Source organism: Anastrepha ludens, chromosome 2 (assembly GCF_028408465.1).
Source record: "Anastrepha ludens isolate Willacy chromosome 2, idAnaLude1.1, whole genome shotgun sequence".
NCBI classification, from domain to species: Eukaryota; Metazoa; Arthropoda; class Insecta; order Diptera; family Tephritidae; genus Anastrepha; species Anastrepha ludens.
Genome location: NC_071498.1, coordinates 150096711 through 150240889, shown reverse-complemented (window position 1 = coordinate 150240889; position 144179 = coordinate 150096711). Strand labels below are relative to the sequence as shown.

At 38.8% G+C, this 144179-nt stretch overlaps 1 protein-coding gene across 1 annotated transcript; it reads right to left on the bottom strand.

The window, feature by feature from the left end:
- Window positions 1-44507: 44507 nt before the first annotated feature.
- Window positions 44508-129619, bottom strand: LOC128855581 (uncharacterized). Its single transcript, XM_054090593.1, has 5 exons — window positions 129371-129619; window positions 93270-93478; window positions 67309-67442; window positions 45048-45348; window positions 44508-44951 (listed from the first exon to the last, which is right to left on the bottom strand). Exons 1-5 carry the CDS (start codon window positions 129514-129516, stop codon window positions 44866-44868), a joined length of 876 nt encoding a protein of 291 aa, XP_053946568.1. The 5' UTR covers window positions 129517-129619; the 3' UTR covers window positions 44508-44865.
- Between the last annotated feature and the right edge of the window lie 14560 nt (window positions 129620-144179).

Below are 144179 nucleotides of genomic sequence, written 5' to 3'. Positions count from 1 at the left end.
CGGAGAGAGACCATTGCGCTTTTCCAAGAGGTCCTGTATTCTATTGCACACTATACGCTCCAACATTTTGCCAATTGTATCTAGTATACAAAGGCGACGATACGATGATGGTTGCTCTGGCGGCTTTCCCGGCTTTAGTACGAGCAGTAATCGCTGCTTTTTACATTCGTCAGGGAATACGCCTTCCAGGAGGCAGTTGTGAAACAAGGTGGCGAACACGGTTGGCTTCGCTTTTACAGCCGTTTTGAGGGCAATTCTGGGTACTCCATCCATTCGCGGGCCTTTATTGTCCTTAATGCGGTGTAATGAGGCTAGAACATCTTCTGCGCTCTCTTGTGGAAGGGGGTTCATGATCATCAGCGATATCACACGTGATTGCCTCCTGGGCAATAAGAAGTGTGGTAAACATCTCTCGGACCTTAACCATTTTTATCACCGTCTGATATGCCTTTCCCCGGGGTCCCTCTTCTGCACCGTTAAAACATTCCCGTTTACTATGTAGCTTTAACCGCCGTTTTGAAAACTGATTTGAACCTCCCGAGTTCTGCTCTCAGTGAGATGCTACTGTTTACTTTACTTTTCTGCGCGCTTTAATATACTCTTTTCTGGTTGCCGCAGTGTTGTGTTCCACCTTGTTGTTCTATTGTAGCGCCTGGACATAGACACGTCACAAGCATTAACTAAAGCTGCCCTTACCTGGCTAGCCATTTGTATGACTGACGTTTCAATTGTTTCTTCAACCAGTGCCGTCATCATACGCTCAAACTGATCGTCGCTCAGCCTGGGGGGGAGCATAGCAACTGAACGAGTATATTTCCTTCATCTTTCCCCACTAAAATCCTTTTACGACTCGAGCCATCTTTGTTTGGCGCATATTTCCAACAACCGACAATATTACCACTTTACTGGTTTCATCTGCATTCCAGTTATGGGAATCTGTGTTTTCATAAGGCTCCGATAGGATAGGCACGTCTAGTCTAAGCTCAACACTCGTTTTTTACACCAGATCTTGGGCCTCCTTGCAGTGATTGAGTTTAGTTTCTAGATACTTATGGCCTTCTCTTAACCGCCTCTTGAAAAAGTCGGCACCGCCGACTTCCTGAGGCGTGATTCCCTTCACATATAGCGCACTTCGTTTTATTAGCGCAAGACGCAGCATATGACCAGCTTCCCCGCACTTTCTGTTCAGTTTGATTCGGTTTGTTTCCGTATACCGTGTGGGCATGTGGCCGTATCCCCAGCAACGGAAACAGCGCTTTCACGACAAGATTTCGTGCAGGCGACATGATACCCAACCTATCTTGATCCTCTGTGCTTCGAGTACTTTTTTGGCATCCCCTGCTGGAAGGCTGATGAAAGCTATTTGAATTGTTTGCTAATTCGTACGGCTTGTTGATTCCTCACTGCTTATGGAGCTCATTGCAAATCTCTTCTTTGGTGGTTACCTCATCCAAATCTTTACATTGAAGACTCACCATTTGGGTTTTCCTGCTACGGTTGCCGTTTCTTTCAGCCCTTCTGCCACTGCTGCCTGGAATTCGCTAGTGCTGTTATCTGTTTGCTTCTGCAGCTTAAGGAGTAGTTCGCTCATAGCCGTTCTTCGCATCTATTTTACGGCTTCTCTTCAACGCGTCGCTGGACTTAACCGTATGTAGGATTTCTGTATACGATTTGCCCTTCTCGGTTGCGGTAATGACAATCGCATCTGACTTTGGACGAGTGATCATCCTTCGCTTACTTTTATTGCGTTTGACGAGCTTCCAAGCCTTTTATTTTCCTGTAGTTTGTGTCTCTTTTGCTGATGTAGGCCAAACGCTTTTTGTCTGCTGGTGCATTAAGGGCTGAGAAATGACTCTCCTCGTCAGTACTCGCCATTTGGTCTTTTCACCGACTGGGGTGCATTCCTTTTGCCGCTACTCGCGGTCCTGGGGTTATGTGCTTTTTGGAGACTCCGCATCCTTGCTGCTGATGGTCTGCGTAGCCTTGTATTCGCACTTACGCTTTTTGCTGCCCTTTTTCCCAAACAGAATCATCGCCTTCGTGTGTATGTGCTTTATGTCAGAGTCCACATTTTCGATGGCGTGGTGCACGCCCAGCTTATCCTTCAAAAACTCTAACTTAGATCTTTAATTTTTTCTTGCATAGGCTTCGCGTCGGAGTCTTGGCTATGTCAATAATGCTCAAGGAGTTATATGCAGTTACCTATTAGCCCCATGGTTATCCATGATGTGCAGGGAGGCCAGGCTCGTGGTAATCGGGACAAAATCAACTGCATCTGCACGTCCAGATTAGTGGCGATGGGTGTCGAACGTATCCTGAGGCTCTGCGAGAGTTTTATCAGGACGCAGGCAACTGAGACATTAGCCGACCAGCCGTTTCAACGAGATGTCATTCTCGCTTACTAAGGTGGCCGAATATCACAGCTGTCAGTTCGAGATCATCATTTCCGATACATTGTGTGTGCTGTAGTGCCAGGGTTCGAAACGCCGGTTTTTTCAATGGCATTCAATGGTAAAGCTCCGAGTGTATTTATGTTATGAAAAAGCTTTATGAGGAGGAAACCATCTACGGCTCAGAGGCGGCATAATACTCCATTTGTGAAAAAACATCAAGATGCTTACCATAAATAGGAGGAGGAGCTCGGCCAAATACCTTAACAGTGCTCGAAATGTTTCTCAATGAAAGAATAAACAAAATGCCGTCAACAACAAAAAATTGCAAAAATCAACATAAGTTTTGAGTCAATTTAACGCTCGGTTCGGCACGCGGGTCTGACAAGACTTTTTCGACTTTGGACGCGAACTTAACATATTTATTTTATAGCTAACGACTTGAGTTTTCAGGCAGCTTCCTAAAATTTATTTTCCTATCGACTTATGGATATATTCTTTTAAAACGAAACAACGAATAGAACGAAAAAAGGCTAGATCCGGGTAGTCCACCGAAGGCTTTAAAGAAGTTGTCTAGCAGAGGGCTAATATTGGGTAGTCGAAAAAGTCTTTTCGTATTTTGTCAATAGATGTCGGTGGAGTCATCTATATCCAGTGCTACCATTCACATTGTGTCATATCATATGGTGTTAGAAAGGTGACATTTTAAGCGGCTTCATTTAACCAAAAAAAAAAAATTAAATTCGGAGAAGTTGAAAAAAAGTTATAGCTGTTCAAAAATGAGTGAAAATAATGAAGAAATTCGCTATATTTTGAAATTTTTGTATCAAAAAGGGAAGAATGCCACGCAAGCCACCAATGAGATTTGTGAAGTTTACGGAAACGATGCTGTATCAGTTCGTGTAGCACAACAATGGTTCGCTCGCTTCCGTTCTGGAAATTTCGATGTGAAAGATGCACCTCGCTTCGGTCGACCTATCGTTGAAAAAGTCGATGAAATTATGGCAAAGATTGACCAGGACCGTCACATAAGCTGCCGTGACATCGCCAAGGCACTAAACATTCATCATCAAACAGTTTTGAACCATTTAAAAAAGGCTGGTTACAAAAGGAAGCTCGATGTTTGGGACCGACTTAACATCTGCGATTCTTTGCTGAAACGAAATGAAATCGCACCATTCCTGAAGCAAATGGTAACAGGAGACGAAAAGTGGATCAAATACGACAATAATGTGCGAAAAAGATCATGGTGCAAGGGTGGTGAAGCTCAACAAATGGTCGCAAAGCCAGGATTGACGCCACGAAAGGTTATGCTGCGTGTTGGTGGGATTGGAAAGGAATCATCCACTACGAGCTGCTCCAGCCTGCTCGAACGATTGATTCTACAATTTACTGTCAACAACTGACGAGATTGAAGCAAGCAATCGAAAAAAAACGGCCAGAACTGATCAGCAGAAAGGGCGTCGTCTTCCATCAGGACAACGCTAGGCCACACACATCTTTGATGACTCGGCAAAAACTGGGAGAGCTTGGCTGGGAAGTTTTGATGCATCCACCATATAGCCCTGACCTTGCACCATCGGACTACCATTTGTTTCGGTCAATGTAGAACTCCCTTATGGAGTAAAGTTGGCTTCAAGAGAAGTCTGTGAAAATTACTTATCGCAGTTTTTCGCCGAGAAACCACAAAAGTTTTATATTGATGGAATAATGTCTCTAGAACAAAAATGGCAGAAGGTGGTCGACCAAAAAGGTACATATTTCGTTTAATAAAGTTCATTATAAATATAAAAAAAAATGAGTTGAAGTTTGATTAGAAATACGAAAAGACTTTTTTGACTACCCAATATTACACAATTTGTTGATATGTTTTTTAATTTTACGCCAAGCTTTTAACTTTGAGTTATGTATTTTTTGTTGTAGTAGCAACCAGGCCATACAAGTTAAATAAATAGTCAGTTTTCGACAGTTTTTCTGCTCGTCGTGATTTTACAGTTAAGTAAATATGTAAATGTTTGACTAGGTTTTTTGTGTTTTTCGTCTTATAACTTCGATCAAACCTTTTCTCCAATAATTCTTAGAGCCCTTCACAGTCTACTTCGGCAGTACCTCAATCAATGTCCTACGAAATAAACAAAAAATCTATTAAGGCATGCAATCACGCAAATGAAGTGAATTCGTGCTTTCCGGTGACTAATTTGTATGTGAAAATCACACCGTTCACCGACAGTTGAAAAAGCAAATTCATGCAGCACAGCAGTTTTACTTGTAAATGGGCCAACCAACGAGCCAACCAACATCCAATGCCCAAAACTGTGCAATTTGTACATTTATTTTGTTTTGCTATTATTATGCTTTAGTAGGTTTGTTTGTTTTCTTTGTTTCCTTTTTGTGAGTTGCAAAAAAATACCTGTCAGCGGCAAATGATGTGCACTTCAACACGTCGATGATGACTGTGCGTCTTTGCCGCTGACATTGATGATGTACTTGCTGTTGCTGTTGTTGCTCGTAAACTGGAAATCTCAACCCCATGAATGAGAGCTGGAAAAAATGACTGAATGAAAAAATTGAAGTATTGCTGCAAAATTTTGGCATTTCATTGTAAATTGTTGCTACTGTTGGGAAATTGGAGCGGGAGCTAAAGGTGGAGCTGCTGCTGCAATGTAAAGCATGAAGTTTGTAGCAGCCGGGAAAGGTAGGGTAGTGTGAGTGAGGAGGACGGCAGCAGGAAGTAAATATATTCAGGGCATGAAAACATTTAAAAATACGCTGTAGCTGATTGAAAAGCCACTCCAACATCGCCAGTGCGCTGCAGTCACTGTGCCACTTGAAGCTTTTGTTTTTAGTTTTTTGGATTTTTGTTTTCATTTTTCGTTGACTGCAGTGGCTAGGGTATGAGCGCAAGGGGTTACACCAGTGCAAGTGCTGGCTGCCATTGAGTCCCCAATACGTTAGTGTCAACGACCATACATTCGTACTATACATATGCACAGCACTTAGCCGAGGCAGGACGAAGGTGCAATGCAGTTGACACTCAATGACCAACTCAGCAGCGTATCAGGCGTATTTTGGGGTTACTCGTTTTAATTCACAGTGGTTGCTGTTGACATGTCACGGTTTAATTGGCTAAAGTTGGATTCGAATGAATGTTGTTGTAATTAAATGCGCACTCTAGTACACATTTCACACACATACAGGCCTACATACGAAAGTATGGATGCAACAGCTCTGGTCTGGACAAATGGGCTCATTGCCAAAGCTCGAGTTGAAGCATTGGCCGTTTGGTGAATGCCACTACAACTACAATGGATGCCTAGAAAAAAAGCATAGCCAAAATCGGTACGAATATAAGAACAATCGAATTTGGGTATACATGTACATGCTAGTGTTTTACTTTATCACACATGACACCTGAAGTGTTTCTATTTCTATGCCCACTCGAAGTCGCATAAATATTTGTACCAAGTCGATTTAAATTTGGCCCAACTACAATAGATGAATACTCAAGTAGATGAATGAGCCTCGTGAATCTGGCTATCAACGAATTTATGAGTTTTGTTGTGCTCACTTGACGTTTCTGCCAGCCACAGATAGGCGACGGGTTTGCCATTTTCAGTGGTTCGCGCTGGACTGCTGTGCTCTTCCATGGCATGTGGGTGGTCAGCTCATTGGTTGTAACTTCGAGCCTCAAAAATTACACAAATTATTGAATTCCTACATTTAAACTTTCTTGATAAAGGGAACATTTTAGAGTTACATCAAATATTAGGAATCTTTCGAAAATCTGTTAATTACAAAGTGGCGCAAAATTAATCACCGTATCGGAAAATTCATAATATTTGCAAATAGTCTCCTACGCCAAGCAGTGGAGCGCATAAAGGGCAAAATAAAGATTTCCATCACTCAAAATAATTTTGTTTTGGTATACTACTGTGTAGGGTGAATATATTTGTCAAACTTCGCGGGATTAAAATTAGTTATTTTTTCATGCATTGGCAGCACTGTTAGTAACATCTGGGCCAACTTTCATGTGAATGTCATTATCTGTAATATATTTACGCTTGTGTTTACCAAACGACCAAGAGTGCATTTTTCGATTTTTACAATGTCTGATTTGATTGAGCAGAGAAGTGCCATCAAATTTTGTTTGCGGAACGAAATTTCGGCTGCGGAAACGTTTAGCATGTTGCAGAAGGCATTTGGTGATTCGACCATGTCGCAGAAAAATGTTTATAAGTGGTACAAAGACTTTAAAGAGGGTCGAGAACGTGTTGATGACTTGGAGCGCTCCGGACGACCATCGACGTCAACAGATGACCAACACGTCAATAAAGTGAAGGAGTTAGTGCTCAAAAATCGTCGGTTGACTGTTAAAGGCCTTACTGATATGATTGGAATATCAGAAGGATCTGTGAAAACCATTTTGAAAGACCATTTGGGCCTATGAAAAGTCAAATCTCGTTTGGTACCGAAAACTCTCAATTTCTTGGAAAAAAGTCGTCGCGTTGATGTGTGTGAAACAATGCTTTCAGACTATAAGGACAAGCTCAAATGCATCTTTACGGGAGATGAGACTTGGATTTATGCTAACGACCCTGAAACAACCGACCAATCAAGCGAATATCGTGCTAAAGCGAGGCCAGACCGAAAAGAGCACGTCAAAGTCGTTCAAAAATAAAGGTCATGATGACAGTTTTTTTCGATTTTCGTGGTGTGGTGCACTATGAATTCCTTCCACCTGGCCAAACTGTTAATAAGGAATATTATTTGAGCGTTATGCGTCGTTTACGTGAAGCAATCGTCTAAAAAGACCAGAATTATGGGCCAACAACTCTTCGTTTTTGCATCACGATAATGCACCGTCTCACACTGCACTCGTTCTTCGTGACCATTTCGCCAAAAATTCCACGCATATCGTTCCGTAACCACCGTATTCGTCTGATTTGGCTCCGTGTGACTTCCGGCTATTCCCAAAACTCAAGAGACCACTCCAGGGAACGCGTTTCGAGTCAATTAGGAGATAAAAGCTGAATCGAAGAAGGTGCTGATGGCTATACCGGAAATGAACTATTTGGCATGTTTCGGGGATTGGAAAAATCGTTGGCATAAGTGTATTGCATCGAGAGGGGTTATTTTGAAGGGGATAAAATTGATTTACAAGAATAAATAAAGATTTTTCATTTTACAACCAAATTCACCTTACTTTTTGCCCACAGCAGTATAAAGCAAATTTTAGTAATAAAGTCATTCAAAAACCAAATTGGATGATTAATTTTGCGCCACCTTCGCCAACTATTTAGCAACTATTATTACCAATAATTGTGGGTACTACGATTTAAAGTGTGATATGTAAATACAGTGCAACCTCGATGTAACCAAGATGAAGAGGTTAGGAGAAATGCTTCTATATTAGTATTTATATTTTCATTATATTTATAGAATATCATAACCTCGATGCAATGAAAAATGCAAAATTTAAAGCAAATTTCATTATAGGTAGTTTTGTCTTTTGTAAGTTTTCATTTCCATGTCAAGGGATTTAGGTGAAATGCTGGAAGAGCCGGTCTGGCACTCGTCAAGTAGCATTAAAGCGCCTTTTTGATTCCAATATGAGACCTCCAACAGCCAAATATCTACAGCCTGCCAGAGCTGTTGATATATTGGAGAAGATTGGAGGGATTTAGGTCAACGCACTGCCCCAGGCTGTCAAAGAAAGGAGCACCCACTGACCTTAATCGTCTAGCCACCAAACTCGAACATTTACAGCAACAATGCTCAATAGGCTCCTTCTCTGAAAGGTCCTCACATCTTCTGTAATGGGGGTTAAATGCTAAACTCAGCTCTTCCGCGTGTGAGCCGATCGGCCAACGACCGGTAAACACAGCTATAAATTTGGATATTGTATGGCGTGGAGTGCCCAGTACTTTCAGAGTCCTGCAACTATGTATTGTACTGAGGCCAAATGGTTTTCGAAATACACATGAAGAAATGGTGCTCCATCTTATCTGCGCTTTCCTGAGAAATAAGTTGTGCAATTCCCCTTTAAAAATAGTCAGAGGGATGCCAATGACTGGGTAGAAGATCTCTGAGTCCAATTCACTGACCCCTTCCGTGCAAGCTCATCAGCAATTTCATTTTCCTCTATGTTCCTGTGTTCCTTGAATCCAAATCTAAGAAATGTTACCTGCACACCCAAGAGATTTGATATCTTCCTTACAGGAGTTGACTAGTTTGGCTCTGCACCGTGACATCGTCAGTGTCTAGATCGCGGCATGACTGTCGGAAAAAATGTTAATATCTCCCTCGCTCTCAAGTTCCCTAAGCATTTTGCAAGCCTGCAGGATTGCAAAGACTTCTAACTGAAAAACAGTAGCTGCATTCGGCAATTTAGGCAAATTTAAATTAATATGTCTGATTTGGGAAATACTCCTGCTCCGGCTTCCGATTCCATTTTGGAGCCGTCAGCGAAGACAGAGGTACCAGTTTCAGTGCAGCTTTTCCTCTCTTCAAATCCTGCCTACTTGGTAAGATTGCCCTGTCGGGACCCTTTAACTTCAGTTTGCACATCGAGAGATCTGTCCGAATTTCAGAGAAATACGGTGTTAACTGTCAAAAAATGCGATCATATCCCTGGAAAGATTGCCTTCAGGGGCCAACCTCCTTTAATCTGATTGCGTTTGGAGCAGCGATGGAAAGAGCGTAATCTGGAAGTAACGCTATCTTATAGTTTAATGCCATTAATAATATTGAGTCGGTTGACCTCTCAATCCCAGGGCAAGCTATTTTAATTCTTTTGCATTATTTTCTTTTGCATTCTTTCTTATACCTTTTTGTTTTATTTTTAAGGAGTTTTTAGTCAAATTTGTATTCCTTTTTGCCTGTACTGTTTTCGTAAAACCTTAGACTAAAGAAATAAATGAATTAAAAACAATTTTTACACATAAAATCACTAAACAACTGTGACGTGCTGGGTTACAACCATTGTCCGCTAAAGTTCTACGCCTGATTTACTTTCAGAGTCATGTGTTTGCTTTTCTGTACCAACACAAAAAATTTAAATTTGTCGTATTGTTTTTACTTCTACAGTCTGTGTCAGAAGAAAAGGCTCGGCTTTTTTCGTGTAACTTCAAGATTTATTTCGTTCTGCTTTTAATAGTCGCACTCAAGGGCTACGACGCCAGTACTAAGTCAGATTAGTGTCGTTCGAAACTTTCCCATAAACGCATCAAACCAAAATGAGTGAGAAGTACGCAAAGCATTTTGAGGTTGTATTTTTTACTTTTTTTTTTTTATTTGGCATTCGAAAGGGTCAAAATTATCTTACCCCGCGGTTGTAAAGTTTGTTGTGATGTGGTACAGAAATGTTGATGACTTTTCCGAGGGCGGCTTGAAGCGAGTGACCACAAAAAAGCAGGATAAAGTGATCGTCCAACTTTTTAAACGGGGCCCTTCTTTGTGACTACGCCAAACACCCACAATTTCTGCCAAAAGGGAATATATGCATGTATGTGAGTATCAACACCATCGAACGACGACTGACGGAGGCGAACATTTCCTTCCGTCCCACATCATCGAAACCACTGCTCTTAGAAAAACACTTTCAAAAACAACAAAACAAGAGAATTCCGTCACAATATTCGACTGGCCTTCTCCGTCCCCAGACGCCAGCCCCATTGAAAATATGTGGGAAACTATGAAAATGCATCTTTCGGAAGGCCAGTCCACGATTTAAAGCAACTCGTGTGTCAAGTTCGCAAAATCTAGTCCTGTTTGTCGACGAGCTACGCAGAAAAGCTGGTTCAAAGCATGCCGAGAAAATGCCAAGCTATACTCGACAACGATGAAGACAACACGGCTTATTGAGTAATTGTGACTCGTAGTTTTGTACCTACTTTCATGTGAAAACAATTTTTAATATTGGGTAGTCGAAAAAGTCTTTTCGTATTTCTAATCAAACTTCAACTCATTTTTTTTTATATTTATAATGAACTTTATTAAACCAAACATGTACCAGTTTGGTCGACTACCTTTTGCCATTTTTCTTCTAGAGACATTATTCCATCAGTGTAAAACCTTTGTGGTTTCTCGGCGAAAAACTGCGACAAGTAATTTTCACAGGCTTCTCTTGAAGCCAACTTTACTCCATAAGGGAGTTTAGTAAAATACGAGAAATCTTTAGTACATATCAATACCTCGACACAAAATTTCATTTTCAAAATTTTAAGATCAAATTCGTAATCAGCGACCCTGAAAACATAAATTAACATGCATCTTGATTATGTTCTAGAATATACGCTATTTCACGTGAGGGGGTGGCCAATAGGGGTGGAAGGGGGTGGATTTTCAAAATTTTAAGATCAAATTCGTAATCAGCGACCCCGACAACCCCCGAGTAAGAAATTTTGAATCGACTACTTAATTTTTTGAGTTTTGGCCAGCTTTTCGGGAATCGGCCGCACTGTGCGTTGTCCTGTTGGAAGACGACGCCCTTTCTGCTGATCAGTTCTGGCGGTTTTTTTTTCGATTGCTTGCTTCAATCTCATCAGTTGTTGGCAGTAAATTGTAGAATCAATCGTTCGAGCAGGCTGGAACAGCTCATAGTGGATGATTCTTTTCCAATCCCACCAAACACACAGCATAACCTTTCGAGGCGTCAATCCTGGCTTTGCGACCATTTGTTGAGCTTCACCACCCTTGCACCATGAGCTTTTTCGCACATTATTGTCGTATTTGATCCATTTTTCGTCTCCTGTTACCATTCGCTTCAGGAATGGTTCGATTTCATTTCGTTTCAGCAAAGAATCGCAGATGTTAATTCGGTCCATTAAATTTTTCACAGACAATTCATGTGGTACCCAAACATCGAGCTCCTTTTTGTGACCAGCCTTTTTTAAATGGTTCAAAACCGTTTGATGATTAATGTTTAGTGCCTTGGCGATGTCATAGCAGCTTATGTGACGGTCCTGGTTAATCTGTTCCATAATTTCATCGACTTTTTCAACGATAGGTCGACCGAAGCGAGGTGCATCTTTCACATCGAAATTTCCAGAACGGAAGCGAGCGAACCATTGTTGTGCTACACGAATGATACAGCATCGTCTCCGTAAACTTCACAAATTTCATTGGTGGCTTGCGCGGCATTCTTCCCTTTTTCTTCGAATTTTTTCATTATTTTCACTCATTTTTAAACATCTGTAACTTTTTTTCAACTTCTCCGAATTTAATTTTTTTTTGGTTAAATAAAGCTTAAAATCTTACTCGACACTCATTTTCCAGGCTGCTCAGACATTACTGGGCATGACATGGAAGATACAGCACAATGTCGTGAAGTCAGAATAGATGCTATTTCTGAGGATCGGCTCTTATGGGCGATTGAAAGTTTCAAACCTTTTAAATCACCGGGCCCAGATGGCATTTACCCGGTGGAACTGCAAAAGGCCGCCGGATATCTAGCACACGGACTACTAGCAATCTTCAAAGGTTGCTTTCTCTACGGTCATATACCTCTGAAGTGGAGACAAGTCAAAATTGTTTTCATTCCAAAAGCTGGTAGAAACTCACATACCCATCCAAAAGACTTAAGACCGATATCTCTCTCCTCCTTCCTATTGAAAACTTTGGAGAGGTTGATAGAATTTCACTTAAGCCTAACTATAGATAGAAATCTTATCTCTACGTCACAACATGCCTACACGAAAGGGAAATCGGTAGAGACAGCTCTACATAACCTTATTTACATGGCAGAGAGTTCACTGCACAAACAGGAATTTACTTTCGCCGCTTTCCTTGATATTGAAGGGGCCTTTAACAATGTTGAAGGGGGGGCAATTACTGCAGCACTCACTGATCTTAGGGTAGAACCGGGCTTGGTAGGCTTCATTGGCAAAATGCTAAATAGCAGAATCATTGAAGCGGAACTAGGAGAATCGGTGCTCAGGAGATCGGTAAGTAGAGATACACCGCAAGGTGGAGTCCTCTCACCGTTTTTATGGAACGCAGTTGTAAATAAACTTCTGTTAATACTGGAATCGGTGGGCTGCAAGGTGATAGCTTACGCCGACGATGTTGTTATTGCTGTCTCTGGTAAATTTGTATCTACATTAAGAGACCTAATACAAAATGCTCTAGATATACTTTCTAGGTGGGCAGGAAAGTGTGGTCTAGGAGTCAACCCAGACAAAACACAACTCATATTGTTCACTAGGAAACACAGAATCCCTCAGCTAAGTCCAATTACGCTCAAAGGGGAAGCTCTTGTGATTTCGGAAGAAACCAAGTACTTGGGACTAAACATAGATAGGAAACTGACTTGGAAGTCAAACACCTTAGAAAGGGTCAGGAAAGCGAACCTAGCTTTTTATGCCTGTAAGAGAGCTTTAGGGAAGACCTGGGGAATTAAACCTAAGGTTGCTCATTGCCTCTACACTGCTGTCGTCAGACCCATTCTTCTATATGGAAATGTTGTCTGGTGGTGTGCTATGCAGAAAAAAACCTATTCTAATTTATTGAATAAGGTGCAGAGATCAGCGGAACTAGCAATATGTGGCGCCATGAAAACCACGCCATCCATGGCTTTGGACATCATGCTACATCTGCCACCCCTAGATCTCTTCTGCAAATACTCAGCGGCCTGCGCCGCTTTAAGGCTCAAAGCGAGCTCACAATGGAGAACTGTCACACATGGACATTCAACCATTTTAGACTCCTACACGTATACACCCGGTGACTGTGATTATCACCCTCCCATTCTTTGCTTCGAAAGGAATTTCCTAATGAAAATCCCTTCTAGACTGGAATGGCTTGAAGAAGATCCAACACCCAACACACCCGTTAAGATCTACACGGGCGGATCCAAAATGGACACCGGTGTAGGATCAGGGTTATTTTGCGAAGAGCTTTCTATTAGTGAATCCTTTAAATTACCGGATCACTGTAGCGTTTTTCAAGCGGAAATAAACGCTATTCATGAAGCCTTAAAATGGTTAAAGATAAACAGAATATCATCAACGGATATCTGCATTCTATCAGACAGCCAAGCTGCCCTACGAGCCCTGGATGCATTCCAAACAACATCAAGGAGTGTCTTACGTTGTCGCCAATCTCTAAATGAGATGGCCAAACAATATCGTATAATATTATGCTGGGTCCCAGGCCACAGAGATATACCAGGGAACTGTAGGGCAGACCAACTTGCAAGAGAAGGTACCTGTATGCCAGACATAAGTAATTTTATGGAGATACCTCTGGCAACTTGTAAGCTTCTCATTAAGGACGCACTAATCAACTCTGCAAATCAGAGATGGATTAGCGCTAACACCTGCGAAATTGCTAGGCAAACATGGCCAAGGCTTAATCTACGTCTGTCCAAGAGTATTATAAGACTGAGTAGACTTCAAATCAGGACCTTAGTAGGGGCCCTCACAGGACATTGTCTCATAGGAAATCATGCAAGGAGATTAGGCGTATACACGCATGATTTCTGTCGTAGCTGCAGAAATGAGGAGGAATTGGAAACAATTCAACACCTTTTTTGCACATGCCCGGCTCTATCCAGAAGCAGAAACCGATTTTTAAAATCCTACTTCTTAACGAACATAGATAATCTATACACTTTAGGTATCAACAGCCTTTTACGCTTTGTCAAAAGCTCAGGATGGTTCAATATGGAAGGGGAAATGTAGCCCAGCCCCCGCGGCTCACAACGGACCCATTCCGTGGTCTAAGTGGCATCGTTGTCTCTATGTGCGATGCGGCTGCCAAACCTACCTACCTACCTAAGCTTAAAATGTCACCTTTCTAACACCATATGATATGACACAATGTGATGACAGATGATGATGACTTCAACGACATCTATTGACAAAATATGAAAATACTTTTTCGACTACCGCATATATTATATATCTTTTATACTTCATGAATAGTTGCGGTTCCTTTTTTCTAACACAGACTGTATATTTCTTTACATTACTTTTGCCCAAACAAAGCTATTTCGGAACGGCTGACAATACGCAAGGAAGCAAGAGAACGCAGCTTGTGTTCATGGCACGTACAGCTTAATTCCCATAATTTTCAAATGGGTTAACCGTAAACACGGACAGTTATACTACTATCTGACCCAAATACTGACGGGATATGGGTGCCTTAAATCCTATTTATATAGATTCCAACACGAAGATGATCCGCACTGTTCTCTTTGTGCACCAACTGCAAAAGTCGCAGAACATGTTTTGTTTGTCTATCCGCGATTTGTGTTCGAAAGGAAGGAGTTAAGCATAAGGATGGATAAGCCAATTACGGCTGCTAGTCTAGTGAATATTATGATTGAGTCAGAAGAGCATTGGTCCGCTGCATGTAATATGGCAAAAATAGTAATCTCCAACGCGCTGATCCTCATGAGGGGGCAATAGACTGCTCCCCCTCCCGGCAAGTAATACTTTACAGTTGTGCCGCGGGCGGGAAACGGAGCTGGGGTGAGTTTTTAGTGGGTGAGTCGAAAGGCCAGACTCACACTTTTCGGCTTTCAATGCTTTGTGTCAGCTCAAAAAAAAAAAATATAAAGAAATAATAATAATAAAAATAAAACATTACTTTTGCCTAATTATTATACCCATACTCTGAATGTGAATCGAACCGAACCGTGTAAGCGCAACCTTGAAGAAATATTTGAACTACACTTTATGCGCCATCTGCTTTAGAAAAGTTCTTAATGTATATTTCATTCGCCAAACATGCAATGCATTACCTTTTAATGGCGGATGAGTCCAGCTTATAAAGGGTGGTTAAGTTTCAAGGGCCGGTGTTGATTTTGAATAAAATACAATTTTTTTTAAGAAATTATTGTTATTTCTCTTTATTATGATAATAGTGGTATCACTCAATTACGTGTGAAACAAAATATTGCCCAAATGGCCGCCTCGGCGGCACACCTCCCTCCGATGGTCCAAATTTTCGATGACGCCGAGGCATAATTCAGGCTCTATGCCGTTAATGTGCGGAATTATCTCTTCCTGTAGCTCTTGAATTGTTGCTGGCTTATCGACGTACACCTTTTTTTTCAAACAACCCCAAAGAAAGAAGTCCAACGGTGTTAAATTACATGATCTTGGCGGCCAATTGACATCGCCGCGACGTGAGATTTTTCGGCTATCAAATTTTTCGCGCAAAAGAGCCATTGTTTCATTAGTCGTGTGACAAGTGGCACCATCCTGTTGAAACCACATATCAATAGCGAACACTATTCACAGTAACTGCCTGACCGGCCTCATTTTGGAAAAAATACGGCCCAATGATGCCGCCGGCCCATAAACCCCACCGAAGAGTCACTATTTGTGGGTGCATTGATTTTTCGACAATCACTCTTGGATTATCATTCGCCCAAATGCGGCAATTCTGCTTATTGACGAATCCACAGAGGTGAAAATGTGCCTCATCACTGAAGATGATTTTCTTCGAAAAATGGTCATTCACTGTTGCCATTTCCTACCACCATTCTGCCCATTGACGGCGCTTGAAATGGTCAAGAGGCTTTAGTTCTTGAGTCAATTGCACCTTGTTAGCGTGTGAATGCAAGCCCCTATGCATAATGTTCATCAACGACGAGCGTGAGAGTAGCAATTGTTGGGCACGACGACGAGTTGAGGTGGACGGCTCTTCAACCACACTATCGCTAACAGCAGCAATATTTTCTGTAGTACGAGCTGTACGAGCATGCACTGGTGTTTTCACATCTCCCACAGACCCGGTTTGCTCAAACTTTTGCACAATTTTTCCGATTGTACGCGCATTTGGACGATTAAATTAACCGAAAAAATCACGAAGTGCGCGATATGCATTTTGATTTGAACGCCCGTTTTCATAATAAGTCTGAATAGCTTTAACGCGTTGCTCGATTGTGTATTTTTCCATAGTTCAAATTGAATTCGTCTGGAATAAAAAAATGTCAAATGAAATGCAGAAAAGCATTTGATATTTAGGTGTGGTTTACATTCAACATCGGCCCTTGAAATATAACCACCCTTTATAAGAAAAGCAGCAGTATCTGTGCGGCTAAACGAATTTTCATGAATGACCTTATTGTTTTTGCAATTCATTGGTATTTCCATTGTTTCGTGCTACACCTACGTCATACTGCTTCGCTATTGGCCTTTGTTGCTGGAGATAATTGTCGCACCCTGCCATTACCCACATTCCACTCCATGCACTCACACAACCAAGCATAGCCGAACACTTGCTGTGAGTGATTGGCAAAATTAGGGCACTCAATTTAAGTGTCTTCTAATTAAGCGATTTTCGATTTTAACGTGAATAATAATTAATGATAATTTGGTATTCAAATGCCAAGCATTGGCGATTTGTACAGGTGCGGCTTTGAGCTTTGGCAATTATTGCCAATCACTTTTGTGCGTATGTATGTATGTTAACCTGTATGTGTGTATGTATGTGTGTATGTGTGTGTGCGTGTAGTAGTACAATAAACATACAAGTATTTATACATATTTGCCGCATTTGCTGCTCATCCTGCTACTGTTGTGGTTGTTGTTGTTGCTTGTGATTTGCATTTGCGTGCGCACGCTCGCTCATTTGTTCGCTGCCCATTATTAGCGGCATCGTCACTTTTATTGGCGTTTGTGCTTGCGTATGCATTGGCTTGGCTTAAATTTGTCAGTGATACCAGCGATTGTTGGCAATACCAGCCAGAGATTCATTGTGGGGCACAAATCGGATTAGGTGTACTATTATCGAAGTTGACAATAATGAATGAATGCTTTTAACATATGCAAATTGCTTCTGCATGACAGAGTTTATGTGGTACTTGTATAATGTGCATGAATGTGTGAGTGTGTGCGCACTTGTATGGGTGTAAATATTTTAGTGCCACATGTCCTTGATGCTTATCGCATTTGACGGTACCTATAACGGTAGCCTCATAAGTTGGCGCCCACAAATATGCATATATTCAAGCATAGATTCACATACATACTTGTGTATGTCATTCGCTTTAATCACTTTGAGAAGTATGCACGTGAATGGTAATGATGAGATTTAGGTTAAGTATTAGGGATTAGTAATAATCGCTAAAATGGATGTACCCATCGAGTGAATTAATATTGATGACTTTGATAAGAGCGATGAGCGAATATTTAAAGAACGACTTAAAGGGGGCTGATTTTTGTTGTGGTTCTAATTCAAAATAATGGTGCAATTTCTAGTTAATTTGGGTAAGTTTACTCTGAAAATAATAACATAATTTAATTTTGGGTACTGAGAGCTTAACTCAAAAGCTTTAAATTAGTGCCAAAACGGCTCGCTTCATACTTCCCATAAGTGACATGTTAGAGTACAGGTTTGAGTTCTTTGCATGAGCAGAACTTTTACCGACTTTATTGGGTAATAAAGTTCCATATACAGTCCGCGAAAAAACTATAAAAATAAATAAAATAAATAATAATTGGCACGTCTCTCCGTCAATTGTGGTGTGGGTCTTGATGTTGTTCCACAAATGGAGGGACCTACAGCTTCAAGCCGACTTCAAGCGGCAGATATTTTTGATGAGGCGCTTTTTCATGGCAGAAATACACTCAGACGCTTGCCATTGTATGTCGAGAGGCGACCGCTAATAGAAAAAACTGTTTCTGTTGTTTGATTTGATGCTCGGAGATTCGAACCTACGCACTCCCGAATGGTAGTCACGCAACTGCCCATTCGGCTACGGCGGCCGCGAAAAAACTATAGCACCTGAACATTTTGACAAGTTTGACTAGTTTTATTTTTTATTAATTGCCCATAATTTTTTTTATCCTCCGAACGGCAGATGAATTTTCTGCCATAAAAAAGGGTAAAAATACAATCAGAGGTTTGTCATTATCAGTCGAGGGGCGTCCAATATAGATAGTATTTCATTGATGATAGTCATTCACCAACGTATTCGGCTACGGTGTCAGCAATTAAATGTTTTTTTTTTTTGTTAAAAGTGATGAAACCTTGGGGTGATTCTAACGTTAGCGTGATCGATAAGGGTAATTTTGAAATTGCGCCATACGTTAGCACGGGCGTGATGAGAGCCTTCTAGACTGTTAATTTCGTTCGTCGAGAGAGGACTTTACTACTCAATTGCCTACTTAGTCCAAAGTAGCACTTGTTGGCAAGAGAGATTCTGCGTTGGATTTCTATGCTGACATTGTTATCGGTGTTAATGCTGGTTCCTAAATAAACGAAGTCTTTTACCACCTCGAAATCATAACTGTCTACAGAGACGTGGGTGCCGATACGCGAGTGCGCCGACTGTTTGTTTGAAGACAGGAGGTACTTCGTTTTGTCCTCGTTTACCACCAAACCCATTCGCTTTGCCTCTTTATCCAGTTTGGAGAAAGCAGAACTAACAGCGCGGTTGTTAAGGCCGATGATATCGATATCATCGGCATACGCCAACAATTGTACGCTCTTATAAAATATTGTGCCTGAGCGATTAAGTTCTGACGGCGCTGCTGGTATAGAGTAACGTCATCTTGCAAAGCCGTATTAGTTTTGTGTGGATACCAAATTCAGACATCGCGGCATACAAGTAACTCCTTTCCGTACTGTCGAATGCAGCTTTGAAGTCGACGAAAAGGTGGTGTGTCGATTCTCCTTTCATGGGTCTTTTCCAAGATTTGGCGTATTGCGAATATTTGTTCGATGGTAGACTTTCCAGGTCTAAAGTCACACTAATAAGGTCCAACCAGTTGGTTGACGGTGGGCTTCAGAACTTCACACAATATGCTCGCTAGAACCTTGTAGGCGATATTTAGAAGACTAATCCCACTGTAGTTGGCACAAATTGCAGGATCGCCCTGCTTATGGATTGGGCAGAGGACACTTAAATTCCAATCGGCAGGCATGTTTTCATCCGACCATATTTTGCATAGAAGTTGATGCATGCACCTTACCAGCTCCTCGCCGCCATGTTTGAAAAGCTCAGCCGGTAGTCCGTCGGCACCCGCGGCTTTGTTGTTCTTTAGCCCCAATTGTGGAACCACATCTCGACGCATATCACAAATAGTAGGAGGAGCTCGGAGAAATATCCAATAAGGGTATACGCGCCAATTATATATAAGTATAAGTAAATTAAAAAAAAATTAATAATTTTGAGATTTATTCATCTAAATCTAAAATTTTGATATATTTTGATATATAGACATATATGTATTTGTCTCTAGAACTGCCCACCAAAACAAATAAATCTCAAAATTATTAAATTTCTGATTAATTTACTTATACTTTTGCAGGCTAAAACTAATTTTTATAAAAATTTACGAAAAATTCAGAATCCCAAAATACTTGGATCACTTGACATGGGGTGGCTCTATATCTTCACAGAACTACCTAGCAATTCCGAGGTATTCCAGAAATAATGTATATTATTTAATTTAAATCAGCCATAACTTAACATTATACAGCTGGAGATAGCATCCGATGAATAATACAGGGTGGCTTATCTAGAGTTTCGATACATATTTCATAAATTCCATCAATTGCAGTGTGGAGCATCAAGGATGATAACAAAAACAAACAAAAGGAAGGGAGTTTTTTTTTTAAAGAGGAAGAGGCACACACACACACTTTCTAACAACGGCGTCTTTCGCATACGGAAAAAATGCATTTGGAGACGTTATTTCAACTCGCGGACTTCCTTTTCATTAGTTTGTTTAGTTTAAATCTCATAAATCAATACATTGCCAAGCCATTCACTGAATTTTCGCAAACATGTAACTTCTCCTCCTTATGTTTCTTTTGTATTGGAAAGGAGCCTGACGTCAGACTTGTCAAAATTGCGAAGTATAGAGCAACTTTTTTCAGAAGACGCCACCTTCGCCTTCGTGGAACATAGATCCATCAACAGCAACTTCGATTTCATATTTCAATTCTTGAGTCGTCCTTGGATGGGCCATTGTCGCATAGCTTCATAAAAAATAGTCTAATGGAGTTAAATGTCAGCTTGTCAGAGCGATTCACATCATCGCTTCGACTGGTTAATTGATTTTCGATTTTAGATATCCCATTTTAATATTTTTCGTTGTTTAAGCAAAGATCGACATAATTTGCAAACGTCTAATCCTAAATTAAATTTTTAACACACCACGAATGTTATTTACGCTGTCGAGGAAAAAGAATCGATGCTATACAGACCACCCTGTAGAAAGAACCCGAAATACATTTAAGATTAATAAATAGCATACAAATAAAACAAAATCATTACAAATCTCAGCGACAATCTAATTGTTTGGCAACCTGATGACGTTAATCACCATTCTTAATTCCAAGCTCGCAAAATTAATGATGATAAGCCAAAATATGAATAAAGTATTACTTAGCGCCAAAAAAAAAGAAAAAAAAAAAGAATACAAAGGCGATAATAAAAAAACGCCAGACAATCATTTATAAAAATGCCTCTATAAATTGAAAAGCACTTGTCTGCAAACGTTGCATATCGACCGAGGGGCAGTAAGAAGCGAAGAAAATAAGAAACACGTGGAACAACTAACATTCAGAACCCGCCCACATTGCCGCCACATGTCTTTATCGAGGATTCGATGGTGCACGCAAAATTCGCACATTCAGCTCAACAAACCTTCGCAAGTACGTCCCAGCGCAACGAAACAGCGCTCCAAGTGGCAGTAATCAAACAGGTTGGGATGGGCGTGTGAAGCAAATGAACCAAATCTATTATCTATTTGCGGCGCGTGCGTGTGTAGCTCACGACTTTCCATTTCCATACACTCAGTGCGCAGAAATCCCAGACGTATACTAAGTGGCGTGTAGTTGCAGCGTCACAATAACCATTTTTTGTGGCATTTTATGACTCTATTCAAGCATTTTCGCCGCCCTACGAGGCAAAAAAAAGAAGCAGAAATGAATAAAAACAAGCAGTCGCCTTTGGCCTATTTATTATGAATATGTGGATATGCGCACAGGCTCAAAATGCATACCCAGCAGAACTTGTGATAGAATTAAAAATTACGCAGATTGAAGTGGGAAGAAATTAGTGCAACTTTACCGTAACGGAATTTTCGGACGAAGAGGAGATTGGCAAAATAATCGGCTTTTGTGAGCAAAAAATTTAAATTTAAGTTTGGTTAATACAAACAAAGAAGATTATAGAAAATATTATTCAAAGATAAAATTATTTTTAAACAAAAAAATTTAAACTAAACTCAATAGTTGATTTGATCAAATTGACTACCATAATTGAGGGCTATCTTCTTAACCTCGGGTGAACTGTTAATGCGAGATTAAATCGCTAAACTGATTTGCTTAAAAAACGGTTGGGAATCGATTCAGTGTTCATATTGATGGAGCGAATGCAGAAATCATAGCAGAACTATTTTCCCTCAAATGGAAGCTCCCTGTGATGCAACCATGCCCAGTTGCGGGGTCGGTAGGCACAAACAGCCACGAAAAGGTGGACCGATGAATTTGCATCTATCCGCAGGCGATTTTTAAAAGCAAAGAGAAAGGCACAAAGAGTGCGGCACCGACCATCGTATGAAGAACTTTATGCATTCTATAAGGCTCGTAAACGCGATCTGGCCGCGGTCGAGCGTATAAAACTGTCATGCGGAAAGTGAAGGGATCGCAACCAGTTAAATCAACGAGCCCCCTGCAATTACAACAAGTGGTTGTAGCGCCCTTTCCACCCCAGGAAGGCATTGATAACTCGGCAGACACATACGATTTAGAACCGAGTATATCCCCGGTAACAACAAATGAAGTGCTCGGTATACTGCTGTATTAAAGACAGCAAGGCCCCAGGAACAGATGGTATACCTAATACTGGCTTTAAGACAGATTTACACACGAAACCTCACCTTTTTGCCAATCTGTACGAAACTTGCTTTAGAGAGGCAAGGAAGTTTTCCAAATAGATGGATGATTCCAAGACTTGTGCGACTCCTCAAATCAGGAAATCAACTGATGAAACATCAGCATATAGACCACGGGGGAAAGTATTCGAACGTATTTTAATGCGACCCGCTACAAGTCTATCTGGAATGCTCAACTGGTCTATCGGACAATCAGTATAGCTTTCGAAGGGCGAGGCTAACGGTAGATGCAATCAGGACTGTTACACACATTGCGCACGAAGCAATCAGAGCTGCGCACTTGCATATGAAATACTGCACTATTATAACACTGGACATCAAGAATGCAATCAACTGTGCAAAGTGGGGCAACATTCTACTGTCTCTCAGAGAACTAAGTGTACCGGATTATCTATTGCGCTTTATGCGTAGTTACTTCACCAACGGAGATTTGCAATATGACACAGACAGTGACCAAAAAACGTACATGGCACCTAGGGACCCCAAGTATCTGTCCTTGGTTCGACACTTTGGTATAACTTATACCACTGATGATATTGCGCTTGTAGTTCCGGATTGGTACATAGACCAGCTGGAAGCAGAAAGGAACGACCTAGCAGCAAGGGTGAGACTGCCCGAGGTGGCACTTATCAGTGCGCGGAAGAAAAATGAGGAAATAAAACTACGTATCGGTACCCATGAAATAATCTCTAAGGAGTCGATTAAATATTTTGGCGTGATAATAGACCGGCGACTTAGCTACAATCAGTACTTATCTGCGGTAAGCGCAAGAGCTGATGCAATCAATGGAGCGCTAACACGAATGCTGGCTAATATTGACGGGGCGCAAGGCATCGGACGTCAACGGTTGTAGACTCCGTACTCTTTTATGCTGTCCCGATATCAGACGGAGACAAAACATCCAGCATACAATACGCAGCACAGGTATTTCGTCAAAGGGCAATAAGGGTATCAAGAGCAAACTACCAGCTGACATTCAGGCAAAGGAGTTGAGTCATCTTCATGGCAGGCCGTCATTATGCAGATCGACTGCAAACGATAGAAGAATGCTTCGTCAACTAACGTGCGGTGGACTCATAAGTTTATCTCAAATATTAGCCAATGCGTGATCAGGAAACACGGAGGCGTTGACTACCATCTCACTCAAATACTTAGTGGTCATGGTTGGTTTTGGAGTACCTTCATCCGTTTAATCAGGAGGAAAACTCGTTCTACTCAAACACAACTCGATAGAAAGTGCGGAACTCGTATTATTCTACAAGGTACAGCACTCGAAGTGTAACCAATTGAAAATACCAGAAATTTAGCTCGGAAAATTACTTTTATTCAATTCAAAGTAAAAAATTTGTGAAAATAATACAAAATTAAGAATCAATCGCAAGCTGCCCGAAGGTGACTAACAAGTAGAATACCTTCCCGATAATATTTCGCCTTGACGCCGGACTCGACGAAAACGATTGGTCTCCCATCTGCGGTTACAGCGGCCCAAACCATTTCCTGTGGCGGGTGCTGCCTCCTGGTAGCCAATCGATGACTCGAATTCTCGTATGAACGTTCGGTCAAATAAACCCTATCGTTTTAGTTTTGGAGTTTATGAATTGTACTTTCAGTTCTTTTGCATTTGATTGGCACTTCGTCGGGGATTTCGCTCAAGCAGCTTCTTCACTTTTTGAACCATTTCACTTGACGTTGCAGTCTTTTGATGAACACCTCCATAACGTTTCGCGCTGCTACCAGAATCATTCTAACGAGAAATGGTGCGATACGCAAAAACTTCATTTACTTTAAGGTGCTCGAGCTCACGAACAATCGCAGGCTGTTAATATAATTTCCAACCAAATACCAACCAAGGTGGCGCAAAAGTAAGCTTGCGATGTTTTTTGGCTGTAATTAAAAAAAAAAAAATCAAAAACTTTGAATCTTCTTGTGGACTATTTTTATTTGGTCTTTTAATTTTTTTTACATCAAGTCGAGAATATGATGTCATGGAAATGGCCGCCGCCACAGTTGATTGCCATTTGAGCCCTTTTTATGGCATTTTCCATCACTTTGGCCAAAACTTCCGGCGATAGGTCCTCACATTCTTGACGGATATTGCCTTTAAGAGTTGCAAGAGTCTGAGGCTTGTTGGCATAAATCCGCCAGTTCAAAAAGCCCACAAAAAGAAGTCTTGAGCGGTCAAATCAGGCGATCTTGCTGGCCAGTGCAAATCGCCAAAACGGGAGATTAGGCGCCCGGGAAATGCATCCTTCAGCATATCGGTTGTGGCACGTGCAGTATGTGCCGTTGCACCGTCCTGTTGGAACCACATGTTTTCCAATCCCAATTCATCAAGTTGCGGCAAAAAGAACTCATTGATCATTGCTCTGTAGCGCTCACCATTCACAGTAACCGTTTGGCCCGCGACGTCTTCGCAGAAAAAAGGTCCGATGACTCCTCCAGCGAAAACAGCACACCATACAGTGATTTTGAGCGGGTGGGTTACACGCAGATTTTCAGTGCCCCAGAAGCGTAAATTTTGCTTATTTACGTACCCGCTAAGATGGAAATGGGCCTCATCACTCCTGATTATTTTTGATGAAAAATCATCTTCCTCTTGGTGGTGATTAAGGATGGCTTGAGCGTATGTTAGACGCGATTGGCGGTCAGCAGCTAACAGCTGATGCACCGCCTGGACTTTGTACGGAAATATCTTCAAATCTTGTATCAAAATTCGCTGTAAAGACCGTCGACTGATACCCATTTGCGTGGCACGTCGTCTGGTCGAGTCGACGGCGCTTCCATGACATCCTCGGCTACAGCAGCAATATTCTCTGCAGAACGGCTAGTCCGGGTTCTGCCACGCCTGGCAGCATCTCGTGTTGTGCCAGTCTCTTCGAGGCGAGCGGCTAATCGTCGCAGTGTTTCACCAGTAGACGTTGGACGGCGAGGAAATCTGTCACGAAATTCACGTTGTGCCAAAGTCACCGACCGATTATTGAAGTGAAACTTCTTTAGGCGCGTCGGGGGCTCCAAGGCAGATTGAAAATAGGCGAGTGAAACGGTAAGTTTGGAGCGTTACCGAAATCCGTCAAATGGGCGGGGCCAAGGAGAAGCTGCTCCTTCCCACTCTCGCCTATTCTGAAATGTATATAGCACACAAGTAAGCATTGAAGTAGACTGGCGACATGCAGGCAACCGACAATCGACAACCGACAACGGGTATTATAGATAGCCATAGCCCGTGCAAATGAGTGCTGTGTGTGAGTATCAGATAAAGCGCCGATTGAATGTGTGTAAGCGGGAAAGCAATAAGAAACTGCTGTGAAGTAAATAGATGGTAGGTATGGAGGAGACGAAGCGATACAATGAGTGCGTTTGCCAAACGAGTGACGATAGTTGAAGTAGAAGGTTGTAAAATGACATTTCAACCATTTCGGTGATCAAAGCAAATTGATTAACGTGCCAAAAGTAGGCAAAAAATACCATTGGAAGTGCAAAGAAATGTCAGCGTCAAGTGCAACACTGCACCCAAGTGTCAAATTTGAAGCTAATAAGGACAAAAATAAATAGTACAAATTTATGTGGAGTGATATAGAAAAAAAAAAAATGAAAACCTGAATTAAACACGAGAGAGGGGGGAGAGATCTAAACCGGGGCTCCCATGCATGGAACAACCAACTTAGATATTTCACTTCTACCGTGCGTGAGTCTGGCAGACCCTAGTTTTTTGGTCAAATACATAGTCAGCAATATTCCGCGTTCTGGAGCAGTGTAGCGTAACATTGTTTATTAACGTATATTTCGCATGTGTTTACTACACAAATGTCAAAACAGAACTGACATTAGGCGCCAATCGCAAAATTTATAGCATTTTCTGATAGGAGATTACTTTAGCGCCACCTGTTACAATCCCTCTATTACCTTTGAAATCCATTACTGATTTTGTTTTTTCGAGTTTACTCTCGGCAAAATACTCTGGACTGTCATTTAGCCAACTACCAGATAGCTGATGCCCTTGCATCAGCTGTGTGAGCGGTCTGAAGTTGGTTACACTTCGAGTGCCGGATTCTGCAATCACCCAAAACTAGACTAGAAATCACTTTCGTTGAAGGTATTCAATTTTTGTTAACTAGTGCTTTAAGAAAATTATGTAAGTTTACGAAATTTTTGTTAAATAATACCTATAATTTCACCATTGTTCTTACACGAAAGGAAAAATATGTTACAAAGCAGGAAGAAGTGAAGTAAGACTGAAAACAGGCTTATTCTACCGCCTAACTCCCACTTAGTTCCAGCGTAAAAAGCTAATAAATCTTATTTATTTCGCCGAAGCCATGCCAAAAGGACAAGACTGGCTTTGCGACATCTCACTTCTTTCTGTCTCTACTGGGTAGCGTCAGGCAGCCGTATATAGTACATACCTATCCATACATACATACATCTCAACGGATTGCGTTAGCCCACAAGTAAAATGGTTTCATTCTGTTTTGTGCGTTTCGATTTCTTCTTTGCGTTTCTGTTCTTTTTCCTTTTTTTTGTTTTTTGCTTTGCGACATTTCATCTGCGTCACTGATTTGGATTATTTTACAGGTGAACAAATCGGTTTTATGCTACTTAGCAATTGTTCCCCGGAGATTGTAGAACTACGCTCTCCCTGGGCAAACACGCCGCTTGCCGTGCCACGAAACACTTTACCGCCTGCCACCTGTCTCAAGACGCATAATGATTAATGAAGATCGCGCCACTTAAGCGTGACATACTTCCCTTTGGCCGCACTACTTACATATATGGTATGTATGTATGTATGAGTGTGCTTGCGCGCCACAAGAAATGTTGGCAAATGTTGTACAGAGAAGTGTTTCTGTATTGAAGGGGTTGCGTCGAGTGCGTGTTGGAGAAGAAAAAACAAAGAAAAGGGGGAAAAGGTTCACGCATATGAGCTGGTCGTTTAGCATTAGGTGCGAAATGTGAAAGCTCAATGAAGTATTACTTTATGGCATAATATATTATAAAATATGTTTTGTGGTAAAATGTAATTTTTAACAGGTGACTGATCATCGGTTTTAAATGGACTGTTGAACGTTTTCAAAAGTTAAGAAATAAAGCAACATAAAAACAAGAAAAATAACTGGTAATATATTTATGACTTGCGACCATTCGATAGTGCATGATTTTGAAACCCCGGTTATGCAGCTTCAAATGACAGAAAAAGTTTTTGAAGTGAAAACTTCTTTAGAATCGTTGGGATTGATTTGAGACTCAATGAAACGAAAAAGCGACACTAAAAAGAGACATATGTTGATATACGTATATGTGTGTGGCTGCGTACTCCTGAGCCACGCTAGTATAGTGAGTATTGTAGTATGTATACTACACTGCCTATTACTTGCTTTGGTGTTTAGTGCAAGCGTCATACGTATGTATGTTTGTATGTATGCTAGTACGTATGTGTGCGCGCCTGCGTATTACGGAGCCACGGTAGGTGAGAAGGCATTATGTATACCTATACTACACTACCTAATACTTGCTTAGACCAAGCGTCCTACGAATGTTTGTGTGTATGTTAGTACGTCTGTGTAATATACGCGTTTCGACGATCATAATAGCAACCGCGTGTGCTGTATTGCGTCCGTATTTTTATATTCGTAAATATTTTCATTTTTAAGTATTTACCGGAATTATGCCGAAAAATAATGCAGAAAAGTGTCGTGAATATCGACAGAAAAAAAACAAAAAGAAAATAAAACTAAAACAGTTTTAATTGTGGCAATTTATATTTCACCGAATCAATCAATAAATAGCATCACGGAATTCATTCTCGAAAATTTAATAAAGTATACACTAGAAGTATCGCGGATACTTAGAAAAGGTTACGATAAAGTTCCAATGATTTTAAGTGGCGATTTTAACGTAAATTTTGCATTGGACACAGCGGTTCCTTTAATTGACTTTCTCAATACAACATTCAATTTAAAAATGTGTAACAATCGCACTGAATCGACAACACTATCAAAAACAACAATTGACGCGGTATTTCAAAGATATGTTGACAACATCGAAACCAAAGCATTTGTATCATATTTTTGCTATCATAAGCCACTCCTATCATTTATTGAAATTGAAAACATTGAGGATGAATAATAATAAAATGAAGAAAATAAAATATGAACTTTATAGCTATATTATAATGAACCTATAATTATCCCGCTCCTAATGCTGCTTTCGTCTCATTCTCTCTCAGTTTGTTTTACGGAAGGTTTCACTTCTATCGCGTCTAACCGTTAGACTGGTATTTTTTTTTCTAATAGCAGTTGCCCCGCGGCAGACAAAAGCAAACCACTGAGTTTATTTCTGCCACAGAAAAGCTTCTTATTAAATTATCATCTGCCGTTCGGAGTCGGGTTTAAACTGTAGGTTTCTCCATTTGTTGAAAAACATTCAGACACACAACTCAAATACTCAAATAGGGTGATTCATTTTGTGCCCCCTATATATAATGTATCGGGTGTTTTTTAAGAGCTTGAAAATGTAAAATGGTAACACAAAACAGAAGTATTGTTGGATTAAGTTCTTTTATTATAGCCTGGTAGATCATTTCATGGGATTTATTATTTGAATTTACTGTACGGTATACGAGGTGTATCGTGAATTTTGTGTTTTTTCAAAAATTATTTACTTATTCATTAATATCTATCCCCCGTGTCTCCTTCAAAATAGTCCCCATGAGATATTATGCACTTGTGCCAACGTTGTTCCAATCTTCCAAGCACTGCAAAAAATCATTTTTGACGGGATAACGTTTTATAATTCGATGTAGCCAGCTGCATGCAGCAAAAAATGCGACGTTATCTTGCTCATGCGGCTTTACCTTGCTTGAACTGTAAGCGAGAGCCCGGCACGAACGACAAAGAGGCACAATCGGCCCCCGCATTCGGCAACGTTCGACATCTGGCTCTCTCCTACTTGAGTGAGCATATATATATATGTATATGTATTTGCATATGCCTTCTTCCTGTGTGCATGGTAATGAACCAATTCTCTGTTGAGAATAGGACGATGATAGGAAAAATAGGAAATGAAAGGGAGTGTTTCGAGTGTAAAGTGTCTTGAAAAAGTCAAATCAATGATGGTGTCTCTTAGTGTTGTTGACTTATTAACGTCGAAAAATGCAACCATTCCATCAGTATTTTCTTATGACGTTGTCACGTTAAACTATCATCAGTAAACCGAAAAGAGGTTGTCTTTTTGTATCTTGTTCGGCTCCTTCGATGCCGTCTTTATCTCGCCAATCGCAGCGTAGCGTCATTATTTCATGGGCCTCTTCATTTTCGGAAACAAGAAAAAGTTACAGGGAGCTAAATCTGGGGAATACGGTGCTGTGGAATCATTAGTGTGTTGTTTTTGGCCAAAAAGTAGCGCACAAGGAACGCTGTGTGAGCAGGGGCGTTATCGTGATGCAAGAGCCAATTTTTGTTCTTCCACAAATCCGCGCGTTTCTGGCGGATAGCGGATTGCTTCGAGCAAATTGCAGACAACTTGCAGGTTATATTCGTTATTGACCGTTTTACCCTGTGGCAAGAACTAATGATGCACAAGGCTAATGCAATCAAAGAAAACGGTAAGCAAAGCTTTTACATTCGACCGAACTTGGCACGCTTTTTTCGGTCTTGGTTCATGCGGCAGCTTCCATTGAGATGATTGAGCTTTGGTTTCCATGTCATAACCATAAACCCACGATTCGTCTCCAGTTATGACCCTCTGATAAAGTTTGTACTATAGCTGTCCAGTCACAGCTCGCCTACCTCTGACCTTATAAACCAGGCTCCCCCCTTAAATGTATTTCATGAACCTTGAAATTTCATTAAAACTGAAAAAAAATTATAAAAAAATTTAAGTATGATATTTATGACGTAAAACGCATACTTTTTTTAAAATGCGGTAAATTTCTACTTTTTTAGAATTCAAAAATCCAGCTCGACAGACTATAACTACAACTTTATTTTGCACGATTTTTTTTTACTTTTTACAGACCCATCAACATTTCAAGGAGAAATGATGCAGACAGTGGGCAACTTTTTTTCATTGTACTTTGACTCACGTGATTTCGTACATACTAATTTTTGTAAAAAAAAATTAAAATAAATATTTTTGTGAAGTTTAAGTACTAATAAACTATGTATACTATTTTTGTATATGAATTTCTATGGTTATCCCTTCTAAAAACAGTTTTTCTTTTGCCACCATTTTTGGCGCTACTGGACGTACGTAACGCCTTAAAGTTTTGACATTCTAGGGCCCAAAAGCAAAAACATTCACATTTCACGCTCCTACTCCCACCTGTGCAATGTGCCTTGGCATGTAGCAATTTTTCTATACAACTTTCCAACTTTTTTTCTCCACTCGAAATTCCTCTACAACTTTCAAACTTTGCATACATTTGCATGAACAATTGTTGTTGGCAAGCTTGTGCGCAAAAAAAATTCACTTAAATTTTAAAACCCTTGTGTTGTCGGATCAAGTCTGCATGCTTAATTAAAAGAAATCCTTGCATACACACACACACACACACACATGACATTCCACACTCGTGGCAATGGCAAGCGCCATGAAATTCAAAAGTGAAAAGCATAACGATGCCAACGAATGAAGGGGATAAACCAATTCATAAAATTGTGAACATACAAGCGGGCTGCTTGATATGCTCGCTACCTGACATTAAACACTTCTACGTCGTCAACTGCACACATAAGCAGTCGCACATTGTGACAACCACAGCCATAGTAACAGCCGCAGTCACAGCCACACACAGTCACAGTCACAGTTACAGCTACAGAAACACAGTCACAGTTACAGTTAGAGTGAGAGTGAGAGCCAAACCAAAGTAAAATCAAACCAAACCGTGGTATTTAAACTGAAATCGCAACAGCGTGATGTCTCCAACCACTCAATTACGACTCACGATTCGCGACTTGCAGTTGTAAGTGGCGTCCAATTTACAGCTACACCACGTGACACACTAAATCAACTTAACGCCGAGTTCGTTTGGTGGATTAGTATGCCACGGTGTTGCCTGGCTTCTACAGCTGCTCACCTGCCGCTGGCGCTGCTGCTGCTGCTGCTAGTGCTGCCGCCTCACTAAGCCTTGCTGGCAGAGCGACAGTGATGGAGCAGATTTCCTTTGGTTGTGTTTTATACTTGTTGTTGTGCAGCCCGTACAGCTTTGCTACTAAATCTAATCCCTAGCAAACATAATCGCAGTCAACATGGAATTGCTGCCATGCTGCCACAATGGTTGGTTGCGCCACGAAGTGTATACGTAAGTGCGCTCGGCGTTGCCACAGGGTCGACTACCGAAATACATGGCAAATATCTTGGCGTAGCGCAAGCGTAAATGTCAGTTTGACAAAGCGGGAGTAAAAAATCTGGCACTTTTTTTTAAAATACTAATATGGTTGCCGCACCGCCAGCGGCAGGGCCCCAAACTCCATTAGCAGCCAGGTTGCGTATTGCTTTAAGCCCCAACCGATTTGCCCTAGAGCTTGTGCAGCAGCGATGAGCTGGCAGCAATATTTATCGCGGGCGTTTTGCTGAGGTACTACTACTCGTATATCCCTTGCACACTTTTCTCACTCAACGCTAAAGTTTTGTGGATTTTGGCATGTTTTAGCTGACTTCTTTTTCACTACTGCCACCGCGCACCCTGCACAAGAAGCAGGATGCTTAAAAATATTGCTTTGAGCTGGTTGCTGAGTAAGAAGAGTTGTATGGCGATGAACGTTTGCTGGCTGCTGCCGGGATGATAAGTGTCTTGGCTGCCAGTGACAAGTGCTGTTGGCGCCTATGCTACCGGGCAATTTGTTGTTGTCGCTTGCTACTGTGAATGACCTGGCCTGTCTTTTTGTAGAATTCACTTGTTTTTGTCATTTTTCAGTTGTTGTTTGTTTCACGCTGGCCTGCACAAATTCCACCACCGGCGAAGCCCGAATATGCCTATGTATGTGGGTGTGTATTTGTGTTCGTCAAAGCATATTTTTGATTAATCAAAAGACATTTTTCTGACGCTAAAGCAGCCTGAATTAATGCAAAAATGATGACTGTAAATTTATCAAGCTTATTTACTTCCGGACTTAGTAACTGGCGCAAGTGGCCTGTAAAGGTGTCATACCAAGAAAATCCAGCATTTGCGGGTGTGCTGCTGCTGGTGAATTTCTGGCACGTAATTTGAATTTATGCATAATTTTTTGACTGGCAAAACAAATATGAATCGAGTGGGGGTCCTCAGGTAGTATTTGGCAATAATGCGACTGGCTCGGTCGTTAGGGCAATGTAGCGTAGTGTTGAAATTTATGCGCAACTAGGCAATGTAAATAAATATTTGCCCGAAATGGCAAACGCATCAGCAAATACAAATTACCTGTGAACTTCCAAGGGAGAAGGTTAACTTGAAACGAAGACTGTTTGCAATGATTTATGTTTTAATTGATTTGCAATACGGCGACGGGTGGAATGGGGCGAAATTATGGTAAGGCGATTCGAAATTAAAGTTTAAAGTGTCAAATGGAATGAAAGCTGTGAACCTGGAAAGGGAAAATATATTTGTTTTTAATTATTTTTATGCTTTAATGTCAATATGTATAGGAATTTCTTGGGGAAGAAAATGCGAAAGACCATTTGCAAAAATAAACAAAAAAACTAAAAAAAATGTATGCTAACTTCTGAAAATTGCACCAGTTGTGTGAAAAAAAAAACATAAGAGCCGTGAGCAAAGGTACTTGCTAAAATTTCATGAGCCAGTTTACTGTACACCTAAAAACTTTCTATAAATTTAGTTAGGAATTTTGATAAAAATTTGTTAATTTTTTTTAAATTGTATATAAAGTCTCAAAATATAATTTTATGGTGTATTGAAGCCTGAGCTATTAAGGGGGGAAGTACCTTTAGAGGGCCGAAAAAAACCAGTTTTTCGTGATTTATTTTTGGGAAAATGAAAACAGTGCACATGAAATTAATATGATATATATTTAGGGCAATGCTCCAAGAAGAAAAAAGCTCTGAGATAAGCAATTAATTGAGTTATGGCGGTTCACGTAAATCGTGTCGCCGCTGACATCGAATTCGGCGAAAGCGATCCAGACCGCAACTTTCATCTGAAATCATAAAATCAAACATTATTTTACTCAGGAGGGTTTTTTTATCCTAGATAGACTACAATCTCTAGCAAATTTGAAGATTAACCATTAAAATGAGGCTTCAAAAAAAACTTTTGGTTTTGTTTGCAAAAATTTTCAAACATTTTTGTGTTAAAAAGTATCTAAAAATTATTTTTTCTTTTCGTCCGTAGTCTACCTAGAGTAGCTTTTTATGCCCTTTAAAATGAATCCTTGATGAAGAAAATTGGTTCAATACTTTTTCCGTAATCACTTACGCCAATTTGAAAAACATGGTTTCGAGAAAACGCCGTTTAAAGTTCGCGGTCAAGGAAAAAGAAACTTACCGAAGTTGGACGCTAATCAGCACCACCAGGCTCATAGAGCAAACCCTCAGCTTCCTCAAAATATTCATTTTCGGCGAGTTGTGCCTCCCTACGAGCACTGCGGGCCTCCTTCGAGCAGTCGCTGTGACGTCGGTCTGCGCGCGCCAGTCTAACGTCGTCCATCTGATCGGCGAACATCTTGCACTGATGCCCAATGATGCAGTCCAGAGATCCCATTAGCCTCAAAATCGAACTGTAGCCTTCATTAAACAATCCGGCAGCGATGTACGCGGCAATGTCAATAATTCCGCGAATTTCACTTCTTTTTTACAATTTGCGCAGATAAGAATATCCGAGAGCGCGCCAAAAACTGTCAAAAATTCGATTATTCTGTACGTGTGAAGCACATTCACAATCACAGATTCTGCACTTGAACTTGTAATTTTTTTTCGAGCAGAACTTGCATTCGGATCGTCCTTAACGTTTTTCGTAAATCGATTTCCATAAAATTTACGTTTTCTCGAAATCGAACTACGCGTCGCGGAGTCTTTTTTGCCTTTGGGATACATCTTTACTCGCCAAGAGTCGAGGCAACACTGAAACTAGCCCGAGAAACTGACGAAAAAGATGCGTGAAGAAGAAAGGGAAGGGAGAAGAGTATTTTAAGAATGTAAGTTTAGTGTAAAGAATGCGCATTCTTTACACTAAATTCTTGGAAAATAAAACAACACGGTATTCTGGATTACGCGCGCAACGGGGATCCTTGACGCCAGGCGCGCTCGATCGGCTCGGCGCGCGCCACTTTCAAGTGGCATATCTTCCATAATTTTCAAGATCGGCTTTTGAAATTTTGCAATAATATTCTTAGAGCATATACCTATCGGTTAAGACAATAAAAAAAAAATCGATTTTTTGAAACGTCTAAAGGTACTTCCCCCCTTAAAAAGGTTTAATAACAAAAAATTCTCTCTCAAAAAACATCGTAAATATTCAAGGAAAAAAATATAAATTAAAAATATTATTTGCTGATATGGAAACCGAGCAAAATAGTCGACACACTATTCCCAACACACTGTGCTGAGAGGGAAGAACTCGAGTATGAAACAACGAAACCTGTCCCATTCACAGAAGAAGAACTTATGCATTCTGCAAAAGCAATGAAATGCAATAAAGTGCCAGGACCTGATGACATAGTTGCAGGAATATTGAAACTATTGGCAATTGAACGCCTTTTTTTGCTGCTAAACATGTACAACGCATGCCTAAAATAAGGAATTTTTTCAGAAATGTGGAAAAAACAAAAACTAGTACTAATCAGTAAGGGAAAGGGAGACTCAACATTAGTGTCCGCTTATAGACCGTTTGTATGCTGGATAGCGCAGGAAAACTCTTTGAGAAACTGATAAAGCATAGGCTTAGCGAAGCCGTAGAGAACAGCGGCGGCCTCTCCGACAGGCAGCATGGTTTTAGAAGTGGTAGATCTACCTTAGGAGCCATCCCAGATGTAAAAGCTAGCGTAGAACATGCCCAGGCAGGTAATCGATACTCCAAACGCTTAGTATTACTAGCCACACTGGATATTAGAAACGCTTTCAACAGTTTAAGTTGGGACGACGTAATTGAAGCCTTAAAGGTAAAATTCAAGATCCCGAATAATTTATTGAAGATTATTCGTAGCTATCTCAGCAATCGCGTGCTCTTATACGAAATGCGAGAAGGGTGTAATAATCGCTCGAAACACCGACTAAGCCAAAAGGAAGCATCAACTTTTAATGGACACAACGAACTCGATTCTTCTGTACGGATGCGAAATATGGGCAGATTCGCTAAGGGTGCAATGCCGGCGGAAAACTCTACAATCTGTGCAACGCACCTGCGATCTCAGAGTGGCTTCTTCATACAGAACAGTATCTGAAGCAGCGGTGTTAGTTATCAGCGGAACCATCCCTACAGATATTTTAGTATCATACTATACAAGAGCGCAAACGGAAATGAGAGGCAAAAATCTCAGAAATCCCAGTACTACGCTTCTTCGACATTAGAATTCAAACGCTCACACTTTGGCAGGCAAGATGGAACTCTGAACGGACGGTAGATGGACTGCGAGACTAATACCCGATTTAAAAAAGTGGGTGGAAAGAAAGCACGGTGAGGTTAACTATTACGTCACACAGTTTTTGTCCGGACATGGGTCCTTTTGCAAGTATTTGGGGCGAATGGGATGGAGATACTCAGTACGATGATACGGAACACATTTTTTTTAAATGCGAGAGTTGGAACGTAGAGAGAACAGGTCTGCAACAAGCTATTGGTGTATTTACACCTGAAGAAATAATCGAGAAAATGATGATAGACGACGAAAAATGGAATGCTGTTTAAAATTTCGTGGAGGATATTATCCGAAAAAAGAAGCGTGAAATGGAAAGTCATGCTGAAGAGCATTGAGCATAGGTTGCCCAAAACGGGTAACCGTGGACGCAGGGTGAGTAAGTAAGTGTCCTTCTTAGGACGCCGTCTTCGCTCTCTACCTCGAAGCAATGCGGAAGTAGTCCCTGGGTGGAGGGAAACATCCAAGAGAAGAGGAGGGATATTTTTAGTGGAATCACCACACACGTACTAGCGACGGTTACTATATGGTGCGACGGCATTTTTAGCCCAACCTCCCCAACCAAAAAAAACCGTATATTCCTCTTCGGAAAAGGTCATCCGTTTCAGCGATAATCTGGAGAGTACGGAGGATGGTGAACCAATTCATATCGCAACTCCTTCAATTTGGCATTCGCTCTCATTACTGAATGCCATGAGTGAGGAAAAAATGGCCCCCGTCATGCGGTTAGCTTAGACATTCCTAAATGTTTCTGCAAGATAAAGGGTGATCGGATTGGAGCTACTCTTTCCAATGCCTTTTTTCATAGATCACGCATTACTACTGCCAAACTTAATTTAAATTTTTCTTAATATTCTTTGACACTTCATCATGGAAAGACGTTTACAAATCGTAGAATTCAATTACGAAAATCGACACCCTGTTCAGTATTTATCGCGTGCTCAGGCCAACATACCGATGTTCAGCGGTGAGGCCAATTTTGGCTTAATGGCTACATCAATAAGCAAAATTACAGTGTTTGGGATAAAGAGCAATCCGAAGCTATTGAATAGGAGTAATCATCGGCCCATATTTCTTCAAAGAAGAGGCTGGCGTCAATGTAATAGTGAATGGCAAATGCCATCACGCATTGATAAGCGACTTTTTGAAGCCGAAAATTAGGAAATTAAAGCCGTGATCTGCAGACAACAAGGCCGCCGACTTGCCATATAGCACAAAATCTCTCATCTCGGACCAGTGGATTGGCTCCACCAAGATCCAGTGAATTCTAAAATTTTTGAAAAGCGCACAATGGTTTTAGGAGAAATAGGGAAAGCTCCCCCACGCGGCATCACAATGGGCTATGAGCCTGAGTGTGTCCCACAAGACAACCGCTTCAACCTAACCCAACCTAACTTAGCCAGCAATACCACACCATACTTTGTTGGGTTCTCGGACACTCTGGAGTGGAGGAATATGAAAGAGCCTATGAGTAGGAGATGCAAGGAAAGGTTCTGAGCTTGATATTCAGCGAGTGGTAGAGGTCATTAGCATTATTCTAAACGAACTGTACACTGCAACTGACTTGAGCGTAGTCGCGGAAACCAATAGAAGGTGCAGGGGTCTCCAAACTAACTGTAGGGTCTCCAAAGCGTTCTGACCAAAACTGAATCTTAAAGGGATGCCTCTGCTTGGAACTGCTTTTATCAACTACCAGCGACCTCACATGTGCTATAATGGTTCACTTCGCTAGTGGCACCCTAGCCAGTAGAATGGGTGTACCCCATAATGACTGCTACAGCAGTTGTGGAAATGAAAAAGAAAATGAGTCGGTACAGCACCTTCTCTGTCAATTTTCTGTCCTGCACTTCAAAGAAGCCGTGTCCAATTTCTTGTCGATTATTTCTTTGGTATTTCTGGGAAATTTGCGAAATTTCTCGCTAGTGGGACTAGTTACCTTCTTAAGAAGTTCTAAGTGATTTAAGCAACTTAGTTCGAGGATGGAATTCAAATGCAGATATCAAAATATACCTTAGAGCCACCGAGTGTCTTGTCTTAGACAAGTAAGCTGGCTAACCTAAGCTATCTTCTTCTTCTCTTTTTCTTTCTATAATACTTCCGGAATAAGAAAATAGAAGTCCTGGACCACAAAATGTCTCTGGGTCTATGAGTGAGAAGGGCTTTCATTGCCATTTTCGCAATTGAAGTAATTCCTATGAGGAGCTTTTTCATGGCAGAAATACATTCAAAGGTTTGCTCTGGCCTGCCGATGGGCGAAGGCTGTTAGAAAAAAAAAATGTGAGCCGTCATGGGACGCCTGACAGATGTGAAACATCGTGTGTGTACAAGTAATATGCATAAAAGATAATATTACTACAGGAATTAAATATAGCCTAATGAAAAAATGAAGTATTTCGAGTTTCTTACAGAAAATGGTAACTTTATTAATAAACATTTATTTACATGTGATATCAAAATTCTATATTAATATCAAGCCACAATTTAAATATTTTCATCTGTGACTTCAGTAATAGTTATATTCGATGTTTCCTCTGCCGGTATTACTGTGACGATTGGTCGATGATAACTAAAGTACGTTACAAAAGTATTGGATGAAATACTATCAAGTTTTCTCACAAATACAGCAACTATTGTTGTTCCATATTTGGTAGTAGATTCTGTTGGATTGTTGTTGATTTGCAATTGAAATTCTTTTTGAAGTGTGCTTTGAGTACTGAAATTTTTTGAATTTTCTGGTGGCGCAAAATTAATCATCCAGTTATTTATTTGAAAATTATTAAATAAAATTAAAAAAATATTAAATAAAAAAATTACTTTGAGTGCTGAAATTTTTTGAATTTTCAGGTGGCGCAAAATTAATCATCCAGTTTTGTGCTTGAAAATTAGTAAATGAAATTAAAAAAAATTATAGATAAAGAAATTATATTGATTGATGACTTTTGACCTTTACGCCCGCCATTGCTTGTCTGTTTTTATACAGCAGCTCTACACTTCACAAATTTCAATTATGATTGACGTACTGCACTATTTGCAAAAAATATAAATAATCCGATAGCATGATTAATTTTCTGTCACTTTGTATGATAATCAAAATGTGTCTTTAAAATATTCCTTCCTTCATAGGCTTAAACTTTTTATTCAATTTCAACTTTTGCTCATTACGAGCTGGCATATCTCGAATTTGCTATTAAATAACTTTGCACTTTTCATTTCGAATTAATAAAGCAATAAATTTGGCATTGCAAAATAGTTCCACTTGGTTTAAATAATTGAGTAATGAAACTTCTTTCTGCTGTGGCTCTGCTTTCTGTGACCTTTTGATATTTTTCAACTCCAACACTGACCTTCGTAATTTCTTCGCACAGAGAGCGCGCCTCAAAGGTGCCCACTCTAGCCAGCCTTCCAGTTTCCCATGAATTCTCTATAATCGAATTCCTATTATCTACATAGAAAATTACCGAACACATTCAAAAACACATAACGCGCCAACATTTACTAAGCACTCCCGAGTATCCAACTTGCCGCTTTTTAGCAACTCTACATTTGTCTCTCTAACTTGGCACACATACTAACACACTTTAACCCACATCATTTGTGAGTTATTCCTTTGAAATTGGCTTAGCACTTCTCATACTACTACACATAAAATATATATATGTATACCTTAGTATAGCGTGGCGACCCGTCACCACGGCAAGCGTCGCCACGCCAACGATTCGGTTTACAAGTGAGCCTATAGATGTTTCACATCAAAAACCTTTTCCATCATTTGGTGTTTCATGAGACAATAAAGATGGTGCAGGAAATTTCCGTAAGCGTTAATTTTTTACCTTCCACTTCAATAAATCACAAGAACTATGTTTCCTCTTTTATTTAATTTACTTTATTAAATAATTATTTTTATTACATTAAAAATGTACAGTTATACATTATAGGTAACATACTTAGTCAATTGCTTAAAGTATAAATGCTTGATTTTTCTTAAAAACACAACAATTTCATTAATCACATCAATGTTAAACAATCTGCGGTGAGTAATAGTTATTTACAATATCTCTTTTACGCTCCCATCGATTGAGAGGAAATATAATACAAATTATCTAAAAAATAAATAAGCGGGATTCTACTGCCGATGCAGTCACGCCATAATGTAGAACATTTTTAGTAGTCTACTTTTAGGGGACTTGCATGTCATGCTAACCTCTTAAGTAAATTTCTTATTTATTCTAAGGTCTTACATATTTCAGATAGTTATGATTTATCATATCAGTTTACAGACTACAACATTTCCTTTATCTTTAGCGCTTTTTTACTATTTTTGCTCGCATGTGTGTGTGTGTGTGTTGCGAGTATTTTTGAAGCAGGAATTTTTTGTATGTATACAAGGGATGTCTATCCTGGGCTTCTGGTATATTTGAAGTACCAAAGAAATTGAAATCTCGTATGATACAAGTATATGAAGACAGAAAAATCTTCTGTTATGGCAAGAAAAAGAAATCATTATTTAAAAGCATTTTAAGTTTACCGCGTTTTTGTGGTAGAAATCAGCTGGGTTTTTTGTGTGCAATGTTCAACTTTTCAAATGACTGAAATATTATTATTCGAATAATATAAAACTAATATGAATGAACGGCCATTTACTACAAGAGAAAAAGTCTTTTCGTATTTTGTCAATAGATGTCGTTGGAGTCATCCATATCCAGTGCTACCAATCACATTGTGTCATATCATATGGTGTTAGAAAGGTGACATTTTAAGCTTTATTTAACCATAAAAAAATTAAATTCGGAGAAGTTGAAAAAAAGTTATAGCTGTTCAAAAATGAGTGAAAATAATGAAGAAATTCGCTATATTTTGACATTTTTGTATAAAAAAGGGAAGAATGCCATGCAAGCCACCAATGAAATTTGTGAAGTTTGCGGAGACGATGCTGTATCAGTTCGTGTAGCACAACAATGGTTCGCTCGCTTCCGTTCTGGAAATTTCGATGTGAAAGATGCACCTCGCTCCGGTCGACCTATCGTTGAAAAAGTCGATGAAATTATGGAAAATATTGACCAGGAGCGTCACATAAGCTGCCATGACATCGCTAAGGCACTAAACATTCATCATCAAACTGTTTTGAACCATTTAAAAAAGGCTGGTTACAAAAAGAAGTTCAATGTTTGGGTGCCACATGAATTGTCTGCGAAAAATTTAATGGACCGAAGTAACATCTGTGATTCTTTGCTGAAACGAAATGAAATCGAACCATTTCTGAAGCGAATGGTAACAGGAGACGAAAAGTGGATCAAATTCGACAATAATGTGCGAAAAAGATCATGGTGCAAGGGTGGTGAAGCTCAACAAATGGTCGCAAAGGATACAGGATGGACACCTCGAAAGGTTATGCTACGTGATTGGTGGGATTGGAAGAGCTGCTCCAGTCTGCTCGAACGATTGATTCTACAATTTACTGTCAACAACTGATGCGATTGAGGCAAGCAATCGAAAAAAAAACGGCCAGGAAGGGCGTCGTCTTCCATCAGGACAACGCTAGGCCACACACATCTTTGATGACTCGGAAAAAACTGCGAGAGCTTGGCTGGGAAGTTTTGATGCATCCACCATATAGCCGTGACCTTGCACCATCGGACTACCATTTGTTTCGGTCAATGCAGAACTCCCTTAATGGAGTAAAGTTGGCTTCAAGAGAAGCCTGTGAAAATTACTTGTCGCAGTTTTTCGCCGAGAAACCACAAAAGTTTTAGACTGATGGAATAATGTCTGTAGAAGAAAAATGGCAAAAGGTGGTCGACCAAAATGGTACATATTTGGTTTAATAAAGTTCATTATAAATATAAAAAAAAGTGAGTTGAAGTTTGATTAGAAATACGAAAAGACTTTTTCGACAACCCAGTAATAAAATCAAGTTCTTATTTTTTCATTTCAAGTTTGTTTTCTTCGATTTTTTTTCAACATAACTTAAGTTTTTTTATGATTTATGTTCACGTTAAATTATTAAAAATGCTACTAAATGGGATGATGCGAACACCCTCACTAATGGGGAAGTTGATCCGAGTAGTGATGTCGCTGTTCTACCGCCCGACTATGACGAGGTCTTGAGAGCTATTGCCCGGCTTAAGAACAACAAAGCAGCGGATGTGGATAGCCTGACGGCAGAGCTCTTCAAGCCCGGAGGTGATGAGCTAACGAAAATCATGCAAATATTTACAGGCAAACTATAGTCGACGGTCGACGTCGGCCGCCGTAGCCGAATGGGTTGGCGCGTGACTACAATTCGCAATTCACAGAGAGAACGTCGGTTCGAATCTCTGTGAAACACCAAAATTAAGAAAAACATTTTCAACATCAACACGTAGGTGGAGGAGCTCAGCCAAACACCCAAAAAGAGTGTACGCGCCAATTATATATACGAGTATATATAAACTTTAGTCGAATGAAAGCATGCCCAGCGACTGGCATCTCAGCGTTCTCTGTCCAATCCACAAGAAAGACCACCCCATGAACTGCGCTAACTACCGTAGAATAAGCCTACTCAGTATCGCATACAAGGTCTTATCAAGCTTACTTTGTGTAAGGCTGAAACCCCTCGCCCACAAACTGTTTGGGCCTTATCAGTGTGGTTTCAAGCCCGGTAAATCACCATCGGTCAGATTTTCACATCACGCCAAGCCCTGGAGAAGACCCAAGAGAAGCAGATGGACTCCCACCAACTTTTCGTCGATTACACAGCTACATTCGACAGTACGCTAAGAGATCACCTGTATGTCGCCATGTATGAATTTGGGATTCCCGCGAAGCACATCCGGCAGAATGATCTTAACAAACTCCACCCGCACTGTAAGAATTACCCAAGATATTTCGAAACCATTTGAAAAGCCATCCGACAAGGCTATCCTTTATCATGTGATTTTTTTAATTCGATGATAGAGAAAATTATTAGCGCTACCAACATCGACATCTCCGTCACTATTTTCTATAAAAGTCTCATGATCCTCTTTTACGCTGATGATATGGACATTGTTGGCATTATTCGGCGAGCAGTGACTGCTGGAAAAAGTTGAAAAATAATACCGTCTAGTGGGTCTTGAAGGCAAGATAAAGTGTCATACTTTATGTCAACAACTAAATAGTCGAGAGCAGGTTGCGATTGATAATTACGAGTCTGGCGTAGTCAAGGACTTTGTCTACCTAGGATTCAGTATAAACGCCAATAACAGCGTCAGCCAACATATCCAGCGAATAATAACTTTTGCCAAGAGGTGCTACTTTGAGCTGGGTAGGCAATTTAAAAGCAGAGTCCTCTTTCAATGCACGAAAAAAACTCTATCAATCACTCATTCTCCCGGTCATACTGTATGGCGTTGAGTCCTGGACACCGATGGACGGTTATAAGGAGTGTTCGAGAGTAAAACTCTTTGCAAGATCCATGGTTCGATTTGCGTTAATAATGCATATTGAATAAGATGGAACCATGAGCTGTATGAGCTGTACGCCGACATCGAAAGTAGTGAAACGCATTAAAATTCAGCGCCTGCGCTGGCTAGGTCACGCTGAGCGATCGGACAAATACGCTCCAGTAAAGAAGGTGCTCTTTTCGAAATGCACTGATTTAACCCGCAAGAAAGGTCGTCCCCATTTACTTTGGAAATACCATGTCGACGATCACCTGACCATACAGAGTTGCCAATATTCGACGGACCCATCTGGCAACCCTGTATCTTTTGATAGAGACGTCAGATCGCTTAATGACATACCGCGTTGGAAGCGTCAGTCCAAGCAAATTTTTACCATGGAACAATACACGCCACGCGAGCGCTCCTAAATTGTTGAAATTTACATTCACCAAAAGAAGTCAATTGTGAAAACTCAACGTGCGTATAAAAAATTAAATAATGTGAAAAGTGCACCTTCTAAGAACACCATTAAACGTTTGTACGAAAGGTTTTCGACTGGTGATGCTCTTTCTAATCCAAAGAGGCCAAATCAAAACCGATCAAGGCGATCGTATGAGAATATTGCTCCTGTACGGGCCAGTGTCGAGACGTCGCCAAGGACATCCCTAAATCGCCGTTTTCAGCAGTTGGGCATTGCTCGGACCACTTTACAACGAATTATCCGCATTGATTTGCATTTATTCCCGTATTCAATTGACGCCAAGATTGTTGCCTGCGGACAAGCCTCGTCGATTGGAATAGCCCAAAGAGCCATCGAAATCCGTCGGATTCGTCGAATATGGGCAACTCTGTTCTTGGTGTTTCTAACTGACGTCAACACGCGCAATGCAGAGGCGGTTGACGCAATATTTTGGTAGCGGCCAGGACTGACCATCGGTTGTAGTTGGCAGCTAAGTAAGTAAGTTTAAATTTAACTAGTATCTTTTGTTTTATTGCTAAAAAAATAATTTTCAATTTAAATAACAAAATATATATTTAAAACCCATTTATTTAATATTTTTATTTCGTAGAGTTTCTCAAAAAATATTGGTGCAATTTTTTTCGAGCTAAGTGGTTGCAAAATAACGAATACCTAAATCCCGGGACTAATTTCAAAGTCTGAGATTGTAGTAATGACATTGCGAAACAACTCTCGCGTTCGCAAAAATCGAAAAAAAAAAAACAAATTATCATCCCTAATGTATACAATACAGTTCTGCTCGAATGCTGTTGCCATCCATACACCCAGTTAATTGTTTTCTATTTTAAAGTTTCCTATTTTTCAGTCAACATTTATAGTGATTCTCTTATTTCGTGAATATGTGTGTGTGTGTGAGAAGTAGCTATTTTCATGCATTTATTTTGGTGCCGGGAAGCCTTAGTGTATCTAAATTCTGTGCGAGTATTTCGTTTCCATATTCTCCTCAGTATTCAGTTTCTATGTATGAGCATTTTTGTGGCAATGCAATTTAAATGATGTGTGAATATGTATGTTTGTATGCATAGTTATGCTTTTGCATTTTATTCCCAAATGTTTAGTTTTTAAAAAGCCATTGATTTACTAAGTTACAATTATGCTCGATCACGGTTTGCGGATCTCCTTTGCATGTGGCTAACTCCAATCGCAGGTGTGCAGCTGTAGTGGCCATTGCGCAAACAATAGAAAACATAGCCAGAAAATGTAGAGATGCAAAAATTCTAGAAAAAATTAAAAATTGAAAGAATTTAGTGATAAAGTATTTCCTTGTACTGGCGTAGAAACATTTTCACTACATCTCATGTCTATTTATTTACCTCGCCGCCCGCACCGAAAGTGTCCACTCGTCGCATCCACATCGTTGCCCTGTCCCAAGAGGCGTTGCTTGTGTCCTGCATCGCGTAGTGCCAAGATGGTGGCACGCACCTTGCTTTCACGCCGCACGCTCGATATGTCCATTATATCTGCCACGCACCTCAATTCCAGAATTTCGCTTTTCGATATGAAACGTGGATCGTCGATGTGTATGCGTAGCTGCAATGAGCTGGCGTACAGCATGAAACCGTCTGTGTTGCGGGTGATTTCATTGACTTGCGGTTGCAGACTATTTAAGGGTGCCTACGGTTTAGAGGAAATGTAAGAGAGAATAGAGTTTTTTATAACTTTTTTTTTTCAAAGTTGCATACAAAATATTTTAAGTGAATGAACAGGCCAACAACCAAACAACTTTTTCGATAATTTTAACTAATTACTTTGTAATTTGGTGTCCTGATTACGAAGAAAATTATTAAAAAGTTATATCACCCATCAATTTTTCACATTTTACAATTAAGTAAAAATAAAGTTCATGTACCAAAATGTATCGGATATATTTTTAACTTCTTAAATACTTTTTAGTTGGCAACATTATAAAAATGTAATCAGATTGGCAATGAAGGAAAATGTTTTTAAGTTGGTAGTTCTTATAAATTTAACAGCTGTTAGCTTTCTTTCAGTGAGTTATAACCTCAAATTGCTGTGCGTTTTTTATTCAAAATTAAAATGGTTAAACGTGATTGTAAAAATGCTCCTAATGCTTTTTGCTACATATGTGGTAATTTTGTCATTAAAAAACATCAAAGGGAAATTACTGACTTTGTAAAAAAAGTTTACTTTGCATATTTTGGTTTAGAAATCAGTAATCAAGACAAGTGTTGGGTTCCGCATAAAGTATGTTATGTTTGTGTCGAGGATCTAAGGAAATGGCTTAAAAAAACGAAGAAAGCTTTTAAATTTGCAGTACCCATGGTATGGAGAAAAAAAAACATTTAGACGATTGTTATTTTTGCTGTATAGATGTTAGTGGATATAACTCCAAAAATAAAAAAGCTATTATCTACCCTAATGTTACATCAGTTGATCAGCCGGTAGAACATGGCCCGAGCTTTCCTGCCCCTGTGTCACCTGAGGATATTGATGATGTTTTACAGTCTAGTTTCGAATTTAGTTAAAGTCAATGGACTGATGATAATTTCCAATGTACTCCGGACAATTTAAAACCACGGTTATTTGCACAAACATAGTTAAATGATTTAGTGAGAGATTTGGGTTTGACTAAGGAAAAAGCAGAGTTGCTTGGTTCTAGACTAAAAGAAAAACATTTATTGGAACCTGGAACATATATTTGCCATTATAGAAGAGGAGATGAACAATTCACCCAATTTTTTAGGCAAGACGAGGATCTGGTTTACTGCCATGATATTAACGGTTATTGAATTAATTAATTTGGCATTGAATACAAAAAAAAAGATTGGAGATTTTTTATTGACTCATCAAAAACAAGCTTGAAAGGTGTGTTATTAAATAACGGGAATACTTATGCTTCAGTGTCTGTGGCGCATTCAATTCATATGAAGGAAACTTACATAAATCTTAATATTATTTTAAAGAAAATTAACTATACAGCTCATGATTGTTGTCTCTATGCACCTCGGTCAAAAAAAAAAGGATTCACAAAATTTCCATGTTTTATATGTGAATGGGACAGCAGAGCAAGGGATCAACATTGGTCTAAAAAGCAATGGCCCTTAAGGGAAACGTTGAGACCTGGCACAAAAAACATTATACATGAAACTTTAGTTGACCCCAAGATGATTCTTCTACCACTACTGCACATAAAGTTGGGCCTTATGAAGCAATTTGTTAAAGCTTTGCGTAAAGATGGCAATTGTTTTAACTATTTTTTTAAAATATTAAATCGATATCAGATTGTGGAAGGATGGTAGCTGATAAAAAACGGCTATGTATTACGGTTTCAGCTTTCAAAAATGCATAAGATTTAGGTAAAATTGTTTGAAAAATTTTCACAAACTTGTTTTTTGTTGGCCTGTGTTATTATAATAAACCATGCACGTTATCAACTGCAGCCTAAAGAAGAGTTGTTGTGAATATTTGAAATTATAGAAAGTTTGAGAAAATTTACAAATGGGGAAAAGATTGCTTATTCCCAAAATTTTCCACTAATTGTTTTTTTTAAATTGTTTTTGTAATAAAAGAAATATATAAATATGTAATACATAAAAAAAAATAAAATTTGAATTTAAAAATATTTCAAATATGTAAGAAAAAAGTTTTTTCCCACAAAAATTTTACTTAAAATGTGTACTTCGTCTTTAAAGATTAAAAATAAAAAATTAAATAAAAATTTTTAATAAAAAAATTAGAAAATATTAAATTTAGGAATTCTTCCCCAAAATGTTTAATAACAAAGTAAGATTTTTTCCAACAATTTTTTTATAAAGCTTATTTTATCCAAAAAATTAAAAAAAAACTCTTACTAAAATTTTCAACATTGATTAAGTCTTAAAATTATTAATTTTTTTTAATTTTTTCAACTTTCCAAGTTAAGCATCAAAGGCCGGAACACCAAATTTTCTGTGGTTACAGAAAAGCTGAACTCATTAAGAAAAGAAAGGGAAAATAGTTTAAAAAATATTGTATGGCAAACAATTTTGAAATGAAAAGTACAATATTTTTCCAAAAAAAATTTTCTTTAAATATATTTTAAAAATGTATAATAATAAAATAATAATAATAAAAAAATTTAAAAATATGTAAAAATTTATTTCTCCAAAAATTTTTAGACAAAAAAAAAATTAATTTTTGCCAAAAAATATTCTTCAAAAGCAAATTGTAAAAACGGTATAATAAAAAATTTAAAAAATGTATAAAAAATATTAAAATATTTTCCCCAAAATTTTGAACAAAATAGTATATTAAAAATAAAAACAAAAATAAAAGAGATATAATAAAAAATTAAAACAATATATTGAAAATTTGTCTCTCAAAATTTTTAGCAAAAAAAACTTTTCCAAAAAAATATTTTTCAAAAGCAAATTGTGAAAACGGTGTAATAAAAGATTTGAAAAATGTATATAAAAATATTAAAAGTTTTTTCCCAGAAATAGTAACAGTTTTTTCTGTGTTTGCAGAAAAGTTGAACTGATTAAGAAAGGAAAGAGAAAAATATAAAAACAAAAATTGTATTGTAAAATATTTTTTAATAAAAAGTAAAAGTTTTTTCCAAAAAAATTTTTTTATAAGAGTATTTTAAAAATGTACTTATAATAAAAAATATTTTAATAATATGTAAAAATTTATTTCTCCCAAGATTTTGTGTAATGTATATGCATGTTGCTTTTAGTAAAAATAAAAAACAAAATAAAAAATAGAAGAGATAAAATAATGTATTAACAATTTTTCCCTTATAATTTTTTACAAAAAAAATTTTTTTCCCAAAAACGATTTCTTAAAAGCAAATTGAAAAACAGTAAAAAGGTATAACAAAACATTTTAAGAATGTATAAAAAAATATTAAAATTTTTGCCCCAAAATTTTGAGCATAATAGTAACATTTTTTCCAAAATGGTTTTTTTTTATTTTATTAAGAAAAAATTAAAAATATACACTATTATATAAATCACGGTAAATATTTTTGTAAAATAATAATTTATTGTTATTTTCTGTTGGACAAATGCAACAGTGCGAAGCAATTTCGTCTGCGAGTTTTTTGCGCCATCTATAAATCATTTTTTGATTAATTCAACATTTTTATTCTGTCTTATATTTTTTCAACATACATTCAATATTCCGCACTTCCGTTTCTTAATAATTTTTTTCTGTTCATTGAATAAAGCTTGCTCTGAGCAATATTTTCCCTACATTAAATAAATAAATATTTGGTTAAAAAACGTCTAAAAATTATACAAGTTTTTAAAACATTTCAGCTTTCCAGGTTGAGCACCAAAGCCCGGAACACCAAATTTGCGATGGTTGCAGAAAAGTTGATCGCATTAAGAAGGAAAGGAAAAATAAAAATTGAATAAAGAAATTGTTTTCCCTAAAATTTTTAACAGAAAAAAATTTTTTTAAGGTATTTTTAAATTTTCCCCAAAACTTTGGACAAAAAGTAAACAAATTTTTCCAAAAAAAATTATTTCCGAAGCATATTTTGTGTCAAAATTTCCCAAAAATTCTCCACAAATTTTTTTACAAAAATACAATTTTTTTTCCAAAATTGTTTTACAAAACTTTTTTTTCAATTTTTTTTAAATTATATCGTGTATTAAAAATTGTATGAAGAATTTTTTTCCCTAAAATTTTAACAAAAACTTAAAAAAAAAACAAATAATTTTAAGGTATTTTTTAATTTTCTAAAAATTTTTCCCAAAACTTTGGACGAAAAGTAAAAAAATTTTTCCAAAAAAAAAAAAATTTTTTCAGAGGTATATTTTGTCTTAAAATTTCCTAAAAATTTTCCATACATTTTTTTACAAAAAGTAAATTTTTTTTTCCAAAGTTTTTTCTCAAATTTTTTTTTAATTATATCGTGTATTAAAACTTGTATAAAGAAATTGTTTTCCCTAAAATTTTTAACAAAAAATTTAAGTTCTTTTCCAAAAAAAATTATTTTAAAGTATTTTTTGAGTTTCTAAAAAAAATTCCCCGAAATGTTGGACAAAAAGTAAAAAAAACTTTTCCAAAAAAAAATCGTTGAAGAAGTATTGTATATTTTCCACAAATTTTTTTACAAAAATTAAAATTTTTTTTGCAAAATTTTTTTACAAAATTTTTTTCCAAAATTTGTTTACAAAATTTTTGTACCAAATTTTTTTTCAAAATTTTTTTTGACTATATCGTGTATTAAAAAATTTAAAATATGAAAAATGTGTTAAAAATTTGAAAAATATAGAAAACAGGCGTTTTTCAAACATTTTGGAGGAAACAATAGTTTCTTTTTAATATATTTTATCGTAAAAAATAAAAAGATAAGAAGTGTTTTTATTAAATAAATATGTAACAAAATTTTCCCCCAAAATTGTAAACAAAAAATATAGCTTTTTCCCAAAACTACAATATATTTTAGCCCAAAAAATAAAAACAAGTTTAATAAGGAGCACCGAAGATATTTGAGTTTAAAGAACAACACTTTCAATAGAAAATTTAAAACTTGTAATTTTTTCAGTTTTTCAATTAGAATACAAAGGCCCAGAACATCAGATTTACGGTGGTTACAGAAAAGGTGAACTCATTGAAAAAGGTGAATTCATTGAGAAAGGTCAACTTTTTCTAATCAGCTCCTTATTTTGCCGCAGAGGAACTGGTGATGTCTCATATGTAACATTTTTTTGTTAACTAGTGTGCCTGAAAATTCTATATAAAGCAAACAATCTCAAAGCTCATTCTAAAGCTATGCTCTAGGTGGGTATCAAAAGTTGTATGTAAGTAAATTTGAACTATATTAAGCCTGTGAATCTAGTAAAAACGACTACGCAGCGGCTCAAGTTTCCACAAGATGCCGATTAGGATACCGAAATTAGCCATAAATATCTTTTAGCTGGAAAAGCAGCGCCCGTGTATTTTATGCAACTGCGCATTGTGATTATTAACTACTCAGAACATATTTGGCTGAATGGGCCAGACATTTTTGAAGGCGGCAACGGAGACATGGTCGTTGTTACTGGCGATCTGTACAGGCCGATGTTGGTTAAATTCTTAAAACTGGAGCAATATGAATTAGAGTTGGAGGGGATTTGTGGTTGTAGCAAGACAGTGGTACCGTCCAGATATTGAGGAACTCTTTTGTAGGTTGTTTGATTTCTATTTTTATTTAGTCAGCTTAATTGGCCGGCTTAACTGCCTTAGACTACTTTCTGTAAGAACACTCAAAGGCGTTGGTCTACGTAAATAAGTCGTAAACTCTTCATGCTTCTAAAAAAACCATCAACAAGTATTCATAAATTCTCTCACCGCTTGGGAGCATAGAGCCTCGACAAGACTCATCGATCGAGCACGGTTCGAGGATGGTTGTTTATGCGCCATCTCATATTATGTGGGCATCTGCTAGCTCGCCCAACATCGACCTTCTCCAAGCATTCTTTGACCGACCACGACTTTTGCTCCCTTGCGGTGCCATTCGCGTCATGATATTTGGTAGCTCTCTATGCGCGTGACCCATTCATCACCACTTTCTGCGTTTTATTTGCCATTGGATGGGCTCCTCATTCGTTAATCTCCACAGCGCGTCGCTTCTGATGGTGTTTGGCCCGAATATTCTACAGATGATGCAAAGGGATTTGTTGACGAAAGATTGGAGCCTCTGTGTGATGGTGGTAGAGATCAGCCATGTTTCACTGACTTCACTCATGAGTTAAATATTTGCAGTTTAGAGCGCCTGAAGATTTGCAAACTCGCCCTTACCGTACATATTTATTCGCCCAAACGCCGCTATTGCTTTTTTTAGTGGTTAGCGGCTGATATCTTCATATGCTCTGTCGTCGGCCGTGATGGTGCAGCCGAGGTAGCAGAAGATTTCGACAAATTCCACCCGACACCCGTTAACCATTATATGTCTTGCTTTATTGTGGTTGACTCCCTCATAAACTCATTGACATGCAAGTGTGTATAAATATGAAATTTAATTTGTTAAAGTAAAAAAAGATAAACTTTTTAACTTTTTTTTGGGATTATAGTAATAGCAAATCGGCCGCCATAGCTATAGTGGATGACTACGTAGTCTCGATTCTCCGTGCATGAAACACCAAAATGGAAGAAAAAGTTTTTTATAATAGCGGTCGGCAGGTCTTCCTTGCCTGCGACTCCCTTGGGGGTTCCAGTCTAATGCAGTTTTTGTGATCTCATCTTGGGGCTTACGTTACGTATGCGCAATACATGGATTTCTATGTCGATTGGTACTTACTTGGTCACATCCCAAAGGTATGGGAATCAGTTTCAGTCCTTTCTTAGACAAAGTTAGACAAGTACGCATTAGCTGCAGTCGGTAACGATCACCAGTGATCGTTTCAGATGATTTAAGGAGTTCATAATATATGACACCCTTCTGATACCACCAGGTGCACAACATAATATTTGAAGCAAGGATACTGTTTTTCGCTGTCGATGGACCTGGGTCACATGGCAGGCTCCAACTTTTTCGACACTAAGGGTTATCATAATAGTTCCGTTTTTCGTCGCCAGTGACGATCCGTTCACGAAGCACCTCACACGTCACCAAACGTCTCTCGATATCTCTCTCCCCTTCAATTTATGTGTCACCTAGTTTCCCAGGTACCTCCTTTCTGGACCATTCCCATCGCGTGCAAATGTTTACCGACAGTTGATCTGTCAACATCCAACTCTTCAGACATATCATCAAGGGTTTGACAGTAATTGTTGTAGTTGAGTGTCATCGAATTTTATCGGTGCCCCTTCGCTCGTTCGTTCTTCATCACTCACGTTGAAATTACTCTTCACAAGTTGTATTTGATGGAGCGTGATGACCATTAATATTGATCAAAATACGACGCTTTTCAGCTGCACTTTTCTTTAAAAGGTAATAATGGGGCAGGACTTCCTGTAAATGCCGCTCTTCTGGGATGAACGTAGACTTTTTTAATGCCACATAAAAAAGGATCTTTACGAATTTCAACTACTGCGATCGAGACCTCACATATACATCTTCAAATCATCAGTATAATGCTAGAGTGAAAACAAAAATTGTACCAGCAGCGACATCTTTTTTACGAGGGCGGAAACTTATTTCCATACCCAATATTATATTGCAATCTGCTTGATATATCCAGACTATATTCTTCACTTATTTTCAGTGTAATCGCTGGAGTGGGCTTAGATTAGATTCTCTATGAGTTTTGCACTTCGACCTCATAGCCTTTTGTGCTCTCTACTCATCACAGTACCTCATCCAGGCACAGTTCCTTTAACAAACTCATGACAGAGTTGGCTGTGATTGGGGCTTTCTTCTGACTGCAGTTGACCAAGACGTCGTCACCTACTCCACACTATAGCGCTACATTCAAGAAGAAGGTGCCCTCGGCAGGCAACACACACCGCCGAGTATATTTCTGCCATGAAAAAGCTTCTCATAAAAAATATCTGCCGTTTGACTCATAACCATATAGACCATATGTGCGTGAGACGAAAGTGCAGAGGTTCATGTCAGGAATATGGAATGAACTCCAAAGGCAACTCATTAGCGATGGCTCCCTTCGGTCAGCCGATAGAGAGGCGGCGAAGCAAATAAAGAAATAGACCAGAAATGATAAGAGAAAGTTCATTGAAGATCTTGCTAGCGATGGTGAAGCGGAAGCCGGAGCAAATAATATGGGACAGCTGTACCGAGCACTTGGCCGCCTAACCAACCACCAGCGTAGAAGTAACAAACCAAGCAGAGATCTGAATAGTGCTTTACTTATTTCCAATGATTACCAGATCCGCAGATGGATGGAACACTTCGAAGCAATTAGCAACAGCGCTCTTAACAATGAATCTGGCTTCGAAGTGCGCAGCACAGCAACCAGCAGCAAACTAACAACATCTTGCCCTAGTTTAGCGGAGATCAAGGATGCAATCAAAAAGCTGCAGCTCAACAAAGCCACGGGCGAAGATAGCATACAGCCACAACGAGGAGGAAGGCCTCGGTAAATTATCCAAATAGGAGGAAGGCCTCGATAAATTATCCAAAAGGTTTGTGTAAGCGCCAATTGTTATTTGTGTTTTGTTATCTTGTGTAGGCATTTGCAATGCACTCCCTTCTGCGACGAGTTTGCCTAGTCGTACCTTGCCTTCCAAGTTCATTTGGATTGCTGTTTCTCTGTATGTCTTTATCAGCTGGAATCCAATTGCGGTGGAAAATATTCCATTAACGCTTTTGCTAATGAGATCAATGATAGACCAGCGCAAGTGTAGTTGAAAGGAACCGAGTCCAGAGCTGTAATTGTGACCCGATTTTGACTAACCGTGAATCTATTTTTTCAGTTTCTAGCCATACTGCAGCTTCTAAGGACGCTGACAATTTAGTATGAGAGACGCTGCAGTTAACGGGTAAGGAAAAAGAGACGCTCTTCAGAAGGGAACGTTGAGAAAAGATTAGTCATTAAAGACTCAACAATTTTTTTTGAAACTGTTGCCATGTTTCTCGGAGTAATTCCTCTAATTATTCCGCTGCAAGCGCATTTCAGTGTGGCGGCGTTTTTGTTGGTTAAAAACAAACAAAACATTTTCGCCATACAAATTTTACATTCCTGCATTTCAGCTGTAATCACGTCCGGTCATGATCATTAAGTTCAAATTTACCTTAATTTGCTGTACTAAAATTTGAGTTTTCGAAATGTAATGATCTTCCAAGTCTAACGGGCAGACGCCGCTAGTAGAGACATTGCCATTTGAAAGCTTAAGGCTAACATGCATTTAGCCATAAAAAGTACATTAGCTTTTGAAATATGTTTGCATGTATGAGTAGGAATGCATGTGTGTGTGTATGAAATTCAATTGCATTCATTCACAATTTGAAGAACTTGTACATTTTATGGGCACTCAAGTGCACTTCATGTCTGGGTTGGTAGCAAATCCGGCATACATACACACACATACACAAATAATGCCTAGAAATGTACGACATATGCACACTTTGACTTCTGTGGCATGCCACCAATAACAATAACGCATACCACACATATGCGCAAATATATCCTTGAATGGCATAAAGAGTTCGTATGAATGGACCCGTATGGATGAGTGCATAAGCACTTAAAGAAGTTAGTGGAATTGCGTACTTTCAGTTAAGCAATGAGTGCAATAAAATTTCCTTTGAAATGGAAGGTGAGGTTTGTTCATTCTATGAAATACTCGTAATTCCGTTTTGCCTCAGTACATACGACCGACATGGGAATGTCAAAGCGACAATCCGAATTGCTCTGACATAAAGGCGTTGAGCACTTTAAGTAGCTATAGTGATGTGTAAATTAAAATGATTAAAGAGAAGAGTGGAGTGGAAATTATCATTAACCATAAAGCGACAAATGTTCTAGCATAAGTGTGTGCGTGTGTGTGTGTGTGTGTGTATGACATAAAATTGAATGAAAGGTGCCCACATATCCGTAAGGGAGAAATTAAAATGCAAGCAAAGGGTGTCATTGCATGTGTGTGCGTGCGTGCGTGTGATAGCGTTAGCGGTAGCTCGGTTGCTATAAAATTAACACTCCAGCAAGTTGATATTCACTTTGCTTTCAGGGCAATTGTTTGTGTTCTTGTACTACATATTGCCTCTTGGTGATGTCACAGTCATGTCTTTATGCGCATTTCATACTTCTGTTTGCATTTAAGCGCCAGTATATCTCCGATGGTGTGCACACACCCACACACAGATATACCTTTATAAGATAAAGTATATAAGTAGGCACATTAGGGCGGGTTAATTTTTCTATCATCATAGTTCCTAGCAGAATCGGATTCTGGAAGAAATTCGAAGACAAGCATAGCTTAAAAGTCAAATTCGAACCCCCTCTCTTCTGCCGCCCCCATTTTGAAAGAAGCTATTTTTTAATTTATTTTATTTTTTTATTATTTACTTATAAATAACGAATTGACTAAAGTATTACATATATTGGGTTGGGCAAAAGGAAATGTCGTATTTGTGATCGAAATTTGACGTACTTATAATTATCCGATTCAAGTCAAATATGCCCCATTTTGTTCGCAAACTTGTTGCCATTTAGAAGGCAACTTTATTATCACCCCTTTATAAACCCCCCTCCTTATTTGCAAAAAACTCAGACAACTAGTTTTCGCAAGCCTCTTTTGAGGTCAACTTGGTATCACCAAGGGCGTTTTGCATGGACCGGAAGGGATGATAGTCACTTGGTGCCAGGTCCGGACTATATGGTGGGTGCGATAGGACATCCCATCCGAACTCCCGTAGCTTCTGGCGGGTCATCAAAGATGTGTGAGGACAAGCGTTGTTCTGGTGGAACACAACACCATTCCTATTGACCAATTCTGGTCGCTTCTGGTCAATCGCCTGCTTCAAACGGTCAAGTTGCTCACAGTAGAGAACCGAATTAAGGGTCTGGCCATAGTTGAGCAGCTCATAGTGGATAATTCCCTTCCAATAGCATACAGCAAAACCTTCCTGGCGGTTAACCCCGGCTTGGCGATGGTTTGGGCCGGCTCGCCGCTTCTCGACCACGATCTTTTTCGCTTGGCGTTGTCGTACGTGATCTCGTTTTCATCGCCAGTCACCATCCGCTTGAAAAATGGGTTAAGTTCGTTCCGTTTTAGCAGAGAATCGGAAGCGTTGATTCGGTCCAAGAGATTTTTTTGCGTCAACACGTGTGGCACGCAAACATCCAGCTTTTTTTGGAAACCAATCTTATGCAAATGGTTCCAAACGGTTTTGTGGTCTACACCTAGTTCCTGACTAATCGAGCGAATGCCCACATGCCGATCTCTTTGGATAATTTCAACGATTTTATCAGTCTCTACGACGATTGGCTTACCAGTACGGGGTGCATCTTCGACATCTACTACACCAGAAGGAAATCGATCGAACCAACGCTGTGCTGTGCGAATCGTTATAGTATTAGGGCCATTAACTTCACAAAATTTTGCCACCGCCTTCGTTGCTTTTTTACCTCTAAGGTAGTAAAAACGTAAAATATGACAAATTTCTTGCTTGGTGGACTCCACCTTTGAGGCGCTATAACTTAAGACTGAAATGTACGATCACAGCACGGTCAAAGGGACACTTGTAGTACAGATTGTCGTCTTCAAATCGCCGTTTATTGTGACCCGATGCAATAAGTAAAACGTAAGATATGTTTAAATGTCGCGCTCAATTGACAAAATACGACATTACTTTTTCCCCAATCCAATATTACCGTACAGCACTCGGCTGTGGCCGAATACATTTTTGGGACCAAATAAATTTTTTTTAAAGATCGCGTCAGAAGTAAAAAAGTAATTTCTGCGATTTTCAAAGTTAGACTCCGAAATATTGGCCTTCGAAGCTCGAAATTTGCGTAGACTTCAGTAAAAAATTATTTAAAATTAATGTGCACAAATAACTAAAAAACAAAAAATATCTGCTTATAGCATCAATTTGAATGGCATATCTCTTTTTCCGCAAAAAAAAATTTATTACAGGTGCTATTCGGCGAGAAAGAAACGACTGGCGCGCTTTGTTAAGGGGACAGATACCTGTAAAATTTCAAAAAAAAAAAAAAAAAAAATTGTTTTAATAAAACGTTAATATAGTCTTTCAAAAATATGTCAAAAAATTTTAGAACGTAAATTTAAGTATTTCTTATATTATTGATCGTCAACCGTGACGACTCTATTCTTTGCGTTCGAGCGCTGGGAGAGGTATAGTTACGTTGCCGACTTTAGACGCGAAAAGTTATTGACCCATCTCCCTGAAATTTTGCACACATCTTGTTTACGATATTACTTTCCATGTGTTTAAAGTTTTCGAAAATTAAAAAAAAAAAAAAATCCAAGCAAAAATAGTAGGAAAATTCGCCCCGAAATTCATTTTTTTTTTAAAGCATTTTATTCCGCGATTTTTTTTTTTCATTTATTGTTAATTCATATGGAAATTAGGACATTAATAAACAAAAAAAATTTTTCGTTTTTTTTTTTCAGGTCACTGACGCCGATGCTACAATGCCCGCCAATTGAGAAGCCCCGCTGCGACCTTCCTGGAAGAATTAAGTGTACATCCGCCATTTGAAATGATTAAAATAAAGAAAAAACATTTTATATTATTTTAATGTTTAAATAAACTGTATGCCAATTTTGGAAAAAATATATTGACTTCTTCATTTTAAATAATTTTACTGAAAATCAGGGAAAATATGGCCGTTTACAGGTATCTGCCCCCTTAAGCTCGGCCAAAATCGCGTAAGCGGCTAACGGGTCAATTAAGAAGAAGAAGATTTGGCTCGAAAATCGGATCTTCGAAAAATTGAAAACCGTATTTAAAAAAAACATGTTTACCGATTTTAAAAACCGCCGGTGTTGTTGTTAAGGTGATTAACTAAAGGGTGGTTAAATTTCAAGGGCCGATTTTGAATGTGAACCACACCTAAACGTCAAACTTTTTTCTCCATTTCGTTTGACATTTTTCAATTTCAGACTAATTCAATTTGAACAATGGAAAGATTAAAGTTATTCTGTCTTATTATGAAATGGCAACAGTGAATGACCAATTTTCGAAGAAAATCATCTTCAGTGGTGAGGCACATTTTTACCTCAGTGGAATCGGCAATAAGCAGTGATTGCCGAAAAACCAATGCACCCACAAAGAGTGACTGTTTGGTGCGGTTTATGGGCCGACGGCATCATTGGAAAAAATACGGCCGGTCAGACAGTTACTGTGAATAGTGTTCGCTATCGTGAGATGATAACGAACTTTTTACAGCCCGAATTGGAAGATATGGATGTGGACGATATGTGGTTTCGACAAGATGGTGCCACTTGTCACACAGCTAACGAAACAATGGCTCTTTTGCGCGAAAAATTTGATGACCGAATAATCTCACGTCGCGGCGATGTCAATAGGTCGCCAAGATCATGTGATTTGACACCGTTGGACTTCTTTCTTTGGGGTTATTTGAGAGAAATGGTGTACCCCGAAAAGCCAGCAATAGTTCAAGAGCTAAAGGATGAGATAATTCGGCACATTAACGGCATAGAACCTCAATTATGCCTCAGCGTCATCGAAAATTTGGACCATCGGATGGAGGTGTGCCGCCGAAGCCTCGGCGGCCATTTGTCCAATGGTTTGCTTTACACGTAATTGAGCTATACCAATATTATCAAAATAAAGGGAAATGAAAATAATTTCCTAAAACAATTTTATTTTATTCAAAATCAACACCGGCCCTTGAGACTTAACCATCCTTTATATAGATTTCGGAGGCTAACTTCAAAAATCGGAGAAATTACTTTTTACATTTTCACTCAATCAATTGGTTTGGACCAATACCCAGAAAAAAGGTTGATTTTGCCGTAAAGTGTTATGAACGCTATTTTTATTTTGATAGAAAGTTCTAGCTGGAAATTTTCGGTACGAAGGACTAATTTTTGATGTGTATTTATTAATATCTTCTTCTTCTTTATCTTTTATTATAGGCTTTGCCTGTTTTTCTTTACACAACAATTAGGATACATACCTACTTATACATTAAAGTTTATATACAGACATACATTGATACGTAAATACATTTGGGGATATTAAACATAGATTGTTGTACATTTCTGTGTAGATATCCAACTTTCTGCCCATCGTCTTGGTGGTCTTCCTGGTCGTCTTCTCTCTTCTGGTATGTCATCTCGAGCTATTTTTATCAACCGATTGGTAGGGGCTCTTGTCACATGCTCGTCTGCTGGCTCTTATGAATTTTACAATGTCACCCCTGTCTGTGTTCTTATCTTCTCGTTTCTTATATGGTCTAGTCTAGTTTTCGCAGCTATGACCCTAAGGGCGTGCATTTCAGTGGTCCGCAGCAATTGTTTCGTTTTCATGTTTTCTGCACGAGCTTCTGCTCCATAACTCAATATCGGCCTTACAATTGTTCTATAGATTCGTGTTTTATGTTCCATGTTCATATACTTGTTTTTCCACACGATTTCTCGGAGGTACCCTGATATCCGTGCACCGTTTGCGCATCTCTCTTAAATTGCATTACTTGTTCTATCGTATGACGGTCAATCCCCAACTAGCATCTTTTAGGTTCTTTGATATTACTAAAGATTTAGTTTTTTCAATTGAAACTTCCATATTGTATTTTTTGCAAGTATAACAAATCCATGCAAAAGCCTTTGAAGATCATTTTCGCAATCAGCGTCGTCTGCGTAACATATTATTGTTATGGTTTCATTGTTCCTTTTGTATCCAGCTAATTGCTTTACCTCTGAGATAATTTTAACCATAATAAGATTGAAAAGGTCTCGAACGTGCAGGTTACATTTCCCTTATCTGACCAGGAAGGGGTCGACAGCATCGGTTTCAGCTGTGCCCGTCTCAGACATCGATGTCCCCTTGACCGTTGTTAAAGGGAAACTACACAATTTCTTTCTAAAAAAAGCGCAAGACAGATGGAGGTCTGTCTCATCGTGCGCTATTTCGAAAACACTATGACCTCAGTACGATAGAAACAGAACGCTTAAGGTGTTGGGAGTCCCCCGCCATTCAATTTCCAAACTCATAGTGGTATTCACTGATCACTGGGTGATCGGTACTCATGCGGAGAAGCTTGGAATTCCGTGCAACCCCTATTGCAGCAGCTGTGGGGATCCTGCAGAGAAAGAGACTATTGAACACTTTCTCTGCAAATATCCGGCTCTGGCGGCTAGGCGCTTCAGATTCCTTAGCGTGCCCTTTGGGAATGACTTGAAGAAATTCTCCGGCCTACATCCCTTTTTTCTCCTCCACCACATCAACAGCACTGGATGGCTGTAGAAAGTTTTCTCTTCCCTAAATCTTTTAACAGGTAGTGGTCCACATTATGGTATCAAAATGGCATGTAAGTGCTACTTGAAGTGTACCTGGGGTACTCTTGCTATCTAACCTACCTACTTAAGATTGAAAAATTGATGAATTAAGGAGTCACTTTGCCGTATTCCGGTAGCTCAATTTATATTTCTGGTATATTTACCATTTACTATTATTTTTGTTGAGCCCGTGGTATTGAGATCGCTGATGACTTGTTGGATTTGTCGAGGCGCCTTTCTTTCTTTTAATATTTGCAGGTACATCCTCAAGATCAACAAAACACATAAAAGCGGATTATAAACTCGATTGACTTTTCCATAATTTGTTTTAATAGTCAAGTCAGGGAAAGAGATAAGAAAGAATAGAGACAGAGGCAGAGGTAGTTAGTCCTGTAAGAATTTTCCAGATTCTTTGGCAAATCTGTAAATATCGTCCAGTTTTAGAGAACGATTTTCACTCGTTCTCACGACATCGGAACCCAAAACTCGTAGCCGTGATCTAGCAAAGGCAAGACACTCACAGAGAAAGGGCTCAGTACTATCCGCCTTTGTTTCGCGTTCTCCCGGGCCTTCAGTGTAGCCTGACTGTCACTCAAAACTCCAATCTGTTTCCCGCTCCATCTCCTCTCGATTATCCATTCGGCTATCAGGATGGCAGAAACTTCCGTTTGAAAAACAGCTGGCATTTCTTCCATAGCATAGTGGTATTTATTATTCTCGTTTAATTACCATCCGACTCCAGACCCCTTTTCATTCTTAGACCCATCGGTAAAGACAATATCCGTCAAACCTCCCTGAATGCATTCTGGATCGCTCCTTTGCTCATGCAGTGGAAATCTGCCATCAAATTTCGTTCTAAATGAAACTATGGGTATCAGGTCGTCTTTAGGTGTCAAAAACAGTGGATACTGCTCCGACAGCAACTTAAAGATTTCTCTGTGTCCCGAAGTTCCGTCTTCGTGCCAGAAACCATATTTATGGAGTCTACATATTGCTTTTGTTGCTTCCTGTTGTATCTTAAGATCCAAGGGGAGCAAATCAAACATATCATTTAGGCCATCACCAGAGGTTGTACTCATGGCACCCGTGATACATAAACTTACACTTCTTTCCAGCCTGTATAGTTCCCGGATGGTTAACCATGCTCCGTCGCCACCAGACCACAGAAGCGTAAGTGATGATTGGTCTGATAAGTGCCGTGTATATCCATAGGACCACAGCAGGTTTCAGACCGCAGGTTTTACCAAAGGCTCTGGGGCATTGCTGAAAAATCCTTAATACCCGATTCACCTTCAGTGAAACGTGTGTCTCTCAAGTCAGCTTCTTATCCAAGATTACTCCTAGATATTTAGCTTCATCGGAAAGACCAAGTCTCACACCTTTTAGTGTTGTAAGACTGAGTCCATCCAACTTCCGTTTTCTCATGAGCAAGACTATGGTTGTTTTGTTCGGATTAACGGAAAGACCTTGTCTCATGCACCAGTCATCGATTTTGCCCAAAATCCTCTGCGTTTTCGTGCAAAGCTTCTTTAGGGATTTATTCGATGTTAGTGCACAGACATTGTTCGCATATGCTTGGGCATGAAAACCGAGTTCCTGCATATCCACTAGTAGAGAGTATACGACGAAGCACCACAGCAGCGGAGAAAAACACCCCCTTGGAGACATCCTTGCTTGGCCCTGACGGTGATTATTTCGTCACTGTTCTCACCAGCGGTTAACAACCTCTCAGAGAGCATGGAATATATCCATTTTACAATGGTTTGATTAACTCCGTGTCGTTCGGCAGAGGAACATATTGAGCCGAAAGTGGTGTTATCAAAAGCCCCCTCAATGTCCCCGAACACGCCCATTGTGTATCTTCTCGTCAGCTTCCAGCTGGCTTCAATCTTGCTCACAAGATCGTGTAAGGCTGATTCACATGATTTTCCACTCTGGTGAGCTACTAAGTGGACTTCTCGGCAATACCCGCACTCGAATATGTTTCTCCACCACTCGTTCCAGGCTTTTCAACAGGAACGATGTCAAACTGATTGGTCTAAAACTTTTTGCTAGGGAACAGTCGTCTTTTGCTGGTTTCGGTATAAATACTACTCTTACGCGTCACCATTGGGATGGTATATAACCAAGTGCAAGACAGGCTGTGAAGATCCTTTTCAGGGCCTCAATCAGACTGTCTCCTCCTTCTTTAAGCATTGCTGTATATATTCCGCCAGGCCTAGGGGAATGGAATCCAGCCTTACGATCTTACAAAGTATCGCTGTTTCCCTCATTTCTTCGACGTTACTGCCGAAATTTCTATACAATATTTACAATAATTTTGATGTCAGATTAATTTTATTTTCGACAAGAGGTGTACTTTATTTTCCAATGCCATAAGTCCCTCTCCATTTTCGTATTAGTTAAATTTATTCTTTTTTTAATTTTTGTAGCTCAAACTTGACTTTAGAGCTTTGCTCTAATGGTTTTTTTTTCTTAAAATTTAACGAAGAATCTGTATTTTCTACGAACGATGTCGAGGAAAATCATTCCATTCAAATCGACCCACCCTAATGTACATGAAAACATACTTTACCAGTTGCGGCGGTTAAGCGTGAAAGTCGCCTCAACTTCGTTTGTGATTCTACTCGCAGCCTTGAGGCTTCTGCTTTCCACCTTCTGCTCTCTGCTCTCTGCCAACGCGACGAACATTACTTCTGCATTTATTGCCATTGAATGCCTTTATTATGGATGATGACAATAAGTATGCATACAACAACAACCGATGCGTTGTGAAAGCAAAAAGGAAAAGATAAATAAATAATAAAAAAAAACATCTGGTTATTGCTGCCAACGACTTAACTTAACAACTCTGGTGACGTTGCTGATGATGACGTTAAAATATGCCGATAACGAGTGCATTTATGAACGATGCACAAGTATGCATTATTACCGTTATGCCTGCGTGTGCATTTACTTGTGTATTTGTGTGCTCTTTCGCTTGTGCGTGAACTTTAAGTTGTGAATTCATGCAAAATTGTGTTCGAGTTATAAGTACTTCTATGTGTGTATGTGTGTGTGTTTGTGTGAGCATATTGAAAATGTCCTTATAAAAAATAAAGTATGGATGCTTGAGTACTGCAATGAGCTTGATTTAAGGAAAGTCTCTTAAATTAATTCTCTTGTTAAATAAGCGTAGAAAAATATTTAAGGACTCAGTTCGTTAGTGTGTATTGAAAAAATTGCTTTTGTTATTCGTAAGCTGCAGTTATTTCTGCTGTTTAAGTTGATTTTTGAGCTCTGATGTGTTAAGAAAGTTTTGATTGAATTTTAGGACGAATATTTTCGTGGTACATCTTAACTCTTTATATTCATCTGTTATGAGTATTTTTGACCGTTTCCCGGTAGAGAGACAAATTTTACACATCCTTTGAGAAGTTAGGGGGTTAAAATGTTCTGAAAAAATCTTTCCTGTTTCTTTTTCCAAATAACTTTTTTTTGTTTTTAACTCCATTTCTTATATGTGACATTATTTTTGCTGTATCTCTAACTGACGTAGTTAAGTCCGAGTGAGATCGCCATGTGAGACGGTTATCTAGCAGAATCTTTTTTTTTTTTTTTTTTTGTTTTCATTGTTCACTCCTCTCGGGAGCATAGGGCCTCGACAAGACTCTTCCATTGTACATGGTTCCGTGCTGTTGTTTTCGCGCTGTCCCATGTAATGTCCGCATCTGCTAGTTCTCGCAGCATCGACCTTCTCCAAGTGTTTTTTGGTCGACCGCGATCTCTGCTCTCTTGGTGGTTTTCTCAATGTGTGACCTATCCATCGCCACTTTCTGCATTTGATCCGGCTAAGGATGGGCTCCTCGTTCGTTAATCTCTGCAGTGCGTCGTTACTGATGGTGTTTGGCAAGAATATTCTGCAGATGATGCGGAGACATTTTTGATGAAGGCTTGGAGCCTCTGTGTGAAGGTGTTAGAGACCACCTTCGCTTCCGTACTGACGTCTAGAAGAACACCTAAGTACATACATATATGATGTCGATGACACGTTGCGTAGCGAAAGGTCTTTTGAATTTGATCAAGAACGTCTAAAATCACTTTTGAAGGAGCACGGTTGCCAAACCAGTCGGGAATTGGCAAAAAAAATGAACTGCGATCAGAAACCGATTCTCGATCACCTTCATTCAATGGGATTTACCGAAAAATTGGAAGCCTGGATGCCTCACAAGCTCACCGAAAAAAAAACACACAAAGAAATGTTTTCCAAATTGAGCAATTCGTAAACTCCCAAAACGATATGGTTCATTTGACTGACCGTTCATACGAGAATTTGAGTGATCGGTTGGCCACCAGGAGGCAGCACCCGCCAGAGGTAATGGTTTGGGCCTCTGTAACCGCAGATGGGCGCTGTCCAATCGTTTTCATCGAGCCTGGCGTCAAGATAAATGCGAAATATATCGGAAAGTATTCCATGGGTTGCTTTGAAGCTTGTAATTCCTTTCTGGACCATCTCAAGGCCAAGGTCAAAAGTGGTCATATCGAGCAAAAGGAAATTGATTCTTAATTTTGTAATATTTTCACACATTTTTTACTTTGAATTGAATACAAGTAATTTTCCAAACTAAATTTATGCCCTTTTTAATTGGTTACACTTCAAGTGCCGGACCCTGTATAACAATCATTATTCTCGGTTGAGTTCTACTTAGGGACCGTAATTATATTATATTTCACCAAGGTAGATCCACGTTTATGTCTATTGCACCCAGGTTCCTCTCAAATGGACGTGAGAGGTTATAGGCTATCGCATTGGGATATCCATTGCTTCCATTTTATAAGTGGTTCTGCCGTAAATGGAACAGCGGAAAAAATTTCGAAGGTATTACCGACATGTAGTGGTCTGATACCGTCGCGGGCATTTGGCTCAGGCATCTGTGATTTGTCATCAGTTCGTAGGCAATCGACCTCCAGTCGAAAGCTGCTGTTAACTTGTTCACTGCATATTGCGTTGCCAGTCTGTGAGTGGAAGCTATAGCTTCGTTGTTGCAAAATTTCTAACTGATGCAATCATTTTGGTGATTAGATTATCCAGACACTGCTTTGCCCCCAGAGGGTGCATCAAGCGTTAGACGCTCCTCTATGAGGGGAGCGCAGTATTCCGCACTTTCTATCGCATTATTGCAGTTTGGGTAGAACGCGTTGTCCTCCAGATTAAACTGATGGAAGTACTCTAAAAACAACCGTGACCACTACGTATTTGAGTGAGATGGTAGTCAACGTATCCGCGTTTCCTGGTCAAACATTGACTAATAGTTGAGATAAGTCTATGAGTCCAGCGCAGTTTTATTACTCCTTTTGGCTTATACAACTAATATTCTACAAAATAGGACCCTTGAGCGTCAATCTACCGCTGGTAACGGTCCTTCCACTGCAGGAAGCATTTTTATCCCCATCCGCCGGAATCGCATTCAATTCGGCTGTCACAGTTTTTTGGATCGCCTCGATGGAGTCGAAACGGCGCGGGAACAAGAAGAAGTCCGGAGGGGACAGGTCTGGGCTGTAGGGAGGGTGGGAAAGCACCGGAACCCCCATCTTGGCCAATGCAGAGGTGCAGAGGAAGGCGGTATGTGGCGGCCGAACCCGGGCGACGCGGTTTTTCAGCCGAGGGAGCACTTCTTTGTAAAATGCCGTCAATGTTCAAAAATTCACGAACTTGGCTCACATCTTCGTCTGTTTGCGTCATCGAAGGCCTTCCAGATCGCTGTTCGTCTTCGACGTCCTCTCGGCCTTCCATGAACGACTTGTGCCACCGTTTTACCTGGGCACTGGACAGAGATTGGTCCCCGTAAGCCTCCTTGAGTAGCCCAATGGTTTCGGTACTCGGTTTGTTTAGCTTTACGCAAAATTTGATCCAGTAACGTTGCTCCAACGATCGCTGCATTTTCGCCACTGCAAAATTCTAACACACTTTTAAAAGAGCTTTCACGCGCGGAGCGATGTTGACTGCACCGCTGTTGCCAGCGAACTGGGACCGGTTTCTAGTGGAAGGGGAAGAAGGTCCAACGATCATTTTCCCCCACCAGCCGATTCGGTTGATCGCTTGGCAGACGCTCCGCGCGGGAAGGCTTATTAATTTTCAATCAAACCCTGTAAAATACGTTTTTTACTGCCTTGTGGTCCGCTAACATTAGGCAGCATTCGTGTTAGCGCTCCACTTCAAGGACTGGACGGACATGATGAGAGACTTATAAAGAGTGATATTCGTTTGCCGAGAGAGGGCTTTACTACTCACTTACTTTGTAACTCAAATACTTCCTGCAAGGTTAGGTTAAATTAAATTTCGTGATCGCCGTTGGTCTCGAATTGACTTTAATTGGTTCCTGATATTACGGGGGTATTGCATAGAGGCGTAAGCTTCATCTTTCTTAGTTTCACTTCTAATACTAAGTTTAGGTTTGCATATATCAGTTGCCATCTATAGTGACTTAAAAATAATTTGAAGTGATCCTTTGCATGCTGAAATTCATTTTATTACTCAAAAAGATCCATGCTGAAATCTATTTTAAAACTCAGAAATTTTAAATACAAGCAATACTTTTAATTTTGTCGCTAATCGAAGTTAGAATATGCAATCGTGTCTTATCATTCCTAATTCATTGGCCATATACTGTACTTGTCCATTTATGTTGAGCTGTGCATTTATCATTGGAAATGCATACGTGAGTACTGTCATAAATAAATATTCATAAATATACAAATGCACATACATACCGTTTTATTGTTGATATACCATGTAAGCGTTGCTGCGGGATTTGACCACTCTGAACTGCAGTTAACTGCGAGAAAATCCCCATATCGGTACGGATGCACAATTCCGCTGATGAACGGATCGAATTTGGGTAAAACTGTAAATAAAATAAATGAGAGCTTGAGAGCGTGGTGACACGAACGCACGGCATGAGATGTATATACAAATGCGTACAGCTGTGTGAGCAAACAGAGGGAGTGAGCAAACAGTGGGAGAGGGCAAACAGTGGGATTGGACAAACAGTGGGAGAGGGCAAACAGCGGCAGTGGGCAATCAGGATGGAGAGTGGGCAATCATGATGGGAAGTGAGAGAGAAGCGTGAGAGTTTTGGTGAAGTTGAAAATAGTTGTAGCAGTGCAATCACTTTAAGTCAACATCCATAAATTACAACCACAACTAAAGAGTGCACAAAGTGACCATCAATAACACACACATACACAAGCACGCAAGTACACATGCATGTATATATATTTTAAGTAGAAATTTATATAAATTTTTATTAAATATAAAATCCATATTCATATCCATTCGCACTTTGTCAATGCAAAAATTCCTACTTTTGTGCACACACAGTTTGTGCCTATGTGTGAGTAGCAGGAATGTGTGGGTGTGGGTGTGCATACCCATAAATTAAGTGCATGAAATAAAATTCGATTTGTTTACGTCACAAAGGCTTATGTCAATGCCAAAAGCATGCACCAGCATTTATAAGCGCAGCTTTCACTAATACACGCACGCATATGGACACATAAAACTCTATTAAATTTGCCATGAATTTGTTTGCGAAAATCTGCACACATAAGCTTTTAAAATATTTGCATATGGATTAAAATGGATTTTCCCACAAAAGCGACAATATTTAGCACAACTTGTACTTGTATTCGAGTAAAATGTGGAACAATGAAATTTATCTAAGTAAAATTTATGACACTTTCGTAAGAGTGACCTTTTGGTACGAGCATTTTATTAAAATAAATTATTTTTAATTTTTTATGAAAAATTGTACTTTCATGAGTGGCTTTTAGTTTGGTGACACAAATCCATGCGCAAATTCTGTGGGAAAAAATTTGCCTTCCATTCATTGGGCCAAAATGGGTTATGGATGCTTGGTTGAATGAGATTATGAGGGCAATAAATTTAGTATAGGGTGGGCCATGTAAAATTCGCTTTTTGAATCGGCTATAGAAAAAAAACTAATCAATATTTTTTCAAATTTTTTTTTTTATTTTGAAGATTGAACATTGTCATTTATGAATGAAAAATAATATCGTTCAAATGACTGCCACGACTGGCTTTACACTAGGCCATTCGATCAACCCAATTTTTAAGCACGTTTTCGATTGTTTGGGCTCCAATTTGATGAATGGCAACTTCGATTTCGTGTTTTAAAGCATCAATAGTCTCTGGATGGTTCGCATAGCATTTGTCCTTAACGGCTCCCCACAAAAAATAGTCCAACGGGCCTTAATCACAGCTCCGAGGCCGCCAATTGATATCGGAATTCAAAAACGGTAGCCAAAAGTTCGTGTGTAACTTTGCCAATGTGACAAGTTGCACCGTCCTGTTGAAACCAAATGTCGTCCATGACATCCTCTTCAATTTTTGAAACAACTCGTTGAGCATGTCACGGTAACGCTCGTCATTTACTGTAACCGCGGAAGAAGAAGAAGACTCGCCACCTTGGAAATAGTTTTTGAATATTTCCCAATTTTGTTCAACGTATAGCGTCCCATTTCGTAAATGTCAAACCTTTAAGTAAATTATGAATACATTTGACATGTCATTTGTGTTACCATTCTCAAAAAAATAGGTGGTTCAAAAAGCAAACGCTATATGGCCCACCCTGTATTATAAATAGCACAACCGGATGGTTTAGTGGGAGTGGAAAGAATATATACAACAGGATGGACGACAGAAAAATTGTTTTAAGTTCACTCTTTCGCAAATCTTTTGGTTTCATTAATGAATCTTAAGAGATCCGGAAGAGGAAGAGTATGAACTTTATCCATACTCAATATATCGCACCCTAATAGCCTCAGTCTGATTCTAGAAAACGCCCTGTAGCTACATAGAAAATGCTCTCCAGTACTCTTAGATCTTTTCTACTAAGTTTTAGGCCACTAGTTTCTTGTTGGGTTCTTTCACAAAGCACTTGGCTACTCTGCAGGAGTCTAACTCAGATGCACATCTTCTATGGGTAGACCTTATGAAGTCGTCAATCAATAGTTGGATCGATGCAGAGTTGACACCTAGAAAGGATTAAGGGCCTAATGGTATGATTGTAGAGCCTTCATTAGCCAGTTTATCAGCCAACTCGTTCCCGGTAATACCACAATGTCCAGGCATCCAAATAAGACAAACTTTGTTGTGTTTTGCAACACTACTCAGTTGGTTTGGTCGTTTGGTTCCCTGAAGCCGCTCAAAATATACCACACCCTTCCAGTCACACCAAACTTAGGTGAATATTAAAGTTTGAAGTGGTTGGTGGCGCTCTCATCGTGCTTGGACCATGATCGTTTTCGATTGACGTTATTGTAAACAATCCATTTTTCATCCCCAGTGATAATCCGCTTCAAAAACGCATCGACTTCATTGCGTTTAAGATGCATATTACAAACGTTGATTCGGTTTGTTAAATGTTTCTTACCAGTCCAAGACTCTTTGTATGCTTATGAACGGTTGATTTTGGTATATTTAACTTCTCTTCAATCTCACGCAAAGTTATTTGACGATCCTTTCTTTCTGCGGCAGCATGACATTCCTCGTCGTACCAAATGTTTTTTCGGGCTCGCCGGAATCCGATTTCTTCTTCGGCGGCGGTACGTAGGGAACGAGAAATGTTGCTCTATTGCGCGTACATGCCGGTTTGTTGGGCAGTGCTCTCTGAGAACAGGAGTGAGAGTCGAGTGGCGAATCTTCTGGCTGTCTGTTGTGATTGCAGCTTTTCGATGTCGAACATTCTTTGCGTAGGTAGGTGCACGTTTTTTGCTGCACAGAGGCGGGTGCGCAGTTTGGCTGCAAGAAGGTAATGATCCGAGTCAATGTTGGGCCCTCGGATCGTACGTACATCTAATACACTAGAAGCGTGTCTTCCATCTATCACAACATGATCGATTTGGTTTCGCGTTTTACGATCAGGAGACAGCCAGGTAGCTTGGTGTATCTTTTTATGCTGGAATCTGGTGCTGCAGATTACCATGTTTCGTGCCCCGGCGAAGTCGATCAGCCTCTGTCCGTTACCGAATGTTTGATTGTGCAGGCTGAATTTTCCGACTGTGGGACCAAAAATTCCCTGCTTGGCCACCCTGGCGCTGAAGTCGCCAAGCACGATTTTTATGTCGTGGCGGGGGCAGCGCTCATAGGAACGTTCCAGGCGCTCATAGAATGAATCTCTGGTCGTATCGTCCTTCTCTTCCGTCGGGGCGTGGGCGCAAATTAGCGAGTTGTTAAAAAAACGGGGTTTGATGCGGATTATTGCGAGACGCTCGTCCACCGGAGTGAACGACAGTACTTTGCGACGAAGTCTCTCTCCCACAACAAATCCGACACCGGATTTGCGCTCCTTTACATGGCAGCTGTAGTAGACGTCGCAAGGTCTTATGTTTTCCTTACCTTGCCCCGTCCATGGCAGCTCTTGAATGGCCGTGATGTCAGCCTTTACTCTCCCGAGGACATGAACCAGCCGGGCAGAGGCACCTTCCCCATTAAGGGACCGGACATTCCAGGTGCATGCCCTCAAATCGTATTTCTTATTTCGTTTGCAGGGGTCGTCATCAGTGTTGGAAGTTCTCATCCGAGGCTTTTTTGCTGTTTTCATGGGGGGGATTTTTAAGTGACGGGTCCCAAACCTAGCGCACAACCAGCTATCCTGGAATGTTTCACCTTCTCACGTTAGCTCACTCCCGAACGGGTGTTCGGAAGCTACCCAGAGGATACGTGGGCTAATTCCGGACGTTGTGATCTATTCGGACCGTATGGAGAAGAATCGTCCTGGCCACTCCCAAGTGAATGGCGATCTGTAACTTTCCCCACTTGCGTGGACTTCTATACATGGAACCATCCTCCTATCGCGGTATTGTTAACAAAAAATATACATAGCAAAGAGCTACTAGCTTGCGTGAAGTGTGTAGGCATAGAACCGTTAGCAGGGAACAAGCCCAAGCTCCGCATGGCGAACTCACTTTCACATAGCAGGTCGCTGTTAAAATCTCCTGCTACATCGATGTTATTATAATTATGAGACAAATTTTCGATGGAATCAACAAATGCTGCGTAGGCGATGTACCTGTTAAGTCTATATACGAGTACACAACCAATAAGGATTTTGTCATACTTAGTTTTTATTTCAAGGAAAATATGTTTTATTAGGTTCGTAGCTTGCGAAACACACTTGCGGGAGCAAGACAGACTATTTTTTACAAACACTGCAACGCCGCCACCACGCTTGGCCTATCTAAACGGAATGTTTTATAGCCATTAGCACAAAACGAATCGTTGTTATACCACGTGGAGAACCATGTTTCATATACACACACAACATCTAAATCAGAAGATTAAAAAATATATCGGAATTCATCAGATTTAGATGGTAAACTCTAAGCATTAAGATTACATATTTTTAGTCCTGATTTTAGCCTACTTAGTACGCGAATCATATTAAAAGCGGTACCTCTGCCCGTGTGAAATTGTTTATCCTTGGCTATCATTGGCGAGAGAAGTGAAGAAGGGAGCATTGCATATAAAACTCTTTGAAAGCCGAATATTACCGAACATGACAGCAAGTATGATTGAAACAGGAGTTAAGAGAAAGTTTGTATATATATACTAGCTGACCCGACGAACTTTGTTCCGCCCTAGAGGCAATAAAAAAGCAGATTTTTGATTTTATTAAGTTTATTTTTTTTATTAATCAAGTATTTCAATGAAGCTTTAATAGATTGTGCTCTTCAGTTAATCACCTTATGATACACGACGTTTTTTGTTTTATTATCAGGTGCAAGAACAAACAACGCAGATAGTTTTCCGACCCGTGAGCATGCCACATATAATTGACCATGTGAGAAACATTGATTTTCTAGATTCAGACCACAAACTTTCAAGGATTGGCTTTGTGATTTGTTAATGGTCATGGCGTATGCCAGACGGATCGGAAGTTGAAGTCTTTTAAACTCAAACGGAAGATCGGTTGGAATCATCGGGATTCTCGGAATGAGAACTTCTTCATCTTCGAATTTTCCTTTGAGTATCGTCCTGTAAATCACATTGTTCATCAATTTATTTACCACCAAACGCGTACCGTTGCAAAAGTTTTGGTGGGCTTATGTTTCGAGGCATGATTCCTACGGAGGCAACTTTTAGGCGTAAATTGTGCGGTAGTAAGCCAAGCACATCCAAGGAGTTTAACAATTCAATTGGTTAGTTGGTGGTTTCATCTTCATTTGTTACACAGTCAATGGATTTGAATGAATGCATTGTTCCAATGATATCATTTTGAATTATGTAGTTTAGGGCATTTACATCTTTATTCTTAGCCGCTAAAATTGTTCGCTCACTCAGCCATTCATTATTTTTGTAGTTACTAATGATGGTTGGGAATACTTTATTGATAAGTTCGTCTTTCAATGAGACAAAGTTACAGAAATTCTGAGGAAATGAAATCAATCCGCTCGATTAGTCGACAGGTACTCGACCATTACCGATAGTCAGTAATTGCTCAGAGAAATCTTCAGTAGATGTATCATTAAGTAATGCGACTCTCATGTTTGTTGTCAGCTGAAGTTTCTTCACATAGCGCCATAGGTTCGAGGCAAGCGTTTATTTCGTCAGCAGCCGTTGATCTGGGAATTACTGGCAGTGTTTGGCGGAAGTCGTCAGACAGTAAAATCATTGCGCCTCCAAAACATCTCGAGTCATTGCGTATATCTTTCAATGTTCGGTTAAGTGCTTCTAATGCACGTTTATGCGCCATTGTGCATTCGTCCCAGAATATGATTTTCGATGCTGATAAAACTTTGGCCATTGCTAAGTTTTTTGAAATATTACATGTTTGTTCTTCAATTTTTTGAAGATTTAACAGCAATTTTAATGCTGAATGAGCCGTACGGCATCCTTCGAACAATGTGGTTGCTATTCCAGAAGAAGCAACTGCAAGCGCAATGTTGGATTTCGCACGAACAGTGGCTAAAATTACTGATATGAGGAATGTCTTACCAGTTCCACCAGGGTCATCAAGGAAATATAAACCACCATTTTCATCAGCAATTGCCTTCATTAATGTATCATAAACTTCTTTTTGTTGGCGATTCAACAGTGGTACATTCGTTTGAACTACTAAATCTACTTGTTGATCTCTCGCTCGACGATTTCGCATTGCCAACTGAGCCGTTTCACGGGCTGCCTCACTGTGCTCTTGTGATTGAGTAGCACGAAGTCGAACCATACTAACGCGGCGCTCTTCACGGGCAATTTCTTGTGCTTCTTCAGTCGTTTCATTCCCAGTGTTTCGTATACTTCTTGCATTACGGCTTTGTCGGGAAAGATTCGATCGTCTTGGTCGCGGCATTCATAATGATGATTCAAAGAGAATACAAATTGCTGTGATTATATATTTCTGACAAAATTTATATTATCAAATTTTCTACTTAACCATAGACAAAATTACGTTTAGCTGTCATTTGCGTTTTGTTATTCCATATCAGATGCGTTTTTGTTATACCACATTTTATAGTGACTTCACGGAAACGCGTTCGAATGGGATAAAAAGTATCCTGGTCCGTCTCCTGGTCCTAAACTACCTCTCCTCCGATTTTCAGCCAAATCGGTGTAGCCGTTCCCGAGTTATAAATAGTGTAACTAACATGACTTTCTTTTATATATATAGATTACCTATTTTTTAAACTAAAAAACTAGTGAAAAAACCCGATTTTACGAACTTTTTTTCAAAAGTGCGCCATTTTGTCAATTTTCCAGTTTTTCGATTTGTTCTAGTTCCGACCATAACTGCACTCTTTCTGATTAAAAATCTTCTTGAATTTTGTGTTTCAGATGAGTAGAAGTCTCGAAATCATCTACGCCGTCCGGGTTCGATTTTTCGAGAGGGTCGTCTTCAGCGGCATTTTTATAATAATAAATATTGTTTCAAAAGTAAAAAAAAAAATTTTTTTGTATGCTCAATAAACGTACTAATAAGCCCGAAAAGTTGAAACATCGGTTTTTAAATTTTAAATGGCAAAAAAAAATCGTGAAAATAGGTGAAATTTTCGTACTCTAGACCACCGGATACCCTTAAGTAGCGGAAATATGCTCAGAATTCATTGGTTCTTCGTTTTTTAGCTGTTTGAAAATTTTATAAAACTCATGGAGAGTAGATTGAACTAAAATTTTTGCTACGATTCTATTTGATATTTCAATGAAATTTGATAATTTAAGTTTTCACTTCTCATAACTGCCACTTTATTGCATTTTTTTATATGCCAAATTATTTTATTCAGCTTTTGCTCCTAATTATAATACAATTAAATATACAATTTAAAGCAAAATTTGTATGAAATTTTTTTTTCTCAAATAGCAAAAATAAACGAAATTGAACTTTCAGTATGTTCTACTACATGAATACATAAATACTGGCACATATTTTTCTTCTTTGCATTGTGTTTTGTTTTTCTTGGTATTTAAATTCTTTTTAGGCTTCCCGCAATTTTGACCTCCATTTGGCTTCTCACTTATTTGCACTGCTGATCTTTGCTGGAAGCTTAAATTCTTAAAACTTGCACTTCTGCTCTTGCACTTCCATGTTTTCTTCTACTTCTCGCTTGGTTGTGTATTCCGTTGCGGCAAGAATGTCCATGCCAAGGTGACAACAATGCAAGTACCAGCCAGTCATCCAGCCAGCCAGCCAGCTTGTGGCATGCCACACTTTAAGGTGGCAGGTGGCAGGTGGCAAGTGGCAAAGTTATTTAGTCCACAAGAAGTATATAGAATAACAAAATTTTGGGAATGAAGAAAAGTGTCCGGAAAAGCTGGAACAACTAAGGTGAAGATGAAGTATCTTAGCTAAGATTTTCTAGGGCACATCTCACAGCACTTATCGATGTAGATACATATATGTATTTCTGCATATGTGTGAGTGTCCAAGCGCTTACAAACAAGCTTTAAATTCTTTGGATTTTATGAACTTCACTGATTAAGTGTAGATGCCGGTGGAGCTGTTTTGGGTTGGTGTAGAGTTTTTGCTTTTGGTTTTCTGCATTGCTGTCGCATCACAGTTTATTTCGTGGTAAAATTTGTCTTGCTTTGGAATTTTAAAAATTATCCTCTTTCACTTTCACTTTCTTCCGTTTAAGTTTGTGCATATTTACGCTATCCTTGGTACACTTAAAGTGACGTCATTTTATATCTGACAGAAAATTCCTCAAACCTGTTTGAGGCTCTGATGTTGAGCATTTGCCGATGAGTGACTTAATAATTAACTGTGCTTGTGGTTTGTGACCTCTACCCAGGCACGAGCAAAAACTTTCGGGCATACAACCCATACCCACACACACACACACACACACACACACAAATAACTGCCAACATTATGAGAAAATTACTTCCCCAAAATGCTCTAGTCCTCTGTTCATCTTTGTTGGCTATCAAAACAGGACAAACAATTTTATTTGCTGCAAACTTGTGACTTTTAATGTGAACTTTATGACAAGGGTTGCCATTTGCGGTTACTGCGGTTACAGCGCCGCGCTGCGCTGCTCCTCTTGACTGCCCACCTTTGTTGTTTTGATTGGCTCTTTAATCTGCCACTGACAGGTATGTAGTTTGGGTGCTTATTTACATACCCTGAATTTTATGTTTCCTACCCACTCACTGCCCACTATCAGCTAACCACCTTTCACCTTCACCACCTTTGCCCGTCTGTATGGGCTGTGCTGCTGTGGGGGTGCTCGCTTTGTTTGTTGCCTGCCTTGTTTATTTGTTCAAGTTAATTGCATTGTTTTTACTGTCAAGCACTACTTAAACGAATTTAAAGAAAATCGTATAAAAAAGTCACCCAAGCTTTATTTCTGAGGTAACTTGCGTTTCAAGTGGGATGCCACAATTTTTGAAAGGCAAATCGATTTTGAACTTGAGCAACACAACCTTGATTGTGCAAGTTTCTGTTGGCAACTACATGTTTGGATTCGAACCGAACCAATTAAAAAGTTATCATCGCCAATGATTGGCTCATATACAGCTACGCATACACACACATATGCAAATATCACCCCGCAGGGAATAGGAAACTTGCACGGAAACTTTTAGATCAGATACTGGTAGGTAGTTAGGTAGGTGAAATGGTTGAAGCACCACTCTGGTGCCGTTTTTAATACAATAATAATAGCTCTAACAGGCAGATATTTGCAGCCAGCCAGAGCTGTTGATGGGATTTGGAATGGCGCACTGCCCCAGGCTGTCAAAGAAAGGAGCACGCAGTGACCTTAATCATCTAACTGCCTAACGCGGCTATTCACAGAGAAAGTGCTCAACAGTCTCCTTCTCAGAAAGGTCCCCACAGCTTCTGGAATGGAGGTTAAATGGTAACCCTAGCTTACCCGCGTGTGTGCCGATCGTCCAATGACAGCTACGGGTTTTGAAATTGAAGACGTGAAGCCCGCAATACTTTCTGAGTGCTGCGTCTATTGTAAAAGGTTTTCGAAATAGTACCTGAAGAAATGGAACTTCATCTTTTCTGCGATTTCCTGAGATATACAGAGTTATGTAATACCCCTTTGACAACTTTCAAGAGGATGCCAATGACCGGGCAGGAGGCCTCTGAAGACAATTCAGTCCCCTTCTTGGCGAGCTCATCCGCTTCTTGACAAGCTCATCCTCTATGTTCCCATGTCCTGGAAGCCTGATCAGAGAAATGATTTGATGTCCTCCTAGCAGGAGTTTACGAGCTTGGCTCTGTACCATGGTTTACTTGCATAGAAAAAATCATAGTATGATACATAAAGAGTGATTTTTTAAGAACTATAGGAAAGTTTTTCAAAAAACTCAGAAAAATGCCTGAAATTTTTATTTAAATCGATAGTACAGTGTATATAATTTAATGTTTGAAGATTATTTCATGCAAATGTTGACCGCGACTGCGCTTTAAATGGTCCATCCGCTTAGTCCAATTTTGGCATACTCTTTCCAATGTTTCGGCCGGTATCTCACATATAAATGCTTAAATGTTGTCTTCCAATGCGTTAATTGAAGCAGGCTTGTCTGAATAGACATGAGCTTTAACATAGCCCCACAAAAAATAATCTAAAGGCGTTATATCGCACGATCTGGGTGGCCAATTGACAGGTCCCGAATGTGAAATAAAATGTTCACCGAACTCGCCTCTCAACAAGCCCATGGTTCGCGTGCTGTGTGGCATGTGGCACCGTCTTGCTGAAACCACATGTCATGCACGTCAAGCTCTTGCATTTTGGGCAAATACAAGTTGGATATCATTTCACGGTAGCGCTCACCATTCACAGTTACGTTACGATTCGCAGCATCTTTGCAGAAGTACGGTCCAATGAAACCTCTAGCCCATATACCGCACCAAACTGTGACCTTTTCTGGATACATTGGTAGCTCTTGCAATTCTTCTGGCTGATCTTCACTCCAAAATCGACAATTCTGCTTATTTACGTACCCATTGATCCAAAAATGAGCATCGTCGCTGAACACAATTTTTCGATAAAAAAGTGGATCTTCGGCCAACTTTCCAAGAGCCCATTCTCCAAAAATTTTGCGTTGCGGTAGGTCGTTCGGCTTCATCCTTTCGCAAAATTTTCCACGTTGTTGAGTAACAGAGGCCCAATTGCTGCGAACGGCGACGAGTCGATAATTGAGGGTCATCATTAACACTGGCCGATACAGCTGCGATATTTTCTTCAGTTCGCACTCTACGTAAGCGTGTTGGTTTGATATCCAATAATGTAAATTTGGTTCTAAATTTAGTCACAATAGCTCGAAAAGCCGCTTCAGTGCGTCGATTAAACTGACGATAAAATGGAAGAAGCGCGCGAGAATTTTCTTAACACAACACGCATTTTTATAATAAAATTCAATGATTTGCAACCGTTGTTCGTTTGTAAGACGATTCATGGTTAATATAAAAAAATATAAATTTTGGACTAACGAATTCCGAAGCGTTGTATTTTCGGACGAAAACAAGTTCAACTTAGATGGTACAGATGGTTGGCAGAAATATTGGCGATACCTTAGGCAACCACGGCAAACGCGCCATGAGCGGAACCACGGTGGCGGTTCTTTGATGAATTGTGCGCTTTCGGATATGGTGGAGAGTCACCAATTTGTTTTATTCTGGCAAAAACCAACTCAGAATTCTACATATGTTGAAATATTAGAGGATATTCTCATTGAGTTTGTGGGAAACATATACGGAGGCGACAGGGTTTTCCAGCAAGACAACGCCCCAATTCATACGGCTCGTTTAGCTAAGGCCTGCCTATTGTCAAGAAAAATTTTAGTTCTGGATTGGCCAGCACTAAGTCCCGATTTAAACCCAATTGAGGACCTCTGAGGAATATTGTCGGACTGTATTTATAAAAATCGGTCCGTAGTTTGAGGTAATCAAAGACCTGAAAGGTGCTTTGGTGGAAGAGTGGGATAAGATAGGTGATTCCACTCTTCAAAGCTTAGCAGACTCTATGCCTTAACGTATAACAGATGTCCTTTCTCAAAATGGAAAACATATTAATTATTACAAAATCGAAAGTTATAGAAACGTTGAAAAAAGTGTAGATAAAGGTCAATGCACATATATTTTTTCAAATGAAATTTTTTAATTTGTTTTTTAATTTCATAAGTTTAGTCAAGTTGAGTTTTTGTTGTATAATTTTTTGTGCTTATTTTTCCTAAATATATATTGGGTAGTCGAAAAAGTCTTTTCGTATTTCTAATCAAACTTCAACTCATTTTTTTATATTTATAATGAACTTTATTAAACCAAATATGTACCATTTTGGTCGACCACCTTTTGCCATTTTTCTTCTAGAGACATTATTCCATCAATGTAAAACTTTTGTGGTTTCTCGGCGAAAAACTGCGACAAGTAATTTTCACAGGCTTCTCTTGAAGCCAACTTTAGTCCATTAAGGGAGTTCTGCATTGACCGAAACAAATGGTAGTCCCATGGTGCATGGTCAGGGCTATATGGTGGATGCATCAAAACTTCCCAGCCAAGCTTTCCCAGTTTTTGCCGAGTCATCAAAAATGTGTGTGGCCTAGCGTTGTCCTGATGGAAGACGACGCCCCTTTTTAAATGGTTCAAATCCGTTTGATGATGAATGTTTAGTGCCTGGCGATGTCAAGGCAGCTTATGTGACGGTCCTGGTCAATCTTTTCCATAATTTCATCGACTTTTTCAACGAACGGTCGACCGGAGCGAAGTGCATCTTTCACATCGAAATTTCCAGAACGGAAGCGAGCGAACCATTGTTGTGCTACACGAACTGATACAGCATCGTCTCCACAAACTTCACAAATTTCATTGGTGGCTTGCGTGGCATTCTTCCCTTTTTTATACAAAAATTTCAATATATAGCGAATTTCTTCATTATTTTAACTCATTTTTGAACAGCTATAACTTTTTTTCGACTTCTCCGAATTTAATTTTTTTTTTGGTTAAATGAAGCTTAAAATGTCACCTTTCTAACACCATATGATATGACACAATGTGATTGGTAGCACTGGAGATAGATGACTCCAATGACATATATTGACAAAATACGAAAAGACTTTTTCGACTACCCAATATTTAAATTATTGGTTGAATCTTTCTCCTGCTTCTTTATAGTTTTTCATTTGAAAATACCCTTGCACATAAACTTATTTCTGTGAGGTATTTCATTTTATATTCTTCTCCCCTTGTCAGTGTGAATTCTATCTCTCTTTCACCAATAGATCTAATGAATACAAAAAAATATTAATTTTATATATTTCTGAATAGAACATTTTATGATAACGAAAATGAGTAGTTTGGCCCATCAGAGCTGATAACAAAAATGAGAGATACCTATGATTATTAGAGCGGAGAAGTTTGTGATGACGACAGTGAGGAGTTTAGTTGTCAGCAGTTATTACATTGTAAGAATAAAAATGATTAGTTGCCTTGCCATTAGAGCATATCAGATATATTTCTCAGTTATAAGAAATTGCTATTGGTAAAAGAGAGATAGAATATCACATCGATAAGAGGAAACTATAAGAACTTTCCCACGGCTAGAACGAATATGTGTAGTTTAATGAAGATGTGTGAAGAGTGATGATGATATTATGAATGTTTATATGACAGTCAATAGGGCATAGGGAAATATAATATTTTCAGACGTTGGTGTGGAACTGTTTTTTTATATTTGAACTGGTCTAAAACAGGTTATTTTACAAGCATATTGGAGTAGAATCAACTGGCTATTTGTATAGCTAGTACGAATTGGTATCTTAACAGGTATTTTGCTGATGCTTGTCCGGTCAAGACATAGACATTTCATAGGACATCGTCGCATTAAAAATCCTAGTTGAAAACAAGGAGAAAAGTTAGCATACTAACTGCTCCAACTGAAAAGTGAACTGGTATTATTCCACTTCCCAAGGCGTATTTTTCCCTGCAGGGAATCTCCTGCCTGTGCTTGTGTGCCATATTGTCGTATCAGCAAGATGTTATTGTTTGCTTACACTCAGGTCTCTCAAGGGCTTTTGCGTATAGACAAAGCCTTCCACCCAGCTCTTCTTCCACCTCCATTCACCATGGCTATTGTGCTTACGGAATCATATCGAACAGCTAATTTTTGGGGGTTAGAGAGCTTTTAAGGTTTGTTATTTTAGCTTGGACTTAAATAAATATTTGCTTTTGTGTTTATTTTTAGATGTCAAATTCAAATTGGGCAATTGCAAATTATCTACACTTTCTCACTGAAGTTCCTTGATGAAGTTTAAGATATTTTGCGATAAGTGATAAGGTGATAAGTATAATTTCAAACTTTAAGTGTTTTTCGCACTATAAGTACCCCAATAAGAAAAATAAAATGCTGGTGTAAGTAAAATTTTAATTCCATTAAATGTAGAGAAGGCCCGAATATCGTTTGTAAGGCCACACCGAACCGAGGCTCAGCCAATTTCAATTGAATCGAATCGAACCGAAACTGAACCGAATATTTTAAAAGGTCCAAATAATAAACAGTCATGATTTAAAAAAATTCAGTATTTTTATCAATAAGTCCGCGTAAAAGGTACATATATACATGAGTCTCAATTGCAATAATTTCACCACATAGCCCATACACCATCTATTGGTATAGAATAATTGCTCACTAGCCACATTCGATGGAGGAGCTTAGGGTAGGTAGGTGATATAGTTCAAGAACTACTCTGGCACTCCCCAAGTAACATTAAAGCGCCATTTAGATACCATTATGAGACCTCCAACAGGCAGATATCTACAGCCAGCCAGAGCTATTGATGGAATTTATGATGGCGCACTGTCCCACACTGTTGAAGAAAGGAGCATCCAGTGACCTTAATTGTCTAGCTGCCAAACCCAGACATTCGCAGAGAAAGTCATCAGCAGTCTCCTTCTCTGAAAGGGCCCCACAGTTTCGGCAATGGGGTGTAAATCATAAGCCTACCTTTACCGCGTGTGAGGCGATCATCCAATGACCGTGTTCGTGAGTGGTTCTAACGTAAAAGAGACATCGGAAAATACGCAATAGTGTTATATTAACCCACTACTGTCTTGGCTTCTGTGCGGCATTTACGCAAAAGTCTATGATTGTCGTTGGTTCGCCATAAACCGTCCGCCTTCACTGCTACTGCTGTAACTGTTGCTGCATCGCTTTGCGTTCCCAATCTATATGACAAAGTCACGTCATGGTTTTAGCTGCGAGCGTTTGGGCTGGCTCCCACTTACTGTTGACTGCGCACATATATTGTATGAGGGCGCTGGGAGATGGTTGATGACCCCGAGCTCGTTCGAGAATAGCTCGTTCCCTTCAGAAGTAGAGGAATGAAAAATCACGTTTACTGCGCTTTCGTCAATATTTGGGCAGTTTAGACAGAAAGGGTGAAAGCTGCAGGTATTCCTGAAAACAGCCATGCCCACTGAGCAGCTGAGGTGAAAGTGGGTTCTCCATATTTTCTTCCTAACCACTCATCAACAGGTGGTATGAGTTTGTAGGTTTATCTCATCGCTGCTGCCATCAGCAACCCTTGACAGCTCTAGCTCGGCTGCTTTGTATTCTGGTGGCGACTGAGCTCCTTGCACGTTATAGAACCGGTTCATTTCGTTTGCCAGGAGGCCCAGAGGTACAGATTGCGTCTTCAGACGCAGTTCTGTATGCTCAAGCTACAGCGAGCGCACTTTGCCTGTGTGTTTGGGTGACTTCACGTAGTTTGGGCTTTTTGGTTCCTTCCTAGATGGGTCCTGCAAGAAGAGATTGTGGAGCAAGTAACTAATAACAGTAGTCGCCTGCGATTACCTTTGGGACGTTCTATATAAGAGAGGAGTCGCACTGGAGCACCATTGCCAGAAGCCGCCTTAAAACTTGCATTTATTAAATGCTGCCTGAAACAAAGTTTTGTGTCGATCCAGACCCCAAGATATTTGATCACCTTTTCCGAGATTGTTTGGTTGCTACTAATGTTCAGCTCAATGGGTCTTTGACCTACAGCACTTTTTAGAACTCTTTCGGTTTTTTGAACTGCCAACTCTAATTTAGCCTCGTTAAGCCATCATTGCACTATCGCTGCAGCATTGTTGAAATCTTACTTTAAGTGGTCGAGTTTTCTATCAACTACCACCAGGGCAATATCGTCAGCGGAAGGTTCATCTTCAGAACTGCATCGTACACGACGCTCCACAAAGTTGGCCCCTACCCTGATACTTTAGGTACACCCTCGGGCTGTATTGCAGGATTTGGTCACTTAACCCTAGAAGGACATTCATATTTTTTGTACACTATAGACATTCTTCGTCGAAACGACGACAACTCTTTTTAAACTTTCTTCAGATTGCACCTACACCCAAAAAGAATATAATATTAGAACAGTATTTTACTCTTAATATTTATTTAATAGTTTTAATGCTTGTTTATATATTTTAATATAATATAAAACTTTAAATTAAAAATATCAAATTTGAATAAAAAAATTTTTTTTTTGCTCATAGCCTCTGACAAACTTCAATAAAAAAATAATATTAATCAAATTAGAATTCATAAATAGTTTGAAAAGCTTCATTTTATGCTTAAGACTAAAAATAAAACTCTGTTTTATAAGTCTTTAACTTTATTTTGCACATGAGGCACAGAGTCAATTTTATGCTCCCCACACAAGCTTTTTTGGCATTTGGCGCATGAAGATTTGGTCATTCGACGATTGGATGATGGACAAATCGCGCAAATCTTTCTTTTTTGCTTGCTGATACCTCTCCACTGTTTTCTGCATTCTCCTCAAGTTGAACTAGTCCGCTTTGTATATTTTGTTGAGCTGCCGTTTTTAAAGTTACCACATTAAGTCTTTTATATAAGTGGTTTTGAATGAGAGAAGAGTGTAAACCTTTCATAAATTTTCTGCGACTAAGTGGTTTTTGTCCTAATTGGAACATATTGTGGGTGTATATAACATAACTATTCATATAAGCGATATTGAGTATACCAAAAAATACTGCCATTGGCGCAGCTCATTACGTTGCACATTTGGTCGAAGGTGTCTACACCACTTTTTGTTGAACTGTAGAACTCGATCAAATGTGGCTTCTTTGCCATGCTAGTCATAGTTCCATTTTCATTGCACGAGGACAACAAGTAAATTATTTTATTTCGGTTTTGTTTGATCGCAATGTTCCAACCAATGTTAATTTATATGGTTCTTTTAAAAGAGATTTAGCCAAGGAGACTGAAGTGAACCAAACATCCATGGTTACATTTCGATTTGTGCCGTAGATGTTTTTTGTTAGCTCTTTAACAAAGTTTTCTGCAACAGGTAAATTAGAATCGCTTGATCCTTTTCCTAAATATTTTGGCCATATCTATGAGACGAAGCTGTTTGCGTCGACCACTTATGACGGGTTTTTCCATCTAATATGATTTTTGAGAAATTAATTATATCAGACTTTTCAAGTAACACATTCAACGGGATATCGTCTTCGGCTGCAGAAATCTCTTCAGAAAAATTTTCTTCGTCCCTTAGCTCTCCCAAGTCTGTCTCAAGCTCGTCAATGGCATAAACATCTTCATCCGAATCTATTAAGTCATCGTCTTCAGCAAGAAACTTTTCTATTTCCTCGTCATTTAAAAAGGCTTGTTTTGTCATGTCGAATTGAATTATATAAAAGTTTTTGAGACAAAAAAATCCTAAAAACGATATATTAATATATTTTATTGCAAAAGTCACACAAAAGACATTCTTCGCCGTTGCGACGACGCAAATTTTTTAAAACTGTACTTACAAGCACCTAGCACAGATGAAAGTACGTTCACAACTAAAGCTCAGCAACGGCTAAAGCTGTACGAAAAATTAAGGAAAAACAATGAACGGAAATTATAATACGCAGTTAAATGCAATCAAGCGTCGTAGAAACGACGAAGAATGTCCGTCTACGGTTAAATAACTGCTGATAATGCGGACAAGGTAGGCTGCAACGGTTAATCCTTCAAGGACAGAGTTGATGCTACACCATTTTACCAAGTTACAAGTATTTTTGTACATCTAAGGTGATCACAGCGCAAAACTTCCTTGCAGACTTCCCTCACTTAAAGCCCTTTGCGCTATTTCTACCACCATTCTTATTGCATCCACCGTAGTCCTGGCTTTCCGGAAGCTGAATTGCTTGTTAGAGAGAGACCCGTCGGGCCTTCTAGATGAAATCGCCCTTGCGTAGCGTTGAAACTTCTATGCTTGGCGTTGCGAGTCATTAACTGTTTCATTAGTAAAAATGCAAATAAGTTTTCCGCTTTCACACCAGTGTATGGATTAGATTTCAGACATACTTGCGTGTACTTGCATTACTTATAAATAAATACATCAGTGCGCTATTTATCGAGAGATCGAATCATATTCATCCTATCTATTTAAAAAAAAATCTAATTAAATTTATGTTCCCCACACTCACCTAAACTCATTCCGATATAAAGAAAATTTATTTAACCGCCAATCGAAATGGTACCAGCAGTGACTAAACAAATGGAAAGGAAGAAATAAAGGGATGTGTTACAATGCAAACGAAAAAATGTTGTCGATAAAAAAAATTTGAAAGAATAACAAATGAATTAAATGCAATTTGCACAGCATTCCTTGCCTGCTGTGAAGTGCGAAGCCTACGTACCCGAACGTCAGCAAGAGGTTGCTAAACGTGAATCTATATGCTAATGTATGGGAAGCGAATAGGAAAGGCAGCTACAGCAGGACCAGCAGTATCCCGCAGGCGTAATCATTTATCATTGACAGTTGGATGAGCAGACCTCCGTGCCCATAATCGTGTTGATATTTTTATACGCTTTTGTACTTTTGTGTAAGAAGCAGAAAAAAAAACTTAGCATTGGTGTCTTTGGAAATCTTTTCGCTGAATTTTTGGGCAGTCCTGACGTATGCTGTAGCAAAAAAATGTGCGACACGCAGCATCCATTTGTATGAGTAATGATGCCTAATAAATTCGCTAGTTGGCATGCGGTGCATTAGCATCTACTTCACATTGGGGCTTTGAACGGTAAACATTGCTACCATATAGAGAAATTCACAGTTTCCAGGCTAAATCTATTCAAGTTTGAGTGCAAATCTGACGATTTCATGTGGCTTCCTTTTACATTAAAATGTGAATGCTCATTTTGATTTTTTATTGTATTGAGGATAATATTAAAACGACGATCCTTTTACAATAAAATGTAAACATTTGAGTAGGATTTGAGTGAATTTTTTAAATTTTAATTTTTAATTTTTGAATTGATTGACGATTATCTATAAAGAATAGAGTATTTTTTTTTATTATATAATCACAGAAAGCGGTACTAAATCTGCCTAAAATGAATTATTTTGAATCATGGAAAATATATTTTGCCTTGATTCAGATTTGGTCCACTTTCAATTAGTGAAAATCTATTAATTTCTGCTTACTTTGTGAATCCTCATTGTTGTTAATGATGAATCTACAATACGAGTAGTTGTTGCCTGTTTAGAATCAGCATTTGAGAAATTTGTATTATAAATGATTTTTAATAATTTTTAATTATTCTTCAGTCAATAAGTAAAATGATTTTTATAATTTATTATTAATATTTTTTTTTTTTTGTTTTAAATCAGTTCAAAATGTTCTTAGCAAATAATTTCGTAACTTCAATTTTGAAGTTATGGTGAAAACATATTTTTATTTCTTTGTTTCGATAAGTCATATTTGGTACACCTTCAACTAGAAAGAGTGTAATGTTATGCCGACTAGTCTGGAGAAAACTAAACATTTTTATTTATTTATTTTATTTTATTTGTAAGAGTAATATTTATAAATAATCAATCCACTAAAATTTAGTAAGAGCGCTGAATACTAAGACTTTCAGCTTGCTACAAATTTACTTCATTAGATTTTGGTGGCCGTGCAACACTAAATTGCTGATTGCTTACAAATATTATTCGGGAGATATTGCTGATTTTTTATTGCATTGTAGAGAACTTTTTACAAAAGTATTAAAAACAATAAATCTGAAAATTTTCAAAACACTACTAAGCGTATGAATACCCCAACATTCGAATTCTCATTTGGTCCACTTTCAACTAGTTACAATCTAACTACTTGCCGACTAGACCAAATGGTTCTAGTTGTAAACTATACATTTACTTAATTAAATCACGTTTACTCTACAAGTACTACTGGCTGCCTACTTATATATACTTATGAATAGATTTTACAGAACTATTTAAAACAAGAAATCTGAAAATTTTCAAAACAGTAATAAGCATATGCATACTTCCACATTCGAAATCATATTTGGCCCACTTTCAACTAGTTATAATCTTACTACTTGTCGACTAGTTCGAATGATACTAGTACTAAACTACACATTTATTTTCTTAGATCACATTTGCTTTACAAGTGCTACTGGCTGCCTACTTTTACTCATATAATACTTTTTACAAAAGTATTAAAAACAATAAATCTGAAAATTTTCAAAATGGTAATAAGCATATGCATACCTCCACATTCGAAATCATATTTGGTCCACTTTCAACTAGTGGCAATGTAACTACTTTCCGCCTAGTCCGAATGTTACTAGTTCTAAACTATACATTTACTTTATTAGATCACGTTTACACTACAAATACTGTTGGCTACCTACTTATACCAATACGCGCAATTACGTGATATTCTGAAGTTTCTTTAAGACAGTAGGCAGTAAGCATACATAATCTCATACGTAACAAATTCAAACAAATTTCTCTCAGTTGCCTATTTTGCGTGAAGCAATTTATCACATACTGTGCTTATGATGTCACGTGCGCTGTGGAAAAGCAACGATTAGCGTATGAAAGACACTTGTCGAGAAATGGTGAGAAAATAAAAATAAGACTGAACGCTATCAGGTATACCAAGAAAATTCAAAAGAAGAAAAAAACCAAAAAAAAAATGAAGCGATTAATCCAACGTAAAATAGGTGTACATACATACACAGATTTCCTCAATTTCGTTGTATTTGTTCTCTGAATATGCATCTTTCCAACTTGGTGCGTAGTTGACTATTATCGCATATTCTCTTCATTCCTGCTTGTATTCTTGTATTTGTTTCTTTCGCATTCATCTATTCATTCATCATTTTTACATGCCACCTGAATAACTTAGATGGTGCACGTATGTATAACTTGTAGCCACGAAAATGTGATTGCAAAGTTCTAAGTAGATTGCCGGTCATGCTATTTAAGCTGCCAACAGCCGAAAGAAGCCCTTGGGTTGGCTTGCCTTAAATGAATGATTTAACGCATTATTTCCGTAGCGAAAAATTCAAATCAATTGTTGTCAATGTTGCGCTTACTGTTTCTTTTCTCTGTCTCTCTCTCTCTCTCTCTCTCTGCTTCTATCTCTCTCTACCTCTCTCCCTTATAAGCTGCTCACTCTCTCACTCCATTGCCTTCGTTTCAGCCTGAACGTTACTTCCGCTTTTATGTGAGGCCGCAAATGTTGGTGTTTGTTGATGGCTATGTTTGTTGTTTGTGTCCTTATGCCGTTAGTAGCATCAATGATTTATTTGTGCGGCTGCTTTCTTATGTAACAGCTTTTGGCGACAGCAGCAACAAAACCATCAGCAACAACAATAGCGATAGCAACGAAACCAATAACATAAATTACGAGCAATGTGCATTTTTCCTGTTGGCTGATTTGATTTGGCGTCCTCCCGTGCCTCATCCTGTGGCTTGGGTATGATTTCTTTTTTTTTTGTTCATTTCGCCATTTTTCCTTTTGCATTTCTTTCTGCTGGCATGTAAATACACAAGTATTTTGATTTGGTAATAAATTTAGAATTGCCGTTAAATGAGTGCATAAAGCACTTACAGTCGCTCGCGCATAAATATTTATTGATTGCTTTGAGTTGTTTTTCTACGTTTTTTCGTTGCCTGATTTGTTATAAATGAGCATATTAAAGCATTCAAGCAGCAGTCTACTTAAAGTTAATAGTCAATCCGGGAAAAAGCGATTTACATGAGTGGTATTTAGAAGAACATTGATTTGATTTGTAAAGCGCAGATGAACGCCAAAAGAGATTATTATTTTTGAACAAATTTTATTGGCATTCGAAGGGAAGTTATTTATCTTTTGACCTGCTTGTGCTTGTGATGGCATTAGCTGCTTAAGTAAATTATGCTTTTTAATGTTTCAATTTATTGTAAAAATCTGTTTCATGGTTAGAAAGGAAACTCAAATGAGCTTATTTGTTGGTGGAAGTTGCAAGTGTTCTAAATGAGTCGCAGAATGCGTTTATAAAACTAGAGAAAATAGTTTGAAAAACTAAGAGAAAACAAAGTACAGGGTCCGATCTAGCGGCGATTCAAGGCATAATGCTAACCTGCTTAACGAAGAACACGCAATTAAGGTTGTACCTCCCTTTGTATCAGCAAACAAAAACGCATCTTCTTCTTCTTCTTTTTAATTGGCGCGATAATTGTTTACGCGATTTTGGTCGAGTTTAACAAAGCGAGCCAGTCGCCTTCTTTCTCGTGCTAATCAGCGCCAGTTGGACACACCTTCGCCGTTTGATCTTTCCAACGTAGAGGAGGGTCTCCTCTTCCTCTGCTACCATCAGAGCCGGTCCGTTTGTATCCATTCCGATGAAATGATCCAGCAACTAATAACAGAGTCTTAGCTACTAAAAATTTTTACTACTCCAATATGTAGCTGCTTCAATGAAAACTGCTATCCCGTGAGCAAAAATTAAAGTTTTATAATGACTTAATCCTCCGCACAGAACCACAGAAAAGTTAGTTTCTAAAAGTGGTATCGTCAGTTTACCTGCATTTTCATCTCTGGATAGGTGTGCTGCTTCACGTTCTTATTTGGCGTTCGCGCATTCTCCTTGCCTGCTCGCTATGTCGGAGTTGCTGCATTATTTTAGCAGCCATGTGTTGGACTTTGTTCCAATTGTCCTGGCTCTTTAACATCAGTGGCATTAAATTCCCGGGCGTGATGCTGTGCCAAGGCTGTCTTCCCGTTTGGCTCTTACTCTTCTGAAGCAGGGACACGTGAAAAGCACATGCTCTGCATCCTCCTCAACTGGTGGTGTGCACTGCTCGCAGTATGGACTTTCTTCGTGTTTAAAGCGGTGAAGGTATGCTTTAAAGCAGCCATGACCACTTAGAATTTGGCAGAGATAGAAGTTTACTTCTCTGTGCTTTCTCTGGAGCCAAGCTTCAACATTGGGGATGAGACGGTGGGTCCACCTGCCTTTATTTGCATTGTCCCATCGCGTCTGCCACTGGTCCACGCAGCGGTCGCTTATGGATTTTCTCAGTGCCAGCTGATCCCATTGGGCTTGGTTCTTTCTTATACTTCTAATTCCGTTTTACTGACATTTCTAAATTAAAGGTGAATAGAAGAAGAGGATATCAACTACTCAAATTGGCACCTATACGACAAATGAGGGGATTGAGACTATTTTGTGAGTAAAAATACAGAAAAACGATGGATTTGTCTTATTTTTATTAGAATGTAAGCAATGAGAGTGGTGATAAAGTTTCTTGTAGAATAATGATGAGAGTTGCTTGGCGAATAGAAGAGGCCTTAAGATTAAAATAAATAGTCCAAATTTGCCAATAAGTGCCATATTTTTTGAACTCACTGTAAATGAAAAGTTAGGTATACAAGCCTTGGAGCTGGAATTATCACACAGAAAAATTGATTTAACCCTTTCGCGCCTACTGGAACAATATGTCCCAGCCTCGTAGAAAGTTATTTATTAGTTTTGTTATTCAATAAAACTTCCATCTCAACTGTCCCAAGAAAAGTTCTTGGTTTCATTTATAAAAAAAATCCCAAAAAAATTCGTTATTATAATATACGTGGCACCACTGATCCAGTTAACAAGCACGTGTTGAGAAATTTTGACGATATGGCAAGACAAACGATGTCAAAAACATATGTTCCGCGATCGTCATTGCGTTAGCATCGAATCAGTAAATAGTGCACTTAGAATTCTCCCTATATTGCATTTAATACATTCTTAGAATATCAGTAAAGGTGAGTAGCTTATAATTTTGTATGTCTTGGGATCTATTGCCCCAGTTTGCATTTAACATGGGACTTATTTGTGCGAATATGGTTTTTCCCAGATGTCGAAGAAAAAGTACACTGTGGAAGAGGTTGCAGATATTTCCTCTGAAGAGGAAGATTTTAGCCCATCTGAGAGTAGCTACAAACCATCGTCAAACTCTGGGAACAGCAAAGCAGATGGAGATAATACTTATGAAGTTGAGAGTGATGCTTTCTATTCCGAATCAGACGAGGAATATGCTGCCGATGACATAAATTCGTGTGTGGATGAGGAAGAAGAATTATGCGAGAATGAGGTGAGTGAAGCACCTGCCATTGCCACCTGGACTAAAATCATAGAAGATGGATGTTTCGAAGTTCTGGTAGATCTTCCCAGAGGGTCTACCGTGTATTTAGAGAATTTTTTCCAAAAAGTTTGTGTATTTTTATTGCACAGTGCACAAATCAGCGACTAAAAAAACTTAATAAAGTGAAGAAAACTAATAGAGCATGAACCGATGAACATGAAATAATGGTGTTTTTAGGCGTGGCTATGATTATGCACTACAACCATTTGCCATCATTACTTGATTATTGGAGCAAACAACCATCAATGCGAAACGAAATGATAAAGCAAAGTATTTCCGCGATCGGTTCACTCTACTTTCTTCGAAACTATATTATATTTAAATGATTGTGACAAACCTGATAATGCTCTAAAAGATTACTATATTTCCGAAGTCGTTTCATGTATGAAAGAAAAATTCATGCGAATACGAAGTGATAGTCCTTTTGAATCAATCGATGAATGTATGGCAAAATTCAAAGGTAGGTCCAGTCTAAAGCAGTACATGCCTATGAAACCAATCAAACGCGGTGTTAAAATTTGGTTGCGATGTGATGCAAAAACAGGATATACATACTATTTGAATGTATACACTGGAAAAGATGTCACCACTAATCTTTCTGGAACTCTTGGAGAAAGAGTGGTTTTGAAATTAGCAGGTACTATCCGTGATAATGATGTGGCTGTTGCATTCGATCGATTTTTCACATCAATAACATTCATGAAATCCATTCCATTTCCTGATATTTGTACATATATGAGAAATCGAAAAGAAACACCGGAGTTGGGGTCGCGACTAGAACGTGGGCAAAGCCAGTTCCAAATAAACTGCGATGGTCTACTAGCTACTCGTTGGATGGACTCGAAAGAAGTATTTGTTGTCTCCAACTGTCACAAGCCGAGCAAAGGAGAAGTAGATAGGAAGCAAAAGGACGGTAAGAAGAAAAAAGTTGCCTGCCCCTTAGCTATTGTGGACTATAATCGTTTGATGGGGGGCGTAGATCTAGCTGATCAGAAAGCAGCGGTATACGATATCAACCGGAAATCCCAAAAGTGGTGGAAAAAGGTTTTTTTCAAGATTCTGATGCTTTCAACTGTTAACGCTTGAATTGTGCATAACGACCTGTCCTAGTCCCATTAGCAGAGTACCTTATTGCGGAAAGAACCAACCACAAGGAGTTAAAAACTCGGCGAACTGGTGGAAGACCATCTAAACTCCCACGTACCGAGCTCTTGAATATAGGTGATCATTTACCATTAAAAGGTAGTTCTCGACGTTGCGTACGATGCACTTCCCTGAAAAAAGATACGAGAACAAATTACGTTTGTACTGGATGCAACAATGCACTTTGTTTCAAATGTTTTGCCTCGTACCATAAGTAAATACTTTTTCTGTAAGAAAACACAGAAATACTAAATTTTTCAAATAAATTCTTCAAAACTAAATTCGACGGTTTATTAAATTGTCCCAATATAAATCCTTAATGGGACAATATGTCCCAGGATAAAGCAAGGAACTAAGGACTTTTTAATTATGCAGAACATATTTTTTCTATTATATTTTTCGTCTTTTTTGAATATGTGTGCAAGAAGTATTCCGGTAGCGAAAATAAAACTCCGGCGCGAAGGGGTTAAGTGAAGGGGTAAGTGAAAGGTCAACCTTTAAAATTGATATCAAAAACAACGGTAAAGCGCATTTATCTTAAATAAAGTGCATTTAAATCTCAAATGTGTGTGTACTGTGCATTCATATGTACATACATATTATTTTAAATTTGCTTGTACAGCCATATTATTCTACTTTCGTTTGTAAATTTACTTACCACCCACTGTCATATTGGCCGTTTTATCGATCAATTTGAATTCGGGCGCATCACCGGATACCTCGCAACGATACGAACCGGACGAATGGACATTCAGTTTCTCCAGTTCTACATTACAGATGAATTGATTGCAGTGCGATGAGCCATCAGCGATGGTGACACCTTTGACGGGAAACCAATTTGTAGTTGGCGGAGTCAGCGGTGAATATCTGTAAGTGATAAAAAATGTGCAACAAAATTTGTAGAAAATTTTGAGAGAGAAAAAAAATGAATGACTGACTGAATGAATGGGCAGAAATTGGACTTTGAGGGTGTACCTCCGTAGCGGTGGAGTTGGTATATACCTATGTATATGTGTGTGTGCTTGCTGCCCAACAAATGTACATGAGTGAATGGTAGAGCAAGTGAATGACTGATTGCCTGCATGATTAATGACCTTACGCCAACACGTGTACTTGTGAGTGTGTGTGTGTGTATGTGTACATATGTAGTATAACAAAAAACAAAGGTAAAAAAACAATGAAAATTACATAGTCAGCGCAACCAAAATTGATGCCACTTCAACATCTCTTCCTCGCATAGTACTCGTATTTTATCGGCCACCATTAGCACTCTTGTTCACTCTACTGATGATGAATAAATGCACAAGAAAATTTGCATTCAAAAGAGGAAATTGCATGCGAAAGTAAAAAATGGTTTGTATTTATGCAGAAAAGAATGATGCTGAAAATTGAACAGACGTTCAAAAAGCTAAGCGTTAAAAAGTGCATTTTTATTGAAGGTGTCACGGCAAATTTGTTGCCTACCCTGGGAGGAGGGTGCATTAATTTAACGCCTTGATGGGCTGGCAAAATCTACGTTTGATTGCTTGTGAAAATATGCAAAACTTATATGCACATATAAGCATAAAAGCCAAATAAAATTCACAGCTATGTATACCTTGAATTGGAAATAAAATGGAATGTGCCTTGAAATAGGCAAATAAACAGCGGGTGGGCGCCACTGCGGATTGCGAGTATTGCTGCAATTTTGGGGCCACAGTATTTGCATATGCATTTGAATATTATTCCATTTCCATTTAGTAGATAACGAAAGCAGCGGAAAGCGTAAAAGGCCAAGAAAAATAAAAAAATATTTTGCGGAATATTTGAGCCGGTGGAAATATTTTTAAACATTTTTGAAATTCCTTTGGAAAGATTTATGAAATATTACTTTGAGCATGGTTCCATGTGTAGAAGTCCACACAAGTGGGGAATGTTACTGATCGCCATTCACTTGGGAGTGGCCAGGACGATTCTTCATATGGTTTAAGCAGCTCACAACGTCCGGGAGTAGCCCACGTATCCTCTGGGTAGCTTCTGAATACCCGTTCGGGAGTGAGCTAACGTGAGAAGGCGAATCATTCCAGGGTAGCTGGTTGTGCGCTGGGTTTGAGACCCGTCACTTAAAAATCCCCCCCAATGAAAAGAATTACAAAGCCTAGGATGAGAACTTTAAGCAAGACTATTTACAAATTGAAGAAATATGAAAAATCGAGTTGCGCCTTAATAGGATTTCTTTGGAAATCCAAAACTTTAGTTAAATTCTAGGTTTTCGAAAATTATTATAACTCTATTACCGTCTCACTTTCTTTTTTTGGTCTAAATACGCGCTCGGGCTTATTTTCGGGGGAGGGCAAAAATAAAAGTATTTTTATATTGTATATTTTTATTTAATATTTATTTTACACAGAATACAGACATTTAAATTTATTCAATTATGACTGTAATCTTCTTCTAGAACATCGTTAAATAAATTAATTAATAAGAAGTAAAATTCTGAAGTATAGTCTGATTTTCTGCCAAATCGATTTCCTGTTGAATCATTGGTCCGAATCTCTCCTGTGTAGCTATCCTTAAATGAATACTTCTTGTCTAAGTAGCCTGTTCGTAGTGCATTGGAAACCTCACTATCAGTTATTTTGCCCCATGAATTCTTTACCCAATTCACAAATTCTTGTAAGCCTGGTTTTACAAAATTTCCTCGATGATTTCTCACTATTATGATTTCAATATACTCATTGATTTCCATCCGCAAATGATCTTTGAATAGTTTTTTGTTTATTGCAATATCAAGTGTCTGAAGGTAATCAGTCATTCCTGCCGGAATCATTATTTGATCTATCTTCCTCTCAGCAAGAAAGTTATTCATGTCTTTAGCGCGGTGAGTACTTTCTAAATCCCATACTAGTAAACCTCAATTCTGACCCCTCAATAGTGGTGGTAGCATAAAATCAATCCACTTTCTTATAACTGCTTGGGTGCACCAGGCTTTTTCACTTTCAATGACATAAATTCCTGAAACAGGTATTCTGGTCTTTTTTACCTTTATTGATTGAAAATGACTATACTTTCTTGCCATCTAGTCGAATCACCCAAATACAGGTAACACGTGCGCTATCGTAACAGGTAGAAGGAACGTTAATTGTCGAAGAAGTCTTGTGGTGAACTGTCGCTAAAGCTCCTTGGCCTGGGAATACCGCGGTCTCATTCATAGCAATCATGTTGGAGAGTTGGTATTTCGATAATTCGATGCCATCAACAAAAAACTTAAACGGAAGTGCACGCTTAACAACTTCATTGGCTTCCAGCTTAAAGAATTTTGTTGATCTCCTTAGAGACAGTTACTATCGTTTAAGGAAGTTGTCCAACCAGTGTGACAATGCTTTAAATTCTTCTGTGGATGTATCAAATTCAATTGGCAAATTTTTCAATATCAGCCTTGCGCACAGCCAAAGCCATTGCTGATCCCAGATGCTACAAGAATTGCACGCCTAGAGTCTTCCACGATTCCCTTTTTGTACTCGATGGTACACTTGTAGCTCTTTCGTTTTGTACTCATTTTAAGTGGGGTTAAAAATTATGCATTTTATTTTTAAATAAAATTACCTATGAGAAAAAATAATCAGACTTAGAAAACTGAAATGACTGGTGTTGTGCTCTTAAGCTAAATTCCAAGAATTAATTTGAAATGAACTGTAGAAATAACAATTAATTTCTTGGAATATTTTTGATGTGATAACGTCTTTTAATTCGATTTAGCCGGCTGTACGCACGAAAAAATGCGTCGTTTTCTTGCTCATGCGTCGCTATCTTGATCATGTGTCGTTATCTTGCTCATGCGGCATTACGTTATGTTATGTTATGTTATGTTATGTTATGTTATGTTATGTTATGTTATGTTATGTTATGTTATGTTATGTTATGTTATGTTATGTTATGTTATGTTATGTTATGTTATGTTATGTTATGTTATGTTATGTTATGTTATGTTATGTTATGTTATGTTATGTTATGTTATGTTATGTTATGTTATGTTATGTTATGTTATGTTATGTTATGTTATGTTATGTTATGTTATGTTATGTTATGTTATGTTATGTTGTGTTTTCTTTTGAAAAATGTAACCATTCCATCAGTATTTTATGTTATGTTATGTTATGTTATGTTATGTTATGTTATGTTATGTTATGTTATGTTATGTTATGTTATGTTATGTTATGTTATGTTATGTTATGTTATGTTATGTTATGTTGTGTTTTCTTTTGAAAAATGTAACCATTCCATCAGTATTTTCTTATGACGTTGTCACGTTAAACAATCGTCAGTAAACCGACTTTACAGACAACCTCTTTTTTTCAAGCATTTCTCTGAAATACGAGTATTAGGAAACTAAACGTATTATTACTTATACTTATTTTACAAAAAGTTCCGAAAATCATTATAGTGCGTATTTTCGGAGGATGTCTTATTTTCGGAAAAAGACGGTAGAGCATATGAATATTAATTTCGGTAACAAATTAAAAAAAAATATATAAAAAATAAATAAAGTTTGGATGGCAGATTTCAGGAGTGCATATGGCATAATGGAAAACATTTAGAAGAAATAATAAAAAAAATGGAATCCGCACTTGTCTACTCTGTAATGGATATTAAAAAAACTTATCTCATTAAATAAAATTAAAAAAATTGGCACGTACACTTCTGTTAGGTGTTTGGCTGATCTCCTCCTCGTATTTGTGGTGTGCGTCTTTATGTTGTTCCACAAATGAAGGGACCTACAGTTTCGAGCCGACTCCGAACGGCAGATATTTTTATGAGGAGCTTTTTCATGGCAGAAATACACTCGGAGGTTTGCCATTGCCTGCCGAGGGGCGACCCCTATTAGAAAAACTTTGTCTATAATTTTGTCGTTTCCTGTACGGATATTCGAGCCTACGCACTCCGAAATGGATCAACTATTTCGGCTATAGGGACCGCCGTATATAAGGGAAGAAATATATATTTTTTATCCCCAATTTTGGTTTCAGAAGTTTGTGGAAAATGTGATTTTAATGATTATCATTCCATATATTTGAAGATTTTCATAAAAGCATAGTAAGAAAAGTATAAAATGCATTAAATAATAAGTAGTAGCTTAAAACTTGTAAACTTCCAGCTACTTTAATGTGCGTACGAGTGTACATTTTTTCATTTATTCTAAGAAGATACTCACTTATTTTAGTGTTATCTAAAAATGATAGAAGCAAGTTTGCGCTCATCAGAGAACGCACGACGTCCCAATAGAGTAGTTGAGCAGTGTTACCAAACCTTTGCTCTTCCCAATAAATTTAATGCTTTTTTATACCCAAAATGCGAAAAGTTTTGAGTTTGGTGTTTGTTTTTAATTTAATGCTATGAACTGTAAGGCTAAGGAAAAAAGGCCATCCTTGTATTTTAAACTTATGCTGAGATAGTTCCAGTGCTAAAAAAAATTTGTTGATTCTTATAATATTTGGTGTTTTGAATGTGTAAATCTCATTTTATGCTCCTTTTGAGGTTATGCAAGAATATTGGATCTTCTTCTCTCAACTCTTCTTAAGCCTGGAAAGTCATGCCTCGTCGATTCGATGACGCGAGTTTTTATTTTACCTCTATCGCACTGTTCCTTTGTTTGTAAGGGGCCTTTCTTTTTTACAGCGTTAGTCACTGTTGACGTTTGCAGTTGGTGGGCTTCGTATGATCTTTGTAAGTATTTATTTTTTAAAAATGCGTAGTCGAAAAGTCGAACGATGAACTTTGTGTGAGTTTTTCGTTCCGAAGTTATTTTTCTTGGGATTTCTTAGGGGATGCAAGTTCTTCAGAAGAATCAACCGACACAAATGAAAATAACATACGTTTACATTTATTGACAGCCAAGTCAAATATAATTTATTGTAATAAATCTATTTTGCGGGGCAAAAATAAACATAAGTGGTCAACAAAAAAGGGCAAATCTTATCGTTATGATCTAAATGTAGTACATAACATGCCATTGCGAAAATATAACAGACCCACTGCAATGCTTCCAAATGTTCATTACACCAGAAATTGTTCTATGGACATACATTGAGATTGCTAATCGGCAGTCCATCATACTTGTAACAACAGATGAAGCTCAAAGCAAAGCAACTTCTTCAAATGATATTTCTGCCTTAAATGGACTCTTGGCACTAACAGTAGTCAAGAAAGATCAGAATCTGTCTGCAGATGAATTGTTTGACAGATCTTATGGTAGAACAACATATATTTCGATAATGATAGAAGCAAGGTTCAAATTTCTTATGTCGTGTCTTCGATTCGACGATAAATCTGCACGCCTTTAAATAGTTGAAGACAAATTTGTCCCCATTAGAAAAATTTGGGAGATGTTCATTCAAAATTGCCGTGAAAACTATACGCCTGGAGAATACCTTACGATTGATGAGCAACTACTGGCATTCAGGGGAAAATGTAGCTTCCGGATGTACATTCCAAACAACCCAGCAAAATATGGACTCAAAATGGTAATGATATGTGATAGCGGTACAAACTACATGGTTGATGCTATGCCGTATTTGGGAAAAAGATCAAACGAAACCACCTTTCCACTTGGTAACTACTACGTAAAAGAGTTGACTAAAACTGTACATGGCTCAAATAGAAACGTTACAATGGATAACTGGATTAGTTCGATTCCTCTTATTAAATCACTGTTATGCGAACCATATAAGCTGACGGTTGGAACTCTACGTTCTAATAAGCGAGAGATTCCGAGTGAAATGAAAAATATAAAAGGTCGTAAGTGTAATACCTACGTCAATGTTTTGTTATGATAATGAGCTGACGCTTCTATCATATAAGCCGAAGCCGAGTAAAGTAATATATTTATCATCCTGTAATGAGGAAGGAGCAGTAAGCCCCAAATCTAACAAACTCTGCATGATCGAATTTTACAACAAAACGAAGGCAGGCGTTGATACTTTTGACCAAATATGTAGTGTCATGAGCTTTTCACGCAAAACAAACCGATGGCCAGTGTGTAAATTTTTTGGCATATTGAACATGGCATATTGCACATAGCTTTTATAAGCAGCCACATTATTTATTCACACAACGTATTTCAAACAAATAAAACACCTTAGTCGTCCAGCTTTTACGAAAAAATTGCATTCTGCCCTTATTCAAAGTCACTTGACAAACAGACTTGAAGTACCAGCATTGTCTACGTCGTTGCGATCAGATATTGAAAATATTATTTCTTGTGATGAAAATACCGCAGATACTAATCGCCAAAAAAATTTAACAAAAAAAGAGAACGATTTGCGCAATTTGTCCTCCTGTTAAGCGACGGATGACGATATCATTTTGTGCAAAATGTAAGAAAAGTCTTTGTGTGGAGCATAAAATAGAGTTTTGTGCCACTTGTACAAAATGAGAACCTTCATTCTTTAAAGTATTTTATTTTTGTAGTTAATAGTATTATCTTTATGAAAAAATACCATTCAGTGAATAATATGTTATTAAATTCTTAATTTTTTTTGCTTCTTAGTTTGTATTTTGAACAAAAGCCAAATGAATCAGAGCTGTGAAAATTTTATTTATAATAAAAAGATTTAGGAAAAACTATTTGATATTGTTTTATTTAGAAGATATATAAACAAGGCACTGTGAATATATTGATTTTCGTAGGTTTTGATAGGTAGGATAATATGTTAATGACTTTGAGTAATGCTGTCGTCGAATCGACGAGGGGTGACTTCTACGTTAAAAAATAACGATGGCCTTTTAGGGTTAAGGAGACAGATACCTGATAACGGCCGTATTTTCATTAAAATTATTTAAAATGAAGAAGTCAATATATTTTTTTCAAAATTGGCATATCGTTTATTTATACATTAAAATAATACACAAATATTTTTTTTTATTTTAATCGTTTAAAATGGCGGATGTACACCAATTCTTCCAGGAAGGTCGCAGCGGGGCTTCTCAGTCGGCGGCATTGTAGCATCGGCGTCAGTGACCTGAATACAAAAAACCAAAAATTTGTTTTGTTTACTAATGTCATAATTTCTATATGAATTATCAATAAATGAAAAAAATGAGTTTTGGGGGGAATTTTCCTACTATTTTTGCTTCGAAAAAATTATTTTTTCGAAAAATTTTCGAAAACTTGTAAATTCACATAGAGAGTAATATCACAAAAAAGATGTGTGCAAGATTTCAGGGAGATCGTTCAATAACTTTTCAAGTTATCGTGTACGCCAATTCGAAAAATATAGTTTTGAGAAAAACGCATCTAAAGTTTGAATACAATTGTACTATACCTCTCCCAGCGCCTGAACGCAAAGAATAGAGTCGTCACTTTTGACTATCAATAATATAAGAAATACTCAAATTTAGGTTCTTAAAGGATTATATTAACATTTTATGAAAACGAATTTTTTTTTCGAAATTTTACAGGTATCTTCTCCCTTAACATTTAAAGCCTTACTATAAATTTAAAAAAAACTTTGTAATTTACTGAATACGAATCAAAGCTAGAGAGGTGTATTCATATGTAATCGAAAAAACAACAAAAAAAAAACACCAGTTAATACTGAAGAAGGTAGGCGAAGTGGGTGAAGTACCCCTCTGGCAAATACTGAAGAAACCGTACCGACCTTTTTTAATAAAAGAGTATCTTAACTTGTTACATAACCTCGAATATAGCGAAAACTGTTTTTGGGCCCCTTATAAAGAGATTCCCTTCACATGATTTTTAAATACAAGGATGGATTTTCAAAACTCTGATTTTTACATCAGTCTGTTGTATGTAACCAGAAGGCATTTATTTAAAAAAACACACCCAGACAATTTCTCACGTGTCCAATTTCTATAATTCAATACAATTTTTGTATTTTCTCTTTCTTAAATAGGCATTTGAGTGCGTTTTTACATCCAGAACTAGGCAGCACTGAGGTTGCGAGAGAGAGATTTGACTGCCTAAAGGAAAAGAAGTAAGTAAAGCGCAGAAAAGTCACACAAAAATAACACACAAATACTCCCCAACACCAGCATTAATCGAAATCGCCGACAATGTGACCAGGTGGTAAAAAAGTAAAGCTGAATAGAACTGAGTCAAGTATTTAAATAATTTTTAAGAAATTTATAGTTTACCTAATTATAAACATCACATATTAATTAAAAGAGCAGAGAGAAAAATGTCAGAATGAATGAACTAAAACTCCGAGACTAGGGAACAAAACCAAAGGTAAATAAAGTTCCGAAAATGTTAATCTGGTCACACTGATCACCAATTGCGCTAGTGTGACGTCACGAAAATCAGCTGATATTGTCAAATTCGCTGAGAGCAAAGTAACGGTACCACGATAGGTATATATATATGTATATATTTTCCACAGTTCCTAGATGAAACATAGCGCCTCAATAGGGCCGCGATAGGTGCCAACTTATTAATCTCTACATCGTGAGTGCTGTCATATGAAGCTTTCAAGCGGGAAGTAATAAAGCCAGAAGCACAAGAATATTTACAGATTTTAGTTCAAATGCTTAGTTCTTAATGCCCAGCTTTCTATGCCCATTGTTTCTTATATTATTTGTGAAAAATCTTTGGTAAATCTGTAAATATCCTCCCGTTTCAGAGAACGAATTTCACTCATTCTCACGACATCGGAGCCCAAAATTCGTGGCCTTGCTCTAGCAAAGGCAGGACACTCACAGAGAAAGTGCTCAGTGCTATCCGCCTCCTCCACGCAAGTCAGGCACGTCGGGTCCTGTCCTAAGCCTTTATTTGGACTTACAAAGGGTCGGATCCACGAACTTGCCAGCAAGTGGGAGGAAGTGCTCAACGAACTTCTATCGTTCAGCGACAAGCGGAACATTCCTAACGCCGCACAGAGGAATTTCTGATAAGCTACTTTTACTCAGCAGAGTAGACTTAAGACTTTAAACTGGTTACTTTACAGGTCATTGTAGCCTGAGATACCACTTAAACGAAATTGGTCTCTCTGAGACCATCATCAGCCGGATTTTTGTGAAATGGACATTGAAAATTCTGCACCAGGCAGAAAAACCTAGGCGGTGTAGGTGGCACTGCCCCCCAGAATAAACTACAAAATGTGCTAACATTTGTAGAAACCCTTAAAATATAGAGTACCTCAGCATGCTTTGCACAATAGATCTCTTCCGTTCGCAGTGCGCCGTACCCTGATAATAATAAAGATAATAATACCCACATTTATATGTACCCAGAGAGTTCCTCTTTCAGCGCTGGAATGATTGCCATCAGAAAAAACTCATTCTATCATTTGGTGTTTCATGCCCGGACACTTGAAACCGTTCCCGAATCAATTTGGCTAGGGTAGTCGCCTGAACTGAATAATGTATATTTTCACAAAAAAAAAAAAAAATATTAAGATGAAATAAAAAAAAAATCCGAATACTTTATTATTTTCGGTGTAAAAGAAATTGCCACAAGAAGGTTCTGATACGAGTTCTCTATCCCTAATATTTTATATCCAGTCCAGTATCTTTAAAAAAATGTATGTGGCACTACTAATAAAATAAAATAAGTAAAATATTTTCTCGCTATAGATAATTTTTTCGGGCTCATATTGCAAATAACAAATGTTTGGGCAACACGGCTATTAATTTGTATTCAGTAGCCAAACGATAATTAAAACAAATTGAAGAAAAAAAAATGCCTTTGAAGCAAGAAAAAAAAAATAGTAATAAAATAAAATAAAATATTAATAGCTGTTCATGTCTAACTAATAAATGCAACTCTGCATGTGAAAGAAGTTTAATTTTTATATGAACCCATAAAAGTTATGGCGCAATAAAAAATTACTGAATTGTGAATTGCCTAAATGTTTTCTAATGAATAAAATTTAAATAATTTTTTTGTTTTTGTGAAACCACTCAACAGTTTCTCCTTTTTTTTTGTGTTATATTCGAGCGAATTAAGCGCTCGGCTTTGAAAATAATTTCATCCATTGTTTTTGTTTTAATTGCTAAATGTCGGCGTTTTATGGCTTTAATCACGGTTTAAGGATTTCACCATTGCGGCTCTCCTTTATTTAGCTTCTTTATTGCGGGCATGGCCATTTGCTGTTGACAATTACAAAAATAGCGAAAAAACCGAAAACCAAAAAAAAAAAAAAAGAAAGGAGAAAATCGCGTATTTTAATTGAAATTGATTTTTGGCTTAGTTTGCCGCAGATAAATTTACATAAAACCAGCCTAACCAAATGCTATACACACATGCGGCATGAGCTGGTATGTGTGTATGTGCGTGTGCATCGATAGTAGTTTGTGCCCTGCAGGAAAATTCACGAAGTAGTGAAAGTAAATTCAAGTTAATAAAAATGATTTACTAAAATTAAGGAATATATGAAAATGACAGGACGATAAACATTGATTTTTCATAAACCTGAATTGGTCCTTAGTGTTGGCAATAAGGTTCTACAAGCGTAGGCTTGAGATCGTAGTAATGTTGCACTGCTGCACTGAGCTTTAGGAAATTGCCAATACTCTGGTCTACCATAGCGCCTAGTGGGTGAAAAATGCTCAATGTTGGCAAAGTAGATGATGCTTACCTTATCCATGGTAACCTTCCATGCAGGCTCTGAATATTACAACTTGACCTAGGCTTAGGTTAGGTTTGGCAGTCGTATCGCACATAGAGACAGCGATGCCTCTTAGACCACGAAATGGGTCCGTTGTGAGCCGCAGAGGTTGGGCTACATTTCCTCTTCCATATTGAACCATACTGAGAATTTGACAAAGGCTAAAATGGATATTTTATTTATATTCATTAAGAAGTAAGATCTTAAATATCGGTTCCTGCTTCTGGCTAGAGCCGGGAATGTGCAAAAAAGGCGTTGAATTGTTTCCAACTCCTCCTCATTCTTGCAGCTACGACAGAGATCATGTATGTAAACGACTAATCTCCTTGCGTGATTTCCTATGAGACGATGTCCTGTGAGGGCCCCTACTAAGGTCCTAATTTGAAGTCTACTCAACTTAATAATAGTCTTGGTCAGACGTAGACTTAGCCCTGTCCATGTTTGCCTAGCAAGTTCACAGGTATTGGCACTAATTCAGCTCTGATTTACAGAACTGATTAGTGCGTCTTTAATAAGAAGCTTACAAGGTGCGAGAGGTATCCCCATAAAATAACTTATGTTTTGCATGCAGGTACCTTCTCTTGCAAGTTGGTGAGCCATACAGTTCCCTGGTATACTTCTGTGGCGTGGAACCCAGCATAAGATATTGTTTGGCCATCCCATTAAAAGATTGGCGAGAATGTAAGACACTCTTAGATGTTATTTGGAATGCATCCAGGTTCCGCAGGGCAGTTTGGCTGTCTGATAGAATCCAGATATCTGTTTATGGTATTCTGTTTATGTGCAACCATTTGAAGGCTTCATGAATAGTGTTTATTTCCGCTTGAAAAAGCTGATAAAAAGCTCTTCGGAATATAAACCTGATCCTACATCGGAATATAAACCTGATCCTACACCGGTGTCCATTGTAGATTCATCCATGTAGATCTTAACGGGTGTGTTGGGCGAAGCAGGGAATGGGAGGGTGATAATCACAATTACTGGGTATGCCCATATAGGAGTCTAAGATGGTTGAGTGTCCAGTCTTCCATTGTGAGCCTGCTCTAAGCCTTATCGAAAAAAATTAGAATTAGAATTACATTTTCATATAGCAGAATGGGTCTGACGACAGCAGTATTAAGCCAATGAGCAACCTTACATTTAATTCAGGGCCTGCTATATTAGCAGACGTAGAAAAGAAGTAACTGCCAACATGCATAAATCTTAGCTTTGCGAGAGCTGGGCAGCTACAGAGAAGGGACTAAGATGACTCCACCTCATCCTCCATACAGATGACGCAAAAAGGACTCACAGCATGCACAGCTCGCAGATAGTGGCCCATAAGGGCACTCGTGAAAATCGAAGGGTGAGATTTTGTCAACCTCAGAAGATCGTTCGAGCGCCCCTGATCCACTCGGGGTCAGAAGAATTTCGCGACCTTACAATTTTGTGTACTTGCCCAGTGCCCGCTCAGTTGGCGCGAAGCCCATCTTCCTAGGAGTAGACTGCAGGCCGCGGGGAAACCATCTCACATGCCCCTTGTCTGGCCTGTTCATCCGCCTCACAGTTTCTATACTGTCGCTGAGAGCAGAAACCCAGAGGATCCTTATGTTAAAGAGTTCGGATGCAATAGAAAGTAAAGCCAGCCGTTCACTGTTCAGTTTCGAGTGCACCATCATTGACCCGAGGGCCCAATTACTGCTTGGCTATCGGAGTAAATATTTACTTTTTTAACAGTTGGTACGGATGCGAGTAGCCAATCAACTGGTTTTTTGATTGTGAATACCTTTCCTTGGAACACAGCGGTAGCCTGAATTTAAATCTGATAGGGAGCTCCTCGCAGCAGACGGGGTGAGGACTTTCCTTCCGACTTCGATTCATCCGTGAATAAGTTCACCAGATCCTTTTTCTAAGTGTGGCCCCCCGCCGACTCCTCGCGTGATGGCATACGAGTGGAGACTGTACTTCTTGGACTAAGCGATGGTGTAAATTGATCCGTCGACAGGGGGATGAACCCAAAGTTTCTTAAGATATTTGAGTGTCCATAAGTTAGGGCGAGCCTATACCCCTCTGTCTGATTGTGGTACGTGCAGCGGCAATTTTGACAGCGATGGTTACAGGTATCTCATTTAACAGTGCGTTAGGCGCTGTGCAGTCTTTTCATATGTGTGCGGCCTTTGAACCCTCTCTAGCTTCTTCAGCGGTGTCGTGCTCTTTAGTGAATTGTACCAGACTAAAGCCCCATATAACAGAATTGGGTTTAAAATGGTTGTATAGAGCCAAAATACAACGCTAAGCGAAATACCCCATCTTTTGCCAATGGCGCTCTTGCAGAGTGATTTGCCACGCCACTTTGCCACGACTATTCTGTCGTTAAGCATTCTGTTGTTAATCCTTGTAAGGTCGACCCCCAGTTTACTCAGAGTTAGTAATTGTCTCCGGGTGGACGGCAGATTCCACCAATTTACATTTACAATAAGCTAGTTGGATATGTGACAAGCTACCCCGAGGAATTTCGCTTCTTATATGCAGGTCAATCAGTCTCTCAAGGGTTTTCAGCAAGAGAGATGAAAGGCTGATTGGTCTGAAGTTCTGAGGGGAGACATGCGAGCTCTCGCCTGCTTTTACCATAGAACCCCAACTACTTACACAATAGTCGAAAATCTTTTCTTGATCGCAGTTAAAGACAGTTTCATGATTTTAGCAGGCCTGTAAGATTTTAATGCAGAACACAAAGTGATCACCTTCGGTATCATTGCCAGGTCATGCGCGACTCTAAGTTAGCTGACAGAGGCGAAGGTATCTGATACTTTGACTGATGATAGCCTTGCACCGATTTTGGCCGAACCATTGGACTGCTTGCTCCCTTTCATTCGTTTATCTTCATGCGTCCAGCGCCCAGTGGCTCACACAGGAAGGCTCAGTCTGAGGATTTTGGATATCCGTACAAAAATGGAAAAGCTACTTATCCATTCAGTGAGTTATACGAGCCATCCTAGCTATGCGTCTGATTCACTAGCAGGCCTCTCTCTCTTCCGAATCTCTGATTTTCCCTGCTGGCTGTGGCATCTCGTGTGCCATCACTTCTATTTGAATTTGCCATTTGATAAAGCCAATTAATTGCACCACTCACTCAATGCCGGTAATTGTTAGAGAAGGGAATGGCAAAACACACACACTTGCAGTGTTGTTTGCACTTGGAACTTTGTTGACTCTGGCTGGCTACCTGCTGATGACCGGATTGCATTTAAAAAAATGTGTGCTTTGATATCGATGATATTTTAGATTACGCCATTGGTTCGAATATTAACAATTGCAAAGTATGGTTTTTTTTTTAAATACTTTCAATTATTAATTCTATTTTTTTAAATATTTTTTTACAATAAGATAAAAATATATGTAGCTTAAGAGGATTTATTTAAGCTCTCACAAAGAGGCGTTCAAAAAAAGTATAAAAAAATTTTATTTTCCGAGTGTCATGAAACCAAAAAATATGGTATTTATCTATTTCTTATTTATGTACATTGTTTCAATTAATATTTTACTTTTAAAAATGTTAAATACTTGCATGTGGAGAACATAGAAAAAATAACTGAGTTGCCATTATTTAATACCAATGCGCTCTGGTTTTATTTCAATACCAGCTAAAACTCGACTTGCGTTGCTGTGCGTCAATAAATGAAATAAAAACAATTAAAAAAAATTAGAAAAATTTTGGATAAACCAAATATTTGGTGCTCCCATTAGGGGCATAGATGAGCTATTTATCCGAAATACTAAGTCCAGAGTGAGCTGTAAATATTGGGTAGTCGAAAAAGTCTTTTCGTATTTCTATTCAAATTTCAACTCATTTTTTTTTATATTTATAATGAACTTTACGAAACCAACTATGTACCATTTTGGTCGACCACCTTTTGCCATTTTTCTTCTAGAGACATTATTCCATCAGTGTAAAACTTTTGTGGTTTCTCAGCGAAAAACTGAGACAAGAATTTTCACAGGCTTCTCTTGAAGCCAACTTTACTCCAAGAAAGGAGTTCTGTATTGACCGAAACAAATGGTAGTCCGATGGTGCAAGGTCAGGGCTTTATGGTGGATGCATCAAAACTTCTCAGCCAAGCTCTCCCAGTTTTTTCCGAGTCATCAAATATGTGTGTGGCCTAGCGTTGTCCTGATGGAAGACGACGCCCTTTCTGCTGATCGGTTCGGGCCGTTTTTTTTTCGATTGCTTGCTTCATCATTGCTTGCTCATCAGTTGTTGACAGTAAAGTGTAGAATCAACCGTTCGAGCAGGCTGAAGCAGCTCATAGTGGATGATTTCTTTCCAATCCCACCAAACACACAGCATAACCTTTCGAGGCGTCATTCCTGGCTTTGCGATCATTTGTTGAGCTTCACCACCCTTGCACCATGATCTTTTTCGCACATTATTGTCGTATTTGATCCACTTTTCGTCTCCTGTTACCATTCGCTTCAGAAATGGTTTGATTTCATTTCGTTTCAGCAAAGAATCGCAGATGTTAATTGGTCCCATTAAATTTTTCACAGACAATTCATGTGGTACCGAAACATGGAGCTTCTTTTTGTAACCAGCCTTTTTTAAATGGTTCAAAACCATTTGATGATGAATGTTTAGTGTATTGGCGATGTCACGACAGCTTATGTGACGGTCCTGGTCAATCTTTTCCATAATTTCATCGACTTTTTCAACGATAGGTCGACCGGAGTGAGGTGCATCTTTCACATCGAAATTTCCAGAACGGAAGCGAGCGAACCATTGTTGTGCTACACGAACTGATACAACATCGTCTCCGTAAACTTCACAAATTTCATTGGTGGCTTGCGTGGCATTCTTCCCTTTTTTATACAAAAATTTCAAAATATAGCGAATTTCTTCATTATTTTCACTCATTTTTGAACAGTTATAACTTTTTTTCAACTTCTCCGAATTTAATTTTTTTTTTGGTTAAATAAAGCTTAAAATGTCACCTTTCTAACACCATACGATATGACACAGTGTGATTGGTAGCACTGGAGATAGATGACTCCAACGACAAAATACGAAAAGACTTTTTCGACTACCCAATATTTGGCTAATTTCTATGATTTTATTAAATACCCCAAGACGGGGTAACATTTATAACAAAACCTAAGACAGTGAGAAAATCAATTGAGTGGACTTTCATTATCCTCCGAAAAAGCTTATTCGACACTAATTTTTCTTTCAAACATAGTGGATATTTTGCTCATTTGAAGACACATTTTAGACAAATGTCAAAATACTAGGTTGTTCATAAAATTTTTCCGATTTAATAGGAAAACCACAATTTTATGGTTTGAAATACACTTTATTATTCATTAGTCTCCGTGAACATAAATTCACTTCTTCCAACGATATTTCAGTTTATGAATTCTACCTCTGAACTGAGAACCCGGATGGGCTGCAAAATACATTTCCACAGCTCGAATGATGAAAAACTCTTTCCAGCCATGAATTTGTTAAGGTCTGGAAACAGATGGAAGTCACTAAGAGTCAAGCCTGGTGAATTTGAAGGATGCTCCAACAATTTGAACTTTAATTCATGGAGTTGTTTTTTTTTTTGTTTTTTTCGGGACAACTAGCAAGTACAGCACTTAGACAATAATTAAGTCCACTGAACTACACTTGGATTCCCTTTTAATTTTCTTTAAATCTACCCGATCTCCGAAGAAATCTGAGCAGATCTTTTGGTGCCAAGGAGCCAAGATTGTCACTTCTTAACACATCAGTGCCAAAGACCTCAAACCTGAGTCGAGCGAAGGCGGGGTAGACGCATAGGAAGTGGTCCGCCGTCTCATCCTCCTTTTCGCAAGCTGGTCAGAGTACACTGTCTGAGATACCTACCGTTTCCATGTGCTTCGCCCACAGAATGTTGCCCATCATCACTCCAACCAGCTGTTTGCAGCCCCTTCTGCTTTGCGACAGTCGATTGAACATGACAAGTAACATCAGCTTAGTCCATCTGCAGCCTCTCTCAGCCTACCAAGCTCGCTTATGGGTTGTAGTAACCCATTTGCTAACCGAATGGCTGCAGAAGGGAGTGGCAAAACGGGCTCTGAAGCCAACTTGTTTGAAAGAGGTCATGCTGATGGGTCTAAGGCTTTTGCGACTGGTGTAGTCATCTCTCCCAACCTATTAGGGATGAAAGCGACCCTCACCATTCTGCACGAGCGTGGTATATAAACCAGTCCCAGGCATCCAGTGAAGATTTTCTTCAGGGCTGCAGTCACTGACGCCATGCCTTCCTTCAGCACGGCAAGATAAAGGCCATCTGGTCCGGAGGACTTGCAGCCACCAAAAGATTCGATGGCAAATCGAATGGCGGCTTCCTTCTTCACAGATCTGGCAACATACCAGTCACGCCGAGAAGGTAGAGCAGCTCCGCCAGCAGCCTCTTTCGTTAAGGGCTGTTGCCGGCCAATGCTTATCTGATATCCTGGAAAGTGAGGGTCCATCAGCAGTCTGAGTGTCTCACTTTGCTTCTCCGTGAAGGAGCCATCAGATTTCCTAGGTGACCCTAGCTTTGCGGTTGAGTCCCTTTTCAGGATCCCAACCAATTTCATCGTGTCGCTCAGAGATTCAATACCGCCGCAAAATTCTCTAAAAAAAGTATTTTTCGACTCACGAATTAGCTTCTTGTAGTTCCTCTGAATATGACAGTATCGCTCCCAGTCCTCAGCAAGATTAGTCTTTGGGGTCCGGTTCATAAGTTTTCTCGACTCACGCCTCAATGTTGGGAGCTCTTGGTTCCACTACGTAACCGCAGTCCGAACAAGAAGAGGTAGAATTGGACAGAGTGACTCAAAACATTCAACTAAGGCAGCGCTGAGTCTCTTAACTGCCACTTCAATCCCCTGTTCTTTCCGAAGTCTTGGTGGCGCCACGTCAAAGCCCCGCAACACCCCCCTAAACTTTTGCCAGCCTGTTTTTCCGGGGTTTCTTGTAGGCAATGTCATTTGTGCCTCCCCGCCACACTGAAGCTCAATATACCTGTGGTCCGAGCACGAGTCTTCGGCAAGGCAATTAGTTCCTGATTGACCACCCAAATTTTGAATTTGATAGGGTGAGATCAGTCACCTCCTGCCTTCTAGCAGTAACAAACGTAGTCTGTCTGCCCTTGTTGTGTATGTTTAGGTAAGAAGAAGCGATAAATTGGAGCGGGTCATTTAGCCATTGTCAAAATGTTCTTGTGACTCGGTACATTGTCCTGATGAAAAACATTTTTTGCTTTAGCAAACTGCGTTTTTTTCATGCATTTTTTTCAACTGATCTGACAGGCTACAATTATATTCAGAACTTATTGTTTTATCAGTTTGCGAGTAATTCACAAACGAGACTCCTTTCGCATCCCAAAAAACTGACTCCAATACTGCCTTGGCCAATTTCTGCACACAAACTCGTTTCGTAGCCGAAGAACCAGGTTCACAGCTTGTTGGCTTGTAAACACGGAATGAATCGACAGATTGAAATAAAACTTTACATTCGTTGATATGAGGAGTGTACCAGCATAACAAAAAGAAAACATCTGGGTTAGTAGCAACGCTTTCTCTTATCGAACCGGAATGCTTATTGAATAACATAGTATGTGAATCAACTAAAATAAAAAAATAAAAATAAAAAAAAGAAGAAAAATAAATTTTAACTTCATTTTAACTTCAAATGATTGCCAATTCATCAGGAATCGTTTAGTGGAATTGTGCAAATTTATTTTGAAAAAAAAGGAAAAATCTGCTCGCGAAGTTCATAAAGCGAAGTGTTGAAGAAGACGCCGAAATGCCGATTCGTCGTCGATTACAACTTATTGACCTTTGACCTTCGACTAAGCGAAAAGTTTCACGTAGGCTTACCTGCCTATAAAATACGACTCGTGCGGGAATTGAAGCCAAATGACCAACATTTGCGACGCACTTTTGCTGATTATTATTTAGATTTATTGGAAAAAGTAGTCAAAAATTGGACTGGAGGAATGTGTCTTGACACTCGTACCCGTGGCGGATATATTAAAAAAATAAATGCCATCAACTTATATACCAGATTATAAAAACATGCATATCAACAATCTCAATCTTTTACAAAAAACACCATTTATTTGACGTTATACGAGGTTTTAATACGAGGGGTGCCTTTTATACGTCGGGATTTGGCAACCCTGGTGTTGCAATCTGGCAACCGACAGCTGTATCGCAAAGTTTGACATTTTTGGCTTTTACCTACTCAGAACGTTTTGAAATACCAGCGCTATTTGTGTTGTTTACAGTAACTTAAAAGATTCATCTCGGTCCAAAAATGGAATTAAATCGTGAACATTTTCGTGCGATTATTTTTTTCAACTTTCGACGTGGATTAACTCAGCAACATTGCATGGATGAACTTAATTCATTTTTGGGCGATGAAGCTCCATCAAGGATCAGTGTTTATCGATGGTATGGTGAATTCAATCGTGGTCGTGGTCGTAGTTCACTCCAAGACGAATTTCGTGAAGGTCGTCCAAAATTAGTTGTTGTTCCGAAAACCATTGATGCTGTGCGCGAACTGATATTGCAAGATCGTCATGTGACCTATCGTTAGATTGAGACAATCTTAGGCATTAGTGGGACCAGCATACATTCAATATTGCATAAACATTCGACTGTCAGAAAAATTTGTTCGCGTTGGATCCCACACTATTTGTCAATCGCTCAAAAAAAGGCTCGTGTCGATTGGTCGAAGGAAATGCTCAAAAAATACGATCGCGGGGCTTCGAAACACGTCTATGACATCGTGACAGGTGATGAATCATGGATTTACGCGTATGAGCCCGAAAATAAACAGCAGTCGACTGTATGGGTGTTTCAAGATGAGCCAAATCCAACAAAAGTTGTTCGCGCACGAAGCACTTCCAAGCAAATGGTCGCCTGTTTTTTCGGTAAAACTGAACATGTCGCAACCGTACCACTAGAACAACGCAGAACAGTAAATTCTGAGCGGTACACAACCATTTGTTTGCCAGTTGTCTTCCAAGAAATTAGGAAAACCAATCGCCAAAGACGGATCACTCTTCACCAGGACAATGCGAGCTCTCACACATCGGCTCAAACAACTGCATTTTTGAGCACCCAAAACATCGAATTAATGGGTCATCTGCCGTATAGTCCTGACTTGGCACCGAATGACTTCTTTTTATTCCCGTACGTAAAAAACAAACTGAGAGGTCAACGTTTTTCGACACCTGAAGAAGCGGTTGCGGCATTCAGAATGCATGTTTTGGAGGTACCTCATTCAGAGTGGCAAAAGTGCTTCGACAATTGGTTCAAGCGCATGCAAAAGTGTATAGATCTTCATGGAGAATATTTTGAAAAACAATAAAGTGATTTTCGATGATTAAAATTTGTTTTTGTTCTCTAATCCCGACATATAAAAGACACCCCTCGTATAAAAAGTTGGCTTTCGACGGTCAAATTATTTTTACTTCTCTTTCGTCCACTTCCAGTTCCATGACATTCCACTTTAGCCTTTGAAATTTCATTTGCCGTCTTATACACCAATTTTTTCGTATTCGTAACCTTTCTAAGTGTGAGTCGGTGGGATGGCTGAATAATTTCTTTGCAAAGTTATTAGGAGGCATGCACTATTTCAAAGATCAATATACTATTTGGTTGGTAACTAAGTAATTGCGGATTTTTTTTACAAAATCAAAGACAATTTTTTCATAAAGCTAAATTACTTTATTCTGTAATGTATTGCCCATTTTCATCAATGACCTTTTGCCATCTTTCAGGCAGCATCATAATCCCACGTTCATAAAACTTCTGGTTTTTATTAGCAATAAACTGAATCAGGTACGATTTGACATCATCATCATTATTGAAATTTTCACCATTCAAGGAGTTTTGTAAAGATCGAAAAAAAGTCATCATATGGTGCAAGGAGTATATGGTGGGTGTGGCAAAACATTCCAACCAAGCTCCAATAATTTCGGCAGAGTGCCCGAAAATGTGTGTGACCTTGCATTGTCATGATGGAGTACTCGTACAATACTTTTTCGATTTGTCAATTCGGGCTGCATTGCTTAATTTCATTAATTGTTCAATGTAAACATCAGAATTGATCATTCAGTTGGGTGGTAAGAGTTCAAAGTAGACAATTCCTTTATAATCCCACCAAACTGATAACAGAACCTTCCTTTGATGAATATCAGCTTTTGGTGTTGTTTGAGTTGGTACACCTGGCCTGCTCCACGATCTTTTCCGTTTGATATTGTTGTAAATAAACCATTTTTCACCGCCAGTTAGCAATCGTTTTAAAAATGGATCATTTTTTATTACGCTTCTTTAGCAAATCGCAGCTGTTAATGCGTTGCGTTAACTTTCTTGCGTTTTCTTCAGTTCGTGAGGAACCCATGTGTGGGTTTCTTGAACATAGGGAATTTTTTAAAGTGATTTTCAATGCATGTATGTGATACATAAATCTTCCCTGCAATCTCTGTGATCTCTGTTGTACTGTGACGATCCGAATCGATTATTGCTTTGCTTAGGGTGTCATCAACTTCAACTGGACGACCAGAGCGTTTTTCATCTTTGAGTGAAAAATAACCTGAATGAAATTTGGCAAACCAATTTTTACACTGCCGTTCTTTTATGAGCTTGCGATGCGGTTTTCCCTTTTCGGAATTAAGAAAGCAAAATATGGCGAAAATGTTCCTTTTGATTTTCCATTTTTTAACGAAGGCCAAACGAAAACTACGCAACCGAACTTTTTTTTTACTGATTGACAGCTGAACTGCCACATTGCCAACTATCAAATAACAAAATGTGTTTTACATTTATACTACGTCTGCAGACCTAAAAATTCAACAGAAGCCATCTATGAGTGAAATCCGCATTTACTTAGTTGCCAATCCAATAACCCAATCTGTCGATGTGCCGACTTTAAGGTGGTCGGCGGTTTAGAAATTAAAAAAAAAATCGATTGTTTTGTTTCTTCAATATTTCGAAAGTATAGTGCCTTAGAAATATACTGTGAAATTTTCATGTGGCAATTCCTAATATTATAGCTTCTGCAGCCCATTAACTAAGTAGAGAACGGTTCGCGCGCTCCTGTACCTCAAAATTTAAACTCGTTTTTCTCGAAACGACTTTTTTCGGCAAAAAAAAAAAAACTTAACCAAGTCGTCTGAAATTTTAATCTGTTATGCACAACACCTATGGCTATCGCCTGTACTAGAATCATATTATTATTTCAATTAGTCCGTATTTTTTTTATAAAAAAACTGAAAAACCCGGTTTTTAGAGTGTCAAATTCAAAACCGCACCATTTTGTAAATTTTTTGTTTTATTCTAACTAGTAGCGGGACATAGCTGCAGGGTTTCATTGAAAAGTAATGAACCTTATTTTTTTTAAGCAGTTTTATTAAACCTTTTGGCTTATACAACTAATATTCTTCAAAATAGGACCCTTGAGCGTCAATACACCGCTGGTAGCGGTCCTTCCACTGCAGGAAATATTTTTTAAACTCATCCGACGGAATCGCGTTCAATTCGGCTGTCACAGTTTTTTGGATCCCCTCGGTGGAGTCGAAATGCCTCCCCTTCAGCTTTCTTTTCAGGCGCGGGAACAAGAGGAAGTCCGGAGGGGACAAGTCTTTGTTGTAGGGAGGGTGGGGAAGCACCGGAATCCGCATCTTGGCCAATGCAGAGGTGCAGAGGAAGGCGGTGTGCGCCGGCGCATTGTCGTGATGGAGGGTCCAATTGTTGAGAGGTCGGACTGAACCCGGCCGACGCGGGTTTTCAGCCGAAGGAGCACTTCTTTGTAAAATGCCGCTGTAACAGTGCTTCCTGGAGGTACAAACTCCTTGTGAACGATGCCTCGAGAGTCGAAAAAGATGATCAGCATGGTTCGACATGCGCGCCTTCTTGAGGCGTGGCGACTGGCTCGTGTGCCACTTCGCACTCTCTCTCTTGCCCTCAGGATCGTACTCAAAGCACCAGGTTTCATCTCCTGTGATACATTTGTCTGAAGTATTATCCTGTTCGTCACTTTCCAATACTTCACGACTCTTTTCCACACGCAATTGCTTTTGTTCATCAGTCAAATCAGTCAAAACCTTTGGAACCAATTTGGCACACACTTTGCGCATTTCCGGATTTCCTGTCACGATTTCTCGCACATTGTAATAAGTTAAATTAAACTCCTCACTTCTTCAAAAATTCACGAACCCGGTTCACATCTTCGTCTGTTTGCGTCGTCGAAGGCCTCTCAGATCGCTGTTCGTCTTCGACGCCCTCCCGGCCTTCCTTGAACGACTTGTGCCACCGTTTTACCTGGGCACTGGACAGAGATTGGTCCCCGTAAGCCTCCTTGTGTAGCCCAATGGTTTGGGTTCTCGTTTTGTTTAGCTTTACGCAAAATTTGATCGAGTAACGTTGCTCCAACGATCGCTGCATTTTCGCCACTACAAAATCCTAACACCCTTTTAAAACAGCTTTCACGCGCGGAGCGATGTTGACTGCACCGCTATTGTCAGCGAACTGGGACCGATTTCTAGTGGAAGTGGAAGAAGGTCCAACGATTATTTTCCCCCACCAGCCGATTTGGTTGATCGCTGGGCAGACGCTCCGCGCGGGAAGGCTCATTACTTTTCAATCAAACCCTGTACAGTCATCATTCAGATTAATAGAAGAGCCAAAATGGACAACATCGTCCAGGTCCAATTTTTCGGCAGGGTCAACTTCAGCGCCTGGTTTTAAATTATTAAAATAAATTTGGTTTTCATTTTTGTATGTAAAAGAAGTTAAATAAAAAGCCTAAAAATGTATGTAGATACCGTTTTTTAACTTCTTACTGTGAAAAAAAAATAAATACTGAAAATACCCTCAATTTTTGAGTTCTGGACCATCCCTTAAAAAAATATATATTAGTTTGACTACATTTCCAATGCAATTCGTATAAATGAAAAGTTCCTGCAGCTTTTCAAACAAAAGGTATTGAACTCTTAGCATTGAAATCTTGAATTTGGATTTATTAAAATAAATTTTTAAAATTAAATTCAACTTGTACAGTGAATTTCGGTTTTTCACTCAAGTGAACGGACGTGTTTATAAATCGCTCTGCGAAATAGCTACCAAATCCCGGTAAAATATCCGCATATTTGATAAATTAACGAGATAGTGACTCTAAATATCAAAAGTGCCAAACTAATTCGCTAAGTTGCGCTTTGTGACATTCAACTACCAAAAAACAAAAAAAAAACAAAAAAAAAAAACAAAAAAAAAACATAAATAACTAAACTAGTGCATATTTGCAAATGAGTGTCCAACGCTCTCCTCCGTGCGAGCGTAGGCGCTCTCACAGTGTAAACAATTTGTTAAATAATCAACCGCTTGCGGTCCGACTAAATGCCGTACTCTCGCACGCGAATAAGCTTAACAAAGAAAGTGATCAAATCCACACTCCTCCTATAACTGAAAATGTTCTAGCTGCTCTACTAACATCTTCAACAAAGACCACCACTACAGCAACATCCTCCGCAACAACAGCTACTCTTGCTCTCGCAACACTCACAACAAACACCAGCACGACAACGACAGCCTCAGCAATAACAACCACGGTATCATCATCAGCGACTAACGCAAAGTCTATTTGTGCACGACACTAAAAACATCTATTGCTGAGCAACCCAACAACTCAAAGAAAAGCCAAACACCCAAGCGTTTACGCAGTTCTCCAGAAAAAGCAGAAATAAATGCAAACAAGAAAACAAGGAAATTGTCCTCAAAACAACAACAGCTCACATATTGGCTGAGTAAACCCCCGTCAGAGAATAGATTTGATATACTGGACCAAGAGAACGAATTAGAAGAGAATGAAAAAGAAGAGACGCAAACTCTTAATTCAATAACAACAAAGTTCAAATATGTACCAAAGCCACCACCGATCTATATACAAAAAGTCCAAGTATTAGGCACTCTTATCAAAGCTCTTAATGAATGTATACAAAATAACTATGAACTAAAAGTACTTAAGAACAATGAAATAAAGATACAAACGAAGGAATCAACGCATTATTCAGCAACAATAAAACTACTTAAAGAACGAAATACTCAATACTATACATTCCGACCAAAGGAAGAAAAAGGGTTTAAAGTAATTCTGCGCACTATGCATCATTCTACAGACATAAATGACATTAAATCTGAACTCGCTGATTACGGTCATGATGTAACAAATATTTTCAACATCCTCAAAAGCGATTCAAAACAACCTCTACCTTTATTCTCACTGGAAATCAAAACAAATAGTAACAACAAAGATATATACAATATTACAAATCTATTGCATTGTAAGGTAAAATTCGAGCCCCCACGTCAAATAAGGTCTCTTTCACAATGTCTCAACTGCCAAAAATATGGGCATACTAGAAACTATTGCACAAAAAATCCAATCTGTGTTAAGTGTGCAGGCCCGCATAAAACTGCGAACTGTTCAATCGATAAAAGTAGTAACAATATTAAATGCGCACTCTGTGGCGAAAAACACACAGCCAATTATAAAGGATGTAAGGTATACAAATCACTGAGGGTGCAACGTTTTCCAGCTTTACGCAAAAAGGAACTCCAGACTCCGATACTGAACCCGCCGCAACAGGAAAACACAGTCGAACCCGCTAGCATCGGGTTATCAACCTATGCACAAGTAGCAGCACAAGCTACAAATAATAACACAGGTATGCCTAACCCTCAAAATGATGATATTCAAGAACTTAAAAAAATGACTAACATGATGAATATATATTAATCACACTACTGGTCACCAAATTCGATGGACAAGCAAAATAAAATGACAATAGCCTTATGGAATGCAAACGGACTAAACCAACATATTCTTGAAACTAAAACTTTTATAGACCAATACAACATTGACATACTATTGGTGTCAGAAACTCATTTTAATGACAAAAGCTACGTTAGTATTCCCGGCTACAAAATAATATGCACCAACCACCCTGACAACAGAGCACACGGCGGAACAGCTATTATACTGAGACAAAATAGTATGTTTAACAAAATGGAAGAATATCAAATGGACCATCTGCAAGCAACGACGATACAAATAAATGACACTCTAGGCCAGCTTACCATATCAGTTGCTTACTGCCCTCCGAAACACAACAACAAAACAACACAATACGCTAACTACCTTGAAACACTTGGAAGTAGATTTATTGCCGGAGGAGATTATAACGCAAAAAATATGATGTGGGGTTCAAGATTAACAAACACGAAATGAAAAGCATTACTTGACGCCATCAGAGCGCGTAATTGTAATTATATAAGTACCGGAGAACCCACTTATTGGCCCTCTGACATTAAGAAAGTACCTGACTTACTTGACTTTTTTATCATGAAATCAATTAATCCAAGCGTACTGACAATTGAATCTTGTCTTGAGCTCTCTTCTGATCACTCGCCAATTATACTAAGAACCCAACAACCACCGCAACAAAACTTAAATCCACCACTTTACAATCATCGTACAGACTGGAATGCGTTTACTGAGCTTTTGGATTCATATTTAGACACAAAAGTATCTTTGAAAACAGGCGATGAAATTGAAACAGCTATAGCTTTTTTTAACGACAAAACTATTAAGGCAGTTAGTAAATCTACACCCTCTCCACCAACTAAAGTAAAAAATGACTACATACCTGATACGATAAAAAAGAAACTAACACAAAAGAGAAAGCTAAGGAAGAAATGGCAGACAACAAGATTTCCAGACGACAAGAAAAAGCTAAACAAATTGGGAAAAGATATAAGAGACCTACTTCAAAAGGAAAAAGACAAACAACTTAGCAATTATCTCAAAAATATTGACGCAACAAAATCCTCAAACTACACACTTTGGAAGGCGACGAAAAAAGTGGTGGGCGCCACAATACATTTACCACCAATAAAAACAACTAAAGAGAAATGGGCCTGAACCTCTTCAGAAAAAGCAACGGTCTTAGCTCAACATTTTAAAGATACTTTTGAAAATAATAATAACGACATAAATCTTACTTATGCAGCAAACGAGAATAAGCAGCAAATTAAAAAAATCACACTTACGGAGATAAAACAATTAATAAAAACTCTAAAGAACAATAAATCGCCTGGATACGATCAAATTTCGGGAACAATTATGAAGCATATGCCTGACAAGGCAATAATTTATTTAAGAAATATTTTCAACGCTGCTATAAGTCTCAAATATTTCCCTAGTACCTGGAAAGTAGCTGAAATTATAGCGATCCCGAAACCTAACAAAAACGCTACACTAGCAACATCATATCGACCAATCAGCCTACTACCGACAATATCAAAAATTTTCGAGAAAATATTATTTGACCAGATAAATCCTATTATAACAAGCATGAATCTGATACCCCAACACCAATTTGGATTTAGGAAAAACCATTCAACAATCCAACAGATTCACAGAGAAGTTCACAAAATTAATGACGACCTGAATAAAAAAAGAGTGTGCATGTCCATATACCTCGACGTAGCTAAAGCTTTTGACAAAGTGTGGCACCCTGGGTTACTCCATAAATTAAAAACACAACTACCTAATGACTTTTACCTTATGCTTAAGAGTTACATCCAAGGCAGGAAATTCTATGTTAAATATAACGACGCATGTTCAGACATTCAACCTTTGAACGCAGGCATTCCCCAAGGCAGTGTGTTAGGACCAACATTGTATCTATTGTACACGGCTGATCTACCGGAACCGAAGTCAGAAAACAGCATGATTGCAACATTTGCGGATGACACAGTCCTCATGGTATCTCATAAAGATACAAAAGTCGCAAAACAAAATTTACAAAACGAATTAAATGTGACATTAAACTGGTTCAAAAAATGGAACATCGAAATTAACGCTGACAAAACAATACAAGTAAACTACACAAACCGAAGGACAACCATTGAACCAGTTAGCGTTGGTAATTCTGACGTGAATATTGACACCAAAGCGAAATACCTGGGTATTACGATCGACTCGAAATTAAACTGGCAGGAGCATATAAAGAAAAAGCGAAATGAAGTTAAAAATCGTTTTAAGAAATTGTACTGGCTACTTGGACCTCAGTCCAATCTATCATTGCAAAATAAAGTACTTATTTATCGAACGATAATTGCTCCAATCTGGAAATATGGAATTGAGATTTGGGGCACTGCTGCAAAAACTAATCTAAGTATACTTCAACGAGTCCAGTCTAAAATACTTAGGACCTTAACTAATGCACCTTGGTACATACCTAACGCAGATATTCATCGCGACCTTGACATCGATACTATTGATGAAGCAATACAAAGCGCTAGCAGGAGACACATAAATAGATTATTAACGCACACAAATCCTATGATGAGAAGACTACCAAATAAAGAAAAATCTACCCGAAGTCGGCTTAACCGTCAAACACCAACAGATCTTGCAAAATCCATGTAATCAATTGTCAACTAATCGTATATGTCATTGTTAACCACTTGTTTTTAAATAATATGTATATATTTCTTCTAAATGAGCTTGGAGCTTGGGGGCATTGGCCCTTCAATATCACTCTCATTCCATCTTTTTGTAAATCAAATTACTTATTGTCTAACGACAGGTGTAATATTTTATGGAAGAAATAATAAAAAAAAAAAAACTTGTACAGTTGTGCAAATTTATTTTGCTAAAAAAAAACCTTTTTTTACACTTCTACCGTTTTTAAAAGTTTTACCGTTTTCCGCATAATTGATTAGGACTTCCAATTTCATTACGGTACGTTTTTGATTTTGATTTGCGATGAGAGTTGGAGGTTGCAACTTAATTAAGTTAAACAAATTGCTTTGGACAAACTGTCACTAATAGCTTTTAATCAGCCCAATTGTAGAACGTCGGCTCATTTGATTTCACGCACAAATAATATTAAGCCATCAAACTAACAGAAAACAAAATATAGCAGTAAGCAAAAACTATTACTAGTACATGTGGAGAATTCCATAAAAAGTGGAACTCGCAGACACTTAAAAATTTTCTATTCTTAAATATCTTAAATTCCAATTAGATTCAGACTAGTTAAAGGTCTACAAAAGGAGTAAGTTTTTAATATTTTGAAAATAATATCTCTCGAGAGTTTAATTTTTATAATGATATCTAAGGTTGGTTGGCTGTTTGGTTAGAGTGGTGATTCATCCAGAACCCAACTAGCGCTTTCGCACCATTTTTTTGCCACATCCTCGTTACCTACTTGTTTAATAGTTATATCCAGTCTGTGAGGTTTGAGAACCTTATTAGGCTGTTTACGTCTACGCCAGACAGTTGTTCGAGCCTCTCGGATGGAGGTTTGCCCAGAGTTAAGATTCTGTACTTCCATAGGGCAGGGCATTCACAGCGGAAATGGAAGATTGTTTCCTTTTTCTCCGGTCGTTTACAACTATGACAGTATGTGTTGTGAGGGATGCCCATTTTGGCGGCTTGTTCTCCCACACACCAAAAGCCAGTTACAACTGCCATTAGTGCCCAGGCGTTCCGTTTGTTTCCTGTTTATCAATGTCGACGATTGCTTGAGGTTGTGGGTGGGCCATAAGATTCTGCTAATTTTGCATTTCGTCTGGTCTCTCTATCTAAGGTCCTCGATTCGGAGGTATTTTAGGGAAATTGTGTTCTAGACTGTATTTAATGGTGTGAGTACAGTAATTCATGGCAGATCCCCTTCTCGCCAGTTCATATGCTTTTTCGTTACCTTCTATGTTCCGGTGACCCGGGACCCAGATTAAAGCTACTTTATAGTTTTTACTCAAAGTGGTAAGGCTATTCCTACTTTGTTCCACCATTTTAGAGGTTGTTGTAGCCGAATCCAGCGCCTGGATTTCAGCTTGGATATCCGAAAGAATAGCAATATTGCCCTTAAAAGAGAAAAAATGTGATTAGTAGCTTTCAAGCTTCCCAAGTACTTCCACCTGGAAGACACTGCTGGTATTAGGAAGACACACTAATTTTTCAATTTTAAGTCTATGAGAATATATCCCAGCTCCAATACTACAATCCATTCTACTGTAGTGTCGAAGTTGTTTATTGAGAATCCTTTATTCCATTCCTCCTGAGATGGAAAGAAAGTGCCAAAATTTCTATTGAATGTTACCGTTGGGACGATGTAATCAGTCCTCTCCGAGGTTAACTGAGTTTGTGCAATAATAGACTTACATCACCGTAAGTTTTTCTTTCCAGCGATCCGCTTTATTTAACCTAAATGCACTCATAGTTGCCGTCTTCTTTATATGTACCTAGGTCTAAGGTACCAAATAATTTATTTTCTACAGCCCTTTTAACGGTTTGTAATTTTTCGTAAGAAGTTTGGATTTTAATGGTTTGGTATGAGCAAAATATGTTCTGCTTTCTGCCGCCATCCTGCTTTGTATTGTATTGTGTGAGGTATCGTACCGCCCAGAAACTTAAACGATTGCACGACCTCGAAGCGGTCAACGCCATTTATCATGGCTTTTGGCTGCCTTCTGAAATCTTCAGATATTTCAGGCGATTATCACGGTGTTATCGGCATATGCAATGGTTAGCCTTGAGCGGTTAAAGAGATTACCAAATTCCACTTAATTTTGCCATGTCGCCTTGTTTAACTCCAGAGGAAATGTCGAAGGGAATCGGGCGAACTGCTGGACGACTACTTTTCCGGTAGTGTTTGTTTTACAATGGCACGTCTGTGCTTTTGCATTACAAAACTGTGGTAAAAGTACAAGTGAAATTTACAAATTGCTGAAAAAATCACTGGTTTTTCCCAACGTCTGATGTGACAGGCAAAAAGTGACAGACAAAAGAATTTGTCGTCCTCGCATGGCTCAAACCAGTGTAGCTATAAAAGTCGTTCGAGAAAGAGTTCGTAGAAAATCCCTTAGAAAGCAGAAAAACATGTCCAGGGAAATGAAAACATTGATCAAATTCATGTCAAAACTAATTAGAGATGATCTCCACATCAAAGTCTCCCGTCGCTCAACTGGTCATCCTTTGACAACGCGCTTGAAGAAAATTAGACTCGACAAATGCAAGCAGCTTCTTCGATGGCATGCGGCCTTTTTACAGATGAGAAAATGTTCACTGTTGAAGAGGTTTTTAATAAGCAAAATGACAAAATCTATGCTGAAACTTCTAAAGACGCAAAAAATATTGTTCCAAGGGTTCGGCGTGCTCACCATCCAGCCTCCGTAATGATTTGCTGCGGAGGTCTTGTAAAGACGTTACATCTCTTCATTTCGGCGAAAAAGGGGTATTGGCCGTCTTGAAGTCCGCCTCATCTGAATTCAATGGACTACAGTTTATGGTCAGGATTGGAAAACATCGACTGTCGAAGGCCTCACAGAAATTCGGAGAGCCTGCAGATTACTCTCGCATTCGCAGCAACACATGCAGATGAAATTAAACTTGCTTCAGCAGGAGACCGCAAAAGCAGGACTCAGAATTTATATTAAAAAGACGAAATCTACGCATATAAAGGCGCTGTTTATAATTGGTGATGAAACCATTAAAGATGATGACAGTTTTTGCTACTTGGGAAGTATGATTTCCATAGACGGTGGTGCAAAAAGTGACATTTACGACCGAATAAATAAAGCACGTAACGCATTCGCTAGGCCTCGAAATATATGGTGCTCCAAGGACATCACAACTTGCACAAAGGTTAAAATTTTGAACGCTTGCGTTAAGACCGTGCTGCTGTACGGATGCGAAATTTCGTCGATAACTTCGACCACGAACACAAAGTTGCAAGCGTTTATAAACAGGTGTCTGCGTTATATACTTAAGATATGGGGGCCAAGAGTTATAATAAACGAGGAACTCTGGAGAGCTACACCCCAAAATTGCATCAGGAGTGAAATAAAGAAAAGAAAATATGGATGGATAGCGAATACTCTGCGAAAGCCTTATGAGGAAATACCGCATGCGCCTTGACTTGGAACCCTCCAGGAACAAGAAGAAGAAGCAGACCACTGATGACTTGGAAAAGGACTATAGTCAATGAAACTGGAAAATCGTTTAAGGGGGTATTCAGGTCTAGACGCCTTAATTTTAGGTATTTTTAAAACAAAGATGGTCCTCCTCCTATTTGTGGTGTGCGTTTTAATGCTGTTCCACAAAAGGATGGACCTACAGTTTCAAGCCGACTCCGAACGACAGATATTTTTATGAGGAGCTTTTTCAAGGCAGAAATACACTCGGAGGTTTGCCATTGCTTGCCGAGCGGCAACCGCTATTAGAAAAATGTTTTTCTTAATTTTGGTGTTTCACCGAGATTCTAACCAAGGTTCTCTCTATGAATTCCGAATGGTAATCACGCACCAACCCATTCGGCTACGGCAGCCACAACGATTAGTCCAGTTATTTATTCACCTTTTAAACGCATTTGAAGGGATCTTTTCGGCTCCTTCAGTGAATTCTCCTTAATAGCCTCTATCGACTCAAAGCGGCGTCCGCGGTGTGACAATTTAAGTTTTGGGAAGAGGAAAAAGTCACAGGGGCGGAATCCAGTGAATACGGTGGTTGTTCGATGATATTTGTCGAGTTTTTGTTCCGAAAAGTGTTCACAGTATGACCCTTACGAGACGGTGCGTTATCATGGCGCAAGATCCATGAATTTTCTTTAAACACATCCTCTCTCAAACGTCGCATATTTTCCAAATAATATTCTTTCTTTACAGTAGGGCTAATTCCGAGTGCACAACGCCATGATAATTAAAAAAACGAGAAGCATCACTTTCACTTTTGACCGACTTAGACGTGGTTTTTTGGTTTGCATGTCAAACTCAGCCACTTTCTTTCAATGATTGTTTTAAAAGAAATTCAACTTACTTGGAACGATTCGAGCAGCCACACGTCTTGGCGTCTTATGGCTTAATTGAAGGTGTAAAATGTGGCGAATTGATTCGTGAGACACGCTAAGGTCACGAGCTACTCCCTTAAACTTAAATGATGGTATTCCAGCACCATTTCCTTGACTTTGTCCACATTTTCATCCGTTGAAGGCGTTGATGTGCAACCAGATCTAGTCAAATCTTCCACGACTTCTCGGGCCTCTGCAAAAGCCTTATACCACTCCTATACCCGTGTTTTTGATAAAACACACTCGGCGTAGGCTTTCTACATCATTTTCAACGATTCGGCACACGAAATCTCGTTCAAACATGAAATTTAAGACACATTTTTTGCTCAATAGTTTTATCTATAGTGAGAATCGCAGAGCACACCTGCGCTTGACTGATATTATCAAATGCCCAAACCAAGCTAATTGACAGAGGGAATCTAATGCCCAAACTATTAAATGAAATTTATATTTACCGCGTCTAATCAACCTATCTCTGGATGTATTGAAAGAAGTTAAATTTTTCCATAAGCAACCATGGAATGTTCCATTTATTCAAAAAACTAAATATGTGCACTGACATCTGCTAAAAGTAAACATTTATGCGGCAAATTAGTAGCTAAAATATTTCCGTGTTCAATGGCTCGGCCACTCTGCATTAGTATACAACTGAATATTGCAAAAAAATGCTGGCCATTAATACTACATACCAAATTGTCAAATAAAAGTTTGTACAGTGCAGTTGTTGCCGAGCAAAAAAAAAAACAAAAGAAAAATAAAATAAATTGAAAAAATGTACGAGGAAATTTTGTACTTTGTATTTTTTCGACCAATTAAGAGCGGCAGCGAATTTTCCATCAATTAAATGTTGCAGCTGCCAAGGCCAATAAAAATCGCCAAATGCATAATGGCCAGAGACCTGTGTATGCAACCGAATGGGGTGAGGCGTGGTGGAGGAGAAGAGATGCAACCTAGCTGAAAGAGGCTGACCAATAGGGTTGGCTGAAAAAATGTGCGGCGTTTGCATGTTCGGTGGCACGTAAAATTACAAGTTCAGTGTGTTGCAAGGGGCCACTGATTCTCTACTTGCTTTCAACTCGTAGCTCGCAGCCAATCTGCGCCAATTTCAATTACACATTCAAATTAGTTGTGCGATGCGACAACACTCACTTTCAACGAGTGGCAAGTAACAGTGGATGGCGGATAGATGGGAAGAGAAGGCAGAGAGACGTTATGAGAGCGAGCAAAAGTGCGTCTGTAAATGTATTATATGCATTACTGCTATGCAGTGAGGATTTGAGTTTGGATTCTAACTCTTATGTAACTAGTGTTATATGCAACTAGATTGGGTGGGACTAGTTATAGGGAGACTAGTTATTCTCTAGTTAAGAAATCCACAATCTGAAAATTTTCGAAAAAATTTTACATTTAACATTAAAAATGTTAAAAAATACACAATCTGAAAATTTTCGAAAAAAATATATTGTACATTTCACATATTTGCAAAAACTAGTTTGGGTGGGACTAGTTCAGAATAGAAGGCAGAGAGACGTTATGAGAGCAAGCAAAAATGCGCCTGTAAGTGTATTATATGCATTACTGCTATGCAGTGAGGATTTGAGTCTGGATTCTAACTCATATGTAACTAGTGTTACACGCAACTAGATTGGGTGGGACTGGTGCGGGTGTGACTAGTCCCACTCTAGTTAAAAATGTCCGAAATCTGAAAATTCTCGAAAAAATTATAAATATCACATATTTGCAAAAACTAGTTTCGGTGGGACTAGTTCGGAATAGAAGGCAGAGAGATGTTATGAGATCGAGCAAAAGTGCGCCTATAAGTGTATTATATGCATTACTACTATGCAGTGAGGATTTGAGTCTGGATTCTAGCTCATATGTAACTAGTGTTACACGCAACTAGATTGGGTGGGACTAGTTATAGGGAGACTAGTTCTTCTCTAGTTAAAAAATCCACAATCTGAAAATTTTCGAAAAAATTTTACATTTAACATATTGGCAAAAAATTATTATTATTTTTTTTTTTTGTTTTTTGGTTTTTTCTACCACGGTTCGTATATCTCGTACGAAAACAAGGCTGGAGTCGTTTCCCCACTACATATTTTTTGAATAAAAAGTAAATCATTTAGTTTAGCTGAGAGTCAGTAGAATACAAGAGAAATATGTGGGATCAACCTAGAATGAGGTAAAAAAATTATAATTGGCGCTTACACTCTTTTTCGGTGCTTGGCCGAGCTGCTCTGTTCTATAAATGGAAGGACCTACAGTTTTAAGCCGACTCCGAATGGCAAATATTTTTTATGAGGAGCTTTTTCGTGGCAGAAATACACTTGGATGCTTGTCATTGCCTGCCAAGCGGCGGCAGCTATTTGAAAAAACTTTCTCCATCATATTGTTGTTTCATGCAAGGAGATTCGAAACTACGCACTTCCGAATGGTAGTCATGCACCAATCAATACATACCACACATGTAGCGATTCCTGACCCCTATTGTTTTAAGTCATACATACTTTTTTACGCATCTACGGTAGCTTTCAACTCTTAAGCCCGTTGAGAATTATGGAGTTGGAGGGAATGAAAGGAAAAGAAAAACTTTAGTATTTATTGAATCTACTGGATGCCTTGGCGGAAGTAGACTAGGGAGCTCTGACTTCTACTGGCCCTCAAAAATGTAAAAGAAGCTTCGAAAACTTACATAAAAACTTCTATGAAAATGTATGTCAGAGAAATTGTCTTACTTTGGTGCTGAAATACCTGCCGAAGTCAGTTTGACACCTTCACACAGAATGACCCACGAACTTTTTGAAGTTTATAAAAAAATCGTCAAAAGTTATGATTTCAAATTTACTAAATTTACAGCAAATTTTCCTACAGACTGCGCAATTGTTCATGCCTGTGTGTGTGTTGCTGGCGTAGTTGGTGACAGCTGCATGTTGCAGTTCATGTCAGTTTCAATTTCGCGAGCAAATTTGCAAAAATACAAATTCGACTGTGCTGATGCAAAACAAAAAAAAAATCGAATAAGTTCCAAGTAGGGTACAGACAAACATTCAAATTCGGTTACCATGTTTTGTGTGTGTGTACGAGTGTCTACATACATACATATATTACATATGCACTAAAGAAATGTTGTTTCGATTTTCATAACGTCAGTTAAGTTGGTTTAATGGCTTAAATAATTCCGACAAGTAATAATATAAATAATTTCAATATTTCCTTTCCCTCTGCATTCCAGTTCAACTCACCTGAAAAATTCTTGCCCATCCTTGTACCACTTAACTGAATTGAGTGTGCGATTACCCATTTCGTAGCTACAAAATAGTTTCGCCTTTTGTGCGGCATCAATAATGCGCGGGACGGAGAGATTCGAGAGGTAGAGCGCCTGATTCATGTGAATGTCTGAAAAGAGTTTGAAAATTTGGTGATGATAAAGTCCGATTTTGAGTGTGAGATTTTTGTAAAAAACCCGTTGAAAAGTTCTTAATGATAAAATTGGAAAAATAGCAACAAAAATATTTAATATATTATATCATCAGGCTATACTGAATTTTTATTTTAAATGGCCAAATCCATTGCTGCTCAGAGTGCTATTACGCTGAAGGAGATTGGCCTTTGGAGACAACTTCCTGTAGGACATAGTAGCATCTTGAAGCAGATCTCCCCTTCCTTCTCTGATATTCGCACCGACCTCTCCATCCGCAAACTGTGCTTTGAGGGTTGTGCTAGGGCTATCTTTCCGAGCAGGCAAGATTGGAAAGAGGGGAGAGTTGATGCGGATATAAATGCCTCTGTTTTCACTGAAGGATCCAAAATGGAGTCTGGAGTGGGAGCGGGGGTCTACTCCAAATCAGCCAGCATTTCGGTCTCCTATAAACTGCCGGAGATAAGCAGTGTCTTTCAAGCAGAGGTCTTCGCGATCCTGCAGGCATGCAAAATGCTTCGGGATCGCTGTTGGGAGGGAGACATTAATATTTTTTCCGATAGCCAAGCTGCAATCAAGGCACTGTCGTCGCCGTATTGCAGCTCTCTTCTCGTGAACTCCTGTAAGGAGAAACTCAAACGTCTCGACCGTGCCGGAAACATTTCCCTCATCTTGGTTCCTGAGCACAGGAACGTAGAGGGAAATGAAATTGCCGATGAGCTTGCCAGGAAGGGGACGGCAGAACCGGTTCCAGCTGCCCCCTTCTCAGACATCGGTATACCCTTGGCCGTCGTTTAAGGGAAACTACACAATTTCTTTCTAAAAAAAACGCAAGACATATGGAGGTCTGTCTCATCGGGTGCTATTTCAAAAGCACTATGTATATTACATATTTGAGATACGTACGACCATATTTCTCATCGAAAAAAAACTAGCGCCCTGATGCTCTACAGATAGTGGCTTAGCAAAATTAAAAAAATATATATATTTTAACAATTTAATAACTAAATTTCTTATATTTTATTCGCTCATTTATTTTCAGGCTCTCATAACAATTCATTACATTTAATTAAATAATAATAGTAAGCGCTTACTTTCAATTTCGCCCATATAATTCACCAACACCGAACTAGTTCATAATTCACTTTACCAAGCCAACACACACACATACATCCGTTAGCAATTGTATTTGCTGTGCTGTTGTGGCTTCGGCCGTAGCTATTAATTCACTTGCTCAGCTAAACCGAGAAGGCTAATAAAAATTCCGCAAGCGGTAGGAAAAAATTGCGCCCTTTATTGCAATTTTTTCAACTTGGTCGGCGGAGTGACTGATGGTGGAATAGGTGATTACTCGCTCACTGCATTTAATGTTGCACAATCGGGCGTGTACACTTAAATTCCAAGCCATTATCAAATCAAGTAGAGGCCGGCAGGTACTGGGTTGTGTACTCGTGCAAAAAAATAGGATTTTATAACCAGCGGAAAAATCTGGTGGTCGAGTGGTGCATTGGCAATTCGTGATTAGTTAATGATTCACCCTTAATCGCTTTATATTGCATTTTTTCCATCAAACCTCATTCAAGTTCATTTTTTATAAATGCAACACATGGACTTAAAAGTCCTGGGCCTAAGCAAGAAACAATTTTTTTTTTTGAATGCAATAAAACGACAGCCATCTATGTGTTAGGCTTGGGACTATTCAGCCCATGTGTTTTATGTATATATAAATTTTTTGTCTGTGCGCGTATATATTACTAATAGAGGTTTTTAAACTTCAAAATGCTCTTACCTACACTCAGAAAAATATTACGACTTTTATATTATACTTAAATGATAGTCCAATCAAAAATTTCGGTCTAAAAATCGAAATAAACTTTAGTTGTAGCTTGTCCGGGAGGGTGGGAAACTGCAAGATGGCCTCAAGACGAATCTAAGGGAAGATCTGACAGCATTTGAGCTACAACAACATTCACATTTATTTTGTTTTTGTAAAATTGGTTCTTAATGCCAAAATTTTCATGAAAGTGTAAAAGAAAACACAAAGGAATAAAGCTTTGACAATCAGGGACAAAGCGCAAAATCAGCTGCACTAGCGACATCAGCTTGAATAAGTTTGCCTTGTGCAGTTTTTATGAAATGTTCATGCATTACGAGTATGAAGAAAATCGGTTCAATAATGAAATGTTTCTAATATCTTGACGGCAATGCCACCTAGTGAATCATTTGCTAGACCATGTGGAGACCAGACATCTAAAAGTAAAAAAAAGTGTGTGTAGCATAGTACACATAACAGAAGTGAAACTTTCAAGGGAGACAAAGAAAGAGGGAGAGACCCGAGAGAGAATGGGAGAGAAAGAATATAGATCTAAATAAATTCACTACATTTGCAGAGAATACAAATATACAAAATTTACAAAAATAAAATAATGGTTTAAGATAAATCAAATAACCTTGACTTATTTATTCACATGCCACGTTCCCAGTCGATATTCCGAATACTGCACTTCCAAACACCAAATTCCCTTGATTGACGCAAAAGCAGCAGCAAGCGCAACGCGAAGACCGCTTTAGCAAAAACAAAAAATAAAGAGAGGTGAATTGCCTAACGTGTATCTAAGATATATACAGGGTGGGCCATATAGCGTTTGTTTTTTGAACCACCTATTTTTTTGAGCATGGTAACACAAATGGCATGTCAAATGTGTTCATAATTTACTTAAAGGTTTGACATTTACGAAATGGGACGCTATACGCTTGAATAAAATTGGGAAATATTGAAAGCCTATTTCCAAAGTGGTGAGTCTTCTTCTTCTTTTCTGATTTTCACATCGGTGGCTACGCCAATAAGCAAAATTGTCGGATTTGGGGCTCAGAAAATCCACACGTTACTGTAGAGAAGCAAATGCATCCACAACGAGTCACTGTTTGGTGCGGTTTTTGGTCTGGCGGCATCATCGGGCCTTTTTTTTTTCGAAAATGAGCGAGGAGCCGCGGTTACAGTAAATGGCGAGCGTTACCGTGACATGCTCAACGGGTTGTTTCCAAAAATTGAAGAGAATGACATGGACGACATTTGGTTTCAACAGGACGGTGCAACTTGTCACATTGCCAAAGTTACACTCGAACTTTTGGTTACCGATTTTGAAAACCGAATAATGAGCCGAAATTCAGATATCAATTGGCCGCCTCGGAGCTGTGATTGAAGCCCGTTGGACTATTTTTTGTGGGGAGCCGTTAGGGACAAATGCTATGCGAACCATCCAGAGACGATTGATGCTTTAAAACACGAGATCGTAGTTGCCATTCATGAAATTGGAGCCCAAACAATCGAAAATGTGCTTAAAAATTGGGTTGGTCGAATGGCCTACTGTAAAGCCAGTCGTGGCAGTCATTTGAATGATATTATTTTTCATTCATAAATGACAATGGGCAATCTGCAAAATAAAAAAGAAAGTTTGAAAAAATATTGATCAGTTTGTTTTTATAGCCGATTCAAAAAGCAAATTTTACGTGACCCACCCTATATAAGGTATATGTAGCTTTATCTCTCCTTTTCCTCTACGTTATATCTTTTTGCTCTCTCTCTCGGAACGAAAATGCCAAAACGTTGCATGACCTTGACATTTTACTCTCCCCTCTCTCTCTTACTTGCTCGTCCATCGACGCTTAAGAAGTTTCACTTCAACGACGCTTAAGAAGTTTCACTCCAAAAAAAATAGATAATAAGTAGAAAATAGTAAAGAAATAATTATTAAACAGTTTTCAATCCACTAACGAATGGCGGGACTGTTAATACTTTACTTATAAAAACAAAATTTTTTTTGTTAAAATTCTGTACTCTTTCCTAAGTTTAAGTGGTGAGTCCATTAGATCAATTCTCAAGCCTCAATAACCATTACTTTTAGATTTGATATCCTCTCATAGCTTTTATTTTTAAACACCTTCGAAAACCCTGCGTTCATGCGCTCCACATTGTACAAAAAACTTCCCCGCTTTAAAAAGCCAGAAATTATCATTTAGTGGCCCAATTACACTTATTTAAAAACTACAGCTACATATTTTCCCATCCGCAAATTCAATGCTTATATCATAAATAACATTCTTGCCTCCAAAAAAAAAAAAGTAAAAAGTTCCACATGCGCAATAGTGCATACATTTGCGTATTTAAGTTAATCCTCCACCCGTCAACCTGTATGCATAAGTTAAATGTTTCTTTGTGGTAAAGAGGAGAAATGCTACATTGAATAGAGCGCAAGAAGCTAATTACAATAAAGCAACAGGCCAGCACACAAAAATACCCTACAATACACGCTCGGCGGCGGAGAGCAATAAATACCAAATAACACAAAAGAGAGCGAGGAAAAAATTGTGATGGTCTCACAAATAAAGACTCGTTTGCTTGTGACTGTATTCAAACCGGTTTCAAATGGACATTCTAGGTTAGGTTTGGTTGAAGCGTTTGTCCTGTGGGACACACTCAGATTGAGATGCCGTGTGGGAAGCTTGTCTCTATCTCTACTAAAAGCAGTGTGTACTTTTCAAAAATTTTAGTATATCTCTGATTTCTGCAGAACTAAGAGCTTCCAATTCATTAAAGGATTGCCTGCCTAAAATGGTAAATTTACGTCTGGATAGAGAAGGAGAATGGCACAAAAACTGAGGGATCGTCTTTTCCTCTTCCCCATCTAGACAACTCCTGCAGAAGTCTTGCGTTTACACAGCCATCTTCAAGGCGTGCCTGTCGATACCCCGTTATTACTGAAATCAGTGTGATAGGACTGGCGATTCTGCAGGTGGTTTACGATTTTCTCGAAGATAAGTAGCTGGCATGTTTGTAAGGGTATGCCTAAGTCACTGTCTGTGTACTCATCGGCCAATTTAGTGGCGAGTCTCGCTAGTTCAGCGGCTCTGCAGTTACCCACAATTGTGTTGTTTTTTTTGACACAATTCTGCCTATATATTTCCATACATTTTTTTTGATGCTCTCTAAATAATATGGTTTCCCCGAGGCCCTCAGGACACTATCATTTAAAATGAGAGGGGCACTTGAAGTAGACATTTTCGTCAAAAAATTAAATAAACATTTTCATGCGATGATTTTCTATAACTTCCGACAGGGACTAAATCAACAACAGTGGAAGGATTAAGTGGATAAGGGTAGTCAGAGGCCCGAAAAAATTATGATTTTCAATAAGTTTGTTTTGCTAGTCAATTACTTTATTTTACAAACATAAAAACATAGTATTAATACAAATATAAAAAATAAATTAATTATACTGATATTTGTAAAAGTTATCGCTATTTGTGTGGAGCCAGTTTCGCCAGAAGTTCCTTGCGGAAGTCCTTGGAGATTCGTCGAAAATTAATCGGACAAGAGAAACTAGTTTTATTAATAGATAATCTTTTGCCTAATCGAAGCTGTTTTTCCTCAATTAACAATATGGCGACCTCAGGAAATACTTTTTAGATTTTCGGGGAAAAAACCGATAATTAATTGTTTAAAAAAATTGAAATTTTTGAAAAAAAACCTTCGATTCGGCACAATTTTTTTATGTTTTTTCAAAGCAGTATTCATTTTATTGAAATCTACTAAGCGGTTTTTAAGTTACAGTGATCATCAGTTCAAAAAACATAGCTACTTGCGCTCGAACGCTCCAGAGCGCCCGAGCGCCCTTTGTTAAAACTGGTTCGGGTTGCGATTAAAGACCTTCAAATGTGTTCTCCCTTATTGCAGTACCCATCCGGCGAATAGCTCCTGCATACCCAACTATTTTTTTTATTATTAAGGGCACAAAAGACCATTAGGTCGAAGTGCAAACCTCACTCATTCATTCAAGGGAGTATTTATCACTGCGACCTGAAAGATCCATTGCGCTCCTTCATGGGTTCTGAGTACTTCTCTGAGTCTACCTTCCTCAATAAATTTTAGTATTTGTCCTATTTTATTAAGTTATATTTGTTCCTCTGGTAAAACATATTTATCCAGAGGTTTGTGCCGCTTAAGCGTCAGTACTGGGAACGGTGCATATGCTTGGCAATTTCATTTTCCCCCTACAGAGCCTGCAAGTTCCATTGGCCCATTCCTGGGAATGCATAGTAAGACGATAATTACATTCTGTCAAAAAAAAAAAAAATTAAAAAGCGGGCGTTACACATATTTCTAAATTTCTTTTGCTGGAATGTTGGTAGGACTGTCCTCTATAGTGTCGCAGAGCTTGAGCGTGATCTGTCAATTAGTTTGTTTTTGGCATTTAATTATATCAGTCAACCGCAGGTGTGCTCTCCGATTTTCACTATAAATAAAAATATCGAACAAAAAATTTGTCTTAAATTTTGTGTTTTGAACGGGATTTCGTGTGCTCAATCATTGAAAATGTTACAACACAAGTGTGCTTTATCAAAAGGACGGGTCTATGAGTGGTATAAGGCTTTTGCAGAGAGCCGAGAAGTCGTGGAAGTTTTGCCGCCGTCTGGGCGCCAATCAACGTCTTCAACGGATGAAAACGTCGACAAGGTCAAGGAAACGATGCTGGAAAACCATAACTTAAGTTCGACGGGGGTAGCTCGTGACCTCGTCGTGTCTCAAGAATCAATTTGCAACATTTTACCCCATCAATAGGGCATGAGACGCCAAGACGCGTGGCTGCTCGACTCGTTCCAAGAGAGTTGATGTTCTTTCTTAGAGCAAATGATTTCGGACCCACCGACAAGTCAACAAGCGGCTGGATGGCGCTATCCACATGGGCCGAAACCCAAAAAACCACGTCATAGTCGGCCAAAAGTGAAAGTCATGCTACTCAGTTTCTTTGATTATCCTGGTTTTGTGCACTCGTAATTAGCTCAAAATGGTTCTATGGTAAATAAGGAATATTATTTGGAAGTTATGCGACGTTTGAGAGTGAATGTGCGTAGGAAACGACCCAATTTGTTTAAAGAAAATTCATGGATTTTGCACCATGATAACGCACCGTCTCACAAGCCTCATATTGTGAACACTTTTTTGACCAAAAGCACGCCAAATATCATCGAACCACCACCATATTCACCGGATTCCGCCTCCTGTGACCTTTTCCTTTCCCCTAAACTTAAACTGCCACTCCGCGGACGCCGCTGTTAGTCGATAGAGGCCATTAAGGAGAATTCACTGAAGGAGCTGAAGAAGATCTTTTCAAACGCGTTTGCCCTGTAAAAACTCCTGTAAACCTTTTCTTATTTCATTCCATCGGTTCAGGTTAAAGTCACGTATCCTTGATTTTGATTGCGATTAACTTACTTAATTATTCCAGTACGATCTTCTTCATCATTCCTCTACCCAAGAAGTTATCTTTTCCTATGCCGCATAAATGCTCTGGGTCTATAAACAGGGAGGCCGGCCTAGCCAGCAAATGGCTTATCTGTATCAAGTAATTCCCATGCACACTAATACCCATGGGATACTTAACTGGCGTAAGATATTCCACTTAACAAGACATTCCGCACCAGGTGTGATACAACCTGCAAATAGTTTAGTGCCTTGATTGGTGTCTGACTATCAGTTATTAAGGTTATGGTTCTGTTCTTTTAGTTGCATTGAGGATTAAAGTGAGCATATCTTTCAATCCCTTTTGAAATGCACTTGTAATCTCACTTGGTGCCTCCGAGTATCTTCTCGCCGATCCGCAGACAATTACATCTGCATATTTTTCACAAAAATGAGTAAACCAATGACAATTGTGACTTGTGTGCCCATAAGAATCGGTTCAAAATCAATCGGAAGTGGAGATCAATAGGTCTTTCGCATATGCCATCACTCATAGTTTTAAGCTCTTCAAGCATTTGCTGGAAATTAATCGCGAACTGGTACCTCCCGAAAATGGACCAGTACGTGTTGGGTGGGATACACTCAGATTTTCTACATTACAATCTATTCCATAGGTTACCAACTAATTTGTTGAGTTTATAGGAGTACGCTTGTGTCGGCATTGGTAAGTTATTGTTGCAAATAAATTGCTGGAATGTTTACTGTTATTAGCTACCAGCTACAATGATGCTGAGCGGCAGAGATTTATGAACTCGTTGGTTTGTGCTTTCGTTGGCTCTACTTAATTTTTATGTATTATTTGACTAATATTAAATATTCTAAATATGTATGCATATTCTACCAATGCAAGACGCTATTTGTGGCTTGAAGGTCTTTTAAGTTTCTACAATTATTATACATATATGAGCGTAACACTTTAAAGTTGTATATGCCAGGGCTGTTATTTAAAAAATAATGTTATTGCCCAACAATTAAGCATATTGAATAGTGCAAAAGTGAAACATATTGAACGGAAATTATTTATTATTTGTGAATAATTTCTTTATTTACGTTAAGTTTTTCTTGGAATATTGGTGTCCCAGTATCGTTTTGGTTCCCTTAATGTGCTTTTGACACTGCCTATTAGGTAGGTAGGTATAGTGCTTGTCGTTTGACACACCTAGGCCGGCTGTAGACCCATTGTGATACCACCGGGGCTATCCCCTCTCCTCAGTCTATATCGTCCTCATTGAACCAACCTGTGGCTTTGATATATCTAACAAGACTTGTTATTTTTATATTGGCTATTTCTGCCAAGTTATTCAGAGAGCTTTTTCCTAAAATATTGAATCTTCTTCTAACCAGAGCCATGCACCCGCATAGAAAGTGTTCTATAGTCTCTACTTCTTCAATGTCGTTACAGCTTCTGCAATAGTCGTTATGGAGCGCTCCCAGTCTATTGGCATGCCTGCCAATCAGACAATGCCCTGTTAGGACCCCGAAAATAGTTCTCATGTTTTTCCTGTTTAGTTTCAGCAGTCGGTTTGAGCGGCCCCTGTTCCATTCCGGCCACGTCATCCTACTAGTTGCACAGGTCAGGGACTGAGACCATAGCCTGTTGGCAGCACTGATAGTTTGTTTATCTATAAGCATCTTGCAAGTTGCTAAAGGTATAGGTATGTTTGCTTTGTCTGGTTGGATCGGCAATGTGGTACCCAATCTCGCCAGTTCATCTGCTTTGCAGTTGCCTTCTATGTGTCTATGACCCGGCACCCAGAGCAGGTTTATTACAAAGTACTGTGTTAGTTCTGTCAAAACGTCGATACATTCTTTTACTGTCTTCGAGTTAATATTAGGTGATTTTAAAGCTTTCAGGGCTGATTGAGGACACTTGTTGTGAGGACGCTTTTATTTAGGGCTAGCAGGCCTTCTCTGATAGCCAATATTTCAGCTTGAAACACGCTGCAGTGATCCGGTAACCGGAATGAGATGTTGGATTTCATTCCTTCAGAGTGAAGACCTCCGCCTACTTGAGCATTCAGCTTGGAACCATCAGTATAAATGCTGATTCCGCTTTTATTATCCATTACCCCATTGTCCCAATCTTCTCTCGTTGAGAAAGTTGTGGTAAAGGATGTGTTTAAATGCAACTCTACTGAACTACAAAAGTCTGTCGTTTGATGTAGGAAGGGGTATTCGTCTACATAGTATTCTTGCGTGACCCCTCTTGTTAGTGGCTAAGTCAGAAGATTCTCTTAACCTGAGTGCCGCTTATGCAGAGACTAGCACCCCTTTGAATACTTTCTAGGCATTTTACTGTTGTTCTTTTCTCGAGTGTTGGCCACCAGACTAAGACACCGTTTGTCATAATAGGCCTTACCACTGCTGTATATAGCCAATGAACTATTTTTGGGGTTAGGTCCCATTTTGCCCCCACAATTCTTTTGCATGTATTTAGTATACATATATATATAATTGGCGCGTACAGCCTTTTTGGGTGTTTGGCCGAGCTCCTCCTCCTATTTGTGGTGTGCGTCTTGATGTTGTTCCACAAATGGATGTATATAGTGCTGTGGCTTTTTTTACTCTTCCTATCTTATACTAGTCCTAGGCAGCTTGCCTTTTCGCTAATTGACAGTGTGATTCCCTCAAGGGTAGGGGGGTTTAGAGCAGGTATCCTGTATTTTCTGGTGAACATGATTAGTTCTATTTTGTTGGGATTTATCCCAAGACCACTAGATGCAGCCCACCGGCTTACATCGTTCAAAGCATTTTGCATTATATTGCAGAGGGTTTCTGGGAATTTCCCTCTTATTAATATTGCAACATCGTCTGCGTAGGCCACTACGTGTATCCTCCTTTCCTCTAGATTCTTTAACACTGCCTATAGATTCTTTCATTGCTAGAATCCATAGCAGAGGAGAAAGTACATCGCCCTGAGGGGTGCCCCTCTTGACGGACCTGCGTATCGTCGAGAGGCCCAACGTTGAAATTACGAACCTGCCTAGTAAAAACTGCTCTATAAGTTTCACAAGGCCCTCTGCGGCACCCAAATCAGTCATTGCCTATTAAATGAGGGAAACTTGAAGCGTCAGCACTCGGGTTATTTATTTATAATAATAATTTAAATTTATTATACTAAATATATACAACAATTGATACAGGTAGCAGCAGAGGCTATTGATCTACAAGGCCATTGTCTCTGATGTAGTGCGATTTCTGTTGAAAACCCCTGTTTAACATTTCATGCCACCAGTGGGTGTCAAACCCGCTACCAATCGAGGGCAATTAAAAGACAGCTACGCATAAACCCTCGCAGTCCCGGTGACTGCTTGGATTCCTTAAAATACCATCAACCTAAATACGGGTTGAGTTCAGTGAAACAGGGATTATGCACTACAATTAACGCTTTCCCTATAATCCGGTAAAAGCGTCCGACAAACCAAACGACCGACCAACATACCCCATGAATCCGGCAAAAATAAGCAAGCAAACGGGCAAAAGGCTATTTCGTGCCCCACGTATGTGTATGTGTAGATGTGTGTGTATGTAAGCTAACTATTTATTTGAGCATGAGAAGTGTGTGTGTGCTTGTATAACTCACACATCTACACATACTGTTCACCCCACATGTATTCGGTCATAATAAACCATTTGCTTATTCTTATATATGTACACACATCCATGCGTGCTGTGTGTATGTGTAAGTGTGTGGTGAAAGTGGCAACCATAAACTCGCCACACGTAAAAGCGCATAAAGAAATTAAAGGATCTTCGCATTATCAGATATGTTACGTTGGCATACAAGTCTCTATGTGTTTGTACATACATACACATACACATGGACATTTATACAATAGTTAATTTGCCTTCTGTTGCGTCAGCAAGCAGCCGTTCGTCTGCTCATATTCGGTCAGGCAGCGCACGTAAATCCATTAGACGCGCGTATAAATGTCAGCAGCTACTCACCGAGCCGGGGCAAATTAGCCGCAAAAATAGACAAGTCGGTTGGGTGTTGGGTGAGCGAAATGGAAAGTAAATGCGCACATACCTACATATATCGGGTGCGTTTTTAAGAGCTTGAGCACGTAAAATGGAAAACAAAACAGAAAAATTGTTGGAATACATTTTTTTATTTATAATCTGGTACATTATTTCATGGGATTTATTTCTTTAATAAAAAAATATGATAGCCAGCATATGCCAGCCACCCCTCTGAGTTACGTGGTCCATTCGATCAGCTCATTTTTTCCCAATTTTTTCCAATAATTCTGAATAATAAATCTAAATGTGCCCAATCAGCAAAAATGCGACACAGACAATTGTTATTTGGCTTCAATTCTTGCTCGACCTATATTTCATAGACACGTAAGCGAAGCTGCTGGTTGGTGTTGAGAAGAAAAGAACTTCCCGCTAAGATAATTCGCCTAATCAGAGGCACTCCGAGCTCTTGTACAGTACTTGAAAATGGCAATATCAGTGATCGATGCTCCACCAACGCAGAGGTAATGCAAGATTGTCCCCTGTCATCCCTTCTCTTCACCGTCATCCCATGCGACGTCATGAGCCAATTAACCCGGCACAAAAAAGGCATAGTATGGAGTTCCGCCAGGCATCTTGAAGACCTCAAGTTCGCCGATGATCTCCCCCCTCTCTCACAAACTCACTGAAGTGCAAGTGAAAGCGGACAGACTAGTCACGCTGGCACGCTCTGTCGGACTGAATGTGTGGCCAATATCGCCAAGACAAAGGCTATGCGAGTCAACCGCAAAAAAGCAAGACCTATAATGGTTGACGGGTGTCCAGTGGACTTTTTGTCGAAAACTTCTGCTACTACGGTTGCACTATCACGACAGATGGCGAAGCAGAAGAAGATTCAACTGCAGGCTAAACAAAGCAAGAGCGGCGCTCTGACGAATGCCTACCGTATGAACGAGTTCGCAAATATCCAGATGATCTAAACGGCGAATATTCAGCTCATTGTCAAGTAAGTATAGTTGTATGGAAGTGAAACATGGCTGTCAACTGTCCAACTTTACCACACAGAATCCTACAATCTGTCGCATGCATCCGCATCACCGCACGTCATCAGCAAGGGCGAGCTTTGGAGATCAACTCATGAGGTGCCCATCCTATGGCAAATCAAACTTTGGACGTGGCAATGGAGAGGCCACACACATAGAAAATCACCGGATAGGAGCACGAGAATGAAACTGGACTGGAACCCGAAAGGAAGCAGATGTAGCGGTCGGCTAAAGAATACTTGAAGAAGGTCGATGGTGCGCCAGCTAGCAGACGCCAACATCACAAGGGACGGCGCAAAAACCATGGCCCAGAAACTTGTACGATGCAAGAGTCTTGACGAGGCTCCCGAACGGAGTGAACAAGGAAAAAAAAGCAAAGATACTTATGTAAAATCGTCCATCTAGTTCAAGGACAAAGACCAACCAGTTGAGAACGACTGCGAATCGATATTTCATCGTCTTCTTCAACACTTTGCTCTTTGAACTTCGCGAAGAGATTTATTTTTTTCGAAATAGATTTCCACAATTTGGAAATGTTGCTCTGGTGGTAAATAAGTCATGATGACTTGCGCCAAGCCTTACTGAAGTGAAATACCAACACAGCTCACCATTTTCAGCTGTCAAACCATGGTTATCGATATAGATATTTCTCATTCAACTAAAAAAAACACCCGATACATATGTATGTATATGTATAGATGCGCATCGCCATATGCGTATATTTGTAAGTATTAGTGTTTGAAATAGTTTTAGTACGACCAAGCAGGCGGGGAGCGAGCAAGTGGAAAGTGTGTGTGTGATCCCAAATTGTGTGCATGCATGTTGAGCTTCATCTACGTACGCTAACCACTTTGCTAATGAAACAACATTTGACGCTTTCAGAGATGTCATGCCAGTGGTGTAGATATTGATTGGTGGCACTGAAAAGGGCTGAGAGGGGTTTCACTTACTCAAGCCGTGGATGAACATGGATTATCATACAAAACAAAAAAAAAAAAAAAAAAATTGAACAACATGCAGACGAAAAAGTTTGCACTCCAGGATTTCAAGCCACAACAGTTGGCATTAAATGTAATAATCACGAGTTGGCAGTTACTGCTCTATACAACATAAGGTCCACAGACTATTCTCAGCTATGCAAAAAACACAAAGTCGATTTCAACGCGAAACATGTGAACTGGGGATCACGGTTAACAACTACTAATGGTTGGGAATTATAGAAAGCAGCACAATAATGCGGTTGCGAAGTATTTTCTACAGTCAATCCCACCTACTGGCCTCCGCCTTCAGGCTTTAATAAGACTCCAGATATGATTGACTTATCTATAGCAAAGTAAGCACTACATAATAACTGGATAGAATATCTGCAAGAGGGAGTATTCTTCATTTCATTTGGATCCATTCGATCTCGGTGAAATATGGGCAGTCTGGTCTTTGACAAGGTAGTACAGTTGCACAATATATGCTCTTTGGTGTCATCATCCCCTCGACAGAGTCTACACTCTATCTCATTCCCAATGTGAACTTTTGAGAGATGGCAATTTAAGTAGTAGTGACCAGTCACAAAAATGTAGTATTTTTCTGATGTCTACTTCCTAGAAGTATTCAGTAAGCACCCGAAAGTGGTGTTAAATTTAGAATCTCAGGTGGAGACGTCCTGGTGTCTGCTTTGTGGTGGAAATCCACAACCTCAATTATTTACAAGGTGTAGCAAAATTAATCATCCAATTGTTTTTTTGGATTAAATTTTTTACAAACAAAAAACAAAATTATTAAGAGTGATGAAAATATGTTTTTGGAGGAAATCCACAACCTAAATTATGTACAAGGTGGTGCAAAATTAATCATCCAATTGTTTTTTTTGATTAAATTTTTTACAAAAAAAAAAGCAAAATTAGTAAGAGTGATGAAAATCTGTTTTTGGTGGAAATCCACAACCTCAATTATGCACAGGGTGGTGCAAAATTAATCATCCAATTTTGTTTTTGATTAAATTTTTACTAATAAAAACAAAATTATTAAGAGTGATGAAAATATGTCTTTCGACCTTTCAAGTGTCCGACATTTTCACTCAAACTTCTTTCCAAATCAAAAAAAAGAAATTAAAATAAAAATACAAAACAAATTCACAAGTGTAAAATAGGATTGACGTACGACGCCATTTGCAAAAATTATATAATAAATCATCTATAGGGTGATCAATTTTGCGCCATCTTATAGTATTAGGCATACTCTGCTTGTTTCGCTTATAAAACTGTGCATTGCTGCTGTTTTGCTTGAATTTTTGGTCTTCAGATTTTAAATATTACCAAGGAAGGTTGAACTCAAGA

Bases quoted from the DNA above. Each gene is read 5' to 3' on its own strand.
- LOC128855581 (XM_054090593.1), bottom strand. From the start codon at position 129,516: ATGAATCAGGCGCTCTACCTCTCGAATCTCTCCGTCCCGCGCATTATT. The intron at 45,349-67,308 runs GTATGTATGTGC...TCTAAACCGTAG, and splicing joins GGTATATCAACAATAAAACG to GCACCCTTAAATAGTCTGCA. The intron at 44,952-45,047 runs GTAAATAAATAG...AATTTTTTCTAG, and splicing joins CTTTCGGTGCGGGCGGCGAG to AATTTTTGCATCTCTACATT.